This window comes from Oikopleura dioica, chromosome 1 (genome assembly GCF_907165135.1).
Source record: "Oikopleura dioica chromosome 1, OKI2018_I68_1.0, whole genome shotgun sequence".
Taxonomy (NCBI): Eukaryota; Metazoa; Chordata; class Appendicularia; order Copelata; family Oikopleuridae; genus Oikopleura; species Oikopleura dioica.
Genome location: NC_137291.1, coordinates 11,616,656 through 11,741,711, shown reverse-complemented (window position 1 = coordinate 11,741,711; position 125,056 = coordinate 11,616,656). Strand labels below are relative to the sequence as shown.

General features: G+C 41.6%; 33 protein-coding genes, 1 long non-coding RNA gene and 1 pseudogene across 44 annotated transcripts; 27 read left to right on the top strand and 8 right to left on the bottom strand.

Moving 5' to 3' along the window:
• The first annotated feature begins 5,700 nt into the window (after nt 1-5,700).
• On the top strand, nt 5,701-7,916 carry LOC145700464 (transient receptor potential cation channel subfamily A member 1 homolog). Its single transcript, XM_081777733.1, has 7 exons — nt 5,701-6,989; nt 7,034-7,148; nt 7,192-7,317; nt 7,358-7,438; nt 7,483-7,544; nt 7,584-7,712; nt 7,750-7,916. The coding sequence occupies exons 1-7, from the start codon at nt 6,231-6,233 to the stop codon at nt 7,831-7,833; spliced, it is 1,356 nt and encodes a 451-aa protein (XP_081633859.1). The 5' UTR covers nt 5,701-6,230; the 3' UTR covers nt 7,834-7,916.
• Nucleotides 7,849-9,596, bottom strand: LOC145712167 (uncharacterized). Its single transcript, XM_081789854.1, has 7 exons — nt 9,208-9,596; nt 9,108-9,142; nt 8,822-9,060; nt 8,712-8,780; nt 8,584-8,670; nt 8,404-8,539; nt 7,849-8,360 (listed from the first exon to the last, which is right to left on the bottom strand). Exons 1-7 carry the CDS (start codon nt 9,594-9,596, stop codon nt 7,864-7,866), a joined length of 1,452 nt encoding a protein of 483 aa, XP_081645980.1. The 3' UTR covers nt 7,849-7,863.
• A 145-nt stretch (nt 9,597-9,741) lies between these two features.
• On the top strand, nt 9,742-12,127 carry LOC145710918 (uncharacterized). Of its 2 annotated transcripts, XM_081788630.1 has the most exons (10): nt 9,742-10,155; nt 10,201-10,344; nt 10,396-10,485; nt 10,531-10,688; nt 10,731-10,844; nt 10,895-11,065; nt 11,107-11,378; nt 11,422-11,474; nt 11,523-11,806; nt 11,848-12,127. In XM_081788630.1, exons 1-10 carry the CDS (start codon nt 9,963-9,965, stop codon nt 12,064-12,066), a joined length of 1,698 nt encoding a protein of 565 aa, XP_081644756.1. In that variant the 5' UTR covers nt 9,742-9,962; the 3' UTR covers nt 12,067-12,127. The 2 variants fall into 2 exon arrangements, with proteins under 2 accessions (XP_081644756.1, XP_081644757.1); XM_081788631.1 differs by having other exon boundaries at nt 9,761-10,155; nt 10,531-10,844.
• A 4,093-nt stretch (nt 12,128-16,220) lies between these two features.
• LOC145712166 (uncharacterized) lies at nt 16,221-16,819 on the top strand. Its single transcript, XM_081789853.1, has 3 exons — nt 16,221-16,392; nt 16,461-16,619; nt 16,660-16,819. Exons 1-3 carry the CDS (start codon nt 16,221-16,223, stop codon nt 16,800-16,802), a joined length of 474 nt encoding a protein of 157 aa, XP_081645979.1. The 3' UTR covers nt 16,803-16,819.
• Nucleotides 16,820-17,808: 989 nt separating this feature from the next.
• Nucleotides 17,809-20,882, top strand: LOC145712165 (uncharacterized). The gene is made up of 9 exons (XM_081789852.1): nt 17,809-17,988; nt 18,110-18,229; nt 18,274-18,584; nt 18,952-19,718; nt 19,760-20,134; nt 20,182-20,433; nt 20,474-20,584; nt 20,629-20,713; nt 20,758-20,882. The coding sequence occupies exons 1-9, from the start codon at nt 17,843-17,845 to the stop codon at nt 20,880-20,882; spliced, it is 2,292 nt and encodes a 763-aa protein (XP_081645978.1). The 5' UTR covers nt 17,809-17,842.
• Nucleotides 20,883-22,348: 1,466 nt separating this feature from the next.
• LOC145711244 (uncharacterized) lies at nt 22,349-23,282 on the bottom strand. Its single transcript, XM_081788973.1, has 3 exons — nt 22,936-23,282; nt 22,593-22,891; nt 22,349-22,480 (listed from the first exon to the last, which is right to left on the bottom strand). Exons 2-3 carry the CDS (start codon nt 22,868-22,870, stop codon nt 22,393-22,395), a joined length of 366 nt encoding a protein of 121 aa, XP_081645099.1. The 5' UTR covers nt 22,871-22,891; nt 22,936-23,282; the 3' UTR covers nt 22,349-22,392.
• A 588-nt stretch (nt 23,283-23,870) lies between these two features.
• LOC145695279 (protein transport protein Sec61 subunit beta-like) lies at nt 23,871-24,390 on the top strand. The gene is made up of 3 exons (XM_081772282.1): nt 23,871-23,958; nt 24,002-24,152; nt 24,216-24,390. The coding sequence occupies exons 1-3, from the start codon at nt 23,954-23,956 to the stop codon at nt 24,309-24,311; spliced, it is 252 nt and encodes an 83-aa protein (XP_081628408.1). The 5' UTR covers nt 23,871-23,953; the 3' UTR covers nt 24,312-24,390.
• Nucleotides 24,391-24,671: 281 nt separating this feature from the next.
• On the bottom strand, nt 24,672-38,588 carry LOC145701099 (dynein beta chain, ciliary-like). Its single transcript, XM_081778331.1, has 7 exons — nt 38,457-38,588; nt 38,148-38,367; nt 37,875-38,103; nt 37,640-37,807; nt 36,823-37,541; nt 24,864-36,678; nt 24,672-24,822 (listed from the first exon to the last, which is right to left on the bottom strand). Exons 1-7 carry the CDS (start codon nt 38,474-38,476, stop codon nt 24,674-24,676), a joined length of 13,320 nt encoding a protein of 4,439 aa, XP_081634457.1. The 5' UTR covers nt 38,477-38,588; the 3' UTR covers nt 24,672-24,673.
• A 286-nt stretch (nt 38,589-38,874) lies between these two features.
• Nucleotides 38,875-39,270, bottom strand: LOC145711417 (uncharacterized). The gene is made up of 3 exons (XR_014135185.1): nt 39,201-39,270; nt 39,036-39,152; nt 38,875-38,991 (listed from the first exon to the last, which is right to left on the bottom strand). It is a non-coding gene; the product is annotated as an uncharacterized LOC145711417 (long non-coding RNA).
• Nucleotides 39,271-42,002: 2,732 nt separating this feature from the next.
• LOC145712164 (uncharacterized) lies at nt 42,003-42,869 on the top strand. The gene is made up of 3 exons (XM_081789850.1): nt 42,003-42,272; nt 42,316-42,458; nt 42,507-42,869. The coding sequence occupies exons 1-3, from the start codon at nt 42,003-42,005 to the stop codon at nt 42,661-42,663; spliced, it is 570 nt and encodes a 189-aa protein (XP_081645976.1). The 3' UTR covers nt 42,664-42,869.
• A 698-nt stretch (nt 42,870-43,567) lies between these two features.
• On the top strand, nt 43,568-44,706 carry LOC145702508 (uncharacterized). The gene is made up of 3 exons (XM_081779744.1): nt 43,568-43,803; nt 43,864-43,937; nt 43,984-44,706. The coding sequence occupies exons 1-3, from the start codon at nt 43,661-43,663 to the stop codon at nt 44,247-44,249; spliced, it is 483 nt and encodes a 160-aa protein (XP_081635870.1). The 5' UTR covers nt 43,568-43,660; the 3' UTR covers nt 44,250-44,706.
• On the top strand, nt 44,381-44,993 carry LOC145712163 (isovaleryl-CoA dehydrogenase, mitochondrial pseudogene; annotated as a pseudogene).
• Nucleotides 44,994-48,415: 3,422 nt separating this feature from the next.
• LOC145710932 (lysosome-associated membrane glycoprotein 1-like) lies at nt 48,416-52,126 on the top strand. The gene is made up of 9 exons (XM_081788645.1): nt 48,416-49,268; nt 49,311-49,397; nt 49,439-49,539; nt 49,579-49,689; nt 49,734-49,840; nt 50,200-50,396; nt 50,708-50,813; nt 51,556-51,653; nt 51,895-52,126. The coding sequence occupies exons 1-9, from the start codon at nt 48,532-48,534 to the stop codon at nt 52,067-52,069; spliced, it is 1,719 nt and encodes a 572-aa protein (XP_081644771.1). The 5' UTR covers nt 48,416-48,531; the 3' UTR covers nt 52,070-52,126.
• Nucleotides 52,127-53,767: 1,641 nt separating this feature from the next.
• On the top strand, nt 53,768-58,558 carry LOC145702313 (segment polarity protein dishevelled homolog DVL-3-like). Its single transcript, XM_081779566.1, has 9 exons — nt 53,768-54,029; nt 55,026-55,217; nt 55,347-55,413; nt 55,886-56,060; nt 56,106-56,202; nt 56,360-56,921; nt 56,968-57,252; nt 57,300-57,425; nt 57,467-58,558. The coding sequence occupies exons 1-9, from the start codon at nt 53,967-53,969 to the stop codon at nt 57,634-57,636; spliced, it is 1,737 nt and encodes a 578-aa protein (XP_081635692.1). The 5' UTR covers nt 53,768-53,966; the 3' UTR covers nt 57,637-58,558.
• A 26-nt stretch (nt 58,559-58,584) lies between these two features.
• Nucleotides 58,585-61,238, top strand: LOC145695844 (uncharacterized). 2 transcript variants are annotated; one of them, XM_081772878.1, is made up of 8 exons: nt 58,585-58,701; nt 58,813-59,064; nt 59,113-59,363; nt 59,439-59,643; nt 59,685-59,869; nt 59,910-60,282; nt 60,335-60,639; nt 60,701-61,237. In XM_081772878.1, the coding sequence occupies exons 1-8, from the start codon at nt 58,671-58,673 to the stop codon at nt 61,055-61,057; spliced, it is 1,959 nt and encodes a 652-aa protein (XP_081629004.1). In that variant the 5' UTR covers nt 58,585-58,670; the 3' UTR covers nt 61,058-61,237. The 2 variants fall into 2 exon arrangements, with proteins under 2 accessions (XP_081629004.1, XP_081629003.1); XM_081772877.1 differs by having other exon boundaries at nt 58,813-59,363; nt 60,701-61,238.
• A 53-nt stretch (nt 61,239-61,291) lies between these two features.
• On the top strand, nt 61,292-64,417 carry LOC145695847 (nucleolysin TIAR-like). Its single transcript, XM_081772883.1, has 9 exons — nt 61,292-61,447; nt 61,597-61,850; nt 61,896-62,011; nt 62,050-62,187; nt 62,230-62,371; nt 62,415-62,623; nt 62,732-62,947; nt 63,026-63,210; nt 63,482-64,417. Exons 1-9 carry the CDS (start codon nt 61,323-61,325, stop codon nt 63,504-63,506), a joined length of 1,410 nt encoding a protein of 469 aa, XP_081629009.1. The 5' UTR covers nt 61,292-61,322; the 3' UTR covers nt 63,507-64,417.
• A 371-nt stretch (nt 64,418-64,788) lies between these two features.
• Nucleotides 64,789-69,641, top strand: LOC145695856 (AP-2 complex subunit alpha-2-like). The gene is made up of 13 exons (XM_081772890.1): nt 64,789-64,891; nt 65,226-65,340; nt 65,382-65,511; nt 65,558-65,757; nt 65,803-66,060; nt 66,375-67,276; nt 67,322-67,478; nt 67,521-67,848; nt 67,890-68,145; nt 68,187-68,283; nt 68,328-68,538; nt 68,593-68,729; nt 68,771-69,641. The coding sequence occupies exons 1-13, from the start codon at nt 64,872-64,874 to the stop codon at nt 68,855-68,857; spliced, it is 2,898 nt and encodes a 965-aa protein (XP_081629016.1). The 5' UTR covers nt 64,789-64,871; the 3' UTR covers nt 68,858-69,641.
• Nucleotides 69,642-69,723: 82 nt separating this feature from the next.
• LOC145695848 (intraflagellar transport protein 52 homolog) lies at nt 69,724-71,975 on the top strand. The gene is made up of 9 exons (XM_081772884.1): nt 69,724-69,844; nt 69,889-70,007; nt 70,047-70,147; nt 70,189-70,483; nt 70,529-70,644; nt 71,077-71,179; nt 71,231-71,433; nt 71,569-71,686; nt 71,735-71,975. Exons 1-9 carry the CDS (start codon nt 69,784-69,786, stop codon nt 71,858-71,860), a joined length of 1,242 nt encoding a protein of 413 aa, XP_081629010.1. The 5' UTR covers nt 69,724-69,783; the 3' UTR covers nt 71,861-71,975.
• A 48-nt stretch (nt 71,976-72,023) lies between these two features.
• On the top strand, nt 72,024-78,563 carry LOC145695842 (peripheral plasma membrane protein CASK-like). Its single transcript, XM_081772876.1, has 12 exons — nt 72,024-72,106; nt 72,150-72,355; nt 74,960-75,111; nt 75,162-75,439; nt 75,483-75,885; nt 75,924-76,124; nt 76,274-76,598; nt 76,641-76,826; nt 76,874-76,956; nt 77,002-77,267; nt 77,313-77,611; nt 77,989-78,563. Exons 1-12 carry the CDS (start codon nt 72,049-72,051, stop codon nt 78,154-78,156), a joined length of 2,625 nt encoding a protein of 874 aa, XP_081629002.1. The 5' UTR covers nt 72,024-72,048; the 3' UTR covers nt 78,157-78,563.
• On the bottom strand, nt 72,705-74,869 carry LOC145695846 (tektin-3-like). The gene is made up of 8 exons (XM_081772882.1): nt 74,706-74,869; nt 74,503-74,569; nt 74,334-74,459; nt 73,562-74,127; nt 73,379-73,517; nt 73,149-73,332; nt 72,919-73,103; nt 72,705-72,875 (listed from the first exon to the last, which is right to left on the bottom strand). The coding sequence occupies exons 1-8, from the start codon at nt 74,837-74,839 to the stop codon at nt 72,786-72,788; spliced, it is 1,491 nt and encodes a 496-aa protein (XP_081629008.1). The 5' UTR covers nt 74,840-74,869; the 3' UTR covers nt 72,705-72,785.
• Nucleotides 78,564-78,580: 17 nt separating the features above from the next.
• Nucleotides 78,581-80,584, top strand: LOC145695850 (twinfilin-1-like). The gene is made up of 6 exons (XM_081772886.1): nt 78,581-78,699; nt 78,739-78,978; nt 79,022-79,221; nt 79,266-79,539; nt 79,583-79,744; nt 80,237-80,584. The coding sequence occupies exons 1-6, from the start codon at nt 78,613-78,615 to the stop codon at nt 80,291-80,293; spliced, it is 1,020 nt and encodes a 339-aa protein (XP_081629012.1). The 5' UTR covers nt 78,581-78,612; the 3' UTR covers nt 80,294-80,584.
• Nucleotides 80,585-80,924: 340 nt separating this feature from the next.
• On the top strand, nt 80,925-85,442 carry LOC145695841 (electroneutral sodium bicarbonate exchanger 1-like). Of its 4 annotated transcripts, none has more exons than XM_081772872.1 (7): nt 80,925-81,078; nt 82,096-82,250; nt 82,295-82,465; nt 82,574-84,737; nt 84,782-84,931; nt 84,990-85,144; nt 85,205-85,441. In XM_081772872.1, the coding sequence occupies exons 1-7, from the start codon at nt 80,991-80,993 to the stop codon at nt 85,334-85,336; spliced, it is 3,015 nt and encodes a 1,004-aa protein (XP_081628998.1). In that variant the 5' UTR covers nt 80,925-80,990; the 3' UTR covers nt 85,337-85,441. The 4 variants fall into 4 exon arrangements, with proteins under 4 accessions (XP_081628998.1, XP_081629000.1, XP_081629001.1 ...); XM_081772874.1 differs by lacking the exon at nt 80,925-81,078 and adding an exon at nt 81,251-81,349; XM_081772875.1 differs by lacking the exon at nt 80,925-81,078 and adding an exon at nt 81,384-81,575.
• Nucleotides 85,443-85,554: 112 nt separating this feature from the next.
• On the top strand, nt 85,555-87,122 carry LOC145695852 (uncharacterized). Its single transcript, XM_081772888.1, has 2 exons — nt 85,555-85,797; nt 86,241-87,122. Exons 1-2 carry the CDS (start codon nt 85,702-85,704, stop codon nt 86,676-86,678), a joined length of 534 nt encoding a protein of 177 aa, XP_081629014.1. The 5' UTR covers nt 85,555-85,701; the 3' UTR covers nt 86,679-87,122.
• A 372-nt stretch (nt 87,123-87,494) lies between these two features.
• Nucleotides 87,495-89,006, top strand: LOC145695851 (synaptosomal-associated protein 23-like). Its single transcript, XM_081772887.1, has 4 exons — nt 87,495-87,750; nt 87,795-87,911; nt 87,980-88,057; nt 88,109-89,006. The coding sequence occupies exons 1-4, from the start codon at nt 87,508-87,510 to the stop codon at nt 88,271-88,273; spliced, it is 603 nt and encodes a 200-aa protein (XP_081629013.1). The 5' UTR covers nt 87,495-87,507; the 3' UTR covers nt 88,274-89,006.
• Nucleotides 89,007-89,055: 49 nt separating this feature from the next.
• On the top strand, nt 89,056-90,265 carry LOC145709961 (transcription initiation factor TFIID subunit 4-like). The gene is made up of 5 exons (XM_081787651.1): nt 89,056-89,292; nt 89,335-89,473; nt 89,516-89,845; nt 89,916-90,029; nt 90,069-90,265. Exons 3-5 carry the CDS (start codon nt 89,747-89,749, stop codon nt 90,144-90,146), a joined length of 291 nt encoding a protein of 96 aa, XP_081643777.1. The 5' UTR covers nt 89,056-89,292; nt 89,335-89,473; nt 89,516-89,746; the 3' UTR covers nt 90,147-90,265.
• LOC145709953 (BBSome complex member BBS5-like) lies at nt 90,259-91,505 on the top strand. Its single transcript, XM_081787639.1, has 3 exons — nt 90,259-90,597; nt 90,643-91,104; nt 91,150-91,505. Exons 1-3 carry the CDS (start codon nt 90,289-90,291, stop codon nt 91,393-91,395), a joined length of 1,017 nt encoding a protein of 338 aa, XP_081643765.1. The 5' UTR covers nt 90,259-90,288; the 3' UTR covers nt 91,396-91,505.
• Nucleotides 91,506-91,544: 39 nt separating this feature from the next.
• LOC145695845 (uncharacterized) lies at nt 91,545-95,484 on the top strand. Of its 2 annotated transcripts, none has more exons than XM_081772880.1 (12): nt 91,545-91,740; nt 91,798-91,962; nt 92,010-92,150; nt 92,192-92,374; nt 92,440-92,571; nt 93,147-93,230; nt 93,278-93,359; nt 93,431-93,555; nt 93,602-93,782; nt 93,877-94,095; nt 94,137-94,354; nt 94,400-95,484. In XM_081772880.1, the coding sequence occupies exons 1-12, from the start codon at nt 91,570-91,572 to the stop codon at nt 94,544-94,546; spliced, it is 1,848 nt and encodes a 615-aa protein (XP_081629006.1). In that variant the 5' UTR covers nt 91,545-91,569; the 3' UTR covers nt 94,547-95,484. The 2 variants fall into 2 exon arrangements, with proteins under 2 accessions (XP_081629006.1, XP_081629005.1); XM_081772879.1 differs by having other exon boundaries at nt 92,440-92,619.
• Nucleotides 95,485-95,562: 78 nt separating this feature from the next.
• Nucleotides 95,563-96,882, top strand: LOC145695849 (uncharacterized). The gene is made up of 5 exons (XM_081772885.1): nt 95,563-95,712; nt 95,760-95,997; nt 96,037-96,366; nt 96,413-96,490; nt 96,537-96,882. Exons 1-5 carry the CDS (start codon nt 95,590-95,592, stop codon nt 96,848-96,850), a joined length of 1,083 nt encoding a protein of 360 aa, XP_081629011.1. The 5' UTR covers nt 95,563-95,589; the 3' UTR covers nt 96,851-96,882.
• Nucleotides 96,855-97,704, top strand: LOC145695855 (golgin subfamily A member 7-like). Its single transcript, XM_081772889.1, has 4 exons — nt 96,855-96,995; nt 97,043-97,152; nt 97,194-97,336; nt 97,379-97,704. The coding sequence occupies exons 1-4, from the start codon at nt 96,911-96,913 to the stop codon at nt 97,452-97,454; spliced, it is 414 nt and encodes a 137-aa protein (XP_081629015.1). The 5' UTR covers nt 96,855-96,910; the 3' UTR covers nt 97,455-97,704.
• Nucleotides 97,705-97,724: 20 nt separating this feature from the next.
• Nucleotides 97,725-99,651, top strand: LOC145695840 (uncharacterized). The gene is given in 6 exon segments (XM_081772871.1): nt 97,725-97,873; nt 97,916-98,115; nt 98,156-98,547; nt 98,610-98,762; nt 98,804-99,066; nt 99,112-99,651. Coding segments are annotated over 6 exon segments (1,332 nt in total). The 5' UTR covers nt 97,725-97,746; the 3' UTR covers nt 99,309-99,651.
• LOC145695839 (uncharacterized) lies at nt 99,644-100,609 on the top strand. Its single transcript, XM_081772870.1, has 3 exons — nt 99,644-99,797; nt 99,840-100,075; nt 100,118-100,609. The coding sequence occupies exons 1-3, from the start codon at nt 99,685-99,687 to the stop codon at nt 100,336-100,338; spliced, it is 570 nt and encodes a 189-aa protein (XP_081628996.1). The 5' UTR covers nt 99,644-99,684; the 3' UTR covers nt 100,339-100,609.
• Nucleotides 100,610-100,669: 60 nt separating this feature from the next.
• LOC145695838 (uncharacterized) lies at nt 100,670-102,605 on the top strand. 3 transcript variants are annotated; one of them, XM_081772867.1, is made up of 6 exons: nt 100,670-100,790; nt 100,915-101,089; nt 101,134-101,196; nt 101,879-102,046; nt 102,092-102,151; nt 102,196-102,605. In XM_081772867.1, the coding sequence occupies exons 1-6, from the start codon at nt 100,757-100,759 to the stop codon at nt 102,329-102,331; spliced, it is 636 nt and encodes a 211-aa protein (XP_081628993.1). In that variant the 5' UTR covers nt 100,670-100,756; the 3' UTR covers nt 102,332-102,605. The 3 variants fall into 3 exon arrangements, with proteins under 3 accessions (XP_081628993.1, XP_081628995.1, XP_081628994.1); XM_081772869.1 differs by having other exon boundaries at nt 100,672-100,790; nt 101,879-101,995; XM_081772868.1 differs by having other exon boundaries at nt 100,674-100,790; nt 101,909-102,046.
• Nucleotides 102,606-104,210: 1,605 nt separating this feature from the next.
• On the bottom strand, nt 104,211-106,483 carry LOC145711319 (uncharacterized). The gene is made up of 6 exons (XM_081789040.1): nt 106,382-106,483; nt 105,205-105,246; nt 104,777-104,850; nt 104,594-104,702; nt 104,435-104,552; nt 104,211-104,394 (listed from the first exon to the last, which is right to left on the bottom strand). Exons 1-6 carry the CDS (start codon nt 106,443-106,445, stop codon nt 104,286-104,288), a joined length of 516 nt encoding a protein of 171 aa, XP_081645166.1. The 5' UTR covers nt 106,446-106,483; the 3' UTR covers nt 104,211-104,285.
• A 293-nt stretch (nt 106,484-106,776) lies between these two features.
• LOC145702820 (coadhesin-like) lies at nt 106,777-109,136 on the bottom strand. 2 transcript variants are annotated; one of them, XM_081780102.1, is made up of 5 exons: nt 108,948-109,136; nt 108,329-108,518; nt 108,071-108,287; nt 107,679-107,853; nt 106,777-106,976 (listed from the first exon to the last, which is right to left on the bottom strand). In XM_081780102.1, exons 1-5 carry the CDS (start codon nt 109,128-109,130, stop codon nt 106,908-106,910), a joined length of 834 nt encoding a protein of 277 aa, XP_081636228.1. In that variant the 5' UTR covers nt 109,131-109,136; the 3' UTR covers nt 106,777-106,907. The 2 variants fall into 2 exon arrangements, with proteins under 2 accessions (XP_081636228.1, XP_081636236.1); XM_081780110.1 differs by having other exon boundaries at nt 109,032-109,136.
• A 2,283-nt stretch (nt 109,137-111,419) lies between these two features.
• On the bottom strand, nt 111,420-118,624 carry LOC145695570 (moesin-like). 2 transcript variants are annotated; one of them, XM_081772557.1, is made up of 17 exons: nt 118,447-118,624; nt 117,760-117,813; nt 117,211-117,274; nt 117,037-117,119; nt 116,729-116,897; nt 116,536-116,686; nt 116,289-116,491; nt 116,058-116,242; nt 115,908-116,011; nt 115,738-115,813; nt 115,574-115,693; nt 115,453-115,530; nt 115,266-115,397; nt 113,844-113,975; nt 113,586-113,669; nt 112,338-112,448; nt 111,420-112,102 (listed from the first exon to the last, which is right to left on the bottom strand). In XM_081772557.1, the coding sequence occupies exons 1-17, from the start codon at nt 118,456-118,458 to the stop codon at nt 112,049-112,051; spliced, it is 1,812 nt and encodes a 603-aa protein (XP_081628683.1). In that variant the 5' UTR covers nt 118,459-118,624; the 3' UTR covers nt 111,420-112,048. The 2 variants fall into 2 exon arrangements, with proteins under 2 accessions (XP_081628683.1, XP_081628684.1); XM_081772558.1 differs by lacking the exon at nt 117,760-117,813.
• Between the last annotated feature and the right edge of the window lie 6,432 nt (nt 118,625-125,056).

Below are 125,056 nucleotides of genomic sequence, written 5' to 3'. Positions count from 1 at the left end.
GTCACATAATTCAGGAGCACGTGTTGAGACATGTGACTTAATATCAGGTCAATTGATGCGCAGCTTCACCTTGATACTGTCGATTTTCTCGAACACGTTGTCCTTACTGGGTACCCCGCTGTGAATGCCTTATCAGCGATGCCAGAACTTTTCTTTTTGTCACATGATTGCAAAACATGTGTTGAGTCATGTGACTTAATATCAGCTCAATTTATGCGCAGCTTCCCCTTGAAACTGACAATTTTCTTGAATACGTTGTCCCAGCTGGGTACCCCGCTGTGAATGCTTTATCATAGATGCCGGAACTGTTCCTTTTGTCACATGATTTGAGAACACCTGTTGAGTCATGTGACTTGATATCAGGTCAATTGATGCGCAGCTTCACCTTGATACTGACGATTTTCTTGAATACGTTGTTCCAACTGGGTACTCCGCTGTGAATGCCTTATCAGCGATGCCAGAACTTTTCCTTTTGTCACATGATTGCAGAACATGTGTTGAAACATGTGACTAGGTATCAGATCAAAACATGCGCAGCTTCACCTTGATATTGACGATTTTCTTGAATACGTTGTCCCAACTGGGTACCCCGCTGTGAATGCCTAATCAGCGATGCCAGAACTTTTCCTTTTGTCACATGATTGCAGAACACGTGTTGAGTCATGTGACCGGATATCAGGTCAATACATGCGCAGCTTCACTTTGATACTGACAATTTTCTTGAATACGTTGGCCAGACTGGGTACCCCGCTGTGAATGCCTTATCAGCGATGCCAGAACTTTTCCTTTTGTCACATGATTGCAAAACATGTGTTGAGTCATGTGACTTGATATCAGGTCAATTGATGCGCAGCTTCACCTTGATACTGACGATTTTCTTGAATACGTGGGCCCAACTGGTTACCCTGCTGTGGAAGCCTTATTGTCGATGCCAGATATTTTTCTTTTGTCACATAATTCAGGAGCACGTGTTGAGACATGTGACTTAATATCAGGTCAATTGATGCGCAGCTTCACCTTGATACTGTCGATTTTCTCGAATACGTTGTCCTTACTGGGTACCCCGCTGTGAATGCCTTATCAGCGATGCCAGAACTTTTCTTTTTGTCACATGATTGCAAAACATGTGTTGAGTCATGTGACTTGATATCAGGTCAATTGATGCGCAGCTTCACCGTGATACTGACAATTTTCTTCAATACATTGTCTCAACCGTTGTTCCATAAGTTAAGCATAGTCAACTTTAAATTTCTTGTAACTTTTGATGAGGTATTTGCTGTTTACATCTTTTAAACAAAGACAAGAGCATAATAAATTCATATCTGATAACAAATTGTCGAAAAATTGTGGAGAAAGCAATATTGTCGGACATAAACATGTCATACGAAGTACTTGAATACGTTGTCCTAACTAAGTACTCCGCTGTGAATGCGTTATCAGCGATGCCAGAACTTTTCCTTTTGTCACATGATTCGAGAACACCTGTTGAGTCATGTGAGTTGATATCAGGTCAATTGATGCGCAGCTTCACCTTGATACTGACGATTTTCTTGAATATGTTGTCCCAACTGGGTACCCTGCTGTGGAAGCCTTATTGTCGATGCCAGATATTTTTCTTTTGTCACATGATTCTGGAACATGTGTTCTATCATGTGACCGAATTTCGCCTCTATTCGTGCGCAGCTTCAGCCTTTAATTAATTATTATATTGCCAAGATCATAGCTTGAAACACCAAAAGTTCAACATTGACAACCTCGAATATCTCGAAAACCTTGATGAGGTATTAGCTGTTTTTGTCAAAAATGAATGAGTCTTAACATTCTTAGTATAAATCTATAAAGAAAATAATGAAAAAATGTGGACAATGAAAAATTTTTAAAGGTTGAAATTTTACTGATAAGAGACAAATCATCCCTTTTTGCATTGAAAAAGGGGTTGAATCTTCTTTTACTATTATAAAAATTGTAGAGAATTTGATTTCCTATCGAATGATGCCCATAAATTGAATTTTGCGTTATTTTGAAAATTTTGAAATTTTTGGTACTGTATGACTCATCATGCACGTGCAACCTTTTTAGTCTCGTCGAGACGAAAAAAGGCGAATTGCTGCCAAAAAGAGAAAATAATAGAGAAACTATGACTTGCAGCACATCAATCGACGTCATTTTTCTTCCTTTTCCGACTGCTTATATTTACGCCGCCGAAAAAGCCGGTTTTCCGGACATTTATCGGTTTTAGCCCGAATCCCTGCCCAAATTTTTATTTTTTTATATTGTTAGAAACCGTAGCTTCTCCTCTTTCTTCTCCACATATAATGACCGGTATTAACCGGTTTATCGGTGAAAATATCGGACTTTCTTTAAAAAATTGATTTTTTGGTGTTTTTTTTTCGTTTTTTACCTTAAAATTTGTTCAAGACCTTATTTTTAAGATTTTAGAGTCATGGCTATTGTGAATATCGTTTTCTCTTTCGCCGACGAGTTCGTTGGGCCGCTATTCGATCGTGAACTTGTTTTTCCGATAAATGTTTCCTCGGTAAATTTTATCTTTTGCTGCATTTTTTCAATAAAATTCATAGTTCAATCGCTTTGATTTTATCAAACGAAATGAAAAGTGTAAGAACCGTATCAGGAAGCCCCTTACGGCAATTGAAAAAACGATCAAATCCGACTTTCTCGAGTTTCTCGACGAAAAATCGCTCCAACTGCAAGACCCGCAAGATCGTAGCCGTCACCTACATGGTCTACTCACATCTAATGTAATTTCTAATTTCTTATCATTTCGTATTAAAAAATTTAGCTCCGCTCATGTATTTTCCGGGGGTCTGTTCGTTTGATAAGAGTTTTTTGTTTTCCGAAAAATGGTAATCCGAAAAACTCTTGCTTTTGTAAATAACAATTCTTTAGCAACATCGAACATAACAAGAAAATTGCGAAATCCGGAGAGAATCCGTAAGGAAACTGTTTATTGTCTCGAGGAGTTGAGCAATGACGGCCCATACCTGCACGAGTCTAAAGATGAATGGCTAAAGTAAGAAAATCATTAAGGAGCTATTAATCATTAATTCAGCGATTCGTCGCCTGCGATTGACAACGACTCATCTGGCGCTGGAGAGCCGCTACAAGAACTCTTCGGCGATGGAATGGAGAATGATTATCGAGCTATTCCGGAGCTGGACGATTTCAGAGGCGATCTCGGTGAGTGAATATGAGTTCGAATTTGATCTAAACGCGCTTAGACGGCGAAATGTTGGACGACGCCGAGGTTGATGATGATGAAGATGCGCGGTAGGTTGATCATAGAAAGAAAATCATCAGTATCAATGTGAAGCTGCGCATGTATAGAAAAGATATCTGGTCAAAAAACTAAACATTTCCTCGATATTCGTGTGACAAACGGAAAAATTCGGGCGTCGATTATAAGGCATTCTCATCGGTGATACCATTAAGGACGACATATTTGAGAAAATCGTCAGTGTTGAGGTGAATCCGGGGGTAACTCGGTTATGACGACATCTTCAAGAAAATCAGTAGTGTGGAGGGGAAGCTGCGCATGTATTGAGCTGATTTCCGGCCACATGACAAATTGTGTGCTTTGACATCATGTGACAAAAGGAGAAACTCTGGCGACGAGGATAAGCCATTCACAGCAGGGTACCAAGTCGTGACGACATCTTCAAGAAAATCCCCCATATCGAGATGAAGCTGCACATGTTTTGACCTGATATCTGGTCACATGACTAATTGTGTGCTTCGACATCATGTGACAAAAGGAGAAACTCTGGCGACGAGGATAAGCCATTCACAGCAGGGTACCAAGTCGTGACGACATCTTCAAGAAAATCCCCCATATCGAGATGAAGCTGCACATGTTTTGAGCTGATATCTGGTCACATGACTTAGTGGGTATTCGACATCATGTGCCAGAAGGAGAAATTCTGGCGACGATGATAAGCCATTCACAGCAGGGTACCAAGTCGTGACGACATCTTCAAGAAAATCCCCCATATCGAGATGAAGCTGCACATGTTTTGACCTGATATCTGGTCACATGACTAATTGTGTGCTTCGACATCATGTGACAAAAGGAGAAACTCTGGCGACGAGGATAAGCCATTCACAGCAGGGTACCAAGTCGTGACGACATCTTCAAGAAAATCCCCCATATCGAGATGAAGCTGCACATGTTTTGAGCTGATATCTGGTCACATGACTTAGTGGGTATTCGACATCATGTGCCAGAAGGAGAAATTCTGGCGACGATGATAAGCCATTCACAGCAGGGTACCAAGTCGTGACGACATCTTCAAGAAAATCCCCCATATCGAGATGAAGCTGCACATGTTTTGACCTGATATCTGGTCACATGACTAATTGTGTGCTTCGACATCATGTGATAGAAGGAGAAATTCTGGCGACGATGAAAAGCCATTCACAGCAGGGTACCAAGTCGTGACGACATCTTCAAGAAAATCCCCCATATCGAGATGAAGCTGCACATGTTTTGACCTGATATCTGGTCACATGACTAATTGTGTGCTTCGACATCATGTGACAAAAGGAGAAACTCTGGCGACGAGGATAAGCCATTCACAGCAGGGTACCAAGTCGTGACGACATCTTCAAGAAAATCCCCCATATCGAGATGAAGCTGCACATGTTTTGAGCTGATATCTGGTCACATGACTTAGTGGGTATTCGACATCATGTGCCAGAAGGAGAAATTCTGGCGACGATGATAAGCCATTCACAGCAGGGTACCAAGTCGTGACGACATCTTCAAGAAAATCCCCCATATCGAGATGAAGCTGCACATGTTTTGACCTGATATCTGGTCACATGACTAATTGTGTGCTTCGACATCATGTGACAAAAGGAGAAACTCTGGCGACGAGGATAAGCCATTCACAGCAGGGTACCAAGTCGTGACGACATCTTCAAGAAAATCCCCCATATCGAGATGAAGCTGCACATGTTTTGAGCTGATATCTGGTCACATGACTAATTGTGTGCTTCGACATCATGTGATAGAAGGAGAAATTCTGGCGACGATGATAAGCCATTCACAGCAGGGTACCAAGTCGTGACGACATATTCAAGAAAATCCCCCATATCGAGATGAAGCTGCGCATGTTTTGAGCTGATATCTGGTCACATGACTAATTATGTGCTTCGAAATCATGTGACAGAAGGTGAAATTCTGGCGACGATGATAAGCCATTCACAGCAGGGTACCCAGTTGTGACGACATATTCAAGAAAATCCCCAATATTGAGATGAAGCTGCGCATGTTATTAGCTGACATCCAGTCACATGACCGAGCACGTGGTTTGACATGATGTTACAAAGCATGAAATTCTGGCGTCCATCGTAAAGCAAACACAGCGGGGTACCTCTTCGTGAAAGCGATTTCAAGAAAATTATTTTTATCAATGTGACACTCCTAAAGTGAGTGAGTTCTGTTTATTTATGCTTTTTTTTTATAATTTATTTAAATTATGAGTATTTATATAATTTATATTTATTTTTTTTTTAATTTTTATTATTAACTTTATTTGTTAAGTTATTATTAAATATTTTATTAATTTATCTAATATTTTTTAATTAAAGTTATTAAATTATTAATTTTATTATCATAAAAAAATGAAAAAGAACAAGTGAAATTGATTTGGGCCAGAGTTTGACTCGGCGCTTTGCTTCAGCACTCGGGCGCCACCCATACAGCGCAGCGCGCAGCCCGCGCCGATGAAATTCGTTCTTTTTTCCGGGGCCATATCTCGAGTTCTACTGAAGATTTTTAAATTCTGATTTCAGAAATGAAATCTTGATGATTGAAAAGGGGGGAATCCTGAAAACGGTTATTTTTAGAGCAATTTTAAATTTTGAAATTATTTGATTGCGAACCCTAAAAACTACCTTTCCAAATGATTTTGCACATTTTTGGGCAGAGTGAAGTCAATTCACAGCTAGCTAAGGGCATTTCTCTTACAAGTTTTGAGTTGGATACGCTCTAGAATCCGTCTCTTTTTCAGCCGTGGGAATCGATCAATAGACGCTGACGACAGTTTATTTTGTCAACTCAATTCTTTCAGCTCGTATCTTGATATTTAATGCTCAGTTAATTTAAATAAGCTTTTTCGGTTACGGAAATCGTAAAATCCTACGATTGTATTCGTTTAGGAAAAATGTTAAAACAAACGACATTACGGGATACATGAGCCCGTTTCAAGATGGTCAAGCACCAGCGGACAGACCTGCTTGTCCACCCAGTTGTGATCGCCTTGACTCAGGAGACGTGGAAGAGTGGAGGCTTTTACTACTTTTACTTCAGCATTTTTGGCTACTTGCTGTACCTTGGTTTATTGAATGCCTTTGCCCTTTTGATTCCTCCACCATATGTGATCAGCCAAAATAGAACTATTGCCTGTCATGAATATGGAATCGACCTTGTTGGGATAATCGATTATTACTTGCCTCGAGATGATGATGGAAATCTTCTACCAACGGCTAAATACGATACTATCCATTTGTCGCAAATGCCAGATGACATGAACTACTGTCATTCATTGCGAAATATTCGAAGCGCGCTCGATTGGATCCTCATTATTTATAGTATTTTCAAGCTTGTAGTGATGTTCTTACGAATCAGCTACCAGCGACTCGATTTCTTGAAAAAGGCTAGCAATCTTGCAGAAATGCTCATGTTTGTTTTGACCTTTCTATTTGCGATCAATTTGAACCCCGAAGAAAGTAGTGCTCCTCTGCAGTGGCAGTGGGTTTGCGGAATCTGTGCAATTTGGCTTTCGTGGATGATGCTCCTCGTAAAGATGCAGAAAATGCCTGGAATCGGATACTTTGTGATTATGTTCAATCAAATCATGAAAACATTCACGAGCTTTTCGATTCTATGTTTCATGTCCATTTTTGCGACTGCGATTTTGATGGTGATCATGTTTCAGGATCGAGACAGCTTCGCTACTTTTTTCAATGTAAGAAAACTCATTTTTTCCCCGAAATATCTGAAAATTTTTAGTCATATTTGAGCACGTGCTTGATTTTTGTTGAAAAATTTGCTTGGGAGAATTTATTTGGGACGCCGTGTAGTGCGTTGGGACCAGAAGCGACTGAAGAAACAGATCATTGCAAATGTAAGTACGATTGCTCTTTGTTGATTTTCATCCTTGTTTATAGCATTTGATGACATTGCGCAAAATACGTTGATAATTATCTTCACTTCTTTTATTATTGTGATGCCGTTGGTTGTTGTCAATTTGATTGCTGCGTTGGCGATCGAAGATATCAAGCTCATTTCAGCAAGTACTCTGTCAATCAGTATTTTGGTCTTCATAAAATTAAGATGCGATATTCAAAAAAATGTCAAATCAAGTGAAGCAAACCCTCGAAGCCGTCTATCAAATGCCGAATAAATACAGAGCAGGTTCGCGGTCTCGTCTTCACTAATTATTTACCACCTAATTTCAGAGCTTATTCATATTGAGTACCTAAACTCGACTATCAAAACTCAGGAAGATACGATGTCTAAGGTACGAAAGTTGAAAGTAAAAGTGGTATAGCTTTCCTAGGATGCGTTCAATATGGACACTTCGAGTGGAAAAGTGACGAAAAAGGCCGTTACAGAGCTGCACAAACAGTGTCTCGACGAAACACCATCTGTTGATGCCCTCATGCAGAGTATAAATCGACGAATAACGGTAAATCTAAATCTCATAGAAAATAGCAAACTTGTAGGCCCTTGCATCTCATGTTGAAGATAACGACGCTAAATTCAACAAGCTTGAACTCATGATCGACCAACTTCTTCCTGCCACTTGATCATTTAAATACATTCTCATTCATTTTATTCTAACTTCGACAGTTCAAAAATTCTTCGGGTATGATTTGTGCGTAGTAGAAGTTCTGCGACATGCTTTCCAAAGTACTTGTTTCGAAAGTCTCTGTATCAAAGACCTCAAATGGCAGGTTGAATTCTTCTCCTCCAGCAATGTAAACAAAATTTTCTTCCTGGACGATTGCGAAATTCCTTCGGCTGTACTCCATCTGACCAATTTGGTCCCAGCTTCTTGAGTTGTTGTCGAAGCGCAGAATTGTGTCGACTTGGCTGTATGAGGCGCCGGAGTATCCTCCAAAGAGGAAGATGGAATCGTCTACGACAAGGGCTGCAAATTGACTCAAGACGTACGGCAAATCAGCGTTGAAATCGGACCAGAAAGAGTCGCCTTCGCCGTAAGCTTCAACTTTTTGAGTGTAACCGGCGATTCGGAGAAGATAATTGTCATAGACGACTAGCCCACCCTCGCTGTGGCCATATTGACTTCTAGCGATGGTATTCTGGCTACGGCCTAAAACATTGGTAGTTCCAGAGTCATGATTGAAAAAGTTAACCTGGAACATATTTCCAACAAGCGCCAGCGTCAACTTCCGATCCGCAGATATGGATAGCCCCATTCCAGTTCGTGCAACGATGGCCGTAGAACGCTTGATACATAAAATCGACCTGGCTCAGTCCGCAGTTCGAAACCTGAAAATTAAAAGAATGGGACACGGTTGCTACTCCCATGATACCTTAGAAACTCGCTGGATGTTTTTGATACCGCCGATGATGTAATAGTCGCCCTCGAATTCAACTGAGCAAGCAGTTTCGAAGTCGTGCTAATAAAACTTCTAGTTCTTTCTTAGTGAATTATTCTTACCCCAGCAAAGTCGAAGTCGAAAGAATATTCAGCAACATCTGTTCCGAAGTTGACTTCCATGTAGTTTTTCTACAAATGAACTGAGGAAACGCTTAGAAACAAAAACTTACGCTAGCTGCGAAGAGGCCATAATTACTGTCCTGGCATCTGAAAAGACAGTCACTTTCAGCTCTTGCACAATCTCCTGGGCAGCGAACATCCTCGGGCGATTGGGTTATGCAGTCAACGAGGCAGACCTCTAAGTCGGAATTGCACTTTTCTTGGCATTTTCCTGCTAGGACTGCGAGTGGTAGAATGCTAAGTGACTTCATTTGTCCTCTCTCAGAATAAGTGAGGTCATTGAGTGCGACTGAAATTAAGTAAAACGAAAGCATATGCAATTTTCACAGGAATAACTTTTGTCCTTCTTGCGTAACAAACTCCGGCGGATACTGTTTTTAGTGATTAATTTATTTTTAAGCTTTAATTTGGGAAGAGCACATACAAGTGTATTTACGGGTTTTTCTTTGATAAGTTCTTCTTTTGGAGATCCGCTTCTTCTGTCTTGATGATCGAATCAGCCAGAAACCAGAGGGCAGACTGCTCCTTGAGGCTCTCCTCCTTGATAATCTTCAGTTCCATTATTTTGCTGTTGAGTCGAAGCAGGATTGAATTGACCTCTTCAGTTCGTCGGTTGATATCGACCAGTTCTTCTTCGTTCTTCTCGGCTAAGCTCTTGAGAGTCTCGCTCAAATTTTCTGGGTTGAGGATGCGGTCTTGAGGAAGTGTGGGAAATTTCTTGTAGAGTCGTGAAAGATACTCTGGACAGAGCTTCTGGCCCCTGAGGGAAGTCAGACCAACGTCTTTGGGTTCACAAAAGTTGCAATTTTCCTTCAACTTGCACATTGTCTTTCTTTTTTGTTTTGGAAATCACTCCATTGCCTCGCTTTTATCTATCTCGAAAAACTAGGTGGCGCCCCTAGAAAAAGATTCACGGTTGGTTACGATCGATCTTGGCGGGGGTTGGCAAATATAGATAGACGGTTTTAGAAAGATGGCCTGACTGATAATATTTTTTTCTTGAAAAAAGATTTTGGCCGTTTAGTTTGTTTCGTAATTTTTCCCACCCTGAAAAGGGAAAATGAAACGAGTAGGCTTACTTCGGATTTCGGAAAAGAGACTCTGATTGGTCAGACTACGAAACTCATTCTTCAAATTTCACACGATCGTCGATCGATAATATTTTTTCTTACAAAAAGAGAAATCGCTGGAATGGAGAACTTATCGATGGAGGGAGTTTCTATTTACGAATTAGACAGCGATGATGACAACTACAACGAGAATTTTCAAGAAGAGATTGCGAAGAAGCACCGTTTTGATCGTCTTCTTTTCCCACGTGACTTTCCTGGCGCGAATTCGAAAGAAAGAATGGAACATCTTATTTCAATCACGGAGGAAGTTCCAGGTTTGCAGGAGTGAGTCTTTGTTGATTTCATTGTGCCAAATTTAGGTACAAATGGTGGGGTGCGAATAACGAAGGAATCAGTAAACGAGAAAGGGTTCGGAATGACGGTAGGCAGTGCACTAGCAGCGGAGCGAGAGAGAATGCGAGAACTTTGGGGAGAATATGGAGACTTGCCCTACAATCCATTAGGTACCATTCTAGCGATTATTCTCAACTCCTGCTTTCAAACCTCATTCTTAGTGAGTCTCAATTATGCGATGTGGATCGGTGATGATCTCTTAGCGAGGCCTGTCGATTACAGTTACGATCGAGGGGATAATCCAGAAAAAGGTAAAATGCGGTTTGAAAACATTTTGCTTTAATTTTGTTCTCAAGGATATTCGGAACTCGTACAGATCGGCGACGGAAGCCTTCTCCCAGGCCTAGAAGAAGCTCTTCTGCTTATGACTCAAGGATCACAGCACTTTGTAATTTGCCAGCCGCAGTGGGCGTACGGAAAATGGGGGATACTTCCACGAATTCCTGGCAATGCGGTTATTGTCTTCCAAGTTTACATTAAATTTATCACCTTCGAGATCGAGGATCGATTTCGAAAAATGCCGATGAAGGATAGAGCGAAAATTCCGCTTCGAACAATTCTAGCTACTTGCATTATGCTCAGAAGCCAGGCAAAGCAAATGTTCGAAAAGGTAGGAGCTTCGAATCAAAGGCTTTGATAAATAATTTTCTATTTTTATAGGCATCGGAAGTCAAAAGAAAGGTCAACAGAAGTACTGGCGAAGAAACATACAAAAAGACCGGCTTAAACATTGGGAATTATCATGGAGCGGAGCGAAGTGGTGAACTTCTCAACTTGGCGGTGGACATCTTGGAACGCGCGTGTTTGAAAAATCTGGACGAAGAAATTGAGGTGAGAAGAGCTCCTCAATCATCATCCTTACCAATTTTTAGATGAGAAAGATGATGATCAACCTGCACACGGATGCCTGCCTTTCCTGGCGAAAAGCGAAGCCAATTCTTTACAAAAAAGGAATCGAGCATGGCGAACGATGTATGCTGCACTTCGAAGAACTGAAAGAAATTTTTCTGAGAGATGAAGATGAGGACCAAAAAAGATTCAACGAATTTTTGAAGTCATTCTACAGCAGATTGACAAGGACGAGACGCAATTTGATGGAGCTCTACTCGCGCGACATTTTCAACTCGTTTGACGATGCTCGAAGGTTTGATCTATCCTTTCTTACTTTTTATCTTATTCCCGTAAAGAATGTACGAATCGTTCCAAGATGACCTGCACGACGAGGACCTTCCGTACAAAAGTAAATTCCTTTTTAGTCAGTTAATTACGAGCTCAAAATTTATTTTAGACTTCATCAAGACAGAAGACAAAGTGGTGATGAAACGAATGAACGACAAGATAAACAAAAGAAAAGAGAATTGGCTGAAACAACAAGCAGGACTGGACGAATTTCTGGACGAAGAGGATGAGTCTGTTCTGGCGCCAGCTGACCAGGCCGGAGCGAAAGGGGATGAAAAATTCAAGGTCACTCAAATCAATGCAAAGAAGTATAACTTGGCGAAAAGCATTGAAGAACTGCACCAAGAGGACGCTATGGGAGCGCCTGATAATCTACCACCAGGCGGTAGTTATGTAAGATGAAACCAATAAGTCTGCTTTTTAAAAATTTCTAGACCTACTACAAGAACTTCATCGACGACCTCGTCAGAGCTCCTGACAGAACGGGGCACCTGTTCTCTAATCATTACACGTCAAAAGTAGCGATAAAGTTCATCATCGCTTACGCCGACTCTCGTGGATTGAAGTCTTTTCTGCGAGTATGCGATGGTGAGAGAAATCTCGTGGTAACAAAGGACGAAACGAAAGAAAGCTCACTTCTTGGCCGGGTCTAAAGAAGCAAAAACGACATTTTTACTGCCCAGAGTATTTTAAACATGCCGCACTATTATTTTATTTACAGTTGTTTGCCTAAATTCTTCTACAGACATTTTCGCTCTTCGTAAGATTCCAAAAAGATTCCTGTTGAATTTCTGAAGCAAGCAATCGTCGAAGCTCCGCTGAGATTCTTTCCATTCGAGCAGCTCAATCTGCATCGCTGCATTCGCTTTTTCTTCCTTTCGCAGACAACATTTAAATTTGGAGCATTGGTGACCCAGTTGGATTTTGGATGATCTCTCAGGCGTCCACATTGCTCCGTGAAGTCATTAAAGTTGGGGTCAGATTGAACGCACTCGATTCTCGTGTCGTGTGGCTCAGACCATTTCTCCACACGGGGACGTTTGCATGCGATGCCTTTCGGATGAGAGGGCTCTTGACCTGCGGGACATGAAAATCTACAGTTTTTTCCTCGGCAGTTGGCTTCTATTTCAGCTGAAATATTGAAGACACTTTTTAGAGGTTCTTGAACTTAGCCTTGCATTTATAAAATTATAAGTATGCTATTTGTTTGTTCATTTCCGAACCTTGTCCTGTAAAGATCTCCGCACAAAGTGCTCTTTGACTTTTCCACACATCTGACCGGTTGTTTTCTTTTATTTGGCGACCACCTTGTTTTGCGTGTGTTTTTGCAAAAGGCTTGTTTCAACGTTGGACGCAAACTAGAATCCAAACACGAGAAAGCGCATCTTCTATTTTGACAATCTACTTGAACTTCTTCGCCGATCTATAATATAAATAACAGTATGAAATTGAAAAATTGGGTAGTTATCGACTGCTCGATTAAAGCAATAATATTAATGGCTTCATGGTCAACGATTATTGAGAATTCCTAAAACTCACATTGAATTTTTCATCGACTCTGCCACAGGGCGTTTCTAAGGCGCTAATGCTGTTAATATTCTTTTTCTTTCCACGGCTTAAAAAATTGAAGATATCTTCGTCATTATCAGAGTTATCGTAGATTGATCCATTGGTTCCAAATTCACTTTCAATCGAACTTGTACTCAATGTGTCCAGTGCCTGCTTCGGGATAAAAGAAGGTCGGGGATGCGAAGACGAAGTTGTTAGGGGAATCGGGACAAAAGTCTAGCACCAACTCCTGGCCGAGCTACCACACCGCGATACAGGCCCTCGCTGAGTAGCGCTCGCGAGCAAGACTCTCGCTGGAGAGCTGCCCAATTCTGAGTTGGCAATTCAAAATCCCTTCTCTTTTCTCTCTCAACTACCTACACTCTCATGGACTTTGCAACTAAATGAATTTATTAAAATTATGATTGGCTTTAATTAATGATTGACTTAATTTAAATGTTAGGGTTAGGGGGCACCGCGCAAAATGACAGAACAGTTTCACCCGAGGGGGATAGGCTAGGGTTAGTTAGGGTTACCGAAGGTAACCCTAAGTAACCCTAGACTAGACCCCGGCATTTTAGGACCTAAGGGGCGAAGCCCCGTGGTAAGGGGCAATTAGATTTAATACTTTCTGCTCGTATTAGAGGATCATTGAATTAATAAAGATTAATACTGAAGATAAAAAATCATCCAGTCATTATTCTTTTTGCTCTGTGAATTTTTGTGAACAAACTTGATTTATAGACTTTAAATTATAGACTGTAATAATTTATACTAATATAATTTATAATGATTTCGTTAAGTAAATAAAGAATAATAAAAAGTAATTATTCATTATTTGTATCAACTCTTTTGGTTTAAATTCCTTTGAAATTTATCTTCAGATAAGCTTTCACCTTTAGAAATTCTTCAATCTCCTAAGGAAGTGCTTTTCATTTCAGCGGGCGCGCTCCGTTGCGCCCCCATATTTTGGCTAGTAGCGAGTGTGGTATCCTGGCCCTCGGGCGGTGCTAGACTTTTGTCCCCCCAGCCAGTTGTTAGTACTCAAAAGAAAATGGATATTCATCAGTAATGATGAGCGAAAAATATGGACCATCTTTTCTTAAATAAGTTAGTTTTCAAAGCAAAAATGTTTTGCATTTGCATTATGCATTTATTATCTCCGCTTCTTATATGCTCCTTCTTTTATCCCGACTGAAGAGTTGCAGTCTGCGAGGTTGTTGTTACTGTTGTCGAAAGTACAGTAGTTGTCGGTAACTCAAATGCATTAAAAAAGTTGGAGAGGAGGCGGCTTTCAGCTTGCATTATCTTCACTCGATTTTCGATCTCCTCTTTCTCCAATGTTCTGTATTCTTCAATTGTATCTTTGATCCAGGAAATATATCTGGACACTCTCGTGTAAACCCCAGGCTTGTCGACTGTTTCGCAGCTCAATCCCCAGCTAACTAGTCCTGACAAATGCAGATTCCGTTCCCCATCATAGCAAACCAGTGGCCCTCCGAAATCTCCCAGACATTTGCCTTCCGGTGCCGACCAGAGTCCAGCGCAAAGGGAGAAGTAATCGTCGAAATAGGGACCGTAAGTATCTTTACAAAGGCTTAGATAGTCTTCCTCTTTTTTTTAATGTTATTTACGAAAGTTCAGTATTAGCCGGTTCATTTGGTATTCGAATTACTCTTGGAAAACTCAAGAGAAAATCCAATATTAATCCTTCCAACACTGATCACAAGTTATTCTAATACAAGATACTCCTCTTTCTATGATCGAGATCAATTATGCATTTTGCGCCGAGTGCAGGTATAATAAGAAGCGCTTGTATAAGTTATATAGAAGAGTTATACAGTATAACACGGAGGCAGATAATCAACCTCCCAGAATTCAAAAATGCGATTTTTAGCTATTATTTTTCTTGCAGCTCCTTCCTCCGCCAGCTGGTTAGGTTCCGGCCGGAGCAATTTCAACTACTTGAACAACTATTTCTCCAGAGGTTTCCAAGAGGACGGCGATCTCGGATCCCCAATGGGGATGGGTTCAAACTTTCGATTACTGAATAAGATTGAAAAACGTTAATTCCCTGTAAATAAATGACTGTCACTAAAAAAGCCCTTTCCTGGTCGACCACAAGCGCGCAGGTCCATGATTGAAACTTGAGCTTCGCGAAGGAGGCTTTTTGGCTTCTTTCCTCGAGCAGTTCCCCAGCCTTTTTAGGAATTTAATACAAAATGACATGGATAGCAATTAGTTTTTATAAGTCTTCCACGTTTAGGGAAACGTTTGTTCAATGGAAGCTTAGCTTCATTAATACACTTTGGATAATGAGCGGAAGTTCTTTGTAGCAGCAGGATTATCATTTCGAGAGCCCACGTTACGCACGTACATATGCAATTAGCTATTGTTTAAAGAAGAAGAAAATACGAATTACTCCATCATTTAAAAGTGTTGTCGATCTTATCAGCAGAAGATAAAAAAATCCTTCAAATTTTAGAAATTTTTAATTCAATTCAGTTGATGCTAGATTTCCTGGGTCATAAAATTATAGAGATGAGTTTTAGACGCTGAAATTTTGGCCATATTTCAAGCTGATAAGGGTCTTGATCTGGCCTGTATTGGGATTTTCCATCATTCTCGTCGAAAATACGATCGTCAGAGCCATTGATGGAGACATATCTTTTCGATTTGGAAGCAGCAGTTTTTTCCTCTACGGTAGAGGCTCTACCTAAGAATCTAAGGCTTAGATTGCATCCTTTTTTTAGGATACTGATGATTTTGTAGATTACAACTTAAAATTTATAGCGTAAGAGGAGCCCTAATTTAATTATTTTCTAAGAAAAAATAACGAGAATTTTAGGAACCTACATTCAACTTGGTCATTTGTTTGCAATGAAATATTCAAAAAAAAACAAAGTTTTCTGAACTTGAGTCAAGTCGAGTTCCGGACTATCAACAATTCTAATGCCATCTTGAAGAAATTTCCTTCATGATTTTTTTGCGACATACCGTATGTAACATACGGTATGTTACATACGCTTATGGATTACGAAGTTGACAGGATTAGCTTGACGAACTATGTCTACTCGTCAGTATACGTGTAGCTGAATTTCTACTGGCTAACGAAAGGGGATAATCGAATAAATAAGACAACGCTAATTATTTCTAGTGCGCACGTTAATATGCATAAATGTAAATAGGGCACACATAAAAGGAACGCGCGCATTGTTCGTTTCACAAATTCACTCGACTAGAAACTAAGAAAGCAAAAATGAAATTTTCAAATTTTTTCATCCCCGCTGTTTTTGCTCAGCAATACTCTTGGGAAAACCTGGTCAACATCGATGACCCTAGAAGCTGCATCATTTGCGACGAGCAAGGAGCACCAGAAGATGTCTACCTCAAATGCCAGACAACAGGACTTAGGTCGAAATATTATTCGCGCTAGAAAGAGCTCTTTTAAGCCCTTCCTTTTTTGCTAAGTTGAAAAATATCTTGACCCATCTAAAAGGAGCGATCAAGCAGTGCGGTAAGTATCAGATCTGCGAATTCACCGAAAGACGCAACAACGGACAGGTGCAGATCCACAGCCAGTGCAAGCAGAAGCGATCCTGCAAGATCGAAGCAAAGCACAACAAGACCCAGTGCAAGAAAAATGGGCAGAGAGACCGTAAGCTACCGTTCTTTAAAAACAGCACTGATGAATTTAGGCAACGGAGTGTTGGTTTCTTCGACTTGTCGTCAATGCTTCCCCAGCGCGTTGATTTTCACGCAGGTGCTTGGAATGCTCGAAACTGGATCTTACCCGCATACGATGTTTGATACAAACTTTGATACTGTATTCCTCGCCTGAGGAAGAAAACGCTAAATAAAAATCATTCCTCTTTTTTATAAAAAAAATTGTTTCATTCAAAATTTGAAATTCCATTCCTGCGACAAAGCAATTTTCCCTTCGCTTTGGAATTCTGTCTGTCAGACAAATGCTTTCAATATCGTCAGAGTTCTCAAAGCCGCCATCGATTCTGATCATCCCAAGATCGTGAATTTTTGGATTTTTCTCTGAATAATCTGGCACGATGTGAAACTCACCTGAAGTGAGAAAGAACTTGTCCGAAGTGATGCGATTGTCCATTCTCCGTGGGTAGAAAATCTTTGCGAATTGAGCATTTCGGATGCACTTGGCAGTCGTGAGGATCCAGTTCTTGTCGATGATTGCACCAGCACAGTGACTTTCAAGGGTCAAAAGAGTCCCAAAACATATTTTCATGAATATTTCAATGAAAAAAATAATTTTCTAACCCTTGCTTGGCGTTTTTACTCCCCCAGACGCGCCAAATATTTCCAGTCGAACAATAAACTTCCAGTTCTCCGCCAAATCCTTTCCTTTTCTCTCCCCATCTGTTCTCAATAGCTTCGATTTCTCGCAAATTCCTTCGTTCAAGATCGTCGAAAAACTCAAGCTCAGAAAATGGAAAAATATCAGCTTCATAATTCGGAATCAAAGACTGGCCGAAAGTGATTATTGAATCAGGGAATGATGAGAAGAAGATGTTCCGAAATCGAGCGTGAAGGGGACAAGTCATTGCGGTGGTGTTGGATTAGCGCTGATTTTCTGAAAGATGCTTTAAAAATCTTCCAGCGTTGAACTTTTAGATAACTCTATAAATTGCCCAAAAGGTATTTTGTTACAGATTGAAAAGTTCATTTGGTTATCGAATTTATGAATGTCTTTTTTCGCTGCGCTCCTCGGTTTTCTCCTTTTATCAATTCACCCATTCGCAGGAGAATCGCGTCACTGATAACGCGTGGAAACTATTTCATCGAAATATGACAGTTCTCATTTCTCACAAAAACACGGACAGAGAGTGCAGATTTCTTTAATTTTTCTTGAAAATGGGCCCGAATCCTCCTCCCCCTCCAGGAGGACCTCCTCCTTCAAATCTTACCCCTCCTTCCAAGAAACGTCAAGATCAGGGATGGCGAGCTATTGGAAAATTCGACTACTCAACGGAAAAGTCTCCTTTTATCGAGGAGTTGCCGTAAGTTGCAAATGAAATATTTATTTTTATGACTATCGATTTTACTATCAGAAACAAAGAAATAAGTTTTCACCGCGAGAGATATAAATAATGAGATTTATCAATCAACTTTTACTTCCAGATTTGACAAGACGAAAAAAGCTCCGAAGATCTTGCTTGAAGTTTTCTACGAGGGCGTCGAGGAACCAAAAAGAGAAAGCTTCAACGGCACTGGAAAAAGGAAAACGCCATGGCATCTTGAGTTGAGCGAGCACTCGATTATACTTTTTTCAAATTTTATTTCAGTCTTGAAGGGATTCGAAAACTAAACGTCTGGGCCGATTTCACGGAGCTCCTTTCCGCCGTTCGATCGGAATATGCACATTTCGAAAACGTCACAGATTCTTTTGTGTTGCGCGGAAAAACGTCGGTCGGAGCTGCGAAGATTCCTTCGTTTGAGTTCAAAATCAAAAACATAGAATTCAAATCGACTGACAAGAACAAGACAGCGATACTCAGCATTCCAGATCCCAGCGATTTCAAGACCATCAGCTACATTCAACACCCGAAGTTCTCTCTTCAATATCGTCAAGTAGTCAGGCCTTTTGAAGTGTACCGTAAGTGAAAACAACTTGAACATTTTTTTATAAACAAATTTTCTTATTTATTCACCCATAAGTTCTTGGCGCGAAAACTTTAAATCTAAAAACATTGAACAAGATAAAAGAAAATGACGGATCGAGCCCCTTTTTTCTATAATAATGGAAGTTTTTGGTTCAACGAAACAGAGACGACCACAGCACAATCAAACTTATCCGATTATACAACAGTAATATCTTTTGCGCAACTAAATGATACTTTTGTGACTACTGAAAGTATTACAGTAACACCAGATCCAGTCATTAGTGAAACCACTCAAAGGATAGAAACTTCTTCCCTCGGTCAGATTTTTTTATATTTTTCTGGTCATTGAATGCATTCTAGTGAATTCAACCGAGAGCGAAATGGGGACGAACGCATCAACATTTGTCTTCAGAAAGTGCAATGATGCGTATCTGTTTCCCGACTGGGTCTGCTGCGAGTGGAACGTGAGCCACCCTAATTGCTCAACAACGACTACTACCTCTACTACGTCGACGACAACAACAACTACCCGAACTACGTCGACGACAACTCCGGCTCATGCTGAACTGATGGTCGGAGCTGATTACGACTCCGATGTCTACGACACTAAGGAAATCAAAGACATCCTCCCCATAGAACGGGTCAGTGAGGCAGAAGTTGCCAATTGCCTTTCTTTTGGCGATCCTTCCAACTTCTGCATTATGGCGAGCAATGGCTCTTTTTTAACGAGCTCATTCGATTGCTATGAGAAAAAGGAGTGCGACAAAGAGCCCAAAAACGCGGTGGGAATCAATTTTTCCTTTGGAGACAATTTTGACGGCGGGATCTTTGCAGTTTCTTATCAAGCTCCTCCGAAAATGAAAGCATCCACTTCTATCGAAGTGACCTCGCCTGTTCTCTCTGTGAATCTCCCAGAGCACATGAGCAAAAACATCAGAGAGGGCGATATCAATATGGTCTTCCCACAGCTTGAAAGAACCGGTGGAGATCGCGGCGGAAAGACAAAATGCGTCTTCTGGAATAGGGAACGAGAGGAGTGGGACACCAAAGGAGTTTCCCTGGTCTCGAAGAATGGCTCTCATGTTACTTGTACGACTGATCATTTGACGAATTTCGCCACGGTCCACGTAAGCTAACTTCCAAAACCTTTCCTATCTTTGAAATTTAGTATATGTACCCTGGTGCTGGTCGAGTGGACTCCAAAGGGCTTGAAATGACAAGCAACATTGTCTGCGGAGCTTCAATCGTCGCCCTCCTTGTCGTTATTTACGCGATGATCATGAAAATACGGGGTCAACGAGGCTCGCCGAGCATTTGGTCACGTCGATCGAAGCAGCCTATCTTGATCACGCATCTTTCAATCGCGCTCATTATGAAAATGACAGCGATTATGACGATGAGCATTTTCGATCATGTGACTATCTTCACGGCATCGGAAGAGCACATGTGCACTGGTTATGGAAAGGTTCTTGTCACGATGGTCCTGTTTGCCCAATTGGCGAGTCTCTGCTGGATGTCTTGGAACGGTTTTAGAAAAATTCAAGTAGAAAAATTCACCGTAAACTAATCTGAAACCGATTGTACAGTCAGGCAATCGATCATTACTTCAGCATCACTCGGGTAGCTGAAGGAGTTCTAGATTATCCCCAGTACTTCATGAATTTCCTGATCCTTCTCGGCTGGGGAACACCTCTTTTCGTGGTCGCTGTGACTTTGATTTCGTCCTTCAATGGAGTTGAAATTTTCGTTCCTCTAGGAATCGACGAGCACAAGTTTTGTTGGATCGACCAGGCCCTGGTTTATATCGTCTGGGTTATTCCCTTTGCTTGCTTTTTCATCTTGGTAAGTCTGCTCTCAATCTGTCGAGCTTACAATTACTAAGAACGTGTACATCTTTGGAAAAGTGATGTCAACAATCATTCAAATTCGGCGAACTGGAGGAGGTCTCAAGAGAAGTGATACCGATCGACTTCGCCGAGCTTTGCGCATTCGAGTATGTGCTCGCATATTTGAAGCACCTTCAATTCTTCTTTTTAGGACCAAACAAGAGTTGCTTCTGGGCTAGTAGTGCTCTTCGGAATTTCCTACTTTCTTGCCCCCTTCATGTACCGAGCTGATGAAGGTAATTTTTTCAAAAGTGAAATCTTACTAAAACATTAATTTTAGACAACGAAGGAGAATCACTGTACCAGTTGATTGTGACCTATACTTTTGTCATCGTCAACGGCCTTCAGGAACGCATTTTCATATATTTTCTTCATCATCTCATGATGGTAGAAACTGAGTATTAATAACGCGTAAAAAGGGTTTGTGGATTTTCATCTTCTACGTACTTTTGCCACAGCGACGCAACTGCTCCAGCTTAAGAGGATCTATGAGCATCTAATCGACGAAGGACATTTTTGCTTTTTTTTTATTACATGTCAGATTCAAAATTTCACATGTGTTTTCCGCTGCTGCTTATTTTTTCCTGTAAATAAACTTCGCTCATCCTCACTCGAAAGGATATGTTTATCTTTGAACTGGCTCGCGACGCATCATTATTAACTAAAACAGAACTATCAGACTATCAAAACACTGCAATAATAACTTCCCCTGAAGTCTGAAATCCTTCTGGCGGCGGGAAAAGTTTTAAAAATTCATCGCCCTTTGTTTGTGCAAGTAGCGCGCTGGATCTCTTCCTCCCGACAGAAATTAATCTTTCAGAACTCATTTCTTGCTCCTAACTTTCTTTCTCTCGGCTACTTCCTCCTACTGTTAACCCGACCGACAGTGACTTTAAATGACTCTTTGCATGATATTTGAGAAACATTTTTAGAGACACTTGTATGTAAGAGAATGGCATGCCACGTGCGGAGATTTCGATTTATTTGGTGCTAGCAGGAGTTATTATGGTCCCTTTAGGCTTTGTTACTGTTTTATTTGTGTATTTTTCATGTGAGTAACCGTTCAACAGGCCGCTGTTAGTTGAACTTTCTAGCATTTAATATTGGACTGGTGATCCCGACGGGTGTTACTGTTGGAGTTCTCGGTTCCGTACTGGCCTTTTACGAGTGCAATAATGCGAGTCAGGAGTCGCAGCAAGATTCCAGAAATGAGCTAGCATTATCGACTAGATCAGAATCAGTGGATAGTTTTGGTGCTCTCAGGTACCGTTTTTTTTGTAATGAAAAGGATATTTATCGTAGTCTTCTAGTCTCGATGTTCCTCGAACGCCCATAACTCCTCATAATTCAAGTCCAATACCAATTCGCCCTACAAAAGCTTATATTCCTGAAAATCAAGACTCCGAAGCCTACAAAACTGCTAGAAGAAGCTCAGACCATCATATTATTACGGTGTCAGAAAATTTGCCACAAAACGAATTTCCCGTGATGGTCTTCTGTTTCGACAGGCCGAGTATTGATACAAGTGAAACAGTTATTCCGCCTAATGTTCCCTCGATTTTCGATCACGGGCCGATCGTCGATACTAAAGGTAAAATTTGGACAAGAAAATTTTGTTCTAATTTGTTAGGTTTGCGCTATGATTCGAATAATTTTCGCCTCTTGCGGCCGTTTTGGAAAAGGAACCGCTTCGTAAAATCATCGGTCGCGCCGCAGCAATACTGACTGTTATTTACAACTCCCGAGCATTTAATTTTGCACGTGCCTTGACTTGAAACTATACTGTAAATCTCAGCCCCAGGACAACACCAAAATAAAGTTCATGATGATTGTCATAATTTTCAGCGCTATTTTATTTTACAGAAATAATCTATCAAGCTTTGTACAGAAGATTTTGGAAGAGCGATTTTTGGAATCAAGGAAGAGTCGTGTCCCAATCGTACATCGTCAGGAAACTGTCCCAATTGTAGTAACGATTACAGTTTTTCGTCGTGCAGCATTGTCTGAATTATGAATAGAACTCTTGAGAACTTTTCTGAAGGCTAAGAAAGAGTGTAGCAAGTATAGCTTATGATTTATCAGCTATTCTTTTTTGACTATCGGAGAAACTTTTACCTGCAAGTACTTTCACTTCCATAGTCAATCGGATTACACTGATAGTCAATAATCAGCCCAATATCTTTCGTTGGCGTGTCCGGCTTCTGGTTGAAATTTTGAAACTTGTTGTCCTGGCAAGCTTTGAGCTGCTTGCATCCCATGCTGATGCGCTCCGTTCTGCCGAAGCGCTTTCTTACCTCGATCTGGCACACGTGATTTGCGCCGTGGCAGATTTGCTCCTTACCTTTTCTCCAACAAGCATCGGTGTCCTTTTCATCGCACTGGAAGCAGCTCATCGTTGGGTCGGTTGGAAATCGCTGGAAAAGTGAAATTTTGAAGTTGAAAATTAACAATTGCTTACGTCAATTTTTCCCTGAGCAAAAGGAACGGGAATGCGTTTTCCCAGAAGAAAGCTTTTTGCTTGATTTTGAAGCTCAAACTAAAAAGTAAAGACAGCTGAAAGCAAGTATAGAGAAAAACCTTGTTTCGTAGGGACCAGAGCATATTTCTTTCCGAGCCCTCATTTATCAAATAATTCGTCATCGTTTCTCGCATCCCCAGATCCGTGACAGCTTTAGAATATTGCTTGACAAATTCTGTGTAGTTGAGCCTGCTTTCGGCTTCATCAATAGCCTGTTCTTCTTCCACTGGGGTTGGTATGCTATCAGCAGACTTTAGATTGACCTGGAACTTGGGTCCTTTTTTCTTCGCCTTCTTCGCTAATTTTTCCTGAAAAAACTGTTTGCACAAAGATTTATCGCTGTTCAACCTTTTCTTTGAGTTCTTTCTTTAGGCGTTTCCTCTCTTCTTTCTTTTGGAGCTTTGTTTCCTTGTCCATTTTTTGCCCAAGAGCTTAAAAATTATGATTGTCGACAAAAATATTATTTTCTTTACCGATCAGAAAAAGCAAAAGGAGAATTCTCATCGTTGAAAAAATGAATTTCTCTTCGGAAAAGTTCGGATGAAAATTTTAACTCACCCTTTCTTCAATAGAGCACTGAAGGATTGATGGAGGGCGCTATGATCATCTGCGATTATATTTCATGATTTAATAGAATTCGAAGGAGGATTATATTGGATTGCCCAAAAATATCAACACGTTATGTCCGGAAATGAAGCACTCAAATTTTAAACGTGGGTGGTCTGGATTCCGGAAGGACTTTTTCTTTATAAGGATTTTAAGGCTTTAATTTTCGCTGGACGGAAATGCACTTATATCGATGGACCATGGGCAAACACGTTGCCAGAAGATGGATATAGATCTATCGCTGGCTTTCAAATTGGCCTACGTGATTATCGATTTCTTTGTCCGACTTCAACCCGGTTTCTTTCCCACTTTTGCTTTCTTTCCCGTAGCGGCTTTACTTTTTTCAGCAAAAATGAGGTTTTTCGCCTCGTTATTATTCAACAACTAAATAAATTTCTAGCGAGAGTCAAGGAGAACCATCACCAGCGATAACCAAAGCACAGATAAGGAAACGAGTGCAAAATGCGAACAGAGGAACCCCAAATGCGAATCAAGGAAACATTCAAGAGAGCATGTGGAAATTTTACTCTGGAGATTCTCCTGGAATGAAGGTAAACTTTTTTCTTTTTTTTTATTACAAGCAAAAATGAATTTTAATCTTGAATCGAATTAAGATTGGACCGGTTCCAGTTCTAGTGGTATCACTCCTTTTCATCGGTTCAGTCTTCATAATGCACATGTGGTCAAAATACAACAGACTTGGTTCATAAAATAGAAGAGTCCGCCTCCAGATCTCATCATCATTAGGATATGACATCTCAACTTTGTTACACAACTGTCAAATTACTTCTCGTTCTGTCCATCCCATCAAATATAACATCAAACGACATAACTACGAACGAACCACAATCACACCTAAATCTACCAATAATGCCATACGAGCTCAAAGGATTAGCCATAAGCGTGAACAGGGCTTATCCCTTGAGCGGGAGTTTTTATGAATTTGGAATTTATTAAATCGAATTGAAGAAAATTTGGAGGCCGAAATTGGGTTAATTATGGTGATAAAAAGAGAGTACAGGTTTAGAGATTAAATAATAAGCTTTAAATAGATAGAGAATATATAGAAATTTTAGTCGGCGAGGAGAAGTGCGACGCCACCAAGGACCCACTTGTTTGCGGACTCCTTGGTCTTGAGGTTGAAGGTCCAGACGTAGTTTGGTCCTCGGTCTCGGGTCTTGTAGACGGGGCACTCGTACATGTTCTTGGTTTCAAGACGGTCTAAAATCAAAATGAGACTTCATTTCATGCGACAAACTTACCAATGGGGACAGCCTTGACGAAGAGAACAGGCATGGCTGGGGTGAGTTCCTTGAGTTTGGACTCGTTGATCGAACCAGCTTGAGTATCCCATCGAGCACCTTCCATGAACAAACCGTGGATGTAAGCACCTTCTCGTGGAGGAGCGTTGATATCGTCCTTGGCTTTCTTGAGGACATCGACGGACAGAGCCATTTTATCCAGAGGCCATTCGTTCTTTCGCGCCATCGACTGCATAATAGCAGTAAGGAAGGACTGAGGGTTGAAGAGACCACCAAGCCAGAGAGAGTTGGGCATGACGAAGTCAGCGGACCAAGCGTCGAGGTCCTTGATTCTGTTGAGCAAGTCACCATACCAGGCGGTCAAACCAAGCATAGATGGGTAGGCTCGTTTCTGCCAAGTTTCGGGAACCTGATCGACGAAAAAGGCATTCATGAGCGCTTCCATTTGAGGAGTGATTGTCAGTTCACCCTTGAGACCCAAGTTCACGGCCTTGAGCGATCGACGGATTTCGTTGATCAGAAGATTCATACGCTCGCATTCCTGAAGGGCAACAACAGTGTATGGAGTGATTTCTTCGACCTTGCTTTGCATTTCGTAGAGGTTGAACTCGTCGGGGAGTTTTTCCATGATATCGTCAAGCATTTGTTTGACCTTTTCTTCCATGGTCATCGCGCCAGAACCAGATCCGCCAGAATCCTTAGGCTGCATTTCAAGCAATGTTCGGAAGAGTTCTTCGGAAGTCTTCGTCAACACACCAATTTCAGCGTTGGGGTGAAGGCCATACAAGTATGGAGACTCTGGAGGCAAGTTTTCGTTGACGTAAGCGTGGTAACCGTTGTAGTCCATGTTAGATGGAACAGCGTAGCCAGGAGCGAGGTAGAGCTCACCTTCAAGCTGATCGGGGTGCATGTATTCCTGAAGATAGGTTCGGCAAAGACGTCGATCCCAATCATCAGTAATATGTCCACCGTACATAATCTCGCCAAAGAGGTATCGAAGATCGTCCCATGGGACCTTGGAGTTGACCTCCAAATAGTTTCGAAGGACGTCAATGGAAATTGTAAGATCACCAACGTTGAATGGGTATGGTCGGTTCCAACCTTGAGGTCCGAACTTTCGTCGTTCACAAACAACAGCGTGGAAGTAGCAGACTGAGTTGAGGATTGACTTGAACTCGTTCTCTCGCGAGCAAGATTCCATGGTTTCTTGATCGAAGTTATCGAGGGCCTTGTGGAGATTGGCAAGGATACCGGTTGGAGGTTCGTTGGTAATCTTGATGGAGTTCTCAAGAATACCCTGAGGCATAATGTGAGACTCTCGAGTACCAGCAGGCTCAGCAGAAAGATACATTCGGAAATCAGGGTGAGATCCGATGGCGTAGTTTTCAAGGAGCTTTTCAAGAGTTGGAAGCCACTTAGAGACCAGATGGACGTTCTGAAGAATGACCCAGTGACCTTCTTTAGCAGCAAGTTCCATGGCCTGCTCAGCGACGATTTCTTGACCTTGACCAAGAGAGACGTTGTGGAAGTTTCGCTTGTCGAAAGTAAAGCCGATTTTCTTACCGACAGCCTCGACATCCTTGAGGGGATCGACACCAGGGGAGAGAATGAAGAAGCAAGGAGTTCCAGGACCGGTTTCTTCATATGAAGTAGCGAAAGGAACAGCTCGATTTTCTGTGTACTTGGGGTGAAGTTTCTCACCGATAAACTCGGTTACTGCGTATGTCATTCGATCAGGTCGGAAGCAACGCATCATGCAGAGTTTCTGAAGTGATGACTTGCTCTTCCATTCTTGAGGGAATTTTTCCTTCTCGGGACATTCAGATTCGATGAATTTCTTCCATCGCTTAGCAGATCCTTCAATATCTCGATCGAGACCGCGGAATTCTTCCATGTCAGACAGAGTCTTGACACCGCCCCAACCAATGTTGGACAAGAAATCAACTGGTGATCCTTGATCGGGCTTAGCAGGGAATCGGAGAAGGAAGTCCAGCTCGGCTGGGTTGATTTCACCTTTGTTGAGCAAGATCTGGAAAGCGACTTGCGCGGTAAAGGTAAGCTTGTCCTTTTCGAAGAGACCTCGAGTGGCGTAGACGTAAACGGAGAAGGTGACGGAGTCAATAAGGTTGTTGACTCGCTGTTTGACCTGTTCAGCTTTTTCGGCTTTCTCGATGGACTTGGCAAAGACGACGTTGAAGGCCTTGAGAGAGAACTGGTACATGGGATGAATCTTGTTGAGATCATCAAGAATGAAATAGAGAAGCGAGGCTCGGTTAGCAGCAGATCGATAGTGCTCACGAGCTTCGTTAATGTTCTGTTCGGTAACCTTTGCTTCCTTGACTTTCACCTCAATTTCTGTAGCAGTCTTCTTGGTAATTTCGAGATTTTCGACAAGTGCAGTGTCGCCGAGGAAATTTCCAGAAGCAGAAGACAGACGAGCGAGGAGATCATCTTCGAGTCTCTTCAAAGTAATCTTAAACTCATTCTGTTGTGTGGTGAGTTCAGCCTTGAGCTCTTCGAGATCAGGACGTTCAGCACGGACGACATCAGCGAGGAGCTGATCTTCAAGACCTTCTCGAGTGACGGTAAAGTTGATCAGAGTACACTGGGCCTGCATTTCGGGCTGGTAATGAGGATTGGCCAATTTGGTGTGAAGAATGAGTTTGAAGTTGGGATGGTAGTCGACTTCCTTGTCACCAATTTTGATGTATCGACCCTTTTTAATGGTGTTTCGTCCAAGCAAAGGATCAAGGACGGGATCGGTGTATTCAGGAAGATTCTCAATCAAAACCACATCACCATTTGACACTGATCTTTCAATGGTTTCGAGGTAACCTCGTGTTCCAAGTCGAACAATTTGGAATTGTTTTCCTTCATATCGTTTCTTGATCCACTTGATACCCTGGAGCTGAGGATCAACCATAAGTGGCCATCGCTCACAGTTGCAAAGAATGGTAGCATTTTCTTTGGACATACGATCGGCTGGGAGACCTTCGTTGTTCCAGGAAGCGACATCAGCATCATCGGTCAACATAGAAATTGGGTCGAGATCTGGAGTGATAGGGATAGGAGTTGAAAGTTTTCCGATGAAGGGCAAGAAACACTCGTTCATCATCTCAACTCGATATTTCTTGGTGAAGTAACCGAAGTAAGAGACGAAAGCTGTAATGAGCAAGACATCACCAGGAAGCATTTTCTCCTGTTCTTTGAAAAGAGCAACGGACTCGGCCCATCGGACATTTTCGGAGGCGAGACCACCGACAAGTCGATTGGCGAGAGAGATGGTAGCTTGAGTTGCATCGGCTTCTTGCTGACAACGAAGTTTATCGTTCGTTGCCTTTTCGAACTTGGCGTTAAGCTCGGCCATGTTGTCGTTGAGTTCCTTGAGTTTAGCTCTGATACCTTCGAGTTTCTCAGTAGCAGCAGCGAGATCGGCGTTGGCCTGAGCGAGCGCATTACGCTTGGGCTCGACGTCACAGAAGATTCGGTAGAAAGAGACAATATTGATGACCCACGAACAAAGACCGGCACCAGCAGATGACTTGGCCTTGATAAACTCAGGGTTGAAATCAGGATCGTCGAGGTAAGGCTGAATAGCCTTGAGACAAGTCTCGGGGATGTTTTCTTTGTCATAATTAACAAGGGCGTCGAGGAACTGACCAACGTTAGCCATGGTGGTAGATTTGGCGGCCTTCCATGATCGATCTTTTGGAACCTTTCCGCCAGGAGCGAGAAGGACCATGACACCAGAAACGACGTTGACAACGGCAGGTGGTGGAGAACCGAAGGACTTCAACTCAGTCAAGTTATTCTTGTTCAAAGTGTTCAAGGCTTCTTGGGCAGCAACAAGGGCTGGTTCGGCGGCGGCAAGATCACGTTCACAATCTTCTCTTTTGATGGAGACTTCTTTGTTGATAACAGCGACTTTTTCTTCCTCAACTTCGGCGAAGGCCTTTTCTTTCTCGACAATTTCGGTTTTGATACCGACTTCGACAATAAGTTTATCAGCATTTTCGTTTTTGATCTTCAACTCAACTTCTTGCGAGGCCAGTTTTCCCTTGAGATCGTCGACCTGAGCAGCAGTAGATTGAAGTTTCTGGAGACCATTTTCCAAACGTTCCATTTTTGCGAGAAGTTCTTTCTTTTTCGCTCGCAAAAGATTTTCATAGAGTTTGATCTGCTCCAAGAACGACTTTGGAGTCGTGTAGTTGTATTTTCTGTCGTTTTCAAGATACTGATTGGATTTTTCATTCACAGTCGTATGGACGAATGCCATAAATTCAGATACCGAGACCTTGAGTTCCGCGGGTACTTCTTCGATTTCATTGAGCAATCGAAGTGATACAGATCGTAGGGCATCAGCGGGCCACTCGTGGAACCAATCAATCGAAGTGCAGTTGACAAGAGCTGGGAACTTTCGTGCTCGGACTCGAAGTTTAACACCGACTGGTGAAAAGCAAAGAACGACCTTGAGTTGTCTTCGAACTCGTTCAATGAAGAATGACCAACAGTTTTCTCTTGAATCTTCCATTCCAGTTGCTTTTACATCGTTTCGGACGCCAGAAATAATTTCTTCCAATTCATCATCAGCAAACAGATCCGGAATTTCACCAGAAGCCAGTAAATCGTTGATAAGGACGAGGAAATCTTCCTGAGGCACTTGAGCGTCTGTCATGAGGAACATAACAGGTTGATTCTTGACACCAGCCTTGATATACTGAGATGCAAGGTCGACCTTGAGATCAGAGATGCTGTAGCCCTTTCGCAATTGAATTTGGAATACGTCCAAACTTGAGATAAAGGCGGCTAGTCGTGAAAGCGACTGCTTTCCTGAACCACCAACACCAACGAGAAGAGCATTTCCACGAGGCATTTCCAAGATTCGACTGATTCGCAAGATATGGCTCATGGCGTCTTCGAAAAGAACAAGATTCATGGCGGCATTGACATCATTGTAGCTGTCGAGAGCTTCGGTAAGAATCTTATTGATTCCTTCCCAGCTATCAATGGCAGCATATTTTGGCTCTCCGACTCCTTGAGCAAAGTGACAGAATTTAAGAGGCTGAGCGAAAAGTTCCTCTTGATCGAGATCGCCAAATTCTTTCTTGCAGATTTCCTGGAGAAGGCCTTCGTATGTTTCGATATCGGTCTTCTCCGTGAATTTATCACAGTAGACTCGAGTCGCTTCGTGCATGTAAAGTCGAGCAATGGAGGCAGGAGTCTTGAACACATCTGTGCCAGAGAAAAGCATACCCTGGAAGATGTTTGATAAATCTCGAAGGTTAAAAATGTAGTGGAACTTGATGGCCGTTGGAAGGAAAGTAGTAGAAACCTTCGTGTGAACAGCAAGTGCCGCTTTGATAAGAGGCTCGACAATTTTCGTGCAGTTAGCGTTGAATTTGTTCATGCTCAAATGCTGGTCGAAGATCTGCTTGTAGATCGATTCCAAAGCATCGAGACCAGGGAAAGAGATGGCGAAAACGGAGAAGTGTCGTTGAAGTCGAGGATTGATGGTGAAAGAACCAGCGGTAGGGTTCATACACGAAACGTACTGACAGTTGTGGATTTCTTTGAGAGAAAGCTTGGCTCGATCATACCAGTGAGAGTAGTCCAAGTGTTGTCGAATGAGAGTGTGAGGCTGCACAGTGCCGTAAGTATCGACTTCGGGCATGTTCATATCGTCAATGAAGTAGACAAGTCGCTTTGATCCAGGAGGACCGAAATTTCGACCAGCTTTCTTTTCAAGAGGCTTCTCGAGAACACCTTGCAACATCATAGATGTAGTGTAGAAGTTAAAGGGAACATTGGCAACAACAAAGTCATCGCCAAGAGAGTTGAGCTTGGACTGAATCAATACAGTCTTACCAGAACCAGCGTTACCGACCAACATGACGGGCCGTTTACGTTCCATTAGCATGTCCATAAAGAATCGAACTCGAGTAGTTTCGGCTGTTGGAACCATTGTAGCCTGGAGTGGCATATCCGGATCGAAGACGAATTTTTCTTCAGCTGACATCTCAGACCAGTGAACAAATCGCTTGTCTTCAGCAATGTAGTAGTCGAAAACAGTTCCCTGAGAGGGGAATTTGATGGTTTTGAATTCTGCAGCCCACCACTTGGTGAATTCGACTCGATGATCGACGATCTGATCCTGGAACAAAGCTCCACCAAAAGCCCAGACGCAAGCCCAGACAAAGTAAAGCTCGTAGATATCCTTTGGTGACCCATCAGGAACATTTTCAGGAGTCAACAAGCACTCGAGCAGGTAGCACAGAGAGTTGAGGTAGGCGGTTTCTGGAATGGGAGTGATTGTCTTGAATTTGGTACGGAGAGCTTCAATACATGGTGGAACATATTTTTCAAAGAGAATGATCATGTTAGCTCGCTCAGCTTGAACTTCACGTGTGTCGATCCAAGAGGTAACGATAGGATTCCAACCCAAATCAGCGGGGTTCAAGAAGAGAATACCGGCTCGTGAGACAGTAGCGGGAGTAGCAGTTCGAAGATTGGAAATTTCGAAAAGCAGTCGCATTGTGCTGTTCAAAGGAATACGTTCGTTAGACGCAAGCGTCAAGACCTTGTTATCGTCCATAACAGTATTCAAAGACTCAATCCACATAGGATCGATATCACCATCGAGGAGAATCCATTTTGGACCGTCGTGAGCGATGAGAGCCATATCTCGCATGATGCAAGAGAAGAGACCATCTTTCCATTCTCGAGTGGCTGGATTAATAACACCGAAAAGCTCATCGTTTGTGACGGCCTTGGGGTTCAAATCAACACAGACTGGTTTTCGTTTCATATTTGCGTATGTCTTTTGGAGTGAAGCAAGAATCTTCGATTTACCAGTACCGGCGTTACCGATGACGAAAACGGAGTGACGGACGTTGAGCAATTCCTCGAGCTGGACGACCTTGAGGCAGAAGGAGTCTTCGGCCTGAAGCTTGAGATCTGTGACGGATTGTTTGACCATCGCCTCGAGTTCTGGAAGACGCTTTCTTGGGACATCCATTGATGGGAAAAGATCACCGATAAGACCAAGGAAGACGGGCATATCATCAGTGACGATCTTGGGAACATTGAAATCTCGAAGGGCTCTCATGAGAACCTCATCTTCAGGTCGGCCACGATCAGATCGCTTGAGGGCACCAGCAACGACGAGGACAGACTTGATAGCTCGGAGACCCCAATCGTAATGATCTTGCTTGGAAAGCAATTCTTTGCAAAGAGTGTAAAGTGTGATGAACTTCTTCGCCAAATACTTGGCGTCCAAGAAACCTTCAGCAAGCAACATGTTTTCGGCAATCAACTCGAAATCGGGGACGACCATAGCGCATGGTCGGAAAAGGGCCTTCAAGTTTTCTGGCAATTCCGTTCGACCGGCGTAACCAGGGTTCATAGTAATGAAAATACCAACGGACGGGACAAGGCTGATATCGCATCCTTCAAAGATGAATCGTTCTTTCTTGTCTCGAATGGCATCCTGGATACATTTGACCTGGACGGCGATGACAGACAACACTTCGACGGAAATTCGGTTGAACTCATCGAAGCATCCCCAGGCACCAGCCTGTGCGAGACCCTTGTAAATGGCACCGACGGATTTGTAATCCATCTGTTCGGAACAGTTGAAGACGTAGACCATGATACCGAGAGCTCGACCAAGATCCTTGGTTGTTTCGGTCTTTCCGGTACCAGCGGGACCAGCAGGAGCACCACCCATGATCAAGTGAAGTGACTGCGTAAGGGTAACGTAGCATCTATCGGTAAGAGGAGTGACGACGAGTCGAGGAGTGTTACCAAGGTATTCATAAGAATACAAGAACTGGGCATCACAGACGTTGATGTATGCATGGCCTTCGGCATCAGCCCATCGAGCTCGAAGCTGTCGCTGCCAAATGAAGTCCTGAGAATTTTCAGTCTTGTTTGCAATCAAACCAAGGACGACATCTCGAGCGTGCACATCAATGGTACAGATAGTCATAATCTTCTGTCGATCACCCTTGGTCAAGTCACCGAGAAGAAGAGTGATGAGATTGTTGAGCTGCTGAATCTGTTTCTTGCTGTAGTCCTTCATCGAGTTTTCATAACCTTCTTCAAGTCGACCGAAAGCCAGACCGACTTCAGTTGTCCACCAAATTTGCGTGACAGTAAGAGAGACTTGCGCGGCGTAGTCGAACAGCCATTTTTCTCGAGGTTTTTCTTCGTAAGTTTGAACAGCATCAGAAAGAAGAGCTCGAATGGTTGCTCTCATACTAGCCATAACTCTGTTGAGCCAGATCTCAACTTGTCCATCGCAATCGCACTCTTCGTTGAAATCGACATATTCTCGCTCAGAGGAGTACATACCAACGGCCATTTTGGAGGTGTCACTTGCAAACTTCAAATCGGTGGTATTATCGAACAGTTTTGCAAGATGACCAGCGATGACTCTTGGGTTGTTTCCATTGGAAAGAATATCCAAAAGATCTGTAGAAGAGACGAAATAGAATCGAGGGAAAGCCAATCGTTTGGTCTCAAGGTACTCAGCAAGAGATTTCTCACAAAGTGTAAGTCGATCTTGCATTGACTCGAGTTGTTCATAAAGGCCAGCCTTGTTAGTAGCGTAGACAACGTTGAGATTTGACTTTGCGTCTTCCATGCAAGCTTTGAAATCCTTGTCGATTCCATCGAAACGCTGAGAATCTTCGGGAAGCTGTCGACGAATATCTTCAGAGCCGATGAAAATTGACTCCAAGTAAGACCAGGTTCGCTGGACTTCAAGCCAGATTGTCATAACGGAATCAGTAGTCGAGAGTTTCTTCTGCCATCCAGAGACTTCCTCGAGGAAGTGAGCAATGTATTTCGATGTCATCAAGTTTTGGAGCTGAACTTGGTTGTCTTCAAGAGTTTCAACAAGTTCTTCGGTTGACTTGATAAGAATAGTTTTGGTTCGAGTGTGCTCATCGGTTTCAAAGACCATGACTGACCAGGTGGCCTCGAGATCTTGAAGCATCTTCTCCATACCCAATTCTTTGACGGATTTGTCGACAATTTCTCGGACAGTGTCTTCAAACTCGTGCAGATTGAGCTTGAGAAGATCGTTGAGATTAGTTTTCTCGTCCATAGTGAATCGGACGCCAGTGGCGTTCATGAGCTGATGCCAATGTCGATCTCGAATGGATGGATTCTGGAGCTCACCGACAACTCGTAGAGAAGTGATCATATTCTTGACAGCAGTTTCAAGGCCGTTGAACACATCCCATGATCGTGCTTCTTTGTCGACTTTTCGGATATCTTTCGCGAATCTCTTCGTGTCAGTTTCCATAGTTTCTACATTGATGTCAGCCCAAAGGGTTTTTTTCCATTCAGTCATTGACGATGTAACGATGTTGGTAAGATCCCAAACTTCCTTGACGAGACCGATATCTTTTCGCGATTGTTTGAGCTGTTTGAACTCAGGAACATTCACCTCGAAGAGATTGGCGTTTTGGCTAAGCTGAGCCATGTATTCTTCCATAGCATTGAGTTCTCTGTTGGCAATGTTGATCTCATCATATGGTGCGTCACAAGAGAACTGGAACATAGGAAGCTTTCGGAAGACTTCTCGGTGTTCGTATTGCTTAACGTCAAAGGCAGCACATTTCTTTCGAATGTCAGCCATTTCGACTGCTTGCAGAGGAGCAACTTCTTGTTTGGTCGAGACCATGATCTTTTTGGTGTTGTTCCATTTTTCTGGGAGATCCGAGAGCTGTTTGTAGACAGATTCCGGCATTTCGTGGTTGTAAGTTTTAAGAAGCTCGATGGTTGCCTTCAATGGAGCAAACATATTGTCGGTAGATTCGATACGGTCTTTACAAGCAATGATGTAGCCCATGATGTTGACCAATCCGTCAAAGTCACCCTCAACGACTTCGCTCTTGAGTCCTTCGTCGGTCTTGACGATGAATTCTTGAAGATCGGCAAGAGAGTTTTCGATGTGTCTGATAAGGTGCTCCTTGAACATGTAAGACCATTTCTTGATGATGTTGAGGAGAGACTGTTTGAAAGGCTTGATCGAGACTCGGAACCAACCATCAAAGATTTCAATAGCAGAGAATGCCGAGACTTGAGAGTAAAGATCTTCGTAAGAGTCGATTTGTTCTTTGAACTGGCTGAGCTCTGGTGGATTTTCTGGAACACCTTCGGCTCCGTGCGCTTCGATCTCTTCTTGGGTGAGAATGTGACCGTAGGTAAGGAACTGGTTGAGGAATTCCTGTCGATCGTCAATCCAGAGATTAGAGTAGACTTCAAAGTTGTCGCAGAAATTGTTGGCGTCGTTCATGACCTTCGTGACTCGGCCCATGATATCGCTGCGAAGATCGTTGAGCATATCATTATCTTCCATCAAGTTCTGGTAATTGTCTTCTCCTGCAACTCGGGTGACGAGAGATGCAATGTGGTAAATGTCAGCTAGAAGACCTTCAATGAGATCGTAGAAGCCATTGTGCACCTTTTCGTCAAGAGATGGTTGGAAGACCATGTCGGGCGATCGCAATTCAAGTTCAGAAGCAAAGAATGGTGAGACCTCCTTGCACATGTTTTCTTGCATGAATTCAAGAGAAGTGATAATGCCGTTGAAGAAACCATCGATGACCATCTCATCAATGTATTCTTTGTACGCTTTCCATTCGTCGGAATCTTCAGAAGCTTTGAAGAAACCAACATTTTCAGTGATGAGACTGTGGATCATCTGACCATCAGCTGTAATAGCGTCGTAACGTTTCTTGAGTCGATCAGCTCGATCGCCGAGGTTGAGAAGGCCAGGTTCTTTCGAATCGTGTTTTCTTTCGAAGATAGGACTTTGAGCCCAAACATCCATGATGTCTTGGATCTTGATGACATTATCCTTGGCCTTTTGAACTCGAATTTCAAGATCGGAAACGGCGTTGTAGATTTCAGTGATGTAAGCGTAGACGTCGCCTGACCAGTCGAGAGTGGTTTCACCCTGGTTGAGTTTTTGATCAATCTCGTCCAGTTGCGATGAGATAAGAGGGAATTCCACTTCCAAGACAGTCTTTCGAACTTTGTTGTACCAGTGGACTGTCTGTCGAAGAGAAGACATCCACTGTCGGAAGATGTCGTGCTTTTCGTAAAGCTTGGCTGCGGAGTCAGGAATGGTCTCCTCGCCCATGAAGTTCAAGTAGCGGACTTCGCGGAGAACAGCTTCCAACTTGGGGTTGAAATTGACTGAGATGAGATTCGTTTCAGCATCACGCTCGAGAAGAGGCTTCGACAAATTGAACTGACAATCGTCGTCGACGGTAGCGATCCATTTTGCGTACGTTTCCTTTTTGAATTCTTTGATGAGGTCAACCATCTGCTCGAATTTTTTGAAAATGATCTGAGCGTCTTCAGTTCGGACGAGAGGAGTGTCAACCAAATTGAATCGATCTCTTGGCTCTTGAATTCGTCGAAGAAGCTCATTTGCCCACTTGAGTTTGCCAGCGGTTGGAGGTTGATTCTTATGAAGAGGTGGGTCTTCATAGCAGCAGTCGTAAATTTCTTTGCAAGTGTTGAGTTCTTCATCGAAAGTTTCAAGAAGAATCTTGTACTTAGGATTGAAGTCTTCGGCGATAACTGGTCGTTCGATCAAGTTGCCAGCGATGGCAAGAAGCTTGAACATCTGGTCGACACTAGCGCAGTCGTCGAAGGCCTGGCAAAGAATCGATGCAAGTCGTCGGTCCATATCGTAAAGTTTGTCTTTGAACATTGCGTAAAGACCTCCGAATTGATTATCATCTGGGTCAAGAGGGTCAAAAGTGGTTTCTGACATTTTTTTGTGAAGTTCCTTCGAAAAGGATTAAAATTCGAATGAATAAGCACACCAAATTAATTACTAGAAATGTAATAAAAATCAAGTTATGGTGATTTATATGAGTTGATATCAAGGAAGAGTACGTTATTCTAAAATGATATAATATTATATCCTTTCCTGGAATTCTTCAAAGAGTACAACAACTTGAGCTGAAAGGGTTTGTCCACGGGTACCACCAATTTCAACCTTCTCCAAATTCATCAGCATCAGTGAGGATTGGAAGAACTCAGCAAGAAGGTCGACACGCTTAGCGAAGCGGTCAAATCGGTGGAAGACAAGGACGGGTCGGAAGTCCCAAAGAACAGGCTCGGCGCCATCAGTGAAGTAGGTGGGCAATTTTTCGCGATATTCAAAGTACAGCCGCTTGAAGTCGGTGAGGACTTTCTGTGCGATTTTGACTTGTTCGAAGGATTCGTCAAGCTCTCCTTTCAAGATGTTTTCAGGGTCGAGGAAGGTCTTCGTGATTTCGATGATGAAGTTACAGACTTCTTGCAGGAGGACGACAACTCGCGCGGGTGTTCTGTAGTAGTCGCATGATCGCCAGATCAGGGCGATAAGATGGTACAGCGCAGAGAGTTTTCTTTCGACTTCTGACATGTCAGTTTGTTCGATATCGTCCAACAAGGAGTTGAGTGGCTTCAAATGCATGGAAATGTCGCGAGCTTCTTCGAGGTGAATGCGCACATCGTCGTACATAGCGATGAGCGACTGGAAGTACGATGAGTCTTTTTCCTTGAGGATGCGACCCATTTTCTTGACTTTGGAGGAGACGAGTTGCTCGTAAATACAGTTGAGATTTGATGAAAGATCAGCCCAGAATTTCAATTCTTCTTGGGGACCTTAAATTTTCAATAAGTATCGAAACTCGTGCTTTTTCACTTTGCAATTAATTTTCTCAATTTGCTCAAAGACTATAGATTCTATAGTATAGAATTACCTGGATTTTTTCCGTCGATAAGTGCCTGTCCCGATTTGAGCTCCAAAACGCTCTTTACTTGATGAGTCCATTTGATGATGATTCCTTCGATTTTGTGGAGAACGTGCGAGAGATCGCCGTCGCTGCTTACATTTTCAACTCCAGCTGGCATTGGAAGCAGAGTTCGTCCTGAAAAAATTTTGTCAAAAAAGATCTCTAGAACAAAATTTGTTTATTGTCTGTAATGCAAGTTTACCTTTGACACTGCCGCTGATTTCATAAACCTCAGATTTGAGCTTGTGAACATGAGCTTGGACGTCACTGGAGACGACAGAGGGCCATGTAGCGAAGTTGTCATTGTATGAGAGGATGCCATCGACGACATCGTCAACGAACGAGGAAAGATGGTCAAGTGGAATTTGGGAGAGGTCACCAAAGGAGACCAATTCGGCGATTTTATCTTTTGGAATGGTTTTTTCCTCGCGCTGAAAAAGAGGCTGAGTTTCTAGAGCGCTTTCTGTTATCTTACCTTGAAGAAGAAGACGCCCTTGGTCTTTGAGCTCTCAGGGGGGATTTCGGAAGCAGTGAGCGCACCAGATCCCTGAGCGGTAATAATGAGCCAGAGTTTGTCCTTCTTCTCGAGGAAATCGAGGATTAACTGCTTTTGATCGTCATTGCCGACGAGCTTGCCCCACTTGTCGGCTTTGAGATTGAGTGTTCGTAACGTAAAGTCTTGGAAAAAATCCCATCTGAAAAATACCCATTGAAAAAAATCCCATTGTCCCAAAATTCCCAAAATGATTGATATTCAATATAAACTGCTTGAACCTGTACTTACCTAGGGTCTTGATCCCCCATCGCACCGTACTGTGTCGTTCAGGGAGCGATTTCGCGAATGAACCCTTTTTTTGAAAACACGCGCTCTTGGGATGACGTTCTAGAAAAATCGGAGAATTGAAAACAACAACGATACTTTTCTAAAACATCGGGCGGAGTAAAATCTCAATCTCAACAACAACTCTTCATTAGTAAGGCTCTGGAAAAGTGTTCTTTACTCGAAGTTGCATGAAAGAAAGACGATGAAATCGAGGATCCATCACCATGGCACTCGAGCATGCCGGGAAGAGTTCGAGTGCCTACCGCGCTTTGTCTTCCTTTATTAGTTTCATAATGCAAGAGGATCAAATTTTCAGCATCAGCATTTTTTCAAGGATCCTTCTTCGCTTTTATCTTTATATTTGATCTGAAATCATATCTAATGAAATCGGAAATTTATTCGAAGTAAGAATTCAAAGGACGCGTTCGTTGATGGCTCCATTTGGGAGTCTGCAGCAGGGGATTCGCCAGAAAACGTTGTTCATTCCAAGTTTTGTCTTTATAAATATAGCTCGGTGGTTTGAATTCATATATCACTCACGATTTGCATGATAAGCAGGCTGGCGAGTGATGTCATGAGGATGCAGCTAGGCGCGTATACCAGGGCGATCTCCTTGAATCCGACGAAGTTTCTGCGGTTGCCTCTTTCCGATGATGACTGAAAAAAATGTCTTAGTCTGCTGTGAAAGGACAAAATGGGAGTTACATGGTGAGTAAGCAGAGCGAGGTAGCTCATGTATCCGAGAAATGCGCCAATAAAGCCCATAAGTCGGGTCCAGCTTTGTCCTTGTTATTCAAAATTATTGAAAAATCTTCGGAACTATGTTGATCTATGAGACTATCTTAGTTACTATATCTGCCACGGTTTCATTTTGACTCTGTGCATTCTCTCTCTATCTCTAGGGTTAGGGAAAAGCTTTTATTCAAAATTCTCTACTCGAAATGGGTTGAAATGCACTTTTCTTGTTAAAAATATTCATAACAAATCTTGGATAAAGTTTGCTGTTCATGCTCTCTGTCACTTCTTTGTCTTTGGTTGAATGCTTGATATGATAGACTCGGATTTATTTTAATGGGAGATTGCTGATGCAATACGATAAACGTATCTCAGCACATATTCATGTTCGGTTCCCATAGAAGCTGTTAAGATGAATAATTTGAATAACTCCCAACTAACTTGACTGCTAATTGGAATAAAACTTCAAAATTCATGCTATAAACTACCGGTTGGGATTAAAGCTGGTTAAAATTTTTGAGCCGATAGTGGTGTTATGCTTTATATTGGTATCATGAACAAATTTGTTAGAACATCCAGGATGTTACATCCTCCATTTCATATGGAGCGTTTCCTGGCGAGTGGAGGGTCGGAGAATACTCTCAGCAAAAAGCCGGTCGAGCTCTCGAAGATTATTTGTTCTATTCATTTTCATATTTATGAAAAGGACTTTCGTAGTTACATTTTCTTTTCGAAATATGGACGATATATCGGAATCGTTGCATTGCGAGATCGGTGCTTCCATGCAGTCCCATCTATTTCCTATTGCATCAAGAGCATTTATCTATTTCCAGATGATTTTGTAACGACGGAGAATTCAGACATAAACGACAATTTCTTTCTTAATTCGAATGAAGGGCATCGTCTCTGAGACGAGCCTTTAGTACCATGCTCCTCTAGCGTTCCAGTCTCGTTTCGTCAATAATTCGTAACAACTGAAATATTGACGAAATTAGGCGAGTTTTATTTTTGATGAGGACAATTAAATATGGCGTCCAGGGAAAGGGCCGGCTACCTCTCAGCGTGAAAGTTTCATACCTAGTGGTAATGGTAGTTTTTACTTGTCTGGGGTTCGATAAGTCGATCCACAGTCCTCTGGTCACCAGGGGCGTCTCTATGCTGCATAGACTATGCAGTACCATTTACCACCAACTTATAAGCTGTGCTCCAACTGACTCTCAACAAGATTAACAAGATTCGGACTATTCGGAAAAACTAAATTTTCAAATTAAGGGGGTAGAAACAGCTTTTTTCCGAAAAAGGCGATTTTTGACCGGTGTTACAGACAAAAGAATCTTTTATTTTCAAATTTTCTCTTCAGGTTTAGATAGAAACATCTTAGATCTAGGAGCATCTCCCTCAAAATTTTTTTTAGTCATCAATTTTTTGAGTAAGCTGGCTAAGAAGCAACTCATCTCTCCGAAATTCTCGATTTTCGCCACTTTTCAAACACGAATATCTCGAGTCAGCTGATAGTTAAACAAATTTCATTCATAGTTTTGTGAACCTCAACCTCTTTTCTAGGAGCATTTATGAGGAATAACCGTTAACATAAATAAATCTAACGGTTTCTTTTATGTAGCTACAGTCCAAAATCGAGAAAGCTGTTTCTACCCCCTTAATCAGAGAGTTTATACTTTTGACCATAAGGGTTCGACGTGTTTGAGCCCTACACTAGTATCTGTAAATAAACTAAGCTGCCTAGAATACCGTAGAAGCAGTTTTACAGACAATTATATTCAGAATATAACTGCGACAAAAAGAAGCTAAAAAAGACAGTCGTCTGTATGGCTTAGTGGTTGCATGTGCAACCTTTTATTGAGATTGTTCATGTGAATATAATTGGTCAAGACAGTCGTCTTCACGGACAATACGGATGCATGAATAATTTGATATTTCTTCCTAATGCGTATACATATATCGCCTTTAATAGAACTAAATGTCAATAAGAATATATTTCAATAAATCTTAACTCGGCCCGTCAAGTTCTGATGAGTTCTACAAAATATCTGTCGTTGGGACAAGTGTCCTCCACGGGGAAATAAGGCGCTGTTGCGTAAATGTGGCGAAAATATTATATGCTCCTTCATATGATGAAATCGGCGACGGGGCTCAGAGAAAAAAAGAAAATATCTCAAACTACCTCAGTACCTTCCTGTCTGATTCTACCTGTAACCTACTTGTTACAGGCATGATGAGTAGTATTCCTTCATGATTGTATCAAGGATACAGTATTTTGATTTCATCTGAAATCAACGAAGTTGAAGCGGAAATTTTGATTGTTACGCTAATACTCAAAATATTTTCATTAAACCGGATTAATGATAAATCGAAAACACACCATGTGGTCGGGACAAAATAATAAGCCCGGACGTCTCTTACTGAAGTGGAAATATTGTCTCGTATGCTTCTTTTTTTGTGCAAGTGGGATGCAGCGCCGCCCTTGAATTTGACATCGAATATAATCAAGCACAACTCCTGACTCTTCCATGATTTCAAAAGTCAATAAAACAAGAATTACTTGCCAAACGATGGTTAATATATGAAATGATTACATGTCATTTTGTAATCATTTGAACATAAGGATCGGGGACAACTCTTGTCTTATCGACCGTCGATCGAGGGCGCATTAAGGCGCTGTAACCACATAAAAGCGAGTCGAAAAGTAAATATTGGTATAGTTTATAAGTTTAATACAAATAATAAAACATGCTCCCCACGATGACTCTAAGGATGATGATTCCTTTAATGACCCGCTTGGTGTTCGCAAAAGTTGACTTGGAAAAGTCGATCCAGGCGATTCTCGCATGCGGCGACATCTTAGGCCTTGAGACCAATGGCCATGTTCCCAAAATTTGCTACGAGACTCTTTTTGGATTCACTCCAGATGCGGACTCTGGAATTCGACGAGCAAGACGCAGTCATGTTTTGCTTTTTCCATCATCCAAAAAACAGATGTGTAGCGCTGAATGCAAACGCTATGAGCGTTTCTTGAGAATCGATGTAAACACTATTAATAAAAAATGTAGCTAAAATATATTTGAAGGTGATTGAGAAGTATACGAGCTACTCTTTATCAAACTGGCTCACCAATGATGTCAAAAAAGCTGAAAAAATCATTGACATCGGAACATGCGCCGGAACATGTCAATCAACATTTCATCATCGACAAGTCCACAATCAGATAGGGTAAGCTTCATTTTTCTAACAAAAACAGTTTCTGAAACCGGAATTAAGGTTGGTTCAGCACAGCTGCTTTGCCGTTACAGACCCCACGAAGTATTTGCGATTCATTGCAGACTCCAACAGCGACGAGCACAAGTTCCTCGACCATCTTATTGTTAAAGACTGCATCTGCGGAAGGCCATCTCAAATCAAGTGTGGCAATTTTTAGGGAAAACAGGCTGTTTTTCCGCGATGCCTTTTTCACCGCTTCTATGTGCCTCCATTCCTCTAGTCCTGTTCTTACTGCCTCCCACTTTTACTTCTTCCTTCCTCGTTGATGTTTAGTGCCTCCTTTTCCTTTTTGCACTGATGCCTTTTACCCTTTCTACGTGCCTCCATATTTCCGCCCTAAAGGTTATTTTGCGCAGTATTGATTTATTTTACCAGCTTTCTTTTCGATATAAAAGTTCGTACGTAAATAGGATTTTCTTTTCTTTCATCCGAAAATCCCTTCTCGATTTTTTCATATTTTCGTCAAGTTATATCTGCACTCATTGACTTTATTTTGTTTTCATCTTTCTTTTCGATTTGATTGTCAAAAAAATTGAGAATAAAAACATATGTGTTGGAAACTCTAGTTTTTTCTAATATCTTCATATCAGAAAGGCATGAAATGTGTCATAAAGTCAACAATCCTTCTTCTGTTTATCAAAGTGAACGCCCTGCATTGGAAATTTCGTACTTTATAAGTACAGTCTGTAGAGAGATGTTGAAAAGAATCACGCGAACGACATATAGGAATTGTGTTCCTTATCTCATGTCTCTTAGACGTTGTTTTCGTTTTGAATGTACCAAATGGAGCAACGGATAATATTCTTATTGAATAATCCTCTCCGCCTCAAATCTCGGAATAATAAGGAGCACAGATTAAGGCGCGCCGCCAGCAATTATGTTCCGATTGAGGACAAGATGTTCGGAGTCAGCGAGGAACAAATTGATCTTAGGAACTGACTTGCTGAAAAGCTTACTAGCTTGATTTATACTGTATAAATTATACAGCAGATTGAAATTTATACAGCATTAAAAATAGATTGAGCTAGCGGCCAACTGCTACTAGCTAAGCCACACTGAGATACCAATTTCGAAAATTTTTCGAAAGCGAGCTTCCCGAGTCCTTATTGCGCGATGTTGACAAAAATGACGACTTTCCCGGCTTCAGGGATTTTATGAAAACGATGGGCAAAATGGGACTCAATGGTCCGGGCATCTCAGAAGAATATGGAGGAAGTGGCCCGATGGAGCTCTTGTCTGCCGCGATAATTGCTGAGGAATTGAGCAGAAAGTCTGCGTCAATCTCTATGTCTTACGGGAAAGTGTCTATTATTCTAGTAGAGTAGAGAAAATAGAAATAATATTGACATTTTAACAGAGCTCATAACGCACTTAATATCCGTGTTCTTGATGCAAATGGAACTCATGAACAAAAATTGAAATTTCTACCCGGTGAGTTCCGGCATTATTTCCGAGTTTCTCTTGATTAATGCTTTAGATTTGATCTCTGGGGAAAAGATAGGCGCTCTTTCCATGACCGAGCCAAGTGCTGGATCTGATGTGATGAGTATGAGGACTACTGCTGTTCAGCCAGCGGGCAAAGATTACTACGTCTTGAACGGGAACAAGTACTGGATCACAAACGGACCCATCTGCGATACTCTTATCTGCTACGCCAAGACCGATCCATCTTCAAATGCGGGGAATTCCATCACTGCGTTTATAATCGACACCGGAACGGCTTTTTCTCGGAACGGGCTGTGACCCGTAGCGCTTGAATTTTCTAAAACAAGCATGCTCGCTCATCCAGAATCTTTTACCTCGAGTGAGCCAGTTCGAACCAAAAACCGATAAAAGAAACTGAAGGATTTACTGCCAATCATATTCCCGACAAAATGGGCATGCGAGGCTCTCCCACCGGTGATCTTCATTTCGACAACGTAAAGGTCCCGAAAGAAAACATTCTTCTGGGCGAAGGGGCAGGAGCTTTTGTTCTGATGCGAGGCTTGAATGTTGAAAGACTGCTGGGCTCAGCAATGCCCGTTGGTATTATGCAAGCTGTGATTGATCAGTCCTTTCCTTATGCTCACGAAAGGAAGCAGTTCGGGCGCCCGATCGGCAAGTTTCAACTAATGCAAGGAAAAATGGCCGAGATGTATTCGTCGCTCTCCGCCTGTCGAGCTTATCTTTACAGTATGCTAAAGAGTGCCGATCAAGATCCAGAAGACAAGGTTACAAAACATTTTTATCAAATAAACTTAGTCATTTTGACCTTCTTTGACAGCAATTACGAACCACGAGTGCGCCTCCCTCATCATGTTTGTCTCCGATACATGCACAAAAGTTGCCCTAGAAGGCATTCAAATCCTTGGTGGTAACGGTTACGTGAACGACTATCCTGTGAACAGATACATGAGAGATGCAAAACTAATGGAAATCGGTGCAGGAACGACTGAGGTCCGTAAAATTATTCTCGGTAGATACTTCAACGATTACTTTCTTGACTGATTGAAATATAAAATGTATTTTTGATGCCTGTATTTATAGAAATAAGAGAGAATATAATACAGTAGCACTCATAGTAAGCAGAAAATTAAAAAAAGAGTCCATCTTGATAAGCAGTCAGTGAGGCGCAAAGAGGTCGAACCAAATTTGAGGAATTTTACTCACTCAAGCGTCCCCATTCCCCTCTACCTCCGCCACCACCGTTCGCTCAAGCGAATCGAGCAGTGGTATAAAACCTCGAGAGTTTATCGAAATGCATCAACCATCGCTTCTAAGCCTTCCAACAAAAAACTCTTTTTCGCTCGCTAGAATTTCTTTTTGAAAAAGAAAGAGAAAAATGAAACTTTTCGGCGGTCTCACCCTTGTCGCTGGTCTTGCTTCTGCTGCCTGCCCCACTGGCTGGACAGACCCCACTGGCAGCGGTAGCTGCGAGCCTGGTACAGGCTTCTCTTTCATCTGCAATGATGATGGAACTGTTTCCATTGAAGCCGATATGGAGCATTTCTTCGACGCGATGCCTGCCGATTTAGCTGCCAATGTAGCGACCTTGATCGTAGCCGCCGGCTGGACTCACGAAAACAACGACTACTTCTCTATAACGGATGACCTCACCATGAGCCAAACTTCATCCACCGAAATTACCGGCACATACACCGTTGCAGGCCAACAGACTTGGGCTCAACGTACGCTCGGCACTGGAAATGAAGTCATCGATGTCGCTAGGGCTCTCTCTTTCGACATTACATGCACTTACGATACCGAATTCTCCATTAACGTCGGCAACGTTGGCATCGCCGCTTCTGAGACATTCGATGGATATTCTGACTCCAACACCAATACTTTGGTCACTGCCGAACTCCAAGACAATGCGGGCTCTACCGCAAGCACCTGGGTGCTTGGCGAAACAGTCAATGTCGTGTTCACAGGACCTACCTGGGCTTTCCTCACAGTCAAAGATTGCGTCGCCTATTCCGAAAACTCATACACCAACAATCCAATCACCATCACTTATGGAGAGTGCGTTCAAGAAGCTGTCGGCGCTTCGGTCACGGCTGACTCGACTTACAGCAAGCTTACCACCGGAATTTCTTTCGAGGCCTTCAAGTACAACGCGAACGACGAGACTGCTTACCTCCAATGCAACGTACTCATCGGCCTCGAAAACGACAGTGGTCTTGCATCAGCGGCGTTGGACAGCGACTTTGACGGCGCAGTTGATACGATCAATACCGCTGGCGGAACTGTCGAAAGCAACGCCCTGACTTGCTAAACTCGAATCCGACTCGCAAAACGAAGAATTCGTACAAAAATCTCTTTCCGAAACATGTTTACATTTTCTCATTGGGAGAAAACCTACTCTCAGTGCCATTCGTTCTCTCTCATTTCTATCAATAAAACATCAAAAAAAATGCTTAAGTCTTCTGTGTTTATTTAAGTGATAGTTTTTTTAAGTCAGGGAATCATGAGGCAATTGCCTGGCTAAATGTCTGTTAACTCCTTTTCCGTTGCTTCTCGGTCCGAACTTCTTTAGTTTTAAAAGCAATTGATACGATTTCATTATGCAGTTTGAAGTGAACGTATTTCCGATGTGAAATTGAATATTGCTGCACCATTCTTTCGCAATAATCTTTAAAATGCTCCGTGATATACGATTGTTACTTTGTAGTTTACATTTTTGATCATTTTCTTGAATAAGCTCTCGAGCAAGAAATTGCGACTTCTTGTAAAGTTTTTGGACCACATCGTCGAGAATCGTCTCATCCATGCATTTCTCCAGATTCATCGAGTAGATCATTTTATAAGTCATTTCTATCATTTCAAGCGACATTTTATGGTAGACCGGCATTCCAGCCAAATAGCAGGTCGTATTCAAGTTCGCAGCATCGAGGTAAACTAACGTTTTGGATTTCTAATAATTTGAATTTCGAAATTTTCAAAAAATGAGACATTAAAATTGAACCCATTCTTGATTCATTAGGCCAATATACATCAGATGATCATGTGTGAGATGGTCATCAAGAGCCGCTCTTTCTAGGACCATTCCGACCCAGACATCGTCAATCGGAAAAGCTGGTGTTTCTCGCGCTTTTGGTCCAATTTGAGACAGAGCTTTATTTGTCATTACAAAAAGGGCACCAGAAAAGTATCTCGGATATGACCCAAAAGCGTCGGAGTAAAACGAATTCGGAATAAAATACTTGCTCAGTGGGTCGCGGTAAGGCTTTGCGCCGATCACCATACTTCCGAACATCTCAATCGGTGATTTGAAACTGATCAACTGGCCCGCTGGCATCTGTCTGTACGTTCCAGTGACGTTACGATTCGGGTCGAAGATATTCTTCACGATTAGGCGCTGGATGACTTTTGGATTCAAGTAGATATCGTCGTCTCCTTTGATTATAAAATTTGCAAAGGAGCAGTGGTTTTCGAAGAAGTTTATGAGTTGATGATCTTTTTGGTCTACGAAAATCATATTCTCTCTTGGCAAACGAGTTTCCTAGACTTTCCTTTATTCGTAAGATTAAACAAATCTTCGTTGAAATCCCACTGTAAAATATCCTCGTTTCTCTCTGCTTCCTCTTTGATATCAACTCCAGAGGTGCTTCCAATCAGAAATATAGTCTTTAGTTGAATCGGGACTTTACCGAGAATTGTATTAGTCCAGTATCTAGCTGAATTATACAATTTTTAAAACAATCATTCAGTCGAACCTCGACTCCATGTTCTTCGAATAAGATTCCGCTTTTCTAGCGCCGATGGGTGAGACTTCACGCCGATCAGAATCGTTGTTTGATTGAAATTCGCAACTTTGGTACAATTCGTTGGCGTATGAAGAACTGGCCAGGAATAGCCGAATTCAAAGTTTAAAAAGGCATTTAGATGCTCTAGCGGCTGCTCGAACTTGCCATTTTCAAAGTTGAAAAAACTTCTATGAAAAAAATCAATCCCAAATGACAAAAAAAAGAACTCACCGTGTATCTTCATGGTCTCTCATTATCTCTTTAGCGATTCTTGGAGCATTGTCCTTCGGGATCGTCTGAGTCTGACTCGATATACAGTCGACGAACAGAGTAAAAATTCCATATATAAATAGAAGTGCTCCAAAATACTGCCTGAAATTCTTAAAAATGGAAAATTTAAACATTTTGAAAAGTTCAGGTGAGTATAATCAAAGGAAGCATCTTTTACTGAGGCCGGTCAAATTCGCTGACATTTGAAAAAATCGCGATTCTAATTTGGAATCTATTTTAATGACTAATAACAAAATGGTTGATAAACAAGGAAATTAATAAATACGCAAATAAATTATATGAAAATAAAACACATATGACTAGAACAATCACGAGCAGCGTGTATAGTTGTTATGAAACGAATTTTTCCTCTTCACACACTACCGCAACCGCGCTCAAATCTAAACAAAGTCGAACAAATTATTTCTCTGGCGAATTGTCGCACCTTCGCGGGCCATTCTGTGCTGCAGAATCTTCAAGAGTGGGTAAATTTTGAAAGTTGAAGAGAGAACGTAAAAAGAAGAAGGGCGATGAAGCTGTTAGTTTTATTTGCGGCTGCTTTTGCCGGAAGGATATCCCTTTCTGACGACACCACTACTACCAAAATTGAAAGTACTACGACGGTTGCATCAACGAGTACTGCTTCAACCACGACAGCCTCAACTACTACGACAACACAGTCGACAACAACTGTTTCCACGACTACAACCACAGCCTCGACCACCACTTCAACGACAACTGTCCCTACAACAACAACCACAAAAGAAACAACAACGACTACAAAGGCGACAACGACTACAACTGCTTCAACAACAACCACAACTGCGTCAACAACAACCACAACTGCACCAACAACAACCACAACTGCACCAACAACAACCACCAAGCCCACAACAACAACCACCCCACCAACAACTACAACAACCGCAAACACCACCACCACCGAAGCTCCAACAACGACAACCGCCACAACAACTACTCTCGCTCCCTGTCCAGCAGTTCCAGCTTTACCAGCAAATCAGACCTGGGTAGCCCAAGATTCAACAAACACAACTCAATTCATCGCAAACGCTTCTTTCCGCGTTTGGACTAAATTCGAATACGCGCCCCACAAAGGATATTGCCCAGGCGCCCTCGACTTCGCAGATACCAAAAAAGTAACAGCCAAGCACTTGATTCTCGATGGCGATGAGTGGGTATCCGTGATGTTCAACGAAACCGCGGGCAACAAAACGAAAGAAATGGAACTCGTCTTGAAGAATAACGGGTAAGAAAACATCAAAAATACGCAGAATCAAAAAGTGTTCAGCGTGGACTACTTTGTACAAAACGTTTCCGTCACCTTTTCGTGGAATAACTTCGAAGGATCAAACGACACAACTAAGAAAACAATTCGGTAAATTTTCTTTTCCAAAAATATTTGACGGCCCAAATTAGAAATGACAAAATCCACGGATACCCAGTTCCCGCTGGAAAAGCTTACAACTGCCAAGCTGCGGCGGAAGTTCAGTTAGCGACTGAAGAAAAGCAAATTCAAGGTGAAAAGACTCATTTTCCTTTTTTTCTGATTTTTGTAGGTTTGAAGATCCAGCCAGCAATTTGGGAAGCATTCTCCGACTTCGGAAATCGCACTGTCGTCAACAACACCGATGAATGCCTTTTTGATTTCAACGACGTCACACCCGAAAGTAACGAAGCATAAAAAAGAATCACGTGTGTATTAAGGGTCAAGAGGTCAGCTGGAACATTACCGTGACTGATGGGAAGAATACCACAGTGTGCGGCAAACTGGCGATGAGCACCCTCGTTAATGTCAATTATACTTCGATTCTAGGCGAGGTAAGCTGATTAAAAACATGTTGATTGAAAGTGGGATAGGGCGAATATCAATGTCAATTCAAGAACGACCCGTGACATGCGCTTATAAGAAGATAAGCGACTCGATGTCGGAAGGTTCTTTTGTCACGTGATTTCATGCTTCCATTGATCACCTGAGCTTGAAATTCAATTTTCATGTGCCTAATTGAAATACTTACTAATTCTTTACATAATAAAAAGGAAGCTACTTCGAGAAACTCGAAAACATTTGTTGAAATAAAATTTCATCAGAGCCGAGCGGATTTGTCTTGCCGTCTTCAGCTTGCCAAACTTGCCGGCAAAAAATGAAATAGAAAAGTAACAATTTCTTAAAATTTCAGGACATGGTCGCCAATTTCGCCATTTCAAACACAACCGAAATCACCCACAGCATGAGCAAGACTTGCAGCAACGACTCGTTGAGCGTCACATTCTGGATCAAAGAGCTCGACTTCAACGCGGCAAATATCACCATGGACTTTACCACCAATACAAATGGAACATTTTGGTCGCTTTCGCATGCGACTCTCAGCTACCCGTGAGTCCATGAAATCAGCAACGTAAAAAAAAAGTCACAAATGATTAAAATCAGCGTTTTGTTCGCTCACACGGACGATTAGCCACCATCTTATCCAAGTTTATCCAAAATTTCCCATATTCTAATCCCGATGAAATTCTTGCTAATCCGCGAAGAAGAAAATTACCGGATGTACTTTTTTCCCACCAAAAAGAGCAAGAAAAACAAGTTCTTTTGTAAAATTTGTTAATAGGTTTTTTGTTAAAAAAACTAAAAAATATCAACTTCAACCTGCCAAGGTGTCGAAAAATCACTTAATCCCTCGTTTGTAGTAACGGCGGAAATCCCCTCTTCCCAAACACGAACGTCCACGCCGGTGTGACGACGATATCTTCAAACGCGACGCTTTTCAACACAACCTACGGAAGTGCATTTATGGTAAGGCATAATCCCGACTGATCCCTTCCGCTCCACGGGCCTTGAGATTAGCGTTATCAATGGTGCATAGCTCCAGATATGCATTTATGATAATGAGAAAGCGTGGATGAAAGAGCGCCAGATTTACGGTTCTGGAATCTTGCCAGGAATTACAAATTTTCTTGGAATTTTTTCGAGACAATCCCACTTTTACCGCGCTATCAATACAAACCGGCCGGTTGATGAAACAATCCAAGAGCGGTATTCTTCCTCAATTAGCCTATCGCTATTTTTCCAAAACAACTTGAAAGCCGCCAAGCAGGCTGAACCCCTCGAAGATGACCTTCAAGGCTAAAAATCGAGCGTTGATGGTTCTTTTTTGATTTTTTGAAGGTTCTATTGTCTTCTTTTTGGGCAGTTTGTATATTTTGCCAACAACTGGCCGGGCATCGAGATGTTGTCTTAGCCCGTTTATAGGCTTGAGCAAACAACTCCAAGCTCCATCCGAATTTGCGGCCTGCTGATCCCAGCGATTGTTTGCAAAGTGCTTGCTTATTATGGCTTTTTAAAAGTTTGATGGGGGATCATTTTTTATGATAGTTTTGAATTTAAGAAATATTTATTTTTCAAATTAAAATTTGAATTTAATATTCTTTCAGTAGAATGAGCAGGTGGTTAGTTATTTTGTCGATTGAGATTTTCGCGGAACCGAATCCTATTTGTGCACTTTCGCCTCTCGTCCTAAGCCTGTAAAAATATTTAGTGCCACGATAAACACTGGATCAACGCTACTGACACGTGGTACATGCAGATCGAAGATGTCACAATCCAACCGTTCAATCTCACTAACCAGGATTATGGATGAATGGGCAGAAATTGGCAATTCCGTGAAAATCCCCTTCTCTCATTCAGAATTTCGCCTTTTTGTCCTGCGATTTCATACTTTTTCATCCCGTCAATTGGGTTAATTTACGCATTACAGGTTACAGTTAATTGAAAATTTACGAGCAAGGCTGAGAAGTTGCGTAAAATAAGGTCAAGGCTAAATTGACCTCAGCCCATTTTGTTCAAAAAACCCAACTCGTTCTTCATCCTCAAAAAGTGCGTTTGAAGACTGCAAAGAAGATATGAAAGACGACTGGCTTATTCCCGTCATTGTCGGTTCCGTCCTTGGCGGGCTCGTCATCGTCGTAGTCGTTGCGTACATCATTGGCCGAAGAAGACAGATCGAAGACGAAAACCAAGAATCCGTTGAAAATCAAAACTACGACGATTAAAATTCAAATTTTCCTGAATAAAAAAAAGTAATTGCTGAAACTGTAAAAAGAGCTTTCTATTAAATTACTGAATATAACATAATACCGCGATTGGCAGTCCTGACTGACTGAAAAGAGCTTGACGTTACAATTCTCCATGCTAAAAACATAGGAGATTTGTAACGTAGATTGCGTAGGCGTCACTGGTTTGACGGAACTCTCAAAGAAGAGACACTAGAGTCAAATTTTAATTGGTTGATTAGCTATTTCACTCGAAAATCAGAATCAGTCAGTCAGAAATGCCAATCGCGGTATTAAATTATTTTTCAAATATATAAGTCAGTGTTCTTTTCAAAGGGATGGTCAAATAAAAGTCTTTTATTGTAAAAACCTGAGTCAGGTTTCTGAAAAGTCCAGAGTAAAAGCAGCTTTCTGACAAAGCTCTATGATTGTCCTGGCTCACTGTTTTTTTTTTTTTTCATCAGGAAAAACAAGTGATGATAAAAAGAATTACCGCGAAGAACACGAAAATGGGGAGAGATCAAGGTCGGTGTGCGCATCTGACCCTCGCCGAGCGCTTGAGCTCGAGCTGGCCTGGCCGAGCTGACAAAGTTATTGGCTCCGCGGCGTCCAATGATCCACGATTCGCGCGGTTTTCAACGACGCAGTGAATAACTCCCGAACAAGCGGATCATCTCCACCGCTGATTCATCGCTTCTTTCACTGTAATCTTGCGTAAAAACTCATCGCGCGAATTCTAGAGAAGTGAACTTTTCCTGAAAATCTAGAAGAATTTTCGTTTTAGAGAAAATTTTAGTGGCTAAAAATCAATTGTCGAAAAACACTATAATTTCTCTATCAGTCGCAAAATTACTGGCGTAAAATTTTTAGGCTAGAAAATTCACGCCCGTCTCGAATCTGAAAATTTGCGATGACCCCGATTTCCAGCCTCTGGCAGGAAATTTCTAAATTTTGCCATTATTTTTTCGCGACCCCTTCGCACGATGATAAACATTGATAGGGCAGCTAGGAGGGCTCCTGGGGTGAGATTTTTAGTTTTGATAAGGATTGGAATGCATTTTTTGACCTATTTGCATACGAAACGGAGAGAGAATTTTTGTTCGGTTTTTCAAAGTCTGTAAATAAAAGTCAGCATTCAACAGTTATTATAGTACTGTATATGAATGACTATCATTTTTCATCATTATTCTCTTCGCTTGTTACATTATCTTTTTTGAAAATTGAAAAGAAGAACATCATAAGTAAAATTTTGTTTATATATTTCTGGATTTAATTTATTCAACTCTATCGACCTATTCTACAGAGCCTTGTCATTTTCTGTAAAGCGTAGCGGTACGCTCTTGAATATCTGATCACCCTTCCAACATTCTGGCTCACTTCAGTTACCGATCTAACCTTACTTTAACTACACATAAGAGTGTACCTAAGAACCGAGAATCTACAATATTACTTGAATCCGTCCTGCACCATGTTTTTATAATTGGCTGCATACTCGCTTCTTGAAATTAGCTGCTGCGTTGCTTGTTTTTTCGCGGAAGGTCGGGTGATGGTCAGCTGGTGGTGCATCTGCGCGCCTCCGCCCGATCCGGCATAATTCGGTGGTCGGACAGGAGGACCTACGGAGCCCTTAGGCGCCCCGTCGCGGCCACTCTGGGCAGCATAACGCGCCCCATTGGCCTCCCAGTGTTACTGCCACCAAAAAAGCCACGGAAGTTTTTAAAGAAAAATTCGAATTTCAAAACTCAACTAAATCGTTTTCTCCTTTTCAGAAAATCGAAAAACGAGAGATTTGATATTGTGAAAATGTTATAACAGAGATTGAAAAGAAAAAAACAAAACGAAGGAAGATACGTCAGTAGATTAACAGATACAGTATCCAGACAATCATTCCCGAATCATGGCTACCCAGACGAAAGTTGTTTATTATATCGGCGACGAAGATACGCCCTATCTCGTTAAGGTACGTCTATTCGCTTTTAAGGGGGTAGAACTAGGTTTTTCGAAAATAGCCGATTCTAGGCCGGCGCTCAAAGCCAGGAGAGCTTAGATTTTCAAATTCTCTCTTCGGCTGAAGATAAAACAAACTTAGATCTAACAAAATTTTTCTTAAAAATTTTTTTCGTCAACACATTTTGGCGTTAGAGAGCGAAACGTCAACCCACCTCTTCGAAAATCGCAATTTTAGCGTATTCGCGTCCTCAAATTTCTCGAGTCACGTGACTAGCCAAATTTTTTAAATCTCATTTTAAGATAGTTTAACCCTTTTTCTAGCAACATCTATGAGGAAATTTCGTTAGCATAAGTAAAAACAGGTCTTTCTTATTTAAAGTGCATCTCGAAAATCACGGTTTTTCGAAAAATCTAGTTCTACCCCCTTAAAGTCCGGTTTGTAAGGTTAATTGATGTATTTTTATGATGTTTTCTGTTTGATCCGCTGTCAAATGATCAAAGAATTCGATCCTCCTCGGAGGAGAAAGAAATGATGCGTTTTCCACTTGATCGAGCTTGTGAAAAACTTTCGACTTTCGCGATTTTGAAAACCTTGAAGACTTTTCTTTGATTGATTGATTGACGGGAAAGAAACTCGCCCCTCGGTCGTCCTGACAACTTTCTTTCTTTTCTTAAAAATGATGCGGATCAAAATGAAGCTCGACAATGCTTTTTTCGTACAGTTTTTAGTACAGGAAACTTTGTGGTCATTTTTGGGCACAAAAGAGAGTTTGCCAGAATGATCATCTTCACAATAAACGATTAAGGCTCTCACAATAGATACCTGGGTCTTGAGATATCGTTTAGGAGTCCCTAATTGATCATTTAAATCACGCAAGTCCCTTTTGTACCAAAAAAGAAAGCACTTCTTGTATGAGAAAGTGATTGAGATTGGAGTACTTTCTCATGCCCAAGTTTTGACGTTTTGAGAATTTTGGAAATTCAGTGTATTGATTTTTGTTTTTAGGTTCCAGTGGCTAAGGAGGCCATCACTTTTGCGGATTTCAAAAAATGCATCAACAAGAGCAACTACAAGTTCTTCTTTCAATCCTACGACGAAGATTTCGGCCTCGTAAAGGAGGAGATTTCTGACGACAAGGCGATCCTACCGCAAACGCAAGAAGGAAAAATTGTTTGTTTCCTCACTCCTTGCGAAAAGGTAATTTTTGAAAACATCCGAAATCGATCGAATTCTGAGGATTTTAAAAACCGGCTGGTCGAGAGTCCATTCGGCCACGGATGAATTCGCAGCCACTTGATTTCGCAGTTTCTTATCTCATATTTTCAGGAACCGGAAAAGAAAAAGCCAACCCCACCGGAGCGTGTAGATTCCACTGTGCGTCACCGACCCGATGGTAAGTCACAAAATTTGCGGCCCCCTGCTGCTGCCCTAAATACGGCGCCTAACTCGTATTTCCCACCACCCACCAGGGAACAGTACACAATGCCCGTGCAGCAACCCGGGTGATTGAGGGGTAGTCAGGTCCTAAATTTGCGCCTTAATTTATTCACGGGAAAAAGCGATTAGCATCATGCTTTCTCATTTAAATTTCCACGGTGATAAGAAACGCGCCCTTATCAATTCAAACAGGCCAAATAGGAGTCAGAGCTCGATTCTTTATTTGCAAAATGATCATAAAAATAAACAATCTTATCGCCTGGCACTTCCTGTCCTCGCTCAAGTGCTCCAGTCAAAGTAGCAGAAAGAGCAAGAAAGAGTCGAGTTCTGACAAGCACAAATTTCAAAAATGTTCCTTCGTAAAGCCCTCTTCAAACAGATCACGCAATTCTACGTAGAGAGACTTAACTTGACATTTATTCCTTCAGAATTTATCGCGCCGCCTCCACCGCGATCCCACGGCTCTGGTTCTAGCGGCTCTCGTCGCGCTAGAAGACCACCTCCAATGGCGGATCGTTTTGGCTCACAGAGCACGATCATGAGCTCAGAGCTCTCCGATAGAACAGCCTTCGACAGTGAATTTGATGATGCTTCCAGCATTGCGTAAGTCTCCCCTTTTCATTTCATCCCCTAAATTGTTCTCTTTAGTTACAGTACAGTCACAGACATGTCGAGTGTTTCACGTCAGCGTCGCCCCCGCCGCCAAGTCCGTCGGAAGAAACGACCAACCAAGCTTGACGATACGGTAAGTCAATAATGACAGCCACTCCGTATTAGAACAGCAGAGCGCGGAAATTGAACGCATCGATTGTCCCGTAAAGAATTGCGTTCCCGGAGTCAATCAAATCTCAGACGCCATCTGTCTACTCGCCACAAATGTCTATTAACATTTTCCTTTTCAGACGTCAAACTACTCCTCTTCCGTGACGGACTCGACGATGTCGCTCAATGTGATGACAGTAGAACTCGATCTAGAAAAACATAAGTTCTTGGGCATCTCAATCGTCGGGCAGAATAACGAGTCTGGCGACGGTGGAATCTACATTGGCTCAATTATGAAAGGCGGTGCTGTTGCTGCCGATGGCCGAATCGAAGCCGGAGACATGTTACTGCAAGTCAACGATGTTAACTTTGAGGAAATGACGAACAACGAAGCGGTCGATTTCTTGCGCAAAGTGGTCAACGACCCGAGCAAGAAGATAACGCTGATGATTGCCAAGTGCTGGGACCCGTCCCCTACCCCGCATCACAACTCCCTGCCTCGCAACAATCTCAACGAGCCGATAAGACCCATCGATCCAGCGGCCTGGGTCGCCAGTCAGCAGGGCTACGGCGGCGATCACAGATACGATAGCATGTCGCAACTGACGGAAACGAGCTCAGACACGTTCGCTTCGTCGCTTCCAGAGGCTGACCAACTCAACTATCCCCATTTCAATAGGATCCAATTAACTATTCATTCCGGTAAAAACGTCTTTCTTTGAATGAATTTTTCAATTTTTTCTTTTAGAAATGTCCACTGTAGTGCGAATGATGCGCTTTCCCAACTCTGGCCTGGACATCAAGGATCGCCAATGGCTCAAGATCACGATTCCGATGGCGTTTATTGGCTCTGAACTTGTTGATTGGCTACACTCGAAGGTCGAAGGTCTCCAGGATCGACGGGACGCGCGCAAGTACGCAAGCTCAATGCTCAAGGCGAACTACATCAAGCACACGGTCAACAAGACCAGTTTTTCCGAACAGTGCTACTATGTCTTTGGTGATCAAAACAACGTACCAAGTTTGCCAAGAGGTGAGTCAGTGACCTTTCTTTCGCTCCTTATAACTTTTGCTTCTCAGAAATGGTCAACATGAGTTTGACTGATTCCAACTCCGATATATCTACTGATACTTGTCGATCAATGGGCGCACTTCCTCGAGCTAGACCAAGCACACCTAACCAGTATTACCACCAAGACTATGACAGTAAGTCGGAAATCCTTCCTACTCCTCTAACTTTCTTTTAGCCATGTCTATTGCCTCCAGCTCCGTTATGTCCTCCGTCTCGCAAATGTCCGTTCGGGATAGAATAGTCGCTCAAGTCGGCGCCGCCCAGCGCCAGAAACAAATCGAAGACGATAATATTTCCATGTCCAGCGCATCTACGATATCAAGAGTTCGATCCGCGATTGTTTAAATTGAAAAACCTGTATCTTCCACTTTTTAAATCTTTTAACTTTGAAACATATTGTACAAACTATTCCTTTATTACTTAAAGTATAATGTCCTATTCTGTAAATACACCACACATATTAACCGAAAAAATCTTAACATTCGATTCTAATATCTATTCCATTTATCGATACTAAAAGCAGCTTGAGACGGCTTATCAATTATAAGTTGTAATTGTTTTTATCAGCAACTAGGTGGGTAAAGAGGGGAATGTTTGTCTATGATTGGCCTTTTCCGAAAATTGTGGACTTGATTCGCCACTACCCCCTCCCCATCCTCGCTGTCCATCAGCTTGCTCACTCTGGTTGATGTTAATCCGATGTCTTTACCGATGTAATTTACATCGGTATTTAAAGTCGAATAAAACTACAAAACGATCATTCCACTGAATAATAACAGCTTGAGATAACTAACTTTGATGTATTGTAAGTTCACGAAGATTAAATTATGTAATCAACGATAATCAGCAATAATGATCTGCCTAGTAATCGTGCATTTGTCATCTTCTCATAAAAATCATTATCAATTCGTTCAACAAATGATCAAAGAGTTCTCTTATTCTTCCTTTTTTACGAAAATCAACATGTTTCAATATCTGTCTGTAACCTACTGTAGCTTTTGAGGATTCCAGCAAATATATTATTCCTCCCTTTAGTGGAAGAAAAAACCGATAAGTGCATTCAACACCCAAGTGCATGAGATATTTTGTCTTGATCAATGATCCAGGTGATTTTTATGTTTCAACTTTTGCCTTTCACTTTTTGACCTTCCCATACTTTTTTGCATCCATATGAATAACATGTTTCATTGAATATTCAACAACGCTCCAAAAATCACCAAGCAAGTTCGTTCCATCTGAAGAATATTCGCAATTTGCAAGTTTTCGACTTTTTTCTTTATCAATTTTTCATTTCAGAAGATCGAAGTTGGGACTAAGCTTGTGAACAAGGTCTTGTAAAAGCGTGGTAGAAGCAGAAATCTTCCAATGGAGTAAAGTTTATGGATGAGGAACCAATGGACGATTTACTAGGAAATTGGTTAGAAATCATACTAAATGAAGTCTGAAATTCTTTTCCATGCTCAAGTTATCAGATCAGCTTCGATTCGATAATTAGCGGAATTACTTGAACCAAAAATGTAGACCAGGCAGTAGCGATCGCGAGAATACCGTCGACTGCAAGTAATCAGTCCCGACCTCAAGCCCGTCCCATCCAACTCCAATCCTCCCCAGCTCCCGGAACTCCAACAACGCAGCGGGTTCTTGTCAGGCCCCGTCCGCCCGGAACTAATGCCCCTTCTGGCCAGGCCCATCACCAGGGAGGAGGCCAGGGGACGGGAAGCGATGGAACTCCATCTCGGCCAAATCAGAACATAATCCTTGTCAATGGCCAAGGTACACGAGTTCAAAGAATTCCAGATGGAATGAACAAACACCGTTCAGTTTCCAATCTGAATGGGAGAACGATTCTTATACAGAATCCTCAACGATCTGGAAGCAATGTCCCCGGAAGTATTCGGGCTTCTCATTCCGATAGTCCGAATCAGCCGAATTCTGGGCATGGTCGTCCAATGATCAGACCGATTCGCGTTGTACAAAACTCTCAATCTCCAAATGTCGCTTCTGGCGGAAACGGCCGCCCGCTGCTGCCAATAAACAGGGGAACGCCCGTTCAGGGACAGAGGATAATTTCCGTAAGTTTATGACCTTTTTTCCATGATGGCTCATCTCCCACCGATACGGAATATTAACATTTTTTGACTCTCTAGAGAACACCCGTAAGTGCTGGTGGGACACCGAGCAATCCACCGAGGACGATCAGAGTTGTAAGAGTAGGAGGGGATGGAAATGGACCCGTCCGGCTTCAGCAAGTCTCTGGTACTCCTGGAGCGACGCCTAGGAGAATCATCTCACAGCATCCTCAAAGTACGATTACGCCGCAAAGACCACCACAAAATCCTGCCCGTGTTTCAGGTAACTTGATAAATTTTATCTCTCGTGTAAGATATTTCTAGTTCAATGCCATGAGCCGCAAGGAAGCAGACCTGGCTTTATTGTCCTCTCTTCGGATTCGGTTGATAACCTCCGAAGTACCTTTTCCCAGTTGCAGCGATGCTTTTCTACGTTATATACGGACATCTTGGAGATGGACGATGATCAACATGCCTTGATAAAGAAGTTGAAGGATATTTATCGAAAGGTATGTTCTACCTAATAGACATCGTGGTAAATCTTCGTAGTCCGATACGAACTACCGGAACTACCTCTCAAGAAATCCCCTCAAGATGCTGGACAACGTCAAGGCGACGCACAACGGAGTCGACTACATCCCCTTGGAGCAGTTTCTCCGGTCATCTGACGAGAACAGCCCTAGAAGCAACGCTGTTCAGCCGATCGTCATGCCAAGACAAAACCGATCACCTTCGAGCAATCCAAGGCCCATCGTGACGCGGATCGTGCAACAAGCGCCTCCAGATACTGGGCAAAGCGAAGTCGGCATCAAATTGCCAATGCCAGAAACGAAACTCAAAGTAGAACCCGTTAAGAAGACACCAATTTTTCTAAAGATGCAAGAAGATCAGAGGAATGTTACTGATGATCTTAATATTAATGGTAATGAAGCCGTTAAAATCCAATCGTCTGTTACCCTAACTATTTCTTACAGAACCTTTCTCGTCGATAGAAGACGCGACATCGCGCCTTCTCCCATTTCATTGTTTCTCCTACCCCGAAATCTCTAAAAGAGACGACCAACTATCAGAAGATGTTGTTCTGGAACCTTTATGCGAAAGAATACTCCATAGAAAGAGAAATCTGGAAGAGCAATTCAGAGAGCGTTTTCTAAAGGATACTCAGGATATGTCGTTTTGCGAAGATTTTCTGGTGAACAGGCTGTTTACGGAAAGTGAAGAGGCTGAAATGAAGGAAGAGAGGGAAAAGGCAAAGTTCAGAAAAGTACAAGCTAAAATTGTAAGTTTGCTTGTTTCCATTTCAATCATAAGCTGGGGCTTAAATTGACTGAATTTTGTAGCCAATAAGCAGAGCTACCAATGTAGCGCTATCAAACGGGCGTCCTGTAATGCGTATGATCACAATTCCATCATCAGGGAGTGGCACGCCGATCCAACCCGCGAATCTGAAAATCGCGAGCAGCCAGATCCGCGGGCATCAACAGCGGATCCACCCGAACATGAACGTCCAACCCATCACAAAATCCGATCCGAGCGCCCACATGCATCAAACAGTCAGTAGCGGTCAGCAACTGCCAGTGACGCCACACGCAGGCCCGACTGTAAACGGTGACTCTGGCTCCGACATACAAGCAGCCAATCAGTCTTACGTCAACGAGAACGAACAAGCGGTGCAAGGACTGCTTGACGAATTTTAGAAAAAAAAACAATTGATTTGATTCTATAAATAAAAGACAACCAACTATTTCCAGCGCGCATTCACGTCCAACGTGAGCATAAGAACTAACCCAGATTCTAGTTGATGATCAACAACGAAAAAATTCCATTCATACTTTTTCTTAATTTAAACTCTATTGTATATTGTGTCACTGACCGAACATACTGCCTTTTCTTTTCTTAATAATATGAAGTGCGAGAAATTTGCAAAAAATTTTCGGAAATTAAAACAGTTTATATTTTCAGATGGGGTCAAACGTTGTCCCCTTCACGCCAACGCAGTACCATTTCCAGCAACCGACACATGCTGAAAATACATCGAGGTCGCATTCGGATCAGGCAAAGGATGATGAGCTTTTTAAAAGAACACTGTAAGTACTTGAGTCTTTTCCTACACGTCTGCCTTACCAAGCGAATTCCCCCTCTTTGCCTCTTGAATTCGGAGGAAATGGCTCAATCTCTCAATGAAAAAGGGCTTGATTTGTAAATTTACTTTTCCATTCATTAATTTCTTCTTTAGATACGTTGGAAATCTCCACAAAAACGCAACCGAAAGCGTTCTAAAAGCCCTGTTTGCCGTCATCGGTAACGTTGTTGATGTGAAAATGATCAACGACGCTGCCCTGTCCGCCAATCATTACTGCTTCATAACTTATGAAACGCATATCTGCGCTCAGCGCGCTCTTGCCGCCATGAACGGCCGTGAGGTTTACAAAATGCCGCTAAAGGTCAATTGGGCCACCCGACCCGACGGGATCAAAAAAGATACTTCAAGTAATTGTCCTTTCGTTATTTATGAATGCAAATTCCAATTCGTAGAGGACCATCACATATTTGTCGGCGATCTGGCGCAGGAACTGACGACCCTCGATTTGCAAAAGGAGTTCGAGAAGTTTGGCGATATCTCGGAAGCGAGAGTGGTTCGTGATGCACAGGTACAGAACTGTTTCAACTCCGAATCTTATCGACTAAGACCAACCGATCAAAAGGATACGGCTTCGTGGCGTTTCTGAAGAAAGAATCGGCGGAGAAGGCGATCTCAGAAATGAACAACAAATCGATTGGTGGGAGGGAAGTGAGGACGAACTGGGCTACGTCGAGGAAACTCCCGGTAAAATGCGCAGAAAGCGATTATTCCTCATAGTCTCTTTAGCCTCCTACAGTCATCGACCCGCATAAGGTTGCTCAAGCTGCGTCTCCATCAAATACAACAGTCTATGTCGGTGGAATTACCAAAGATGTCCACACGCAACAAGTTCTACAAGCCTCTTTTAGTCGCTTCGGCGCTGTAGAAGGTAGGCATTCGGAATCATTATCTTTTGTTTATCGCTCTTTCAGAAGTGAGAACTTTCGAGACCTTCGGTTTCGTTAAGATGCAGACGCATCAAGCTGCTACAAATGCAATTTGCGAAATGAATGGTGCTTCTATCAGTGGCTGCACGGTGAAATGTCGTTGGGGAAAGGATGATCACAAATCTTCAAGCGATGCTCAATACACAAATAATTACAAAGAAGTTAATGGCAGTCAAAACTCATCAAATACAACTGTAAATAAAAGATATATAAAATATTAAATACCCTGTTGATTCATTCGTTTATAAAAACAACACAGCGTCAAAAAACCATGATTCTCTTATGCTAATTATTACATGTAGCCGCAGCGGTTTGTCCCGACAACGCAAGTGCCGAGATTTCGGGTGCAAAATCCAGCTACTACTTATACGTCTTACGCTCCGAATACTCATGCCGCGCTCGGACAACCTCATCCTCATACACAAGCAGTTCAATATCAGCAGCATTTCTCAGGGGCGTATGCTCAATCAGCTGGTCCGGCAGCTCCTCATGGTTATAGTATCCCACCGCATCACATGGTAAAGAATCACAAATTTTCTAAATGAATCCTATAAAACGGGGATTTTATTCGGAATAATATATAACTTGTTTTCAAGACTATTCACGGCGTACCTCAACAACAACAGATTGCCTATCATCCCCACCCCCACCAGAATGGAGTTCCCCAAACTGCTGCATCCCCCGTGAACATGGCACACTACTATCAACCGGTTTACGCTCATCCATCTCAGTTATCCCAAGTTATCCAACAAGGCGGTCAGAGCGAAGCAAACACGCCCAGGTAAAATTCAAGTCCTCTCTCTTTAATTTCTAATGGCGGCTACTTAGACTTTAGATTAAAGCTTTTCAGATTAGTTCGAAAATATCATTCATCCTTACTTATTGATCGAGAACCCGATCACGCCGGGACAGTAATGAGCTTTTATGGCCTCTGGACTCGGCCGTATTGGGAGTCACAGAACTGTTCATTTATTTTCACCCAGATATTCCATTAGAGCCGAGAACAACAACATTCGTCAAAGATTCTTTCTTTCCTGATGTTGTTTTTTCAGAAACAGCGGCGCCCCGCCCGAGTAGCCAAAAGAATCACCGAGAAACGAAAAACTGCGAAGTGAAAATTTTCTAAAAGAGAGAACGAATTCTAAATTTGAACCTACTGCCACTGAATGTAACATTCAACTACTATCATCTCTTCATCCCCCTCTACAACTCATCTGGCTGCTACTTGAACTTGTGACTACCATCTTCTCTATTGTTATTTATCTTGAATCGAGGTGGGTTTTTCTTTTAGTAGCAATTTTACCCGATCTTTTAGTCAATTCTTTTCCGTGGTATTTAGATGGCCAATATTATTTCTGTACCCATTCGTTGTGGTACAATAACTGTAAGAGAGCTTGAATCAAAATTCAAAAATATCCATGACTCGTTTTTTGCTCGCATAGCTCATTTAATATTCATTTAATATCAGACAACCATTTGCCCAAAAACGCGTCTGGTGCACAATTTTGGAAATCACTTTTCCGGGATGAAATATTAGAAAAATTTAATAAGTAAATCAAGTTTGATTTAAAACTTCAAATAAATAAAATTTATTTTGTCCTTTTCTTATCAGAAAATCCGAAAAAACTTTTGCTGAACTCTGAGCTGTGTTCTGAGTCGACTTTTATGGCGCTCTTAAATCCCTTTTTCAGTCTGAAATATTATATCACATTTAACTTTTTTTTTATCAACTGGGGCATGAAATATTATTTCAAGAACATGGAATTCAATTTCTTTCTTATCCATCTCGCAGTATCGTAGCTTCACTTTCTGAAAACATAAACGAGAACATCGAAACCAACTGTACAAAATTTAAAAGTAATGCTCTCGCTCATGATTATTTTCTTTAAACTATTCTTATGTATTTAACAAAAAACGACTCGCTCACAATTTATAAATATTCATAAAAATCAAAAAAGTTCAAAAGAATAAATTCTGCGAAAAAATAATAATTTGTATGGAAATTTTATTATCGATGATTGAAAATTGGTTCAATGAAAATGTGCTCAATTTGAATTGGTGATCGATCGGACGTGCGGGAAACATTTTCCCTGTGGTGTAAATAGTCATCCTCCCGAGGGAACACTCGTGTAGCTCTCGGTTAAGTCCATCCCTTACTTCCCCACCTTATGAAGCAGAGGAGAGTGATATCAAACCTGATTTCACCCTTCATTTAGAGCGTTTAAAAATTGCTTTTTTCAATTTCAAGCCATGAGCAAAGCTAAAGATAAAGAGGGAAATCAAGGACCGAATTGGCTCAATTCTTTGTCACCAGGATTTTAACATTCTTAACTGACTTTCTAGAATAAAAACGGATCATAAAAAGGTTTGATTGATCGTAATTTAGTTAAATCGGTACCATGAACTGATGCTCAAATCTAATTTTCATAAAGCAAGGAACTCATGAAATGGCCAAAATTCAGGTGTGTCACTGGTGCATTGAATATAATTCGGAAAGATTGATTGTAACGGAATAGATTCTACGCAGAAGAAGCGTATCATTTTTACTCCAACTTAAATAAATTTACATAAGGACTCGTAAAAAATTATTTTTTGTAAAATCCTATGTCAGACAGACAAAGGAGCTGCTGCAGCAGAAGTCTGTTGGCTGGTACAAAGCTCCCTAACGCAAAATATTCCAGGGCTGTCGGGGAAAACCGTCCTCTCCGGTCGATCAGTTCAATCCAAGTAAATCCTCGAGACAGCTCTTTCCCTGTCGATTCGAGGCAGAAAGTAACCTTTCGTTTTTCAATTCAGACTTACCACAGCCATGCCGACTGTGGCGAAGGACGGAATGAGGGGCCTCGCCGTCTTCATCTCCGACATCCGAAACTGCAAGAGTAAAGAGGCCGAGACCAAGAGAATAAACAAGGTACTTACACAAGTTAACATAATGGAATTCATTGTCTTTAGGAATTAGCAAATATCAGGAGTAAATTCAAAGGCGACAAGACACTGGATGGCTACCACAAAAAGAAGTACGTGTGCAAATTATTATTCATCTTTTTACTCGGCCATGACGTCGACTTTGGACATATTGAAGGTACGGTTCTCTTCCTTGATTTCAATTTCTTAATTTGTCAATTTAGCTGTCAATTTGTTATCATCAAATAAGTACACTGAAAAACAAATCGGATATTTATTCATCTCCGTGTTGCTGAACGATGGCAATGATTTAGTCAATCTTATCATTCAAAATATCAAAAATGACTTGAGCTCAAGAAACCCAATTCATGTCAACTTGGCGTTACACTGCATCGCCAATGTTGGGACTCGAGAGATGGCCGAGGTTAGACTCAATCATATTTTCCTTATTTCAACATAAGTTTCAAAGGCTTTCTTCAACGAAATTCCGAAGTTATTGATTTCTAAGGAAGATATCGACCAAGTAAAGCAATCTGCAGCATTGTGTATGCTGCGCCTATATCGCGCCGCTCCCGATCTCTTGCCGAGCGGCGACTGGCAAAATCGCGTTGTCCATCTTCTCAATGATTCTCATCTTGGAGTTGTTACCGCTGCGTCAAGCTTGATTCACGCTCTTGCCGAAGGAAATCCTGATGCGTATGCTTCGGCAGTTGGTTTCGCGATCAACAGGAAAGTGGGAGCAAAGATGAATTTTTTTATTTGTCTGGAATATGAGACAGTACGCAAGAATCTTCTATAATAACGAGAAGAAAAGATAATCCTTTCAGACAAATAGCTGTTAATTAATTAAATTTTGTCGCAAGACAAATCGATTGCAATCTTTTTGTCGGATAAAGTAAACAACTGCATAATCATTTTCAATGTGATTATCTTTTTTACGGCTGATTAGTAAACTTTATATTGCTCGTCCTGAATTCATATTCGACAATGCGGAAGTTTCTCTCATTAATTTATAATTGAACTCCGTATAATCCCACATAAAGACTCTCTCGAATCGTAACGAGCACCTACCAGGATCTTCAAGACTACACTTATTACTTTGTTCCAGCTCCTTGGCTTTCCTGCAAGCTTCTCCGTCTTCTCCAGCTTTTCCCACCGCCGAGCGAGCAAGCCCGATTGATTGAATGTCTAGAGGTTATTCTCAACAAAGCACAGGAGCCGCCAAAGTCGAAGAAGATCCAACACTCCAACGCGAAGAACAGTGTCTTGCTCGAAGCCATCAATCTTATCATCCACTTGGACAACGATGCTGTTTGCCCACTGCTAGTGCGCGCGACGAACCAGCTTGGCCAGTTTTTGAATCACAGAGAGACAAATCTTCGCTATTTGGCTCTAGAATCGCTTGCGCAGCTTGCTCAATGCGATTTTTCCCGTGAAGCTGTGAAGAAACATTTGGATACGGTGATTCAGGCGCTGAAAACTGAACGAGATGTGTCCGTTAGACAGCGCGCTGTCGATTTGCTGTATGCAATGTGCGATCGATCGAATGCGGAGAGAATCGTCCAGGAAATGCTTGCTTATCTTGAGGCCGCGGATTATTCGATCAGGGAAGAAATGGTGCTCAAAACGGCGATTTTATCGGAAAAATACGCGACTGACTACAACTGGTACGTTGACGTCATTCTCCAGCTTATCCGTGTCGCCGGCGATTACGTCTCCGAAGAAGTCTGGCATCGAGTCATCCAAGTCGTCACCAATCGCGAAGATATTCAAGGCTACGCGGCTAAAACATGTTTCGATGCTCTCCAGCAACCAGCCTGCCATGAGAACATGGTGCGCGTTGGGGGCTACATTCTCGGTGAATTCGGCAACTTGATCGCTGGCGATCAACGATCCGCACCACTTGTTCAGTTCCAACTTTTGCAGACGCGATTCCATTTATGGTCAGCTATTGTTTTCTCAACTCTTTGAATAATAAATAATTCTAGCTCATCGACAACGCGCTCTCTTATTCTCTCGGCTTACATTAAAATGATCAACTTGTTCCCTGAAATCAAGACCAATATCGAAGATGTTCTACGCTCGGACGTTTTGCAGAAGAACTCGGATATTGAGCTCCAACAACGAGCCCTAGAATATTTCAAGGTAATCTTGCCCTTCCTTTCTTTAAAAACATTTGTCTTCTAGCTCTCTGCAATTTCAGCTTCAAACACAGAAATGTTGGCCACAGTTTTAGAAGAAATGCCGCCCTTCCCCGAGCGAGAGAGCTCAATCTTAGCAAAATTGAAAAAGAAGAAGCCAGCTGCTGTTAAAGTTATCGAATCGCCAACAAATGGACACGGAGACGACAAGGCAAAGTCTCTTCCTGTTGCGAAGATGTCCAATGATCCACCTATGCCAGCAGCAGCGCCGCAGCAGAGCTCGCAAGACTTGCTCGTTGATATTTTTGCAACACCGAATACTGCTGCTCCGGCGGCTCCTGCTGCTGCCGAGCCCGCTTATGGACTCACAAACAGTAAGGTTCCCATGAAAATCAATCTATTCATTTACTTTTAGTGGATGATCCCTTTGGAATCAACTCCTCTCCGGCTGCTCCTCCCACTGCAGCAGCTGCTCCTTCAGAGCCACCTCCGCTCATCGACTCTCATTGCCAAAAATTCTTCCTCAAAAACTCGGGCGTCCTTTTCGAAGACGAAAACTTACAGATCGGAATAAAGATGGAATTCAGGGAAAGACTCGGGCGCGTACAACTTTTCTATGGCAACAAATCATCGTCTGTTGATATTTCGAATTTCAAAGCTAATGTTGAGAGGTTTGCTTCATCTTTTGGCCGCTTTTAATCAGTTTTTGAAGCATCGAGGGTTTAAAAATTTCCACACATCAAGAAGCGCCGAATACGATAACAGTTGGAAGTCAATTTCAACATATTATAAACATAGAATCCATGAAAGTAAGAAAACTATATCTTCGATAAAACTTATTGGAAAAATTAAGGACTTCGACAACTTCCCAGTGTTGAATATTTCCGGTCTCTACGGAGGTAAATATCTCGCGCTCAGAATTGCCGTTCCGCTTTACATGACAAAATTCGCTGCAACTGCCACGATGGATGCGAACCAGTTCTTCCAGAGATGGCGTGGCCTTGAAAAGCCAGATCAACAGAGCCAGTCTGTCTTTAAAACGGCCTCTATTGACCGCGAAGCTGGTATGTTTCATTGATTATTTACAAAATTGTCCTACTGTACTTATCTGCCTGTAGCGTCTGGAATACTGTCGAGTTGTGGGCTGACGGTGTTGGAAGGGGTCGATCCAAATGGAGATAATCACGTAGCGGCTGGTATTATACACAGCACGGCTACGATTGGAGTCTTACTGCGTCTCGAACCCAATGCCCCTGTAAGTCAACCCTCTTGTACTCGATCTATTCTTCATTTTAGTCCTCAATGTATCGTCTAACGATCCGATCTTCCGTGCCTGCTGCGAGCAAAGTCATCTGTCGCCTTCTTCAAAGTCATTTGCAATAATAACTTTTTACTCTTTTACTTTTCTTTATCGTGTATTTATTTAAAAAATATACATGAATATATTTGATAAATTAATCCCTTCACTTGATTAATTTCGCTACTCCTCGAGTCGATTCGAATATTATTATTCTTCTTTTTTGTATACAATCCCGATTCTATGAATTTCTTCAATCCACAACAAAAAATGTTCTTATTCCCGGTGTTGTTCTTTTCATAATCCAAGACTTGAATTCGACACTTGCATTTAACACATTCTTACATGTTCATTCTTTTTATCCTCCTCTCACCTGATGAAAACCCTCCAGAGTATATATATAAAGTAAAAGGCGGTTTGATCGGTTGTTTTTTCCTTGATTTCACCAGAAAGAGCAGGCGTTTTTAGTCAATTAAGGCACTTTTAATCATGTCACTCAGGCCTGCATGTCATAACCTTTTTATACACCCTTTTTACTAGTATCCATTATTACACTCAACTTCAACGCAGGTTCTAGCGATGTTCATATTCTACCGTTTTTCCCGACCGTGCCATTTTTAAAGCACTTTTTCTTGTTTACATTTTCAGTTATTTATTGACCTACTTCTCTTTCTACTCCCCTCTTTACAGTCTAAAATTCGTTAGCTTAAATATTTGTTCATTATTCAGTCCCGTTCATTATATTTAATCCCATCAAAGTTCAGCATATTCTACCATGTATTTCCATGTTATTATTTGTCTATCCTCTTATTCAAGCAATAAATATTGTTCTCCCTCTTTCTCTCTCTCTTTATTCTATTGATTTTTTTCCTTCTCCTATCAATTGAAAGAAGACTCTTTTTCTCTTCTAGTTTCCAATAAGCGCAACTGGTCTATATAATATTCGAGCCATGAAAATAAAAAAATCAATTTCTGAGAAGTCAAAGTCGAGATTTTATTCGTTTTTTGTAGAATGGTCGAGTTGGCCGAGAATCAGGTCACCTTCCTTGAGTTTTCAACGTCGGATCGTAAAGGTAAGAGATGCTGATTATGATGGATAATTATTGTTGAAACACAGAGACACTAACAATCCAGCACGGCTTGAAAGCATGGTACAAGCGTTTGCGGCAGCGCGGGCTCAAAGCAAAATCACTTGAAGCGCATCAGTTTGAATCTGCAGAATCCATTGGCTCAAAGGTGACCCTCATAAATAATTGCGCATGTCTTTATTTCTAGCTCCTTATCATTCCGAATCCGAATAGAAAGTTCTCTTCAAACCAGTTCGAGCAGCTAAAGAAATTTTACGACAACGGTGGTTCTTTGCTGATTTTACTAAGGTAAGCTGTTACTCCGTGTCTTTATTCAAAATTTTAATCAGCGAAAATGGCGAAAAAGGGTCAGGAAGCAACATCAACTTCTTTCTGGAAGAATTCGGCATCTCCGTCAACAATGATTGTGTGATCCGAACTTCCTTCGTTCAGCCTTACTACCACCCTAAGGAGGTCTTTATCCAGCAACAGGGGGTCGTGCACGATGATTTCTGTCAAATAAAGAATGGATTTGTCTATCCATACGGGGCCTCGCTCAACGTCATCTCTCCTGCTGTTCCTCTCATGACGACATCGCCAATCGCATTTCCAGTGAATAGGCCCATCGCCGCTTTTTGCTCACAGGTATTTCTTTATCCCTTTTTCTTTCCCCTTTATACAGTCATTCAGAAAGGGAGAGGCAAATTGGCCGTCGTCGGGTCAGCGAAAATGTTCTCCGACAAATGGCTTAACAGAGAAGATAATGGACAAGTTGCCGACGCACTTATTTCTTGTTTACAATCAAAGTAAGTAACTGTAAATGGCTGTTGTTGAAACAGCAAAAACTTCCTTTAGGAGGAAGAAACCCTTTATGAGGGTTTTTTGTATCTTCATATTGGACCCTATCATAACGCCTCTAGTGAATATTGCCCTAACGATCTTATCATCCAAATCTAGCCCTACAGAGTGGAGGTGGGGAAGGTTTCATAAAGTCAAAGACACGAGTGAAACGGGAATCGAACCTGAAAGGTCTTAGCCCATGGATATGTGGAGAGTACAGCTCAGACCACTAGGCCAAGAGTACTTCCGATTTCGGCTCTAGAGTTGTGCCACCGGTTCAATCGTTCAAGGATTTTAGCTTTTTCGTCTTGATTTATGGTCCGATTCGAATCTAGAAATATATTCCGCAGCGCCTTTCTTCTAAGAATAAAAATTTGAAATAATTACGATTCATTCAGTCGCTTTGTGTCAAAAATGGAAAACTTCGATATCGAATTCCCCGAATACGTAATCCTTCCCGATACGATTGCCCTTGCCGATCGCCTCAAATCCTCATTACAGGTCGTCCTTGATCTCTAATCACCCCCATTTATCTATTTCTTCTTCTCGCAGGCGGAGGGTGATGTATCGAACTCCGAGATGCAACAAATGTTCTTCGACGCGCCGCTCTTCGGGCTCAACAATGCGGCCTTTCCTGAGGTGCACGCCACGTTCGAGAAATTGGACGTGCCCGCCGATCAGCTCTCCCTTATTAAGCCGAATTTCGAGACACCACTGCCGCAACTTGTCCCTGCAACCATTCCCCCGAGGTTTTGGTAAGTGACCGATTTATCTTTCCAAAAAGAAAGATCGAGATAGATGTTTATTTCAAAGAAAACTTGAAAATAAAATATCTTTAGGAAAATAAGTACTTACTTTTTAAACAATTTCATAATAAAACATTTCCATAGCGAGCCAGAGGGACCACAGTTTGAGCTTTTCGATCTTGACGAGTCGCTGAGCTCAGAGAGAGTTCGACTCGCCCAAATAACGAATAGATGCAATCCAGAAGAGACACAGGACTTGGAGGTAAGCAAATTTAGAACGGAGAGCGGAAATATTAATTGTTTCCTCAAGTACATGCTCACATCTGCTGGCGAAGCACTTGGAATCACAAAAGACCTGCCAGAGGAGGAAAACAATCCCGTCGGCATTTTGAACCACATCTTTCAACGAATTTCACTCTACAAAATGCCCCAATAGCACGCTTTATGACCGCTTTAACTCTTCTCTACCTGTACTAACGCTGTCTAGCTGAAATATTTTTGATACTCTTCTCACACATATCTGTTTTTGATACACACACTTTTATTTTTTCTAATTTGAACATTATTCTTTTCAATCAAAAAGTAAACCCATCAATTTTAGAATGAATTCGTGAGAAAGAACTGATGGCGGACGGCAATTTATTCGACCAAGTTTACGAGCTCTTGGATGTCATCTCCCGAGGTTCAAATATTTCCCTGTCTCTCTCTCTGAACCTAATCTTTAGGGCCTCATTCTGAGCTCCGTCGATGTAGAAGAATTAAAGACGGTGAGCTCTATGCTGTGAAAATCGTCGATGTTGTGGCATTCACTTCATCCCCCGGCCTATCCATCGACGACCTAAAACGAGAGACGACAATTTGCGACATGCTCAAACACGAGCACATTGTCGAACTCAAAGAAGTCTACTCAAGCACCGGCTTTCTCTACATGGTAAGACAGCAAAAACTTCCTTTAGGAGGAAGAAACCCTTTAAGAGGGTTTTTTATGAGTGCTTCCTTGGGTAAGGATTCGCCTAGAGTATAGTTTGTCCCTAACTTAACAGATCCCTAACGAATTGCCAATTGGGAAAGAGTAGGATTACATGAGGAATCGAACTCAGACACTGGTTATATGGAGAGAACAGCTTAGCCCACTGGACCAATTGTTCTTCCGTTAACGAAACTAGATCTAAACCACCGACTTCTGGAAAAATATTTCTATATTCCACCATGCCTATTTATGGTCTCATAGAATTCTAGAGGCTAATTGTTGCTTTGAAAGAAATGCTTCCAAAAGGAAATGGGTTGTTTGGTAAAATATATTTGTGCCTTCTCTATCAACGAAGTTTGTTATTCCACGGTACAGTTTTATGCATTTCTGCTCAATAAGAATAGCCAGACAGTCTTGGTGTGGTGGGGAAAGTTTTTCGCATTGACATGCATTTGTCTTGATCGATGAAGATTGAGTTCGCCTATAAAAACTTAGTGGTCGTGATTAAGAGGAAATTGAAGTACCTTTGTTCGAATCTCGTGCTCAATCTTGCTTCGAGCGGTAACCAACTTCTGGAGCTGATGCTGCTCCTCGTCTAATCGCTGACGAAGGCTAGCGAGTGTAGCTTGGAGTTGCTTCACTTCGGAAACAAGCATCAACTGGGCGGGATCACGGCAGAGTTCCAGGTTTGGTCGTCGTGTTCGCTCGTCTAAGGAAAACGTTGTCAAGGCTCCTATTTATTATTACAACTTACCGAGTCTGGTCTCAGCGACCTTGACTGGAAGCTCCTTATCAGCAATCGCTCGGTGGAGTCGTTTGATGGTCGTTTCGACGTCATGAATCTCTTGGAGAGTTCGGTTAAGATGCGATTGGAGGGTGTTCTTGGTGTCGACCTGCTCAGCTACTCGATGAGTAAAGGCGACGTTGACTCGGTTCCACTGAAATAACAGTTGAATTTTCAACAATAAGTTTGGAGATAGTTACCTGTGACCACATCTGATTAGACGTCTCAGCGAGGCATGTTTCGATTTCTTCTCGCATTCTAGTGGAAGAATTTCGTTCGGCTTGGGATCGTCGGATGTTGTCATCGGAGAACTTTGCCCAGCTGGATGGGATCGTCTGGCTAGAATTATAATTTATATATGATTTTCATGAATTCTTTGTTACGTTCGGTCGACATCCTCAATTCCTCTGAAGTAATTGATTCCAGCGGAGATATTCTTTAACTGGTAGCATCGGTTATCAATAGATGCCGCGGAGACTTTGTCGTGCGAATCCTTGTCCAACTCGTGCTGGGCGTCTCGGTTGCGTTGAAGCTGTCTCTCAGCTCGGGCAATCAGTCGCTTCATCTTTTCCTGGCAGAATCGGATGACTTCGACTTCCTGGTTAAGCTGGATTTCGACAGCGTCGTGGACCAAATCGATGCCCTCTCGCTTGTCTCTGTTGTAAAGACATTCTTTGGAGATGCCAAGTGGGCTCTCGGTTTCGGCGAGTGCGCGTTCCAACTGCTTCTTTTGCTGAGAAAGAGAGCTTGTCTCAGAGATGAGGAGCTCAGTCTCGTGTCGAAGCTCGGACTTCCAGAAGTCGATGTCGTTCGCTCGATCGTCGATGTTCTTTGTCGAGTGGGCCTGATTTTTCGCCGTCAGCTGGTCGCGCTCCTGGACGAGAGCGTATGTGTCAGCTCTAAGTCGCTCGGAGGAAGCTCGGAAAGCGTCCGAGGTAGCGAAATGATCCTGAATAGGTGCTTTTTTAATGTTGTTTTTCTAGAACAAAATATTTATTAATTAATCTTCGTTGATTTTATTATTCAAACCCTTGAATTTCAAGATGCGTTGAAGAAAAAAATTTCAGTTCAACAGTCAAAATTTTATTTGATGCTCGCGAATGCCATAATCATTATCCTCATTACCCTCTTTATCTGATTGAAATATGCTCTTACCTGATTGCGTCGATGCCAGTCCTCAGGAGAGAACTTCTTGACCGAATAAGGGCTGGCTGATTTGTCGCCGACAATGATACCAGACTGGCTGGACACTGGTGGAATGTAGGATTTCGTTGCGCTCGACTTACAAATTGTAAAGTACTTTCTTTACCAGGCTAAAACAAACCTGATAGTTCGATGACGGTCCGTTTCGCGCAAACGTTTTTGGGCCCTTCATGAATTGTGATGGGTTTCTGAAGTTTTGAGTTAGAATTTGAGATTACTTTAGATTTGATTCTTTCACAAGCAATCAAATGAAAGAATGAGCTTGTTACAGAGCTAAGTTAATAAACATTATTGTCAAGCAAGTTTCGTTAATCAGAACTTTACCGGTAAGTGTCGGCAGAAGTAGTCTGAGCATTGATGTTGGGCAAAAAGCCGCCATCCCGAACTTTCATTCCTTCTGGAACATTCTTAGGTCGACTTTTCGTCCCCGTTGATCGTCTAAACTCATATCGCGGCATAACAACTGTCCCGTGGCTGGGCCCCTTCAACCAGAACTAAAAAACTCATAGTGAACAATAGTTATCGCCGAGACATGTTCTAGAGACTTTTCTTCAAAATAAGTCAGCCAATTTTTTTAGGTTTTTGAATATATGAGCGGCGCCGACATTTGTTTCGAAATCATCAAACGCGCATCCGATGGATACGTTTTTTCCGAAGCCGTTGTGTCCCATTACATGAATCAAATTCTCCAAGCTGTCCGATATTGCCACAATAATGATGTTATTCATCGGTAGAGGATTTTTCTTTTACGTCAAAATGTTCAATCAAGTCCTTTTCTAGCGATTTGACTCCAATGTGCGTCCTCCTTCAAAGTCGAGAAATCAAGGCCCCTGTGAAACTCGGTCGCTTCGGTCTGGCAATCGAATGTAAAGACGGACAGACATTACAAGCAGGGGAAGTGACGACACCCCACTTTATGGCACCAGAAATGTCGCTCGGCGAAGCGTACGGCAAGCAAGTCGATATGTGGAGCTGCGGCGTCATGCTTCATCTATTACTGTCGGGAATGCTTCCATTCGTTGGTTCAGGTTCAAAGCTGATTCAGAACATACAAAAAGGTTCTTTCTATCCATCCTTCTTATTTTAAAAATGATTCTGTAGCACATGTGCCGATGAATTCCCCTGTTTGGGCGGGCATTTCCGAATCTGCAAAGAATCTCGTCACTCGCTTGTTGACAGTTGATCCTCAAGAACGAATCACTATAACTGAGGCTCTTCAACATCCCTGGATCGCCGACCGTAAACGCGTCTGCAACTCTAAGAATCTCAATCAAACCATCACAAACTTGTCAAAATTCAACGCTCGTCGCCGACTAAAGGGAGCCGTCTCTGATGCATTTGCTAGTCGACTTCCTCCACAGCAAGAAACTGTTCTACCTAATTCAGGTGTTGGAGAAGTTCTTGATAGTCTCGATGAAATAGACGCAATTGGAAATAATGATCCTGCTGGACTTGATGATCCCAGTCTGCAGAAATGGCTTGATATTTTTGACGGAATCTCTAGGTAAACGAATTTAGATAACTCGCTGTTCATAAATTTAGTCTTGATCTATCATCGAAAAAAGTCTCGAGTCCGTGCGCAGAACAGCGTTTCGCCGAAGTATACGATTATCTCAAGTTTCTCCCGCCAGGAGATGGTCCAGGACCTGAATTCGCCTCTCTCCTCCTCAATCCACACTTTCCCAAGCTACTTATTGCCCACGACTTAATCTCATCACAAATTTATCAGCAACCGAATCTCAGGTACTACGCTTCAATTTGAGTGACAATATAATGATGGGCAGTCATGTGTGTATTTATGTACAGTAAACAAGAATTTTAGTCTCTTACGTAAACAATTTGGACAAACAATTTTTATTCATGGCGCGATATTAATCCGAAAATTCATTCAGATTAAATCCCCCTCCGCAGTCCTCTTCTGTCGGACAATTTTCAAAATCATCTTCCAGCGGGACCACGTGCTCAGCAGGTTCAGCTGAAGTTGCGAATATAACGAACTCAGCAGAGCATAACCAACATCAACAACCTGGTGGGCGTAGCCTAAAGAAGATATCTTTCAACAAGGGCCACGATGAGCCTCTTGGAATCACTCTCCGGATGGATCAGGGAAAGTGCCTTGTGGCGAGGGTTATTATCGGTGGAATGATTCATCGACAGAACTTATTGAACGTGGGAGATGAGATCTTCGATATCAATGGCATTTCAGTTCGATACAAGGTGATTTTTCTATCTTCAAACTTTCTGATTCCAATTCTCTAGGAAATTGGTGATCTTCAAATGATGCTCCGGTCACTTCGCGGAACAATCACTTTCACAATCCAACCATCAGAAACTGTCGCTAGTCCAACCTGTGAAATTTATGTTCGAGCGCTGTTTGATTTCGACCCAATGCAGTCATCAGACATTCCTTGCAAAGAAGCTGGTCTTCGCTTTAGTACTGGAGAGGTACTTACTTCAGTATTTATTGATAATCACTGACAATTGGACATAAGGTCTTGATGATATCATGCAAAGACGATGATTTTTGGTGGCAAGCGAGAAATATGGACACGGATAATACTGGTCTTGTGCCAAGGTGAGTCTTCGTTGATTTCATCGGGCTCTTGATTTCTTTCTATAGTCCGCAATTCCGCGAATGGAAAGCAAACTCTGAGCATTTGCTTGAACAAATGCGCAAGAAAAAGGGAACCACGCCGACTCAAGGCTTCAATCCCGTTGCCCAGACGCCTCAAAACCAAACTCTCTGTTACGAAGAAGTCAAAAAGGTTCAAAATTTTCGGCGCAAATGCCTCGTTCTCATCGGCGCTCACGGTGTTGGAAGGAGAAATATCAAAAATATGCTCATGTCGATGAATGGCATGAATAAGACGCAGTACTCTTATCCAGGTAGAGAATTGTGCTTCTTGACTTCTTACTGAATGCCTTATTTAGTCCCAACTACCACGAGACCGCCCAGACCTGGGGAACAACACGGCCAAGAATACTTTTTCATGAACTACTCAGAAATGAACCTCTCAATACAAAAAGGCGAATTCCTCGAGTATGGAGAGCACGAAGGTCAGCTTTACGGCACAAAACTCAGTACTATTAGAGACATCATCAATAACGGACAATGTGCAATACTCGACGTTGAACCCACTGCACTTAGACTTCTTAAAAATAAGGTTTACGCGCCTCTAGTTGTTTATGTTGCGCCTGGAAATGGTGGTGATCGAACAATGGGATACGAGGTAAATTCTTGTCTATATCATATAGACTATATGTGTTTTGCATTTTATTTGGTAAATCTGATATTTATTAGTACTTACTTTCACAGAATCATCAGCACATTGAAAATCGCATATTGAAAATAAAGCATGTACCTGAAAAATAGGAAATTCTCAGTCTACTGATTCATTTACAAAAAGAACTAAGACTCAGGTTATGGGCTTCGGCGGAGTCCGGCTAATTTTTTTGTAACATTTAAAGTTTGATAACTCAAAAGAGTTTCCTTACATTATATCTATAATTCGACCTCTAGTGACAAAAATTCCATCTTATCGACCTCTCTTATTGACCTTATTGCCTCCTATCATCCTCCCACCTGTTGTTTACCGCGATTTTCTAGGGCAACCCTCACATCTTCGAAGACAGCCGCGCGATCATGCAGCAATACTCGCACGCATTCGATGTCATCATTCCGAACAATTCGACGGAGACGACCGCTAGTAAAATTTACGACTTATTTGAACAACTTCTTCAAAGGCCGCAATGGGTGCCCAGTCCGTGGGTCTAGATTTTCTTTCATGCTTCTTCTTTTTATCAAAATCTGCTTTTATTATCCTTACCCAATATTTTTTAATTGTAATTTGTATTTACTCTAACCCAATCTTGCCTTTAACTTCAGTTTTCAATTGACCCATTTGAGTCTCTAGCATTTTCGAAACAACTACTCTTGAGCTTCTTTTCCCTTTCTCATTTTACTAACAACTTTCACTGCTACACTCTAGCTAAATTTTCTTAGATGCCATGCCTTCTTTTTCCTACTGATCACCTAAACCATTATCCAACTTCTTTTTTATATAAATTTATCTTCATGTTCTGAATCAAACAAAAAAGAAAGAACCACTACTACCCCTACTGACTTACTAGTTCAAAGTTCGCCTCCGACATTCATTGTAACAAAGTATCATGTGCAATTAATCCCTCAAAGCAATCACAAACGACTGGAAATAAATTTTTCAAGAAAAAAATGTCACATCGGTCGGGAATCGAGGTCTCAGAAGATATCAAAAATGAGATGACCAATGCTCGTCAAGGTCATCTGCGCGTCTTACAGGTATTTTTTTCAGTTTGCAATTTTGTATAATTTTTTAAGATCGTGATTGAAAATGAATGTCTAAAAGCTGGTGCATGCTTGAAGCCCAAAAAGACCTGGCAGGAAGACTTCGATAGCCAACTCGCTCCTCTCACCGAATCCAACCCGTGTTTCTACGCTTTCTATCGCCTCGATTCTCAATCATCTCTTGGCTACGAGTTCATCCTCTTTTCATACATTTCTGAAAATGCTCCAGTCAGGGACAAGATGATTTATGCTTCAACCCTTTCCACAGTCAAGGTATTCCGAACGCCTCAAAGCATCATGAAAACAACTGTTCTAGCAAGCATTCGGTGGTGGATATATTTCGAGAGAGTATACCATCAACTCGCCGAGCGATTTAACTTGGAAGGGCCATCAAGAACAAATGAAGCTCGATGAAGAAGATGGGCCATTAACTGAAGCCGAAAAGATCAAAGCGGAGATCAAGCTCCTCGAAACATCGTCCGTTACAACAAAGAAGGAAACTGTCGCTGGGCTTACGTAAGAAACGGCATAAAAATGCGTGAGTCAATCAAAGCTTCTAGTTTTCCAGTGACCTCGGAGGCGGTAGCGGCGCTGAAGGAATTCGCCGCTGGAAAGGTGGATTATGTCCGCTTGGCGATTGACGTCAAGCAGGAGCATATTTGCCTTGAACAGACAGACCAGTTCGCGGGCTCGACAACCATGTTCTCCGGCGCTGTGTCAACGACCTCGCCGAACTATCATCTCTTCAAGTTCAAATATGAGCATAATGGCAAGTCCCATAAAAAAGACTGCTTTGTCTACTCCATTCCTTCTGAAGTGACGGTGCCCATTAAGGTAAACATTCCAAAGGTGATTCGAGTTTGAAGGATCTATTTAGGAAAAGATGCTCTACGCGAGTTGCAAGGCTTCGTTCGTCAGTGCGCTAGGCAACTTCGGAATTCCAGTTGAAAATCTTCTCTCGATCGAGATCGATGGACCGAGTGAGGTCTCACAGCAAGCTTTGATTTCGCATCTTCATCCGCAAACTGAAGTCAAAAAGGTATTTTATGTCTATTTTTATTGTTTTATTGCATCTGTAGTTTGTATAAATTAACATCTAACTGTAACTGTAACTCAATCTAATTTTGGATTGTCTAACACTGTAACAGTAGTCTAACTTTCTAGGAGGCCAAGAAAGAGCTCCCCGAATCAGACAATTCCCAGGATTCTGAAAATCAAAAATCACGCCCTTGTTGCACAATGCAGTAGCTTGGTAAAAGATCACCATACAATGTACCAAAAATACAACAACAAAATGATCCATCAAGCATCCTTGCTAACTAACAGCTTTTCATGGTGATTTCATGAAATCGCGCGTACTCGCCGTAGCTATTTACTACTCTTTATCGGTGTTGTTTTCTTTCTACAGAAAATTTGCCCACGTGATGATTTTTATTCGTAGCAGTAATTTGGTAATTTGCTTAAAATGGTCATTCATCAAGAAAATGTAGTAAAAAAAGCGGACAAAAGCACCTGATAACGGAAATTTAAGGCATTCTCCAAGCCGGCAGGTCCGGCATCGCGACGCCCACGAACCAAGCGAAATTAAAGCGAATTCAATGTGACCTTCTCCCTCTCCTCTTATCCGTTTTATCTCCCCAGAAACATTTTTTATTTCTGTCTGGTAGACAAGTGCTTCTTGCACTTTTTCTACGTCGTGGATGTACCTCTCCTTATTGTGAAGATTCTATTCTTAATCCTTTTTCTTTAACTCATCCTTGTTTGACAACAACTTCATTCTTCAATCATCAAAGCTACAGATTTGTATTGATCATATTTCAGCTGATCCAACTTTCTACACAAGAAAAAATTCTTTCCCAATAAAAGTAAAGACCTCGCAGTTCTCAAAGTTCCAGCTATGAAAGCATTTTTGTTATTCTTCAAGATAAAAATGGGACGAAGCATAGGTGTTGAGTTCAAGTTTGGTTGTGAGTAGTTTTGTGTTTTGAAGGTTTGCATTTTCCGTATGGAAATTTCGGGCACGACCTTGAATCTTTAACGAGAACTGTAGACAGTAATTATCGTATCCGTTTTGGAAATTATGTGACGCAGAAGCCTAAGTTCGTGTTTGTTTGTCCAAAATAGGAAATAAGTAGCTCACCAAAACAGGTCTGTAATCGACCTTTACAGAGCTGTCACTCAAAGAGACAAAGGTGTGACCCAGTGTGCCCCCTATCCGTAGTATAAGCGCTCTATAAAATTCTCACTCTGAAGAAAATTCATGTCAGAATCCATCTGATTCTGAAATGATCAAAGAGACTGGCTTTTTGAGAAAATATTCCAAAGGTGAAATCAACGAAGAGGAACAGAGGTGCATTCCGTGGTCTTACAGTTGTGAGTGTCTTGTAGACTTATTCCTTATTGTTTTTCGCTGATTGATGTCATTCCTCGCCCGATGATGTTTGCCACCGTGAATATCTGCAAATTATTTTTCATGGATTTTTTTATTCATTTTAACTTGGTAATATTTGCAGCACAAACTTGCCGCTCACATATTCGTAATTACAATATCTTGCCAAAAGCAAAGGCAATTCAAGTTGATTTGTCCGGCCGATAATCATGAGATACGATCACCCGGAGGGGTTAGAGATCTTTGATAAGAAAGGTTTGTTCTTTAGGTACCTCGTGATCATTATAAGTACACCGCCATCTATGGGTTTTTATGATCGGGGTGGATAGACGAGGAGCAAGAATGGGTCATTGTTAACAAGAGAATTATACCCCTGTTAGGATTTAATTTGTTGTTCTCGCATACAGACTTGCATAGTAAAGAGAAGTTCATTGGGTTTGCCAGACAGAGAGAGAAATGCAACGCATCTACGACAAATACGGTAACTCAAGAATTAATTTTTTTCTCCGGGAAGGATTTCAATAGATATAGAAACTAATAATTCTAACATAATTGATTTTCAGTCAAATTATCTAAGATCATCCTTTTTTCTACCTAATGACATGGCCAGGGAAAAATAATTTCCTCTGCATATAAGCTAATTCCTTTTCATGAATGCAAAACAGCTGCTGAAAAGAGACAAGAGCCCTTCTTCTTCGTTTTCTATTTTATTCATTGAAAAGGCGAGATTTTGGTGGCATGTTAATCCCAGCTTAGCCTGATGCTACAGTAATTCTGTGGCTGGTACAAATGTATATCTATTTATATGTTCGATAAAGTTCGATTTTTTCATTCGCTTGAATAGTATTTTTTACTAAATGGTTGTTGGAGATATTTTGTCAAGAGAAAAGGTCTGGCGATTGCTGAATCCCTGGGGCGACGCCCATAATGGTAAAATGATGCAAGAGAAAACAGCTTTTTCATCACTTTTTTGAGCTGACGGTTCAATTTATTGTTTTCAGTCGCATCTCTGGAACTACGAAATCTACTTGAGAAAAATGAAGTTGAACCACCAACACTCTTTATTGAGCTCTTGGAACTTACCAAAGGGAAGGACAATGATTCCGTCTGGAGGGAGACTTCCCGGTGGATCAAATTCGAAGAAAACGTCGACCAGGTAAACCCCATGACTGTTTTTCATCAACTAATCGTTGATTGAAGGGAGGCTCTCGATGGTCAAAAGCTCACGTGGGGACAATTTCCATTTCGGTCATGAAAAAAGTACGTTCGATGCTCGACCATGCGCATTTTTTCTTTGACGAAGAAGGCACCAACTTACACGACATCATCGAACACGATGCTGAGAAGATCTTTCCGTGCGATGACACCAAGGTGAGTTTATTTCGAAATCTTTGAATAAACTTGTAAAGATTTTAATTTGATATTCGTTGCGCAATGTTGCCCTTTCTATTTAAACATTTTTATCAAACTTTTTTATAGTCTCACTTATTGTCTGAACTCGTCTCCGATCGATGTTACAAGCACTTGACGAAACACAATATGAACACGGAAAAGAAGGTAAAGCGACACTTTGCCGAGAAGATTCCTGAAGGCGCAGAAGGATGCGTCATTCTAACTGGAAACGTCGAGTTCCTCCAGAAACCACTTGTCATGTTCATCCGCCTTGCAAAACCAGCACAGCTCGCTGGAATCACAGAAGTAACAATTGAAACTCGATTCGTCATCGTCTGCCTTGGGAAGGAATCGTACAAAGACGAGTTCCACCAGATAGGCCGCGTCTTTGGCAATATCATGGCCGACCCGGTCGTGAAAAACGTAGCGTACACGTCGAGCCAAGCCAGACACATTATAGAAGCATTCGATGAGTTTTCTTCGTCATCTGTCGCCATGTCGCCTAATCAGTGGGATCCGCGAATCCGGCTTCAGCCACCTGTTGTCAAGGATCAAGGGATGGAGCGTCTGTTTTCATCTGAATTCAAGGGTCATTCTCAGGGCGTTGGCTATGGAACAGGAGGGTTGAAGAACTCCGACCATGAGCTTGATGAGTCTCTACAGCGAACCGGACGTCTTTTTGGAGGCCTTATGAACGATATCAGACGAAAAGCGCCTTGGTACCTTTCTGATTGGACCGATGGCTTCAATACCTCCTGCATCGCTACTATAATGTTTTTGTATTTTGCTGTTATAACTCCTATCATCACTTTTGGCGGTCTCCTTGCCGATGCAACGCACAACAACATCGCAGCGATGGAAAGCATGGTTGGGGGAGCAATTGCCGGATCGATATTCCACATGTTCGCAGGGCAGCCACTGACCATAATCGGCTCAACAGGCCCGATCCTCGTTTTTGAAACGATCATGTACTACATTTCGCAAGATTTTGGCCTTGACTACTTGGAACTGCGGCTTTGGGTCGGCACATTTATAGGACTAATGTGTTTCGTTCTGGTCGCTACTGATGCTTCCTATCTTGTGATGTACATAACGCGGTTTACGGAAGAGTCGTTTTCAACGCTGATATCGTTGATCTTCATCACTGATGGATTCAAGAAGCTCTTTTCTATCTACAAGTCGAACAAGATCAACTTCGACTGGGAGCGGAATGGCGTTTTATCATACGACTGTAATTGCTACGCACCACTAACGACTGGTAATTACAGCGACCTGAAACTAAACAGGACCGAAGAAGATTGGGAAAATGACGCGCTTAGTCGAATAATCATGCATGGAAAGAATCCGGCACCTGAGCGAACTTGGGCAAGTGAAAACGCTTACCACTGTATCTACAGAAACTCTTACAAATTTGTCAACCTCACTCAAGGAACAAGTTGGATAGAAAAAGATGTCAATACTTGCCTTATGCATTGTGGTGTTCTCGATGGCTCATCATGCCCACTTTACAAAGTCGATCAAGCAGCGCTAGAAAGTGCCACAGGAACTGCTGATCATAAAATTCTTTCATCTTTGGCAAGCCATGAAGGTGTTCAAATTCACGATGCGAGCTTTTTGGAGAAGTATCAAGTTGAAACCTTCAACCACATCTATGTCCCTGATGTGTTCTTTGTGTCACTATTCCTCGCCTTTGGAACTCTAGCGATTAGTTTCACACTCAAGGGATTGAAACAGAAGCGTTATTTTTCCGTCCGAGCTAGAAACCTTATTTCCGAATTTGCCGTCGTAATCGCCATCGCTACCATGGTGTCCGTAGACATGATTCTCGGAATGGAAACGCCCAAACTTCATGTTCCTAATCAATTCCGTCCGACTCGGTCTGATCGTGGCTGGTTCATTCCTCCCTTTGGCAAGAACCCCGCCTGGTCGATCGGTTTAGCCATCGTGTTTGCTCTTATGGGAACGATTCTCATTTTCATGGATCAGCAAATCACCGCTGTCATTGTTAATCGAAGGGAGAATAAGCTGAAAAAGGGCGTCGGCTATCACTTGGATTTGCTTGTCGCCGCTATCGCGCTCATGATATGTTCCTGGTTCGGCCTTCCGTGGTTTATTGCTGCTACTGTCTTGTCCATCACACATGTCAACTCACTCAAACAAGATGCGCATCAGAAGATTCCAGGTGAACCTGATACATTCTCCGGATGCATTGAGCAACGACTCACTGGTTTGTGCATTTTCGTTCTGATTGGTAAGCTTCAAACCTTTCTTCAGATCCCCTATCTTTTTCTTTAGGCTGTTCAATTTTCCTGGCTCCGTGGCTGTCGAATATCCCGATGCCTTGTCTCTACGGTGTTTTTCTCTACATGGGCTTCAGCTCTCTCCGCGGTGTTCAATTCTTCCAACGCATCAAGCTTTTCTTCATCCCCAAGAAATACCACCCAGGTGATTATCCCTCCATAACTGATCTGCTTAAGCAAGTTAAAACATTCACTTTATTTAGACTACATTTACCTGCGTCACGTTCCCGTTCTCAAAGTTCACCTCTTCACCATCATTCAAATCGGCGGTCTGGCCGTTCTCTGGGCCATCAAGTCGTACAAACCGATCTCAATCATCTTCCCCGTCATGGTAGTCGCAATTGTCGGCATACGTAAGGTAAAAAACATGCAAATTACCGTCTGACGTAGACTTTAACGACCATTGACAATTGTTTAGGCTTTCGACTATTTCCCGAGACTTTTCAATCAGCGTGAATTGAGCTGGCTCGATGATCTGATTCCAGAGCAGGAGAAGAAGGAAAAAGAAATGGAAGATGAAGGTCTTATTGTAAAGAAGCCTTCTGTTTAATTCTACAAGCTCATCCCTTTTTTGATAATTATTTTGTGCTAATCAAGAATACTCAAAATAATAAACATGCAACAATCCCCGTCCAAATTCTCCGCTTTAATTTAGGCTACGTGTCTTTCCTTGCAAAAAAAGTGTCATATTGTCAATTGTATTTGCTATGGTCCGGTGCACAGCTTGCGGTCAATTTTCAAGCCAAACCTACGCGCGGTTCAGTGGTGGAGCTGCTTGCCCCGCGACCTGCCTTGGCGCAGGGCTCTCCGCCTACTTTACGGTGCTCTGACTGCGCTCCGACCGGCCATATCTAGTCGACTCTCAAATACCAGCACCATTTTTACGCTTTAGTATTTTTCCCAATTCTTATAGAGATGCGCTGTTGGGCACTTGTTTTCGCCGCTGCCAAGGCCGTCGAGCTCACGCATATTCCACCAATGCCAGATATTGATCAGATTTCTACTGATGAGGTAGCTAAAGCCATTCAATTTGCATTTTTATACAGCAGCAGCAGATTTTTAAACCCTATTAGGATTTTAGCTCATCGATAGAATTCGATAAATGACGGATTTTCCAATAAATAATTTTCTTATTCTTTGAATATCTTTTACGAATTAGTTTATGTTTCTTCGTAAAAAAAAATATGCAACTTAGAAACTATAATTGTAAGTCCTCTATGATTTCATTAGTTTCTCTCATTTCAAATGGGTCATTTGGAGAGAAGAAAAATGTAAACGACCCATAAAACCACATATAAACATGAAAGTCGCATTTAATCGGCCACCCAAGAATATTTTATCATAATGAACTCAATCAGAATTCTTTTATGAGCCTTAAGATCCGTAGTTGAGAAAAAAAGATTGGAAAAACCCCGATCGTAAAAATGTCATCTTAATCTGATCATTATAATTAGGAATGGGCGGCGATGATGGAAGAGTACGAAGCTGTTCAAGTTCTCAGAGGCCGTATTCTCCGCGGTGAGATTTCCCTTGAGCAAGCGATGGCTCCTGAGGCTCCCGCAGCACCAGTAGCCGCCGCTGTTCCTGCGGCTCCCGCTGCAGTTCCTGCGGCTCCCGCTGCTGTTCCAGCTTATGTTGCTCCCGCCGCTCCAGTAGCCGCTGCTGTTCCTGCCGCACCCGCTGCTCCTGCGGCTTACGCTGCTCCAGCAGCTGTTGGAGTTCCAGCCGCTGTTGGCGTTCCAGCCGCACCAGTAGCCGCAGCTGACCCTATCGCAGCTCGACAGGAAGCCGTCGGCTCAAAGGTCGACGACATGATGAACGCGCAATCCGACGAAGAGTGGAACAAAATGATGGAACAGTACAACAAGGCCCTCAGTGCGAACCCCGTCTAAAATCGTATCAATTTCGCTCTAATTCAATATTTAAAATATCTTCTTTATTTCTGTATTCTCTGCCCAAAAGCACCACCAAAAACCAAATCAATTACAGTAGTTGTTTGTTTTCAACGAGCTCGCTAAAATGATGCTTGAAGATGAACAATTTTGGACTTCTTCTTCTCACCAATACCACCGAGATTCTTGCCATATAACAATATACGTACATAAACTCAATATAATAATACTACAATATTCAAACTTGTGTATCAGTTTCTCTTTTGCATAAGAATAAAAAATATCTGAAATTCTAAAACTTCGAAAGTGATCATTGTCCAGCTATTCGTCACGCTGAACACACACAAATAGAAAACAGAAGGCAAGATAACAGTAATGAAAGGATGAATCATCGCATCGTAAAATTTTTCAAATTTGTCGTCTGAGTAACTCTGTACTCAATTCGTAAGCCGAGCATAAAGATTAATCGCAAATTGCTATTTGTACGAAAAATAGACTAATTCGACATTTGAACATACGCTCAAATATAGATTTTTTTTAGTTTCGAAGAAAATACAAGTTGCACTTTCTACAAAAGAGACAGTTAATTTACGAATACTTCAGTTTTAATTCTCCCCAAACTTGATGTAAGTCATTTATCATGTCTCTAGAATAAATTTTACTTGTGTCAAGCTTCTCTTGAAATCCATAGTTAGCAAAAAGAATCATGTTTAACCTAATGAAAACGTAAGAAAGGAAAGCATTTAGCAACACACCGCATTTATTCAAAGTTTCTCTTGTTACCTGTTGAATTGACCGTTTCTTTGCATCTAGAATGGATCAGCAGGCAATGAACGATCGGGCGAACAAGGCGACAAACGAGTCGGTCGACGCAACCCGTCGAATGCGAACGATGATGGAGGACGCAGCCGACGCGGGAGTCAACACGCTGGTGATGCTCGACGAACAGGGCGAGCAGCTGAATAGAATCGAAGAAGGCATGGACCAAATCAATAATGACATGAAGAAAGCCGAAGAACAACTGACGAATTTGGAGAAATGCTGCGGATGCTGCATCTGTCCTTGGAGAAAGGTTAGGGAAAATGTCGATTTATTCTTCTGTATCCGATCCTTTAGGCAGTGAATTTCGAGTCTAGCGAAAAATACAAAAAGACCTGGAACGGAGGAAAGAGTGGAAAAGAATCGTCTCCAGTCACAGAGCAGCCGAATAAGAACAATTCTGAAGGACTCGCTGTAAGTTGACCAGGATCAGTAACAGACTCAAATTGAAGAAGCTCATTGCATCTAATAATTATTTTTAGAATCCTGGAAACACAATTTCCGTGAAGCGATATTACAACGACGAGCGAGAAGACGAAATGGAACAGAACCTCAATCATGTAAGTTTTTACAGTAAGAGTGAGGGCTGCCCGATTAACCCGTATTTTCAGGTCGGAGCGCTGATCGGAAACCTCAAAAACATGGCAATCGACATGGGCGGCGAGCTGGAGAAGCAGAACGAGCAGATTGGCCGCATCACGGGCAAAGCCGAAATGAACCACGGACGCATCGACGGGGCCAACGAGCGAGCTAATAAGATTCTAGAGCAGCGCTAGTGCCCATAGTTACTGTTAACCGCTTTTCTGTATCCATATGGCTTCCGTACCAAAAACCCTATTTAACCAGAACCTGTTTATTTACCTCGCTACAAAACTAATTCAACAAAACCTTTTACAAAAAACAATAAAATCTTATGTCTTGAAAGTCTAGTAGACAAAGAAAGATAGTTATCAATTCTCAAACACTTCTTTCGAAAATTGAATAATCAAAGTAACAAGAATAAAATACCCAGCTGTGCCAAGTTTAAACCTTTACTTCTACCATTGTGATGACCAGAAGTTCCAAAATAATAATCGTGTTCCTGAAAAAAATTCCAAGATCAGTTCTCCCTGCATATAAAAAAAGAAATCTCAAAGTCCAAAACCGATAATTGCCGATTTTCGAATCCGAATTTTCACTGTCCGAATTAATTGTTTCCTTCCAGCGTTTTCTTAACGCGATACAAATGTTTTCAATCTTCAATTTCGTCTTTTTTTCAAAATTCTACAGGGTAATTTCCTTTTAAAAACAGTCTTTCCGTTGCAAAAACTAAAGAGAGTTCTAATTTTTAGCCAATCAGATGCCTTTTGTTCTGCACTTTTTATTTGATGATTTTCAAGCAATCTGTTTGGCTGAAAATTTAATGCTTCGATGATTTGTTTTATAATCGAAACGCTCTGTGGAACTCAAAATCGTTAACTGTCCTGGTGTTTGCTTCACAACACAGTGTGCCTTTTTCTAATATATGTTCTAATATTTCATAGAAATTTTCGTGAAAATAGCTTTTTTTTTCAAAAGAATGAGCGGGATGATCCGACTAGCGCGTCGCGAGCTTTGCCAAACGCAAAAATTACTGGCAACGCGTGAGCCGATCGATTTCGTCGCGCGTCCAGCCAAGCGCGTGCCCAGACAGCATAAAACGCCCATTACGGCCGAGGAATACACCGGCCGCGAGCCCGGAATGATCAACCACAAAGGAAAGGGTCACACGGACATCAAATCGGCGAAAAAGTGTCCCTGGTGCAAAGAATCAACTGTAAATAGACAAACCTACTCTTCTTCCTAATTTCTCTTGAAGGTAAGTGGTCGACCAGCGATTGTCTGCTCTGTCTACCCGACACACAATTGGATTTATAACGCGGATAAATACCCATTCGGCCAAAGTCACTGGAACAAGGAGTCAAAGCTCGACAAGGAAGATAAAAATAGACATCAAGGTAATTTTATTTTCAAGAAAACCATCTCTACTCCCAAATAAGATGAAAAATGGCGAGTTATCGACACACGAAGAATTCCAGCAGATCCCTTTACTCGGCTTGATAGATATTTCGACAGAAAAATGCATCTTGGAGCGACGGATCCTTGGAGAATGACAACACCTGTTTCTCATAAAGTTGCTGGCTGGGCAGCTAAATATGGAACTAAACCTTGCTGACAATGATTTTAAAACATATTTAATTTGAAAAGACTCTCAAAAAAGAGGTTTTAGAATGGCTGGCCCCGGAGAAAAACCGAACATCACTGAAGAAGAGCAAAAAGATCTTCACAAGTGCAAGAACTTCCTTATGACAATGATTCAACTAGCAGAGGAATGGATTCAAGAAAAGAAATCTGACTAGTCACTATACACTTGAGTATCTTTTTTGACCCCTGAAAAAGCGCGATGGCAAGAAAGAAGAAGTCAAAAATCTTGTCAAGGAACTCGTCGATGATCGTATTTCTGCCGAAACATTCGAAGAGCGTCTCCAAATCGAGCTTAACTGCTCCCCAAAGGTTATAGAACAGATCTGTTGTCCATTAACTCATGTTAAGCCATTCCTTGTCCCCTTCCTTGAAGACACACTGCCCCTCGTCCGCCGATCTCTTTGGGGAGATCTCAAATCCAACTAGGCTGACGTCTACTAGACTGATTTAGCTGCCGGCTGGGCGCCAAAATATGTCCAACCCTAACTGATATAGTATCACACACTCCACTGCTACTCATTTAACATCGTTTATCTTCGAAAGAACTCTTTGAATATAATCTACTAGAATGCTACTTTGGCAAGATCGCGAGGTTCGGTTCGACATCGAGCCAGAAGAGCTCAAAGAACGCCCTGGCGAGGAAATTCTAGCGACATTCAATCCAGTGGAAGACACGAAAGGCAACAACGGAATGCGAGGAATATTGAAGATTTCAAACCTAAGAGTGATCTGGGTCACTCCCAGAACCAGTTCTTTGAATTTGTCCATCGGTTTCAAAAGCGTAGTTGATGTGACGAAGAAAAATACGCAATCGAAGCTTAGAGGAGTCATAACAGCGTTGCATATTACTGCTAGAGGGCCTTCCACAAGATATGAAGTAATAAAAATATGGAATTCGTTGTTTCTATCTGTTGTTTTGTAGTTTATTTTCACATGCGTCGAGCCTAAAAATCCGGAAGGAACGAGCAATGTTCGCGACTCCCGCCTCTTCGATACAATTCAAAAGATCTTGTTCGCCTATCGAACGAGTATGTTCTACCGCGAAGTGAATCTCCGTTCCGTTCTCTTTGAAAAGAACAACTTTAAACTTCTGGACCACGAGCGAGTGTACCAAGAAGTGCCAGGCGTTTGGAATCTCAGCGCTGACCAGGGAAATCTAGGCTCGTTTATTTTCACGACTGTTCGGTTAATTTGGTATGCGGAGAATAATCGCATGCACAATGTTTCCATGCCCTGGTGTCAAATGGAAGTCGTCAAGATCAGCCCTTCCAAGTTCGGCGTTGCCTTCGTGGTCAAATCAACCCCTGCTAGTGGAAAATACACGCTTGGATTCCGAATAGATCCTGAAGAAAAAATGCGGGAAGTGGCAAAACAAGCAGCTCAGGTTTTTTTCATAATTTCGAAGAGCCTTTAGTCAGTTCGTTTTTAGCTCTTCAAAGCGCATATTGCCGCTCCAGAATTCGGCGTTCGTGAACAAAAAGTAAAACAGACGAATTTATCAGAAGGGACCTTTGACGAAGACGTCGAGATCACCAAGTCAACCCTCGATCCCAGACTCATTTATGGCAGTGCGGAAGAGATCGAGGAAACAGAATTCAATGAAGATTTAGGACTGCTTTTCCAGAAACTTCCGGACGGCGTTACGCTGGAAGATCTATGGGAATTTAAAGACTAGTTCTTCTTGGATTCTTCCTTGCCATTCTTCTGTCTATCCTTCAATGTTTATCAGCTGTTTTTGTATATTTAGTAGCCCAATTTTCTTCTTTTCTACCAGTAAAATAGATATTTTCATACAAAAAGCTTCCGGTCTAATTTTCTTCTATTGGGTTTAGTATGAGCTAAGAAACCGATGATGTCAGGTATCCCAGGACCACCACCAGGAGGTGGCCCGTTGAACGGAAGTCTCGTCAATCCAAACAGCGTCGTTACAGAGTCGTTTTCGGATCAAAATCTGCTCCCTGATGTCCAAGGCGTCAAGTCCGATGTCATTAAGCCGGAAGTAACGACTATCAAAGAGGAGGTTTGTGTTCTACCGCGATGTTTTCCATCGCTGGACTTCATTTATCGGTGTTACTAGCCTTTTCAACCTCAAATGATCAACGGGGTTCTTGGTGACGGGCACAGCACGGTGGTGCCCCACTCACAAGGCGCACAAGTAATCACATCCGTGCACCATCAGCCTCAGCCGGTGCAGCCGATTCTCAAAGTAGAAAATAGTCAACCCAATATCAGACAAATCATGGTGATTCCTCAATCAACTCCGTTCCCCTTTTCAACCTAAATTTCTAGCCGCAACCTCAGATTTCCCAGCCGCAACAGCAGCAACAACCCCTCGGTCAAGTTGTTCAACAGCCGGGTCAGCAGCAGGCGGTGAGACCTGTCGGAACCCCGGCGCATATTCGCCCTGGAATCCGACAGGTTGTTTTATCGGTAAGTTTGACGAAGAATTGACTCAATTCTACGAAATTCAGAGTCCCGCTCCTGTTGGAGGAGCTCCAGGAGGACCAAGAATGATCACGCCTCGTCAGCCCCGACCAATTGCTCCTGGCGCCCCGGCGGGAGGTGGGCAACCAGCGCCTCCCCTCACCGAAGAAGAGCAGAAAAATGTTCACAAGTGCAAGAATTTCCTTATGACGCTTATTCAACTTGCACAGGAACGGATTCAAACTTCAAAATTCAGCTTATCTCCTTCAAGTTTCTTTCTTGACCTCCGTAAAAGCGCAATTCGACAAATGATAAAAAAGAAGTAGTCACGAATGTGCGTGACCTAGTCCAGCGGCTCATTGATGATCGGATTACTGCCCAAGTATTCACAGAGCGTCTCCAAACCGAGCTACAATCCAGCCCCCAGGTTGTAGAACAGTTCTGCAAAGAAAAGAATTTCGTACTTCCGGAGCCCGTAATATAATAATCAACATCACTTCCAATCATTTATCTTCGGAATGAGCTTCAATTATCTCCAATTATCCCTTATTGAAATTGCCCCTTATTATTTCATATAGTCAGATGCAAAGAAAGATGCGAATGCGGTGAGACAGGATTCTGCTTCTGATCGCATTTCTTTGATTTGCAAAATGGTTTTGTTGATTGTTAAAAGGAACAAAATAGAGAGACACAGTCACAATACTGGGAATGATTATATGACAATTAATAGGGCGATAATTATACTTGGCGATACAAAATCGAGGACGTGTCGGTAATCAGCCACAAAGAAATTTTAAGAGCCGAAAATTTATCGCATAAGATTCGTTCTATCCCCCATTGCATGAAAAACAAATGAAATAGACAATTTGAAAGCTATTTTTTCAGGAAACACCTTTCAAAGTGTCCATATTTCGGTGAAAAAATTGCATGTTGCATGTTGCATGATACTTACTTTATTTGCATGAATGGTATCTTTTTCGTTGTTTTCACGCTTTAATTTAGCCATACCTTGTTCCGTTCCTTGAAAACTCACTGCCCCTGCTTCGCCGATCCATGCAACAATCGGGTCAAAATCGACAAAACGGGGTATGATGCTCTTCACATCGACAAGTCTTAACTCTTGTTCATTCTAGCCTCGTCCTGTGCGACCTGTGCAGCAAGTACGAATACCCCAAGGGGGAGGTCCACCGGGCACTCCCGTCAGAGCTATCAGACGTAAGTACTGGGTAAAAAGGGCTCCAATGACTCGCACATTTCCTACAGGAAATAACAATTATTCTCTTTAGCCGCGGGTCCCACGACCAATGTAGTACGACCGAATCATCCTCAAATCCGCCTTCCGCGGAACATGCCAAACCGCGTTAGGCCAGGCCAACCTGTCGGCCGTCTTCCCGGAGAGCCGCCAAACAAGGTGAACTTTTCTTGAGAGATTCTTCGCTAAAAAGAGACTTACGTAGATGAAGATAACGTCGATGGACCGAGATGAAGCTCGCGACGACGATATTACGGACGTTGCCAGTATGGCACAGATCGACTTGGCGAATGAAGCTGAGCATCTGAACAATGCATCTACGGTTGTAGGAAGCGAAGTCAGAAGCGCGCCCGGCGGGGACAAAGCCGTCTCCGTCAATGAGCAAAGTAAGTTCGGAGAATAGCTCTGATCATGAATAAATCTAACCCACTGGTTGAATTGTCAAATTCATATTTTGTCGAATCTTCACCAGCTTTTTAGTTCTGCACAAGCTTGTCGGCCAGGCGGCAAGCAAAGCCGGTGGGATCCAACGAGTGACTCCGGACGGCGCGCGACTCATGGGCCTTGCCCTTGAAGATCACATAAAAACGATAATTTCCAAGGCGATTCACGCCGCTTCTCATAGATCAATCCAGTTTAAAGAAACGGAGCATATAGAAAAGCTCAACGATGTAAAAAGCCGATTAAAGTATATTTCTGGTAGGTGCTCTTTTTGTGATGTTTTTCTAAGAGGAATTCAGATTTGATGGTTATCGAAAAACGGGACGCGGATGAAGCTGAACAAGAGCAACGTGCTAAATTGCTCAGATCGCGGAAGGGCAAAGATGATGACCCAGACCGCGACAAAAAGAAGAAAGAAGCGAAGCTGAAGCAGCAACAGCTTCAAGATGAACAGCAACTTAAGCAAGCTGACGAAACTGCCTTAGAAGCGTCCCGCAGAAGGCCGCGGAACGTTGCGGTAGTCCTCCTTGATTTCCAAGCCTCTTATTGACTCCATTTTCAGTCCTCATCGACGACCGTGAACACCTCTAGCAACAGGCCTGTGCGAACATGCCGTGTCAAAATCCGCGACCTGCTGTTTTGCCTTGAAAGCGACAGGAGTCTCTCGGAGCGTGCTCGCGACGAAATCTTCAAAAAATACCTCAAGTAGTCCCCATCTTGATCAGTCCTCTTTCCTGTTTCTCAACCCATGCAACACACATCGGAATTTTAAAATTTAAATTTCCCATTACTCCATTTCGACCAAAAAATGCGAATTTATTGCTCTGGCGAGACTCGAAAAACAGAAGTTCAAAAGTTTGAAATGAATCAGCCAGCTCATGAATCCACTCTAGAATAATATCCTTTATCTCCTTCACCGACAGTCTTCACAACTACAAAAGTAACTGTTAAGTCTGTTACCCTAGTTTTTCTTTATTCCTTTATTTACAACTGAATTACAACCAAAATAATAGTTTTAGTTTTCTTTTCTTTTCCAATTAATTCCAAGCTTACCTTTCATTTTTACTTTACATACAATTTCAACTACTGTATTGCGCGTTAACGAACTATTATTAAGTTTACTGTAGTTTATGCGGTACAAACAACACAGCATAAGACGACTTACAGTAAATCATATTGCTGCAAATATTGAACAAAAAACTACTTTCATCTTTCGATAAATCGTAACATCGCTGTTTAATTTCTGTATTACAAACATTCTTTTCCGATGTTGAATTATAATTTGTTAATTATGAAAATAATGAGAAATGCTATGTCCAATCAAGAGGAAGCATAAACTGTCTCAAAAAAGGGAGGAAAAAGGTCGAGTTATAAAGTAGTTGCATTTACGCTTTCCGCATACTTCTAAGCGAATAAGAAAGCTTAACGAGTCTCTCCAGCCAATCAAAAACGCTCGTGAGGCCCTTTTCAAATTTCCATATCTCCTATTTTCTCGAAAAAGGATCTTCTTTCTTTTCGCAATTCGGGAATCCCGAATCGGGATGCTCCAGCTCTCTTTCTCAGACTGTTGTTAAAAACTCAGGAACTGTATTTAAATAAGTTATTATGAAAAAAAAACTTATCGAGTAAAAATTTGAACTCTTTGGCCATTTCTTCTATATAGGGGTTAAGAACGGGATCTTGATGTGTGGGATTTTCTCGGTTATGAAACTCTGAAGTCAAGTTTACTCTTCAAAACCGCTTTAGACTTGCATGCGAAAGGATCGGAAAATGGCCGAGTTTCCCGAGTACCAGCTTGAAAAGCCAGGACCCCGCTTTACCTCACTTCTTACAACGAATCAAGAAGATGTTCCAAAGCGCAACTCACATCTTGAGGTCTTGTCTTATTTCTATCATTCCGTTCTATCCTAACTCTACTGTAGGCCGTTCAATCTGAGCTAGAATTACTCCTCCTCAGTGCCAGCGTGCGTCTCAGATCACTCACATCCGAATCCAAGCTCCTGGTAGATCCAGAGATCGATACAAACATCAAAAAGCATCGCGCAGCGAAGAGATTCGTCCCCAAACGAAGACAAAGCAAGATTCTAGAGGCAGCGATAGAAGCGAAGCGTAAGCGCGCTGAAGCACCGGCTCCTCTTCCATTGCCGCCTAAACCAATTGGTAATCGAAAAGAGTGAACACTTTTGAGACTCTCTCTAGAATCGGACGAGTTTTGGTCAATGATGCTCCGAGGATTGTCGGGCCCAATCCAGCCAGAAGCGAAAAAATCCATCACCGATATCCTCGATGCCCAATTCGACAAGACCGTCTTCCAGCGCCCTCCTCGCCAGTCAAATCGCAGGAAAAATCGAGATTCAAGCGCTGAAGAAGCCAACTTGCAGAAAAAGCTCCTGGACGCGTGTAAAACTGGGCTGAAAGAACAAGGAGTCGAGGTGAAAATAGAAATGCCTGAGAACTTGAAGGATAGATTGACCAAAGCAGGGGTCTACATTGACGATGAGAATGAGGTTTTAACGGAGCTCACTATCGGTAATTTGATCAATCTTTATCGCTTTATTGATATCGATTTATTCAGCGCAAGAAGAGTTGAGGCAGCTTGTGACAGAGAATAAAGAACACGCGACCATCCTTTATCGGCTATCTCGCAATCATGGTGAGTTAAATTATATTTGCCGTTGATATACTAATATTTTCTAAAGAAAAGAGCCAACGAAACAAGCAAAAACTCTTCGAAGTCGACAAAGAAATCATGGAAATGATGGTCAACGAAAAATACGAATCCGAAGAGTTCGAAGCGAAAATGAAGCTTCGTGAAAAATACGAGAAAAACTTGGAGAAATATGAGAAAATCAGGGAACAGTGGCTTGGGGACGATGAAGAAACGGAATCGGACGATTCTAGCGGCAACGAGCTTGATCGCCGCGACGGACTCGAGCTAGAAACTGAAACAAGCGAAACCGCTGAGACGATAGAGTCCAAACCCTCTACGTCCAAAGCTGAACCTACCGCTTGATGTCTTCTTTCTTCAAAACTGCCAAAATGCAATTTTATTTCTGAAAAATTCCTCTTTAGAATGGCCCATGAGCTGCATCCGCTGGATGGCTCACAGACAGAAAAGTACTTTATATTGAGAGACTACAGTATAAACGATAAAATAGGTATGAAACCTTGCTATTTTTCAGTTAGTGACTTACCGTATTTCAAGCATTTACGTTTCCCAATTCCGCATCAGAGCTGCCCGTGCCACTTAGAAGTCATTACACACAACTAAAAGATGTTACCACACAAATGGAGACGATTTATTCATCTGCCGAGGTGGCTTTTACGTTTTATTTTCGTTATAACGCTCATCTTAGGCCTCGTCTACTGCGACTTATTGTCAGGGTTGCATAGCATGTCTAACTGGATACATACTTTTGTGGTGTATAAATACGCAGTATGAAAAATACCAGCACGAAGCGGAACTTTTGTTAGAAAAAGAAAATACAACGACGTTTCAGTGAGTTTTTCTTCTGCTCTTCATTCTCATGTCTTTCTTTAGAGGGAGTCAAATCCACATTCGAAATCCATGCGACAACGGCCTCAGATGTATCGAAATAATCTATCCCAAGTGTTAAGAAACAGATGCAAATTGGTTTATGAAGTTGATTCCCTTCTTTTTATTTTAATTTCTATCCTAACAAACACTATTGCTGTCCAATTCATGATGAAAACATCTCCATCAAATCTTCAAGATCTTTCCTAACAAAAAACGATAACAACAACTTTTCAAAAATGTTACTTTTTTCTTCTTCGAATAATCTTCTTTTTTCATATTTTTTTTGTACATGACTGTATGTTGATGCCAATAGAACAAGGAAAATTCAATCAATCAAAAAACCCTTTTTAGAAATTGAAATTCTCCAGAATATGGGGAAGCAAAAAGCAGTGAGTAAAGATCTCACGGAAAAGATTCTTCGTGAGTGTCACGAAATTTATACTGAAGGAGATGACTGTCTGACGAATGTAGCGGAGCTTCTTGGAGAAAAACTTCTTGGTAATAATTTTTCTTCATCGAAATGTTTCAACATCGTTTTAGCTCCTCGAAAGAAAATCACAGTTATGCTGATGGGCAACCATTCTGCTGGTAAATCATCCTTTATCAACTGGTACATCGATGAAAAAATACAAAGAACAGGCGTTGCCATTGAAACGCAAGGATTTACGATCGTCACTTCTGGTAAAAAACGCGAAACTTTGAGCGGAAACGCTACTGTCCATCTTTATCCTGAATTCAAGGTAAAGGTTCTATTTGTTTCCTTGTTGATATCAAATTTAGCCGATCATGAAAATCGACGGAATGGCCAACTACATTCAAACTGAAATCACGACTTCGAAATCGAAACAAGCCGAGCTCGTCCATTTCATCGACACCCCCGGTCTCGTCGATGGAGACATGAAGTACCCATTCGACGTGAACGAGGCGATTCTCTGGACGGCAAATATGGTTGACCTGATTCTCGTTTTTTTCGACCCCATCGGCCAAGCTCTGTGTAAGAGAACCCTGGACGTGGTTGAAGCATTATCAGAAAAACACCACCCGAAGTTGAGGTATTTTCTGTCCAAGGCAGACGAAGCTGGTGACGAATGTGATCGGCAGCGGGTGTTGATGCAGATTGTTCAAGAGCTGTGTCGACGGCCGAGCTTGAATAAGACTTGCTTCGTGAACGGGTTCCATTTTTTTTATATAAATTGGGTTTTTATTCTCTTCTATGTCTTCTAAGCCTTTAAAGTCAACCCTGATAAGATATGCCGACAATTTTCATCGAAGAAAAAAAGAAGTCGGACGACACAGGAATAAATCAAATCAACAAAGTGTGCCTTGAAATCGAAAAGACAATCAACATGACCATCCAGACCACTCTAAATACTCTTGAAGCCGACTGGTAAACCGTTTTATTCCTTCCTTGCTCGAGCATGATTCTAGTGAAAATATCGCGAAGAATGTCGAAAAAGCCATCGAAACAGACGATAATAATCGCGCTCACAATTTGAAGAACAACGCTAGATGGATATTTTACAGTGCCTTTTTGTTTCTACTACCTTCATTGACGTTTACGAACCAAATAAGAAGTATTTTATGTTCTGCGCCAAAAGACAATCCTGGCTTTTGCGACTATTTACAGTTCGCTGAAAGGGATCCGTTTTTAAAACTTGTTCATGTTTTTCCCTCAAGCATGCAAAATACAGGTAGAAAGGAGTTAGACTTCTGGATTCTTATGCGTTTCTTTTTAGTCATAAAGTCACTCATCTTCTTGTGGGTGATGATCTTCATTCTGTATAAATTCGCAACTCGTTCCAGACCGACCATTCCTCGTCAGAAGAAAAAGGAGCTTCAGCGCAAGTCCAAACACGTGATGGAAACTTTCTTACCGAAGAAAGAAGCTCTCTACGACAAATACCTCCGAGAAAGCATCGAGGAGGAATTTTAGTTCCATTTTTCCTGACAAATTAATTTCTTTTCAAAGTAACAAAGTTAACCTATTTTCAACTCTTATTTCTATTCATTGACATCTGAACTTGCTTTCTGTAGACTTTTTCAATTCTTTATTTTACTTTTGTCTCCTCTCATTTGAAAAACTACCTGTAGCTTCTGATAATAATTCTAGTTTGCAAATGCACAGTTGTGCTCAGCCTTTTTATTAGTGATTATTTTAATTTTTGTACATTTGATGATTTTTTGTTGATTTTTTGCTTCAAAAACGAGCGTTTCTGCGGTGTAAAAAATACAAAACTGTATTTTTATTCAAACTAGAGTTTTTCATTATTTTTGTTCTTTAGGGCTTGTTTTGTTAATCGTTTCGAAGAATGAAAGTGCCGACAGTCGGTACGAGCGATGAACTGACTCAAGAGCAAGAAGATGAATTGGCGAGAATGGATGACGAATTGAGGGAGCGAAATTACGAACTCGCCAAGCTCCGGTTAGAAAACTAACCTCTCTTCCTTGTTTTTAAAGTTTTTAGATATAAAGTTTCAAGCGAGCACCCGAAAAAGTGGGAAAAGCAGCAGCTCGAGCTCATTCGGGGCTTCGAGGTTCCACAAACTGAGCCTATCAGATGGGATGGTAGAATTGACGCTTCGACGGACACTCACGATCCCTTCGCAGCTGAAGATTCTAGTGTAAATGAGCCGCCAAGGATTGTTCAACCAGTACCGCTGCATCCGCAAAGTTCTGAAGAAGACATGGAATATTTCAAAAGGTAGATTGCTTTCCTAATCGCTGAAATTAGCGCTGGATTCTAGATCCTTTCGTACAGAAGGGAGCACTTTCCATTCGACGAATCAAAAGCGCCAACCTTTGTGCGAGAAACCTTATCAAAGCTGGACAAGTACAACAAAACCATGCGATACACACACGCTTATCAGCACAACGAGTTCGAAGAAGTCCCAAGCTCGGCGTCCAGTAGCATTAGCACTCTGCACTCAATGGTTCAAACAAATACTGACTCAAGAATGAAATGATCAGTTTTTTCTTTTTGATAAAGAACATCAAGCCCTGCCTACTTGAGTGCATTCCTTATGTTTTCTCTATTTTTCAAAACTCCTCCAAACTTTACTACAAAATACAAAACACAGGAAAAAAGAACCTGACGATTATTATTTTTCCGCCTCAATGACCCGTATTTGCGCCCGAAATCAATCCATACTTGACAAAAGCATTTTCCCTTCGCTCCCTTCCTCACCTACGCACAATCGTAGCGCTCTCGTTGGTCGAAATTTATCGTTGCTATCGAATGGCGCGAAACTCGCTCGGATGCGACGAGAAATTGAAAGAAATCGACCGTATCTAGAAAAAAGGCTCATTTGTAGAAAACTTGCAAACTGGATATTTCAAAAAATCGCGTTTTTAGACTGAGAAATTGAGAAGTAAAGTAGGACAATGTCGCGAGATACCGGATCAAGTGACACCAAGGAACGGTTCAAAAATAAGTTGTTTTGAAAACTATATTGGCAAAGAATTGTATTTTTAATGCCATATAATTATTGAAAATATTGGAAATTTTTGTGAGGAAGAATATGACTGAACTCTCAAAAAGGTGTACCTTGGTAACCTCGGCTCGCACCCACCAAGCACGGCCGAAGTCGAGAAAGAAATGGGCTACTACGGCAAGTTGGTGTCTGTTTGGATCGCTCGACGACCGCCAGGATTCGGATACGTCGAATTCGAAGATCCCCGCGACGCAAAGGATGCCATCCGTGATCTTGATGGACGGTAAACTCTTTTTCTTTGGTTCCCGTAGCCAAACATGTCTTTAGAACCGTGTTTGGTCGTCGATTGAAGGTCGAGCTGTCCCACGGTCGCCGACGAGAAAACCGAAGGTTAGTTCTTCCATCTCCAGTGGAGTCGATTTTTCTCGATCCTCCTCTTGCAGATCTGCCTCCTCCAAATCCATCCTTCCTTCTTCAAGAGAGTCTGCCGGGAGAGTGATCTCCCGACTTCGAAATGCCCTTCTGCCTTTTCGGCTCCTCAGCTTTAATTGAAAACAGCCCACTCTTCCATCTTTCCCACCAACGCGCTCGGGAAAAGTCGCCCACTTTCGAAACTCACCAATTTTGAAACCTCCAAAAACCATCAAAATCTACAATTCCTATTCGGCTACGTAGTCTTCTATAACAGTCAATAACTTCACGCCACCACCAAACAGCGCCAAATTCATCCAACTCTCAACATTCGTGGTGTAATGTATAGTGCCTAATTTCATGATTAGAAAAGATTTAAAATTGTCAAAGAACTAGAATCCCTTTTTTACATTTATCAAGTCACTTATCATTCTTTTTGCTTTGGCCTGAAAATTAGCGTTACGGTGGATTCATTAATTTTCGTTGAATTATCGAAAAATCATGATTTTAAAGATTATTATCAACAGAACGAAATGAAGATCGCACGCTTTATTTTTCACCCAAAGGATGGTTCTTCATTTCCTTCTGTTTGTCATAAAAGTCAAAGATTATGCTTTTATAATTCTTTTTTCTTTCTTTCGTTCTCTAAAGCCGTTTTTAGACGATCGCGTTCTCGATCCCGAGACCGAAGACGATCCCGCAGCCGATCTCGAGGACGACGATCTCGTTCCCGATCCCGCTCCGGAGGACGTCGACGACGATCTCCTTCATATAACCGGTACCGAAGCCGATCGAGAGATCGAAGGAATAAAAGTCGATCACCTAATCGGTATCGCTTTATTCTCAACTAACAAGTGTCTTAAACTCTTCCTAGATCTCGATCTCCACGACGCTCGCGAACTCCTGACAAGCGAAGAGAACGCAGCGCGTCTGGGTAAGAGAAGCTTTCTACCAACTTGTTCTTAAAATCAATTCTAGCAACAAATCTCCAGCAAAATCGCGCTCTGCCTCTCGCGACCGAAGCCGCAGCAAGAGCCGCGATCGATCCGCCTCCCGAGACCGCTCCCGATCCCGAAGCAAGTCGCGATCCCGATCTCGAAGTGGCTCCCGATAGAAGAATTTTTCATCTTTCCTAAACTAGCATTTTATCCCCCTCTCTCTCTCTTTTTATCCTACACTTCTTTTCAAAACAAAAAAAAAGAGCCAAGTGGCTTGAAACAGTAGAATATGCCCCGTCGTATTGAAATTGATTATCATAGATCAAAATTTATGCCTGTGCATTGTTGGAATTTCTTCTTTTAATGCACTTATGAATACAGCCGTTTCACTGTCCATCAACACTAATAAATGTTGCGCAATGATTTATGTCAGGCGCCATGAAATATCAATTGCATCTTATTTTGCTGGCTGTAAAATGAGTCTTATTTTACAGTCCGATTGTTTCTATCTTACTCGTTGCAGGACCGAAATTTTGGTAGGAAAAATAACTTTCAAAGATGAATGCTTGATGGGAATTCTTGCAATATATGAATGGGCTCTGGGAAAAATACAGAAAGAAAAGGAATGAGTTTAAATTAGGTTATTTCATCGATAATTAAATAAATAAATTAAGGGACTTATAATGACAGGCTGCATGGTTCTGCAGTGAGAGCCAAAAAAGTATTCTGATGAGCGCAGATGGGTTACTGCAAGGACACATTTGAATAATGAATTTTATTTCATTATTGACAAAAATGATTTTTCATTATAAAGACTTGACCAAGCACTGACGAGTACTCCTTTAAAATACGAGTGAAATAGAGAAAGAGAATGAGAACGATGGACTACTATCAAAAGACAGTTAAAACGCTAACTTTTGCAGTAATTTTAGATAAACCTTTTAACTATCTCAAAACTTGTCAAATTTGGTGGCTTCTGGCCGCGCCAGTCAGGAAAATGTTCATTAGTCTCTCTTATAAAATTGGCGTTTCCCCCTTTTTGAACGAGAAAAAATAGGCCTCGAGCAGTTTTACAAGAAGTTTCTCTAGTGCAATTTCTAGTGGAGAAGCAGAACTGGTCGCAGAAGAAGTAGATGATCTCAGGAAGGGCTCTTGTGCCTCGTGGGAACGGTTTCTACGAGCGTTTTAACGAAATCGAATACAGCAGTCTGGCGACTTCATTTCTCTGTTTGATGATGACTTTCGGCACATTTTTGATCATGTGCGGCTCGATAGGAAACAGCGTTACCATAATCTACTACTGCAGCTCTTTCTGTCCATAATTTCATCGCTGCTCAAGGTCTTTTTTATACAGTTGAAGAAAAGTTTTATACTCCGCCTGATGTTCGGAAACAATCAATATTTCTCATTTCAGGAATCATTAAAATTTTTTCGTTAAATTTATCTTTGAAGGAAAGTTTTGATGCATAAAAAGCTGGAATAGTTTCGATCACCATTGGAATCCTAAAACGATTGCTTCAAAGCTGCCGGACAAGTGCGCTCGTAGATCGGAGTTGCCAATAATGTCAATTTTGATTCTTCCTTCAGCGAAATCCGCATTCAAATTGATCAAATTAAGGCCTTATTGACAACTCTTTCGATTGAGCCTGTGAATTACTTTCCTTGATGTTCAATAAAAGTGCACTTTCAATTACTGCTGACTCGGCGGGTGATTATCAAAGGACACGTTTTCGTTAACCTGCGAATCATGTCAACTCTATTTTCGTCCGATTTTGGTTCATTGTCAAAAATGTTCACATTGCCTCAGCGACCGCAGAAATCATAACGAGAAATTGATGCGTTTCGCAAATTGATAACAAACTGAAACGAGCCCTGTTCATTTATTCATTTTTGCAATTTTTTTCTTCAAGATATCAGCTTTCAGTCGAGTCGTCTCGCGAAGTATACTGAAATTGCTAGTACTAGTATTGCATGAGTTTGATCTAAATTACCCTGAAAATACTATTTCGCATATTTTCCAGACGAGCTTTTAGACTCGGCCGTCTCTTTTTCTTCTTGATAGGTAACATGGCGAATTCTTCTGTTGTTGTCTTCCTTGATTTCATAAAAGTTAATTTTCAGGAAAAAGTGTCATTTCTTGTATAAAATCCGTCCCGAAACAACGTAACCTTCCATTTGCTTCCTTGTCGGAAATCTAAGGGACATCAGGCGACCCATTTTCGCCAAGAAATCATTTTCTCTAAAAAGATTTTAGCGAAGAAGTTTTGTAGGCTTGTTACTCTTCTGGCGAAAGATGACTGTAGCCTTCTGTGAGTTTTAAGAGAGCGATGGTTACATCTATTCTATGCAGTTTCTTTGAGGAGCCGATTTTCATTACTGGAATTGCCATGTCGCGAACTTTGAAGGAGTGTTTGAATTAGCAGGAGTTACAGTCTTACCTAGCTGCAAGTCAGCTTCGAGGAGATTGTTGTAAAATGGCACGGCGATTTGCAAGAACTTGGTTAAATTGTCGAGTTGTATGAAGGCATCGTGGCGGCGCGGCGAAGCCTCAAAATTACATGACGCGTGATTCCGTGCGGTGGTGCCCGCACAGCGCGGTGGCGATGATTTGGAAAAATTACCTGCGCGTCGTAATTCGAATTGAAGCTCCTCCAAATTGACGAGAACTCGTAGTAGTGCGCCAACGACACGTTTACTAAAACAACACTCTATTACTCGATCACAAGATTTCATTAAGGACCCCTCTGTCGATAAAAACAAAAAATCTAGTAGTGATATGACCAAGGAACATGTTATTCGAAGGGGTTTAAAAATGATAAACCCTTTTTATCCTAATATTGATCTAAATTAACTATTTTTTTGGGATTCTTCTTTTTAAATTACGCTTGAATTCTTATTAATTTTAATGAAAAAATAATAGAAAGGAAGTTGGAACAGAATTAAAATTGAAATAGTCGCTCTCATTTCTGATTATCGACAGGTAGACCCCTAAACTCTGACAACTATTCTATTTATATTCAGGGACGAAGTCCGTAACTATTTTCCTTACCCATTTTCAGCACGGCTTCCAAGTCGTTCTTGTCCATCTCTTCTAAATTATGTGATATTTTGAGCAAATATCTGGCCCGACTTGTATCCAGGCTCATATATTCTTTATTCTGCCACGCGGTGAATTCCCCTCCCCATCTACTTTCCCGCTTCTAATTTTAATGCGAGGCACCTAGTATCCTCGTGACTCGCCGGCAAATTGTATTGTTAGGGCATTTACTATGCGCAAGAAAAATTACCTTCGAAATTTGATTTTGACTTGGGAATGAACTATGAAAATGAAGAGGCTTGTAAATTTAATTTACCTTGGGTATGAGGTTTGCTTGCACGGGGCAGTTTCAGGGTATATCTCTTAGTCGAGTTTGCATCAAAAAATAATTAAGTTAAGGGTTCTAAAGTTCAGATTCTAAACTCAAGTTCGAAAGTGAAGGCTTTAAAAATCGATGAAGATCTTATTGTTAAAGTCTTGAAATTTAAACTTTTATTTTTGATAATATCTAAGAAAAAAAAGTTTTTTTTTTCTCAACTTTCAATTGCAATTTTTTGTTTAAAAAGTATTTGACAAGGGAAAAAATCTGCATTGTTGGAAACTTTTCTTTTTGCTCATTTGAAAGTTTATTTTTTCCTCTTATGGACTGACAATATTGGATCTCTTTATTACTGAAATTGAGTGTCTCTACTGAGTTCTAATAAAATGTTTTGGACGAGGCCCCGCGCAGGAGCGACGGTAGTAAGAAAGAAGGTGTCGTTTATTCAACACTAACTCCCACTTCAATATTGAATATTTCATCCCAATTAATGACTTGGCGTTTTCTCGGACTTGAATAATCCGTCCTTAGCCGAAGGTTAATTCTTCACTGAGAAATTAAGTTTGTGACTTTTTTCCTGAATTTACCGAAACAAAGTTTAGTTTTTAAAGATTTTATGGGTAAAAAGGCTTTTATTTTGAAATAAATGCAACTCTCCTTTTTACAATTCATTCTTTTAGCAATTCTCATGCACTTTTCTCTCGAAAAATTGCCTTTTGACCGTTTAAATTTATGGCAAGAGCCGATTTCCTATTTTTTCTTAGAGACGGGAATAAATGATTTACCGCTTTCACCGAAAAATAATGAGTCTTTTGTCTAATTCGACAATTCGAAGGTTTTCTCGAAAAAGAGATAACATCCAAAACTTACCATCCTCGAGTGTTTTGTAGTCTGTCTGGTTTATCTCCAGGAACTTGAGTTGTGGTTTCTTCATTCGGACGCCGTTCCACCACGTTTTTAGAATTTGAAATGCATCTTTTTTGAGATCTCTTAGTCCTAAAAATAAGGGCTTCCCTCTCAGTTGGAGATAAAAATCTCTGCCTTGTCGATCACCTAGCAGGTCCTCTTCACTGATGTCTTCAAGTCTCGAACTTTCATTTCTACAAAAAGTAGACTCTCTCACTTTTCTCCAAAATTGAGTTCTATCAATCAGATTCATTACAATCACATTAAAGTGAATCCTTTTTCGCGCACTCCAAAGCAAGCTAATTAGTAACTATCGATTCCTCCCAGATTTTCTCAATGTCACTTCATTATACTGTAGGTTTGCTTTATTTACAGTCAAATGAGTATGCGTGGAAAGTTTCAACTGTCGTGAAGCTTTGCTTTGGCAGAAGTGGAATTGAAAGGGTTTTGTACAGACACAGGTTTTGAAGCAATTTGTTCTAGCGCTCGATTAGTGGTCCACATCCGGATCGCAGAATCCGCAGCTCTTTTTGCACTTGGTGCGGACAAAGGCTTTCAACTGAAAATATATTTAATTAGCCATAAACTTTGACAATTTTTGGGAAAGTCCCCGATTCAGGAGAGATACGAAAAAAGCTAACATTTACTCTCCTTCGACAAAAGCCTTCCTCGGTACGCTTGCCATGCTTAGTCTAGAGTCCTTAGATTTAAGTGCAACTATACTTTTTTACTGATGCTCACCGAACTGCTTTCTTGTTGCGGAAACCGAAGAAAACCAGGAAAAATATTAATTAATATGTGTGGAGGAGGCTGCTGCACGAACAAGGTTGATCAAAATCAAAATCAACCTCGAAGTCATCCTCCTTCTATTGTTATACACAATGCGGCTAGAGACGAGGCCGAAAGAAAAAATACTGTCGTTCTACAACCGGCTGCAACAAGAATTTCCCATGCAACAAATGTGCAAGTGCAAGTGCATGATCAGCGTCAACAAAAAAGTAATATACCAATTCAAGACATACGATTTCACTCTTGCTCTTCGGGGTCTCCGTCTGAGGACCTATCAGACCCAGAGAGTGACGGCAAGCTCTCACTGGTCAGTTTTAAGCTAGACACCCCCAAATGCGAGAACTACACGGTCCTCCTTAGCGCTCCCAATCCAAAGGGTGTTATATTAAATAAACGGCCTCTGTCAAAACGGAAGCATAAAAACACGACTCGGGTTATCCGGACACTTCAGATGGATAATTTAGACTGATACCTGTTTCTGTGGGTGATCACATTTTCCTTCCTGTTCCCACCTCCAGCAGCTGTTTTGGTAGTGATCGACGCAATCCTCTGCTGTAGCACTTAGTGTCTTCTTACATAAACCGCAACTCTCCTTGCACTCCTGTTCCATCCAAGAAGCAAAGTTCCCCTCGCAATAACCAGAGTTCCTAAATAAACCTTCACCCACTTGTAAACACGACTCCTTCTTAGATAATAAACATAAAAAACCACGACTCTCTCTTTTCTTTGTCAGCAGTTTTCGAATATCAAAGGTGCCCACGAATTAAAATAAATTGACGTCATACCACGTTATCTTTATCAAATCCTATATAAAACAATTTTTTTTATATAAAATAACCAAACATACGAATCATCAATACTTACATCCACTTTGCGCAGTAGGGATAATTGTCCTTGCAGAGATTGGCAGTATCTCCTTGTTCTTGCTTTCCTTGTCTTGGACACTCAGAAGTATTGCAAGTCTTCTTTTCTTGTGGCTCTCCTGGACAGCCGGAACCGTTGAGACAGTATCGTCTGCGAGACATGACGCCAGAGCCGCAAGTTTGTGAACAACCAGACCATTCTCCCCATTTGTTCCATTCTAGAGCAGTTTTTAGCGACGGTCGAATAAGAGAGTCTTACCAGGGCATTCGGTTCTGACGCAAGTGCCAAGTTCTCTAGCTTCTCCGGGACAAGCGCTGACTAGAGCTGCGACTTCATTTGTTTCCTTCGACCGACAAGACCTTTTTCTATTGTGATACCCTTCTTGACCACATTTTCCAGTACACTGGGACCAGTTTTCCCACTCAGTCCACTCGTACAATCGTCGAACCTGAGTTAAAAAAATTAAACAAAGAAAAAGGATGCTTAAAAAGCGTTTCTACCTCCAAGCTCTACCGAAGTTAAAACAGAAAATTATTGAGATACTGTTGGAATTCCAAAGCTGTATCTCAAACTAGAACTACAGAGGACCTTAATTTTAAGACGATGGTCAAAACGAAGAAGGGAAGCAAATAGGTATGTTTTCGACTCGCTTTCTCATCGTTTTCAAGAGGCAAGTCTTAAAATGAAGATTTCTGTAGATACCATCAGACCAGAATTGAAACGTCAAATTCCTGTCGCGGAAGGAAAATAAAATTCAAGGCGCTCCTTTTTCTAAAGGGCTCCTTTTTTGATCGAAACACACAAAAAACGGCGCAATAAGCATGATTTTGAAATGTCATTTTAGATGCTTTGATTCTCGCGTGGATTGGACGCTTACAAAGTTTGCATTTGTTCTGGTTGGTGATGAGTTAAACGACTGGACTACGGAAACGCTTCTCTTCAGGCGGCTGTCTGTACGTACCGTCGACGCGGCCTGCGCCGCCGTTCGCCACGATCGGGGAAACGAACGCGGCTCTTTTCGCTTTGGGGTGTTGGCGAACTTCAACTGGACGACTTCCATCAAATGTGCCTTTGTAGAGTTTCAAATTTTATAAAGCCATAATGGGAACTTGTCAATATTTAAATGAAAAATGCTTGAAATTGTTGGTTTTGATGTCTAAAAGTTGATAGTTTCAAACTCTTTCCTTGAATTCTTGAGCGTCACTGCAGCTCATTTGAAGTTCATTCCACAATCCATTTGTATTGGAGACTTTTTTAGGCTCTTTATCTTTCGATTTTTTCATAAACTTTTTTCATCAAAAATTTATTGGTCAAAAAATTTAGTTTGCGAAAAATAGTGAGCCCTTCCGTAAATATGAAATTTGACCTTGTCCGAGCATGAGCCCTTCCAGTCAAATTTAAACGGTCCGTTTTTAAGGGAGTCGACATTACGTGTGCGCACCGTGTCCCTCGGGATCGTACACTTTAGTGGCTGGTGCTGGCGCTGTGCCAGACTTGTCAGTTTGAAAGCACCGGTAGGTTTTGAGATACCGTTTGTGGACGTTAACATCAGCCCTTTGTACTGACCATTTATCACTAAAATAGGCGTGAAAAATGATTTCTTAACAAAATCTGTCGAGAAGAGTTCAAAGTTAAAATCAGAACGAATGGACGTACCAATAGAATAATCATTCCATCCGTCATTTTTGAGAAAATCGACACTTATCCCAAAATTATCCGCAAAGGCTACTTTATTTCTTTCTGTCGAAATCACTTTGCCATATTTGAGCGGGCCACATGATTCCGGATCTGCATATGCTCGTATCGACTTTGTCTAGGATCGAGAAAATAGGAAAAAATAATTAATAATAAAAACGATTTTTTATTAAAATCTTATCGCAAATTGTCTGCAAAAGACATTTTCTTTTCGATCCGTTCCGAAAATAAACCGCATAAACTCCAAAGCTTCATCTTTTTCTTTCTATAATTTTTTCTCTTCTTTTGACTCTCTCTATTTCTTTGACTGCTTGAGTTTAAGTTTTTTTTAATTATTCTTAAAAATCTTCACTCTGCTAGAAACGTAAAGTATCCGTTTTAGCGGTAGCGCTAAATCACCCGCAGCGATAAGGAAAAAAAGAGAGCTCCGGCCGCCGCTAGAGTGAGCTCCCACTTCAATTTGGATTTTTTGGTGCTGCTGATTATACGAATACGCAGCGCTTATCGCTCAAGATTTTATGTTTATTAAATTCATCAGCAGGGTTTCTTCCGATCTGCTTTTGTTCTTTCAAATGGGAAAAGTCAAAAAAGGTTGAGTACGTTTTTTCTGGGTCATCACGTCATTCTGCGAAAAATAATCCGACTTGACGAGCTGTTCAAATGCGCGAATGAACATCTTTCACTTTCGTATATTAGCGGGGACATTTTCAAAGGCCGAAAAGGATTTTCAACAAAGCCGAAGATGCATTTTCAATTTCTTCTTTAGCCTCACAAAAGTATTGATGGGAAGCTGCATCGCATGTTTGAGAGAAGATGCTGAAAGAGAGGAGGAAACGAAATCGACAGAAATGGAGAAAATTTCTTTTTCGGAATCGTATCTTAGGAAAATGGCTCTAATGTTCAATAACGCGCACCAAAAGCGCCCCGCGTTAGGGTTAGGGTTAGGGGCAGCTCGAAAGATTACTCCCTACGAATCAATTTAGACCGTTTTCCCGTAAATTAGGTCTCTCTTTATCTTTTTTGAAAAAGGGGAAAATATTTCTGGATACCAAAAATAAGCTTTTTCATTAATTATAACCGATAAAAATAGATTAAAATTTGAGCTTTTTTTAAAGACTAGGTAAGCCAAAAAAACGTGTTGTGATCAAAAAAGGTTAAATTTCAGCGATGCTGTTCGACAGTACGCTGGCACTTGCTGACATCGACTATGACAGTAATTAACGTTTTTCCCTGCACATGGTGCTGAGCGCATATTTTTCAGTTGATCGAAAGGGCACGGCAGGTGCTTCGCGAGCCGGTGAAATGGAATCTTTGAATTCGGATAATGATGAAGACGAGGAACAAGAAGATTACGGTGCGGAGGAAATTTAGGATATTCATAGGGAATTTATGCCTTTTAGAGGATTTCTTAAACGATGATATTATGCAGGACGAGAACTTGGATGACATGGACGCGACAGGTCGGTCGACTGCTCGACAGGTCAATATCGGGAGGACCACGTTGTGTGGCCTTCTCGTGACCGCACTCCAAAGTGGTCGAAAGATAGAAGTTCACTCTGTTTTAGATGGATTTGACGCTAACTATCCTGATGACTGAAACCTGCGAAGAGGAGAACCAAGAAACACGGAAAACACTTGTTTTGTTGTTTTGTTGTGTTTGATAATATAATTACAGATTATTTCGCGTCGAGATAAAGAAGAGATTTTGTTGTTGAAATTTTGAGCGAGAGATAGGTGAACTTGGGGCGGCGCTGGGGGGTTAATTGTTGTCTTTTTTGAAAGGGAAGGTTTTTTTATTAGTCTAAGGCCGTTTTTTCTCAATATTATTGGTAAAAGGGACTCCCAGCGATAATTTTTGTGAAGCAAAAAGTTGGAGAAGAGGTTGAAAATAAAGTTGGATGAAAGGTCGAAAAATTACCGTCAGGGGGTCCCTTAAATCTGCGATTGTGAAGTACGCTGAATGTACAGTCTTAAGGCTTTCAAAATCTGTCATGCTGTTCGTTTTTGTTGTGTCTAGTCGTTTCAAATTTAATTTAACAATTTTCAAGAAGAACGGAATAAGTTAGGGAATCGGTTTGAAAATGGGTAAGATTTGGGTTAGGCTAGGAATCTGGGCTCGCGGGCGCCACCGGCTAGGAGCCCAGAATTTTTATTTTTCGAAGGAGGCAGCGCTTTTTTGGTTTTTTGGATGTTTTGCGGGATAATTTTTTTGGCACAGTCGTGAGTTGCTTATAGATCTTCCAGAAATTGAAGGTTGGACTTAGGATCTTCGGCCAGGGTTTCTCACAGTGCTTCAAACTGATCGACTCGCGACTTGGTATTGCCTCGGCGGATTTGCTAGAATTTAGTCTTTACTTTTTGTCCTCTCAAGCTAAGAAGAAAATATGATAGAGGTACCCTTAAAATTGATCTCTATTGAATCATTAAGAACCCTGTAAAACAGGGTCTGTTCAAACCTGGCATGTTAATAAGACCCGGTTAATTTTACCTCGAGAATTCTACAAGAGCGCTAGAATTTATAAAATATGCAACGAGCTCTTTTGATTCAATAATTTTACTTTGAACATTTTACCTTGAGAGTCTTGTATTTATCTCGTCCTTGTTTGACATTCTCTGCGTGGATTTGATCCATCACCGTCGTGGCGTTAGTGTCCTTCAGATCACCAAGCTGGTTTTTGAGTTCCTGGAAGAAAGGTTAGAAATGTGAGTAAGTTAGTTGGTTAGATTGTTTTTTTCAAGCACACTACAGTACACCACAGGCAAAAGTAAAACTACATTTGGTTCGCCCTTGGGCTCATTCCTTGTGTTAGAGTTTCAGGCACACCCTGTTTCTTTTCGTTTTTGTTTTAATAAAGAAGATTCTCCGCAATCTTTCTTCATGATCTCTCATTCTTTTTGTTTTTGTGCACTGCATTCTCACGCCATCTGGCGGCCTACGTGAAGCATAAGTCGTCGTTTTTTGAGATCAGCTATGGGCGCTATTGGGCCCGTAAGATCACTTGCTGATAAATAGTGTTGATCGATGTTCGGCCGACTGCTCAGGCTCGTACTAGAAAAACAGCAGATGATAAGGAATGATCCATCTCTGTACCAGTGAACTCTTACCTCGAATGATAAGGGTTATTTAACTCGGCTCTTCTTTGCTGATATGCGAGTAAGTTTCGTTTATCCGGTCTCACGTTTATCGACTTATAATGCCGCTAGAATTAATCGCTAGCGAAGTTGAGTCTTAAAGTTCAGCACCTGATATTTGACATTTGGATTGGGAGTGGCAGGTGCTATGCTCGAGTCAAAGCTACCTCTTCTGGCAGAAGTTGGATAAAGCGAGCCAGTAGCGTCGGTCCATTGACTTCGATCCATTGTTGATTGTGTGCTACAGTAATTCAAGTGTTATTTTAGTAGAATTGTGACTGTTCACCTTGTAGGAGCTGTGCTAGAATGTGCAGGGTAAATAGGCAGTGGGAATGGTCTTCGGGAAGGCTCTTGGAGGCCAAATTGAAACGAGTAGCTAGAAAATCATAAAGAAACGTAGCGAAAAAAATCGGATGTACCTAGGAAGATCACGAACGTCTTCAACATCGAGTTCCATTTGTGATTCATAGAGCACGCTATTTTGCTCTCGTGGCAAGAAATGAGCATGGGCAGAATGGCCCGACTCTGAGCCAGTTGTCTGAACTGAGCCGGTGGAGCCGCCACCGCCACCGTGAAGGTGGTGAGCAGTGACATAATGCGTGCCGCCTCCCTGATCAAAGAGGAACCAAACACAGTCTTTTCTGTTTTACCTGCAGTGTACTGGTGTCCCTATTCTATTGATACTTACCTCCAGTTGAGCATGGAGCTCCTTATTTCGCTGGGCCTCGGTTTGCCGAGTTTCCTCGTCCCGATCCCGTTGAATTTGATCTCTGTTAATAGGGATCACTAACTGAAATATTGGCGGATCCGTGAAATGCGCCCCAAAGTTTCAACTCTTGTTCTGAAAGAGGCCTCTTTGAGGTGGCATCAGCGGATCCCGGGTCATCCGGTGTATGCAGTGTTCGTGCATAGGCCGAACTACTGAGGTCAGATAGTGATCCCTGCTAAGTGCGATAATCTCGGCCTCGCGTTTGGCTTCCTCTTCCTTAAGAATTTCCTGTTGACGTTCCTGGTACTCCTTCTCCTTCTGCTCCATCGCTTTTCGCTCGGCTGACATCGCCTCTTGGAGCTCGAGTTGCTACAAGATTTTAATTGTGGTGTTAAAAAGATTATCGAAAAAGCCGACGTGTTCTAACGCTGAAGCTTTTACGTCAAATCGGATTAGGTCTCAATCCGTTTGATTGATAAAATTTCCAAGCATTTCTAATTCAATAAAACGTTGCCCAATTTAAAGCCTCTTTCACGTTAACCAGATTCACGAAGCTATTTTTCTTCAACACCGTGTGTTTGTATTGAGTTTGTTTTGCCAGCACAAGAAATCACATTATCAAGTGAATCCTTGGAACTTTTTGTTGGCCGACACAACAGCGATGAGAGGAATAATTAGGCTTACCGGACTAAATTTCGACTCATATTTCTAGCTTAGTTTGGTGGTCATATGACACAGTTTTAGAAAGCCTAGCTTCTGGGCTTTCATTTGGGCACAAATTCAAGGGGTCTGGCTCATGCCCGCAAGGCAATTCATGGGACCTGAAGTCCCAAAATAGGTACTAAAATACTTCAAACTATTTTTTCGATGGCCGTCCGGGCTCGAGAGTAGTCAAAAGTCATATATTTAGAAAGCTCAGGCTCTGAGCTTTCAGTAGAGCTCAAGAAATCTTAGCGCCAGGCGGTTAGTGGCCACCTGGAGGCGCTAGAAGTTGGCGGTGAAAATCCGGAAATGCCGGAAAACTCGGTTTTTGAGTTCTAAACTCTCCAATTATATTTATAAAACATTTATAAACAATAATTAATGCATTAAAAAGTTGAACCGTCGTCGAACCGGGTGGTTAAACTCTAGAAACCTTCAAAAACATGGAAATATGGCCAACGATGAACCACCCGGTTGACCACCCGGTTTGACCTCGGTTCAACTTTTTAATGCTTTAATTATTGTTTGTATATGTTTTATACACATAATTGTAGAGTTTAGAACTCAAAAACCGAGTTTTCCGGCATTTCCGGATTTTCACCGCCAACTTCTAGCGCCTCCAGGTGGCCACTAACCGCCTGGCGCTAAGATTTCTTGAGCTCTACTGAAAGCTCAGAGCCTGAGCTTTCTAAATATATGACTTTTGACTACTCTCGAGCCCGGACGGCCATCGAAAAATAGTTTGAAGTATTTTAGTACCTATTTTGGGACTTCAGGTCCCATGAATTGCCTTGCGGGCATGAGCCAGACCCCTTGAATTTGTGCCCAAATGAAAGCCCAGAAGCTAGGCTTTCTAAAACTGTGTCATATGACCACCAAACTAAGCTAGAAATATGAGTCGAAATTTAGTCCGGTAAGCCTAGGAATAATAGTACCCGCGAATACGTTAGTGTGTACCTGAAGGCGAATTTGTTCCAGCTCCTCATCTTTTTCGCGCTTCTCCTTTTCCATCAGAGAAAGTGCTTCGAGTTTTTCGGCCATTTCAGCTTCGATTCGGGCCTTTTCTTCCGCGTCCATATCCTGGTTTTTCTACGAAGAAGAAAAGACATGTTACAATTTGATAATCTTGAATAATTCGTCTTACCCTAAGTTCCTCAAGCTGCTCATCTGCAGATCGTCGAAGTTCCTCCATTTCTAATCGTTCGCGTTCGATTCGTGAAATCTACAAAGTGTTATCCCAAATTAACCATAATCTTCTTCCTCACCTCCTCCTGCATCTGCGCAAGCTGGTTCATTTTCTGATCCAACTGAGACTGGTAAGCTTGAGTTTCCTCTCGGAATCGGTTTCGCTCTTCTTCTGTCGCAAGAAGCTGGGCTTTCAGGGCCTAAAGATATTTAAATTTCTTCTGTAAAATATATTTGTTCAAACCTCTTTTTCTTTCTCGAGTTGGAGTCTGGCAGCTTCTTCTTCTCGAGCTCGGTTTCTCTCGCTCTCAAATCGCTGTCTAATAACTGATTAAAAACATGGTCTCATTGAAATTATGCATAAGTTTTTAAAGTAAAGGGGTTAGCGCGTTTGAATTAATTTACGGTTTTTACCTCTCGAGCTCTCGTTTTTGTCGGTCTTCCTCTGCTTTAGCTCGCATTTGCTGGACCTCGATTGGGTCGGGCTGGCGTCTTCTCATGTACAACTCGTGGTTGCCCTAGAAAATTGACTTGTTTAGATAAATTAAACATTTTCGGACTTACCATACAGAGAGCTAGAATTCTCTTGTTTATCCTCAGCCTCTCAACCCAGAAAGTAAAGTCGGGCGCTTTCTTGTCGATTGGCTTGATCACAAACTTTCTGTCCGAAAAGGAGATGTTCCTAATCTCGCTCCATGGGAAGCCGATTTTGGGCGTGAGTTGATCCTTCTTTTCGTAAATGTTCAGCCCTAGAATAACATTCCGGTATTCAGTACACGCGGATCCCATGTTTACCTAGAGCATCGACGCCGAGGTATAACGAGGTCTTCTTCTTGTTCGTGATTTCAAAGTACGAGACGCCGTACATTTCCAAGTCCTGAGCGATTTTGAGGTACTCCATGATTGCCTCTTCCCGCGGCATCGAGCCGTGTTCTTGGTGCCACTGGGAAATGCGCTCCTGCCAGTCTTCTTTGCTCATTCGATGTTGTTTGATAACACTAGAGGCGAAGTTAGGCTTTCTTTTGGAATATTAATGAGTTACCGTTCGGGAAGTAATCTTTCGTTGTCGAGGTAATCAGCGTTATGGACATCTTTGATGAAGGGACCGAACTTGGCCTGGACTTGATAACTAGCAAGTAGGACTGAAGTTTCGGGAGGACAGTACACATCGTCTGTAAGAATCGCTTCTTTGACTATAATAGGGTGTGATAATTGTAAGGAAAAACGGGTTTCACCTTGAAGGAAGAACAATTTCTGAGTGATCTCTTCAATGAGCTCCGTGGAGACATCTTCCGGATAGAACTTGGCCTTGAACTTGAACTTGTAAATGGCATTGTCCCCCGTCTCCTTTTTCACATCTTGCGCGTTCACCTTTTTGTTCAGCTTCAACCACGTGATAAAGCCCTGAAGTGGGAATTTATGACCCGACAAGAGAAAGAGAAGAAAAAAATGGTCGAGTTCACCAGGATGACCTGACACCCGCGGAGGAAATCAATTGATCACTGTTGGTTAACTCGCTGCCACGTAGTGATAATTTTTGTACCTTGGAGTCGACGTACTGTAGGCCGAAGAACCAGATCTCTCTCAGGCCGATGGTTTTTACTACTTGGTCGAATAGTTGTTTTCCTAGAGATTTTTTAAAGGTCGCGAATAACTTTCTTGAATAGTAAGAGATGTTTTTGGGATTTTAACCCGTTGAAGAATTATTTTGATTAACCTGTTGTGCTGGACTGGATGGCAAACTCCAGCTCGGCATCCATAGTGGTCACGCATATCTGGAGCTAAATTAAAGAATTCCAAAGTGTTTCAGAAAAGAAGAAAAAAAAACGTGAAGCAAAAGCCAGACGAAGATCGGATCAATTTTGGATAATCCGCCCCGTCCTGGGCTCAATAAATCATGCAAAGTGGCCTGATCACGTGGTCGAGGTGTGGTTGAGATTTTTTTTTCGAGGGAAGCGGATTTAAGGCTTTACTCTTCAAAAAGATCAGGTTATGGAAGAGTTCGGAGTTCGATCCAATTTTTGAGCTCATTTTTTAAACAAGCAATTATGGCATTTCATGGCATCACGTGCCTGCCAATTGGATCTGCGAAGGTGAAGCGGGATAAGCAAAAGTGCGAGTATGGAATCAGTGTGCGGTGAAATTATGAGCGCGTTTATTTTTTGATAATTTTAAAATTAATTTGGTGATGCTCCAAGTTTTTGGATTTTTAGAAGCAAATGTTATTTCGTTTTATTTTGTGAGTGGTTTATTTTTGTGTGTTTACCATTTTGGATTTTTTGGAGCTAGATTCCTTCGTAGAGGAAGCAAGTGAAAAGTCCTGTAAGTAGATCTGTAAGTCCAAGCAATTCAAATTTCAATCTTTATTAACAGAAACGGGTCATTATTGGACCATGCATGGTCTTATAATAGCGCCTTTCTGTAGGAAGTTAATGTTTTTAACACCACTTTGATCATGTTAAAATAAACATAACATCAAAGGAATTTGCCGATCGGATTATATTTTGCTTTCGCATGCTGGGTTTTTATGGTCTCTACGTCCCCTACTGTAACGGCATTTACCTCCTCCCGCGACTGGTTAAAATCATACGAGCCCATAAGAGACTCGACTACTGATTTTCTTGGCATAGAGCTGCCAGTATCAGCCACATGGCCGCTTACGTACTCATCGTAATTATCATTATTCCAACTCATATTGTCTCTGATTTCTCAACTGCGAGAGAAAAGTTAAAAGAGCTTTACTATTTTTGAGCATGATTCGACTAGCTCGTTTCAAGGTCTCTTACTCTTCTGGAAAAACAAAAATCCGACCGGCAAATCTGAGCTTTTCAAAAATTGCGTCTTTGAATTCAACGATCCCTAAGAAGGAATTCCTATAAAAGGGAAGATAGGCAATTTTTTGAAAAGCTCGATTATTTTTAACTTGTTACGACACCCTTAAACGTCGCCATACCTTTTTGCCCATCTTTGCAAGTTGAGTTTTTTCTTTCTTTGTTCAAAGTTTTTCTATCTTCGTTCTGCGAAAATCTCTTGATTGAAATCTCTCTCTGTTTTTTTTGTGTTTTTGAACTGTCGGTTTGAAATTTGAAACGATCTCACAATTTCATACAAGTCTGAAAAGCGTCAGCGTTATTTTGATTTCATGATTTTTATAAGTACCCGGCACAGGAAATAAGGGGAAAAAGGGAGCAGAGAGGGGCTGAGAAAAAGAGGGGTTCATTCGGAGGATGTTTAAAAATCGCGTGATTGTGTGAAAAGGGTTGTTTTTCCGGGAATACAGTTATTTCTCCGACTTTCAAATAAACACAACTAGTTATGTAATCAAAAGATCTACAGATAGATCAACCTCTATAAAAGCAATAAATAAATAAAAAGAAAACGGCTATAGAAAAAGTATTCAAACAAGAGCTGCTGTACCCCCGAAGTAAATTACAGTATCAGCAGGATTATGAAATGGCAGCGAGTTTAGGAAACGGTTGACGTCACGCTAAAATTTCACAAAATCCGCCGTAAATCCGCAGCACGGAACAGGGAAAATGAGTTTAGAACTCCCTTTTGTAAATTTTACGCCCTAACGTGAGTATGAGATAAGAGAAGCTACGCGCTAGAATTTTCTCAAAAATATTAGTTTTTAGAAGTTTACGGCTTTTTCTTCAAAATTAGCTTTATAAATATAAATCAGGATGTTGATTACGAAGGCTGTTAATATTTTCGTCAGATTCTCTCTTTCAATCAGTTTTCAGAATTAAAAAAAAATAATTCAAAAATAAAAAAAACGCTTAAAAATGTTCCCACGGTCTTCGTGGTTTTGTCACGTCGATGGGTGCTCTCGTAGAACAGTGGCTCGCCCTCGGGCGTGTTCATTATCAAATTCGAGTACTGCACAGCACAGGGCTCACTGTGTTACTACAGTAGCGTCACTTCGGCAGCCCACTGAAAGCAAACTGGGTTCAAAAGAATTTAATTATGAGAAGGAGCAGTTTGCTTTAAAATTGAATAATAGAATCTTCTTCTAATAGTTTAAATAAGACTAAAAACGGATCTGACTGTACTTGAAGGTTTCTCTGTTTTGTCGAAAAAAAATGTAGGACCGGATGCGGCTTATTAGGGAGTATAGAAATAAGGAAGAAAATATAACGACGCGTTTTTATAAAAGGTCGACCTTTTGGACGCTTCCCTTTCTGAATAGGACAAGTAAATACAGGATGAGTGACAGGAAGATCCCGTCAGATCCTCGAGCTAATCTTGAAGGGTAAAAAAGCATTCTGACGTCGCCCGTTTTTTCTCTCGTTTGAAATTTTACGACCGAAATTTAACCCGTTTCTGCTGGTTTTCCTAAGCTAATCTTCCGTTCTTTTTCTTTTCAATTAAAAATAAAGCTCTAGGACATGAGTAGGGGGAGATAAATCAAAAAAGTTCAATTGCGGCGTTTTGAATTGAGGCGGCTTTACGCATGTGCGGTTGTAAAATGCGCGCTAAGAAAAGAATGAAACGACCATGAGCCCAGCTCGTCGCATTTTGCAGCTAAAGCCATAAAAATGCAGTTTCCCGGTTCACTTCCTTATTATAATAACACAGAGGAATTTGATTTTTTTCACGAGCTTTTCAGACGATCAGAGTTTTCAAAATCCCTTTTTCAAAGCGAAAAATATCTATTTTCGAATTCAAAGAAATAAAATCCTACTTGAATTTAGCGAAAAAAGACGAGTCGAAACTATTTTTAGAACAAAAAAAAAACGAATTCAATCCCTGATAAAAAAAGTTCTCTTCGTTGATTTCACCCAATTTCGTTTTCTTCGTTAATCTCTATTAAAAATATAAATATCATAAAAGTGTTCGTAGAACACAGATTCGTAGTGATTCGAAAGTGCTCATTTCTCTTTTGAAGGAGTGATAAGCGCCTCAAATCTTCACCTGAGCTCATCCCTTTTTTCCATCCGCGCGCGCTGGAAAGTGATCAAAAGGAGAACCCATCAAAAATTAAAAATACGCCCTGGTTTTCGTTGCGCTCAAGTTCGAAATCGCTCAAACCAGAATACAAAAATCCAAATTTATAAATTAAAAAATAGAATAAAAATATTTTGCTTTTGAAAAATTTCAATTGCCGCTTGGCTAATCCGAAGAGTGGCCTTTTGCTTCCTCTCTAACCCAAACACTTAAACGATCCTCCTCCTTGACCAGTTGTTTTTTCTAAACATCACAATAACTTCTCTCTCTTTTCAGATTGAAAGTTCACTGAAAAAATCGGCCTAAACAAACACAGAAGACAAAATCTCTGCCTGACTCACTAGTAGTGCTCAGTAATTACTCGGCCATTTTGGGCTAAATGCCGCTCATTTTGTCCGTTCACCGCATTCTCTTGCTATCTTTTTAATTCTGTCAAAATAATTTTTCAACGAAATCTGTAATTTTGAGTCTTTGTTTCTGTAAGAAGTCGAGTGCGAACAAGAGTTTAGAATTTGTCGTACGTGACGGGAGCTCCGCGGGCGACAAAGAAATGCCCTTTCACCCAGGCAGCCCTGGCCCTCGGTTGCTCTGTCTCGATATTATATTTTTGGGAGCACTAATCCCCTGTTTCTTTGATTTAATTCAATCAAACCTCGACAACAATTACTGACAGACAATCAGCGACAGACAGCGGGTCTCTCAGACGCCTTTTTTATAAATAAGATAAAACCAATTCATCGTGAATAGGAATAAATAACGGAAGCTCTATTGAATTATGATCAAGAAAAACAATCATCAATAATTATTGATCTTAGTGTTTTTTACGATTTAAAATTCCTAGACCCGAATTTTTGCCGAAAATATTGATGAAATTATTCTTTTTCATGACTTTAATTGCTTAAAATTCCGTCATATTCTCTTTGAAATTTGATGAAGGTCCAAATTCCACGCCATAAAACGTTTACTACTCCCTTGAAATTTTTCTCGTGTCGCTTCTTTTTTCCTCTTTCTCCGTTTTCATTCCGGGTGCCGAGAAAAAACCCAGCTTTTCACCGAAAAAAAACAACAAAACCGTAATCTCCGGGACAAAACGAAAAAGTCCGTAAAAACGCCTCGTTCTTAAAATTAATTGAAAACACCAGCTGCCGCTAAATATTTTGACCTTCGGCTTTCTTTCGTTTCTCTATCTTTCTATCTGGAGATTTGAAGCTGTAATTTCAGACTGCTTGATCGGTAAGCGGGATCTATTGTTTGACGGTTAAATATTGAAGTTCGCGCTGAAAAAGGGAATGATTGTAGTTCTACGCATTTTTAGCTCTTGAATCAATAGAATTTCGATTTTTTTCTTTACAAAAATTCAAGTGCTTCGAAGAAAATGTTTTCTCTCTTTTGAAACTTTCACCACTGAATGGACCTCTACTCGATCGGCGGCGGTGAATCACTACTCTCTCTCTTTCTTTGCTATTCTTCGTTCGTGGGCCCTTTGATTCAGCCGAGCGCAGGGACCTGCTCGACGTCACCTGCACTGTCAATATTTTACTTTTTATTCTGTCATGCTATGCAAATACTGTTGCTTCAGTAAGTGTTACTTTTCACTGATATAGTGGCATGTTAATCATATTCGCTTGCTACAGAAATACTGAATCAGTAAAACCAAGAAGCCGCTTGCGGCTTCGAGCTGAATCAGAAACTAGCCGCGCATAGCGCGGCTTAAATTTGTCAAGACAACCTTTTTTCTATGATTTTGTATCATTTAAATACCGATATCGTCGAAATTATAGAGGAGGTTTTCTTCCTTGATTCCAAGCTTTGATTCTCTGTTTTTGTGCTCTTTTAAAAGTTTGAAGCTCGAATCAGATTGTCCGGTGAAGGGGTAATTGGTTGAATTAGCGCCCAAGTTCGCGGCGGGTGCTGAGAGGATCAGGTAATGATCATGGGTGGGGATCAACGATTGAGCAAGAATTGAGATTAGCTGACGCATGATTGCATACCATAAACTCAAGACAAAGACGCTTGCTGTCTCGCTGACAAACGGGGGCTGATAAGAGAAGAATGATTGATGCAGAATGACGATTGATAAAAGACCTTAACCTTACGACGACAAACGAGAATTTCCCCCTACGACGACAATGTGTCGTATATGACACATTGCCTTTACTGCCCTCTAGAGGCGATTATAGAAGTCAAAGAAGGGTATTATGCCACATTGGAACCAAAATTAAACTCTGAAACAAAATTCAAGCCTCAACTCTAACCCGAACTCGAACCGAAATCCCCGAAAAAATGTATAATTTTGCCGGCGGAATATATCCTACCGACGACAATGTGTCGTATATGACACATCGCCTCTACCGCCTTCTAGAGGCCATTTCATAGGCCGAACTCCGGTCTAAATACAAGCTTTAGCCAAAATCAGAATCTGGGACGGAACTTAGACCCAGACAGATACCCAAACCCGACCCACAACCCAAAAATTCAATTTCTTCTCCGGCGGAAAAAAGTCCTACCGACGACAATGTGTCATATATGACACATTTTCAATGAATTCGTGTGTCATATACGACACACTAGTAGCGAAGCGAAATTCGCTATTCTCATCCATTTCTAGCGAAGCAGCGCCCATAAAGTTGATACCACGTGAAAGCTTAGCGAAAAGTAGGGGCATAAAGGGGGGTCAGCGAAATTCTCAGACCATGTTACAAATGAGTTACGGGCGTTTGAAACTCTTGGTGTCATATATGACACACTTGGCGTCGTAAGGTTAACCTTGAGACGAATTCCATAGACAGTGTTTTGAAAACAAATTACAAGAAAATCAATTTCTGAGCAAATTTACTGTTGAATTTTCTCATGGAAAATCTTGACACTTTTGCTCCACGTCACATCCTAACTCAATTTGGTCAATGATAAATTCAAGTGATTTTTATAGTGCCACTGTGGCCTGAAAAGACAAACACATTCAGCTGTCTCAATCACCGAAGACTCATCAACTTTGATTTATTATGATTAGAAAATAATTTAATTTGATTGCAGTTTTAGCCCAAAATTTTTGGCCACAAAAATCGAATTTCATTCAGTGAAAGATCACCAACATCGCGGAATTCTCTTTTGGTAAATGTACCTTCTATCCATGATATTTCTAACATTTTTTGAACAAAATCGCTTGGGTTGTAAGGTCTACAGTTGTGGAACATGCAGTCTGCCATTCTTCCTTGACAGTCGCGGCAGAAATATTGTTGTTGGACAATAAAGAATCGTCTAAGCCATGATTTATATTCTTACCAATTTTTGTATAGGTTTTTATGTTTACCTGCCGATATGAATAAAGGAACTGAAACTGGCCCATCCAAAACGATGAGTTGATTTGAAAACGGCAAGATCAACCAATATGTTATCCACTTATAGTTAAATATAAAGACGTTACAATTCGATATCTATTCGATATATCTACCTAGTCTTGAAACATAAAAATTTGTGGCATATTTGTCCATCACAGCTATTGTTCTTTGCGGGTCCCTGTCGTTCATAATGATCGTGACTCCATATGAGTCAGGAACAATGCCAACAAAATATAAGTTGTTAGGCAAAAACTATTTATTTCCGATCGTTTCGAATATGAAATTTGATAGTAATTATCTTTCCAATTTCCACGAATAAGTGACCCAGATCTTCGATTCTTTATGTTTGGTTCGAACTCACTTGAGTAAAGGCCACTTACTCCAGTACCCATTTGTTGTGAGAGAATCGTCTGAAAACGAACAAGCATAAAAAATTACGCCTTTCCGTGAAAATCCCAAAGCATAATGCTTAGTTACATAGTTAGAATACAGTAGTAGTTACATTGATAGGGAAACTCGATTAAAAATGAGCTTTTTTTTGGGCTTAGTAGGGAGGGAGTATAATAGAGTTTTGAAAGCCCAGAAGCTGGGGATCATTTTGACTATTGATAGTCAGGGGTTTAACATATGCCCTGGGGCACTTTTGGCCTTCCGAAGGGCCAAATATCTGGTACTCTCAGGATAGGGGACCGTAACTTCTAGTATCCCGGGTCTGTGGTAATAAAACCCATACTGGGTTGTAGAGTAGGCTCTGACGATTCAGAATAATAATGTCAAAAACCATCGTTAGGCCCACTCTGGAGGGCGCTAGAGGCTCTAGAACTTAAGGAAGATGGCCGAAAATCCGCACTCTTGGTCCCAAAAAGTGCGAAACTGTTATTTCCTTCGAATGAAAAACGTTTAAGGACGTTTTAAACCGATATTTATATATGAAAAAGTATTTTGGGGTCATTGAAGGTCATTTGGGGTCATATTTTACAAAAAAAGAGATTTTCGTAGGAACTCGCCCCGGAATATCTCATATGACCCAGAAATACTTTTCTTACATATTTTTATCGATAAAAAATGTCCTTAAACGTTTTTCATTCGAAGGAAATAACAGTTTCGCACTTTTTGGGACCAAGAGTGCGGATTTTCGGCCATCTTCCTTAAGTTCTAGAGCCTCTAGCGCCCTCCAGAGTGGGCCTAACGATGGTTTTTGACACATATTCTGAATCGTCAGAGCCTACTCTACAACCCAGTATGGGTTTTATTACCACAGACCCGGGATACTAGAAG

Excerpts from the sequence above, each read along its gene's own strand:
- LOC145709953 (XM_081787639.1), top strand. The coding sequence starts at position 90,289 with ATGCTACTTTGGCAAGATCGCGAGGTTCGGTTCGACATCGAGCCAGAA. Across the intron at positions 90,598-90,642 it reads GGCCTTCCACAAGATATGAA|TTTATTTTCACATGCGTCGA; the intron begins GTAATAAAAATA and ends GTTGTTTTGTAG. Across the intron at positions 91,105-91,149 it reads TGGCAAAACAAGCAGCTCAG|CTCTTCAAAGCGCATATTGC; the intron begins GTTTTTTTCATA and ends GTTCGTTTTTAG.
- LOC145702313 (XM_081779566.1), top strand. The coding sequence starts at position 53,967 with ATGGCTACCCAGACGAAAGTTGTTTATTATATCGGCGACGAAGATACG. Across the intron at positions 54,030-55,025 it reads ATACGCCCTATCTCGTTAAG|GTTCCAGTGGCTAAGGAGGC; the intron begins GTACGTCTATTC and ends TTTTGTTTTTAG. Across the intron at positions 57,426-57,466 it reads TTACCACCAAGACTATGACA|CCATGTCTATTGCCTCCAGC; the intron begins GTAAGTCGGAAA and ends ACTTTCTTTTAG.
- LOC145712165 (XM_081789852.1), top strand. The coding sequence starts at position 17,843 with ATGGGCCCGAATCCTCCTCCCCCTCCAGGAGGACCTCCTCCTTCAAAT. Across the intron at positions 20,434-20,473 it reads TTGCTTGCTTTTTCATCTTG|AACGTGTACATCTTTGGAAA; the intron begins GTAAGTCTGCTC and ends ACAATTACTAAG. Across the intron at positions 20,714-20,757 it reads CATGTACCGAGCTGATGAAG|ACAACGAAGGAGAATCACTG; the intron begins GTAATTTTTTCA and ends CATTAATTTTAG.
- LOC145695856 (XM_081772890.1), top strand. The coding sequence starts at position 64,872 with ATGAAATGGCCAAAATTCAG. Across the intron at positions 68,146-68,186 it reads TTCAAAGCTAATGTTGAGAG|CATCGAGGGTTTAAAAATTT; the intron begins GTTTGCTTCATC and ends CAGTTTTTGAAG. Across the intron at positions 68,730-68,770 it reads GTCTCGAACCCAATGCCCCT|TCCTCAATGTATCGTCTAAC; the intron begins GTAAGTCAACCC and ends TCTTCATTTTAG.
- LOC145702820 (XM_081780102.1), bottom strand. The coding sequence starts at position 109,130 with ATGGAAGTCGTCCAGTTGAAGTTCGCCAACACCCCAAAGCGAAAAGAG. Across the intron at positions 108,288-108,328 it reads CGTCAGAACCGAATGCCCTG|AATGGAACAAATGGGGAGAA; the intron begins GTAAGACTCTCT and ends AAACTGCTCTAG. Across the intron at positions 107,854-108,070 it reads CCCTACTGCGCAAAGTGGAT|GAACTCTGGTTATTGCGAGG; the intron begins GTAAGTATTGAT and ends AGGTTTATTTAG.
- LOC145710932 (XM_081788645.1), top strand. The coding sequence starts at position 48,532 with ATGAAGCTGTTAGTTTTATTTGCGGCTGCTTTTGCCGGAAGGATATCC. Across the intron at positions 49,398-49,438 it reads ACAACTAAGAAAACAATTCG|AAATGACAAAATCCACGGAT; the intron begins GTAAATTTTCTT and ends GGCCCAAATTAG. Across the intron at positions 49,690-49,733 it reads CAACGACGTCACACCCGAAA|AGGTCAGCTGGAACATTACC; the intron begins GTAACGAAGCAT and ends TTAAGGGTCAAG.
- LOC145712164 (XM_081789850.1), top strand. The coding sequence starts at position 42,003 with ATGATGATTCCTTTAATGACCCGCTTGGTGTTCGCAAAAGTTGACTTG. Across the intron at positions 42,273-42,315 it reads AGCGTTTCTTGAGAATCGAT|GTGATTGAGAAGTATACGAG; the intron begins GTAAACACTATT and ends ATATATTTGAAG. Across the intron at positions 42,459-42,506 it reads CAAGTCCACAATCAGATAGG|GTTGGTTCAGCACAGCTGCT; the intron begins GTAAGCTTCATT and ends ACCGGAATTAAG.
- LOC145710918 (XM_081788631.1), top strand. The coding sequence starts at position 9,963 with ATGGAGAACTTATCGATGGAGGGAGTTTCTATTTACGAATTAGACAGC. Across the intron at positions 10,486-10,530 it reads AGGGGATAATCCAGAAAAAG|GATATTCGGAACTCGTACAG; the intron begins GTAAAATGCGGT and ends TTTGTTCTCAAG. Across the intron at positions 10,845-10,894 it reads CAAAGCAAATGTTCGAAAAG|GCATCGGAAGTCAAAAGAAA; the intron begins GTAGGAGCTTCG and ends CTATTTTTATAG.
- LOC145695847 (XM_081772883.1), top strand. The coding sequence starts at position 61,323 with ATGGGGTCAAACGTTGTCCCCTTCACGCCAACGCAGTACCATTTCCAG. Across the intron at positions 61,448-61,596 it reads GAGCTTTTTAAAAGAACACT|ATACGTTGGAAATCTCCACA; the intron begins GTAAGTACTTGA and ends TTTCTTCTTTAG. Across the intron at positions 63,211-63,481 it reads AGCGAAGCAAACACGCCCAG|AAACAGCGGCGCCCCGCCCG; the intron begins GTAAAATTCAAG and ends TTGTTTTTTCAG.
- LOC145700464 (XM_081777733.1), top strand. The coding sequence starts at position 6,231 with ATGGTCAAGCACCAGCGGACAGACCTGCTTGTCCACCCAGTTGTGATC. Across the intron at positions 7,149-7,191 it reads AGAAACAGATCATTGCAAAT|CATTTGATGACATTGCGCAA; the intron begins GTAAGTACGATT and ends CCTTGTTTATAG. Across the intron at positions 7,545-7,583 it reads AGGAAGATACGATGTCTAAG|GATGCGTTCAATATGGACAC; the intron begins GTACGAAAGTTG and ends TAGCTTTCCTAG.
- LOC145695838 (XM_081772867.1), top strand. The coding sequence starts at position 100,757 with ATGTCGCGAGATACCGGATCAAGTGACACCAAGG. Across the intron at positions 101,197-101,878 it reads CGCCGACGAGAAAACCGAAG|ACGATCGCGTTCTCGATCCC; the intron begins GTTAGTTCTTCC and ends AGCCGTTTTTAG. Across the intron at positions 102,047-102,091 it reads AAAAGTCGATCACCTAATCG|ATCTCGATCTCCACGACGCT; the intron begins GTATCGCTTTAT and ends AACTCTTCCTAG.
- LOC145695845 (XM_081772879.1), top strand. The coding sequence starts at position 91,570 with ATGATGTCAGGTATCCCAGGACCACCACCAGGAGGTGGCCCGTTGAAC. Across the intron at positions 93,360-93,430 it reads TCCCGTCAGAGCTATCAGAC|CCGCGGGTCCCACGACCAAT; the intron begins GTAAGTACTGGG and ends TATTCTCTTTAG. Across the intron at positions 94,355-94,399 it reads GAAGGCCGCGGAACGTTGCG|TCCTCATCGACGACCGTGAA; the intron begins GTAGTCCTCCTT and ends CTCCATTTTCAG.
- LOC145711244 (XM_081788973.1), bottom strand. The coding sequence starts at position 22,870 with ATGAGCTGCTTCCAGTGCGATGAAAAGGACACCGATGCTTGTTGGAGA. Across the intron at positions 22,481-22,592 it reads GGAAGTGAAAGTACTTGCAG|ACAATGCTGCACGACGAAAA; the intron begins GTAAAAGTTTCT and ends TTCATAATTCAG.
- LOC145695279 (XM_081772282.1), top strand. Across the intron at positions 24,153-24,215 it reads GAGATTCTCCTGGAATGAAG|ATTGGACCGGTTCCAGTTCT; the intron begins GTAAACTTTTTT and ends AATCGAATTAAG.
- LOC145695846 (XM_081772882.1), bottom strand. The coding sequence starts at position 74,839 with ATGCCGCGATATGAGTTTAGACGATCAACGGGGACGAAAAGTCGACCT. Across the intron at positions 74,570-74,705 it reads ACTTCTGCCGACACTTACCG|AAACCCATCACAATTCATGA; the intron begins GTAAAGTTCTGA and ends TCAAAACTTCAG. Across the intron at positions 73,518-73,561 it reads ATTGAGGATGTCGACCGAAC|CCAGACGATCCCATCCAGCT; the intron begins GTAACAAAGAAT and ends TTATAATTCTAG.
- LOC145709961 (XM_081787651.1), top strand. The coding sequence starts at position 89,747 with ATGGCTGGCCCCGGAGAAAAACCGAACATCACTGAAGAAGAGCAAAAA. Across the intron at positions 89,846-89,915 it reads CAATGATTCAACTAGCAGAG|CGCGATGGCAAGAAAGAAGA; the intron begins GAATGGATTCAA and ends CCCCTGAAAAAG. Across the intron at positions 90,030-90,068 it reads AGCTTAACTGCTCCCCAAAG|CCATTCCTTGTCCCCTTCCT; the intron begins GTTATAGAACAG and ends ACTCATGTTAAG.
- LOC145712167 (XM_081789854.1), bottom strand. The coding sequence starts at position 9,596 with ATGTGCAAGTTGAAGGAAAATTGCAACTTTTGTGAACCCAAAGACGTT. Across the intron at positions 9,143-9,207 it reads AACTTATCAAAGAAAAACCC|TATCCGCCGGAGTTTGTTAC; the intron begins GTAAATACACTT and ends CACTAAAAACAG. Across the intron at positions 8,781-8,821 it reads ATGGCCTCTTCGCAGCTAGC|AAAAACTACATGGAAGTCAA; the intron begins GTAAGTTTTTGT and ends GTTCATTTGTAG.
- LOC145695848 (XM_081772884.1), top strand. The coding sequence starts at position 69,784 with ATGGTCGAGTTGGCCGAGAATCAGGTCACCTTCCTTGAGTTTTCAACG. Across the intron at positions 69,845-69,888 it reads TTCAACGTCGGATCGTAAAG|AGACACTAACAATCCAGCAC; the intron begins GTAAGAGATGCT and ends GTTGAAACACAG. Across the intron at positions 70,148-70,188 it reads TCTTTGCTGATTTTACTAAG|CGAAAATGGCGAAAAAGGGT; the intron begins GTAAGCTGTTAC and ends AATTTTAATCAG.
- LOC145695841 (XM_081772872.1), top strand. The coding sequence starts at position 80,991 with ATGATCAAAGAGACTGGCTTTTTGAGAAAATATTCCAAAGGTGAAATC. Across the intron at positions 81,079-82,095 it reads CATTCCGTGGTCTTACAGTT|TCGCATCTCTGGAACTACGA; the intron begins GTGAGTGTCTTG and ends TATTGTTTTCAG. Across the intron at positions 82,466-82,573 it reads TTCCGTGCGATGACACCAAG|TCTCACTTATTGTCTGAACT; the intron begins GTGAGTTTATTT and ends ACTTTTTTATAG.
- LOC145701099 (XM_081778331.1), bottom strand. The coding sequence starts at position 38,476 with ATGGGGGATCAAGACCCTAG. Across the intron at positions 38,368-38,456 it reads ATGGGGGATCAAGACCCTAG|ATGGGATTTTTTCCAAGACT; the intron begins GTAAGTACAGGT and ends GGTATTTTTCAG. Across the intron at positions 36,679-36,822 it reads TTGTACTCTTTGAAGAATTC|AAGGAACTTCACAAAAAAAT; the intron begins CAGGAAAGGATA and ends TAATCCTTTTCG.
- LOC145695851 (XM_081772887.1), top strand. The coding sequence starts at position 87,508 with ATGAACGATCGGGCGAACAAGGCGACAAACGAGTCGGTCGACGCAACC. Across the intron at positions 87,912-87,979 it reads ACAATTCTGAAGGACTCGCT|AATCCTGGAAACACAATTTC; the intron begins GTAAGTTGACCA and ends AATTATTTTTAG. Across the intron at positions 88,058-88,108 it reads TGGAACAGAACCTCAATCAT|GTCGGAGCGCTGATCGGAAA; the intron begins GTAAGTTTTTAC and ends CCGTATTTTCAG.
- LOC145702508 (XM_081779744.1), top strand. The coding sequence starts at position 43,661 with ATGAAAACGATGGGCAAAATGGGACTCAATGGTCCGGGCATCTCAGAA. Across the intron at positions 43,804-43,863 it reads TCAATCTCTATGTCTTACGG|AGCTCATAACGCACTTAATA; the intron begins GAAAGTGTCTAT and ends ACATTTTAACAG. Across the intron at positions 43,938-43,983 it reads AAAATTGAAATTTCTACCCG|ATTTGATCTCTGGGGAAAAG; the intron begins GTGAGTTCCGGC and ends TTAATGCTTTAG.
- LOC145695839 (XM_081772870.1), top strand. The coding sequence starts at position 99,685 with ATGAAAGTGCCGACAGTCGGTACGAGCGATGAACTGACTCAAGAGCAA. Across the intron at positions 99,798-99,839 it reads TACGAACTCGCCAAGCTCCG|ATATAAAGTTTCAAGCGAGC; the intron begins GTTAGAAAACTA and ends TAAAGTTTTTAG. Across the intron at positions 100,076-100,117 it reads AGACATGGAATATTTCAAAA|AGATCCTTTCGTACAGAAGG; the intron begins GGTAGATTGCTT and ends GCGCTGGATTCT.
- LOC145695844 (XM_081772877.1), top strand. The coding sequence starts at position 58,671 with ATGGATGAGGAACCAATGGACGATTTACTAG. Across the intron at positions 59,870-59,909 it reads TGAAGGATATTTATCGAAAG|TCCGATACGAACTACCGGAA; the intron begins GTATGTTCTACC and ends AAATCTTCGTAG. Across the intron at positions 60,640-60,700 it reads GAAAAGTACAAGCTAAAATT|CCAATAAGCAGAGCTACCAA; the intron begins GTAAGTTTGCTT and ends TGAATTTTGTAG.
- LOC145695842 (XM_081772876.1), top strand. The coding sequence starts at position 72,049 with ATGGCGGACGGCAATTTATTCGACCAAGTTTACGAGCTCTTGGATGTC. Across the intron at positions 76,599-76,640 it reads GCATTTCAGTTCGATACAAG|GAAATTGGTGATCTTCAAAT; the intron begins GTGATTTTTCTA and ends CCAATTCTCTAG. Across the intron at positions 77,268-77,312 it reads GACGCAGTACTCTTATCCAG|TCCCAACTACCACGAGACCG; the intron begins GTAGAGAATTGT and ends TGCCTTATTTAG.
- LOC145695849 (XM_081772885.1), top strand. The coding sequence starts at position 95,590 with ATGCGAAAGGATCGGAAAATGGCCGAGTTTCCCGAGTACCAGCTTGAA. Across the intron at positions 95,713-95,759 it reads AGCGCAACTCACATCTTGAG|GCCGTTCAATCTGAGCTAGA; the intron begins GTCTTGTCTTAT and ends ACTCTACTGTAG. Across the intron at positions 96,367-96,412 it reads TTTAACGGAGCTCACTATCG|CGCAAGAAGAGTTGAGGCAG; the intron begins GTAATTTGATCA and ends CGATTTATTCAG.
- LOC145712166 (XM_081789853.1), top strand. The coding sequence starts at position 16,221 with ATGAAATTTTCAAATTTTTTCATCCCCGCTGTTTTTGCTCAGCAATAC. Across the intron at positions 16,393-16,460 it reads TAGGTCGAAATATTATTCGC|GAGCGATCAAGCAGTGCGGT; the intron begins GCTAGAAAGAGC and ends CCCATCTAAAAG. Across the intron at positions 16,620-16,659 it reads GAAAAATGGGCAGAGAGACC|GCAACGGAGTGTTGGTTTCT; the intron begins GTAAGCTACCGT and ends TGATGAATTTAG.
- LOC145695570 (XM_081772557.1), bottom strand. Across the intron at positions 117,120-117,210 it reads CATCCAGTCCAGCACAACAG|GAAAACAACTATTCGACCAA; the intron begins GTTAATCAAAAT and ends AAAAATCTCTAG. Across the intron at positions 112,449-113,585 it reads AGCTCCATGCTCAACTGGAG|GAACTCAAAAACCAGCTTGG; the intron begins GTAAGTATCAAT and ends CCTTTCTTCCAG.
- LOC145695850 (XM_081772886.1), top strand. The coding sequence starts at position 78,613 with ATGTCACATCGGTCGGGAATCGAGGTCTCAGAAGATATCAAAAATGAG. Across the intron at positions 78,700-78,738 it reads GTCATCTGCGCGTCTTACAG|ATCGTGATTGAAAATGAATG; the intron begins GTATTTTTTTCA and ends TAATTTTTTAAG. Across the intron at positions 79,745-80,236 it reads CGCAAACTGAAGTCAAAAAG|GCATTCTCCAAGCCGGCAGG; the intron begins GTATTTTATGTC and ends CGGAAATTTAAG.
- LOC145711319 (XM_081789040.1), bottom strand. The coding sequence starts at position 106,445 with ATGAAGAAACCACAACTCAAGTTCCTGGAGATAAACCAGACAGACTAC. Across the intron at positions 105,247-106,381 it reads CTACAAAACACTCGAGGATG|AAGAGATGGACAAGAACGAC; the intron begins GTAAGTTTTGGA and ends CACATAATTTAG. Across the intron at positions 104,553-104,593 it reads CGAAGCTGACTTGCAGCTAG|TTCGCGACATGGCAATTCCA; the intron begins GTAAGACTGTAA and ends ACTCCTTCAAAG.
- LOC145695852 (XM_081772888.1), top strand. The coding sequence starts at position 85,702 with ATGCGCTGTTGGGCACTTGTTTTCGCCGCTGCCAAGGCCGTCGAGCTC. Across the intron at positions 85,798-86,240 it reads ATCAGATTTCTACTGATGAG|GAATGGGCGGCGATGATGGA; the intron begins GTAGCTAAAGCC and ends CATTATAATTAG.
- LOC145695855 (XM_081772889.1), top strand. The coding sequence starts at position 96,911 with ATGGCCCATGAGCTGCATCCGCTGGATGGCTCACAGACAGAAAAGTAC. Across the intron at positions 97,153-97,193 it reads CGATTTATTCATCTGCCGAG|GCCTCGTCTACTGCGACTTA; the intron begins GTGGCTTTTACG and ends CGCTCATCTTAG. Across the intron at positions 97,337-97,378 it reads GAAAATACAACGACGTTTCA|AGGGAGTCAAATCCACATTC; the intron begins GTGAGTTTTTCT and ends GTCTTTCTTTAG.